The following is a 144,179-nucleotide window of genomic DNA, read 5'->3' as shown; positions in this document are numbered from 1 at the left end:
GTGCATGTGATTTCATGTCAATGATGATTCTAAGAGATTGTTGAGTTTTATGTTCTATGTCTGACTAAGCTTTGAGCTATTTCCTTCGTTTATGTGATAAACTCATTTTCTTTTATGTCTTTTTGATCTTTACAGACTTTAAGCTTTTTCTTTACCCCTATATAGGAAGTCCTTGTCCTTTTTACTGTTAAGCTTTTTTCATCAGATGCAAAAGTCTTTTCTGAGTGAGGACACTATCTCTCTTAAGTTTTGGGGGGGGACAGTCGTTGTGTCAGTCATTGTTTCAGAGAGATAAAGTGTTATTTATATTTGAAAAATCATGTTATTTTCTTTTGAAAAAGAGTCAGTTGGAAAGAAAGAAAGTGTTGAAAAGCACTTAGCTTAAAAAAAAAAAGACAAAAGTTGCAAAAGCGTAAAAAGAGTCTTGTTGAGAGAAAATAAGAATGGGGAAAATACTTGTGTTAGAAAGAAAAGAGTAGTAAAAACAATGAGAGTTAAAGAAAATGTATTTATGATTTCCGAGTCCTAGTGTAGACACCCATTTAGTTTTAGGTTGGTTGTTGACTTTGAAAATAGCAGTAAGGATGGTGATAAGTGACTTCGTGTTTCTCATTGTCGTCGTCTTATGACCTAGCTGTTAGTTTCAAAGTCTTTCTACGAGTAGCTGTGGTTGAAACCGATGTTAGTGTGTGGAAACCTCAGGGGCTAGTAGCCGGTCTTTCAGATGTAAAAGTCTCAATGTAAAAAGGGAGTGTGCAGATTCCTTAGGGGTATTTGAAAACGTTTTCTGTTTTTTAAAGGAAAAAGGATTTTGAAAGAGAAAGTTTTTATCATTTCAAACTTGGTTTATAGTGACTAAGCTTACAAAGGCAATAGAATGGTAGGCTTTGACATCTTTTCCCTGAGACAATTTATGATTGAACATCTCAGTTGCTTTTGCTTTACCTTGTCCATGTGGTAGAAAGCTGATTAAAGTTGCTAAGTTTTGCTTGAGGACAAGCAAAAAGTTAAGTTTGGGGGTGTGATTACGCTTGTTTACATGCGTAAAAAGAAGGTTTTAGATGCTGTTTTTACTATGTTTTAACTTTGTTTCGGACTTTTTCTCGGTCGTTTGAGTTCCATTTCATGCAAAATTCATATATGATGGTTTTGGTTGGCTTATATTGTATTTATGACATTTTAGGACCATTTGGGAGTGCAAATTAATCAAAAGAAGCAAAAAGACGGAAACATCATCATGGAAGGCGCTAAGCGCCTGTGTGGCTACAGAAAAACTGGTTTTCTTCCAACTTTGCCCTTAATGAAATGCGTCTTCCAATGCGTTTTGGTGGTTCCAACCGATGCATACGTGTAGAAGAAGTGTTCCACTATCAGTTTGAGCACGATTTAGTCAGCCAAAGGAGTTGGAAATGGGTGATCCACCAGAGTTTTAGGACCTACCTAACCAATTCTGCACAGCTATAAATTCCAGCAGCTTCTCCACCAAAATCATCAAGCCTTGCTTCCTTCTCTTGATCATTCTTAGTGTTTCTTTGTTGCTTTCTAAGTACTTTTGAGTTGCTTTCATTAGTTGCTTTTAGTTTTTAAATCCCGAGCACTTTACATTCCTTTATTGAGCTTTGTTTTGTTTCCGTTTGTACTTAATTATTTCATACCTATTCAAATATATAAAAATCCAGCACTTTGCTTATCTTTCCTTTGCCTTTACTTTGTTTTTAGTTAAGAGAGTTGTGTTTTTGGAGGAAAGAGCACGTGACACTCCCCCTTGCTTGAAAGAGAAGGGCGAAGCTCTCAATCCCGATAAAAAACTCTCCGTTAGTTAACTTTTGTTTTTCACACATGCATTCCACATTCAACCATTTTACTTGCTGTATTTTCTTCAATATGTCTTTCTAAATTCCCGTCTCTAGCCCGGTTATGGATAGTTAGCCTTTTATTTCTAAAAAGGGTTGCTAAGAAGTAGTGTTTTTGCTTTCCATTCATTGCTCAACATGTTTTCCCAAAAAGTTAGGATTTAGAGAAGGCCACTATAAGTCTTAACAAGTCAATACTGAAAAGGTTGCTTATTTGCATTGTTGAGTGGTTAAACCGAGGAGAGGAGCGCCGTGGACATAAGGGTTCCGGTTAAGTAGCCTAGTCATAGGACCTTAACCTGAGGTTGCGACTATTTCCATCCTAAAACTAAGATATCTCTCATAATAGACATATTAGGGAATGTCTTAGGACTTTGAACTTGCTTAGACATAAGTCAAGTGAAAAGCGTAGTCGTTGGTTCCTAAAGTAAAATGCATATCGTCCTTAGCGTATCCTTGACTCTTTATTGGCTAACTTGATGTAATTCGGGCTAGGTTTTACCATTATAAGACCAAATCTCAAATCCAAAACCATTATTTATGACCACTTCCCATTTTACAAGAATCACTCATTTCAACGTTCACTATTCATTAAAACTTTAGAGTTTGGAAATTATTTAGAAGTCCTTGAGGATCGATACTTGGATACTCCATCCATTTTATATTACTCTGACAGGTGTGCGCTTGCATCTATTGAATTGTTACCACGCTTAGTGCGTGCGTTCAGCATAACCCCAGTCACTAATGGACCTTCAAATCAGAAGCTTCAACGATACGAGATTAATCAGTCAAACTCATTAACCGAGTTAATCAACATTCATTAACTGTGGGTCAGTCCACTAAAGACCTGCAGCTGCACTCTTCTCACTGCAATATATTTTCATGTCCACTGATATACGACCATTAATCGCAATTCAATCCTTCATGAGTGCTCGTAACTCAACTTGGTCAAATTACTGTTTTACCCCTCAATTACCCCTAAACTTGTAGCTTGTAATTAATTAAAAACAAATTTATATTTAATAAAGTTGTGGTTTTGTGTTCAATAAATTTGTTATTGAATTTAATATAGCATTGCTTTGTCCAAATTCAATTCCTGCACCATTAACCACTATCCTTCTTGGTCGGCCCACCACGCCTATAAAAGGGAAGGATCACATCACTACCAAGTAAGTGAAAAACCTGTCACTAAACTCTTAGTGTCTACCCATATTCTTTTCTTACTCCAATTACTGACTTGATCGTTGGAGTTTATTAGGCGGGACACCACACCAACGTTGAGTTTTCTTATTCACGGGAAAACTATAGACCCTTTAGGTTATTCACGGGACATTATCCACTCGTATATCAGGGGTATATCAAATATATACTTTGTATATCAGGAGTATATCAATTACATACCTAGTATATCAAATATATAACCAATATATATACTGTCTCGGTTACATGATAATAACCTTGGATGTTTAGTTTATTGGATTTTGGACATTGCAATGCCATGAATTCAACAACAAATTTATTGAATAAAACTTTATTGAATATACATTTGTTCTTACATAAATACAAACTACGACTTTAGGGCAGCACACCTAACAAACTCCCACTTGAACTAAACTTGAGTGGGATGTACATTATCATAAAGCAAAGGGAAAATACAATAAACTAGGGCATACACTATACCCATTATATTTCTCCCACTTGCCCTAGACTAATCGTACAAAGCTCATAGACCTAGACTTTCTAGATGGCCCTCAAACACTTTAGCCGTGAGCGCCTTCGTAAAAGGATCATCAATATTGTGCTCCGAAGCGATCTTTGTGACGATCACATCTCCTTATTGCGCTATCTCCCGTATAAGGTGGTACTTCCTTTCGATGTGTTTTTGCCTTTCTTGTGGCTTCGAGGTTCTTTAGAATTTGCACAGCACCACTGTTATCACAATAAAGTGTGATGGGCAAGTTTATGTTTAGAACGACTTCCAAATCTGTCAAGAACTTTCTAAGCCAAATCGCCTCTTTTGCTGCTTCACAAGCTACAACATACTCAGCCTCCATGGTGGAGTCAACAATGCATCTTTGTTTGATGCTTCGCCAAACTACCGCTCCTCCGTTAAAAGTGAATACTGACCCCGACGAAGATTTTATTTAATCCTTGTCTGTTTGGACCTCATAGTCAGTATATCATGTAAGGATCAAATCTTTAGAGCCATACACAAGCTTGTAGTCCCTTGTTCTCCTTAGATACTTGAGGATTCCCTTAACAGTAGTCCAATGATCATATCCTGGGTTGGATTGGTACCTACTGACCATCCCTACTGCATAGCAAATGTCAGGCCTAGTGCACAACATAGCGTACATCAGGCTGCCCACTGCTGAAGCATAGGGTATACGTCTCATATCATCAACTTCTTGAGGTGTCTTAGGACATTGTTCCTTAAACAGATGAATTTCATGCCTGAAGGGCAATAAGCCATTCTTGGAATTTTGCATCGAATATCGAACAAGCATCTTGTCGATATAAGTTGCTTGAGACAGGACTAACGTTTTGTTCTTGCGATCCCTTAGAATTTGGTTGCTAAGAACATACTGAGATTCTCCCAAATCTTTCATTTGGAACTCAGTAGCTAGCCACTTCTTTACGTCAGTGAGGTATCCTACATCATTCCCAATGAGTAGGATATCATCCACATACAACACTAAGAGTGCTACAGTGTCGTTGACGATCTTCTAGTTGGGTGTGTCCAAATAGGGTCTATAGTATATGCATAAGGTTGGGTACCTTATCCTGTCCTATAGACTGCCCCTACAGACCAACACGAGTCCCTCCAGCATGCTTTGTCCTCACTCACATGCTTCCTAGTAAAGCAACTAGGAGGTCACCCAACCTAAGATTGCTCCAAGCCAAGCACGCTTAACTTTGGAGTTCTTATGATTGAGCCACCGAAAAGGAAGGTGCACCTCGTTGGTATAGGTAGTGACTATCAATTTTTTTTTTATTTAACCCTTTATTGACCATTCTTCAATAATCTCAAGATCTCTCTCATTCGGATGTGGTATCGGTTCATTCATGTACCCCTCATCTCGGGCGTCACATGCCCACCAACTTCCGCCTTCGTTCGTCCCCGAACCACATCTTACGGGGAGAGGTTCCACTCTGATACCATCCGATAGATAGAATATCGATCAACAACAATCGTGGGCCACCTCACGAGGCAATTTTATTATTCAACTAGGCAAAACTCAACGATTGGAAGAAAACTAAAATAGGTGATTACGCTTGTTTACATGCGTAAAAAGAAGGTTTTAGATGCTGTTTTTACAATGTTTCAGCTTTGTTTCGGATTTTTCTCGATCGTTTGAGTTCCAATTCATGCAAAATTCATATATTATGGTTTATGGTTGGCTTATATTGTATTTATGACATTTTAGGACCATTTGGGAGTGCAAAATAATCAAAAGAAGCAAAAAGACGGAAAAACTTACATGGGAGGCGCCAGGCGCCTGGGAAGCCTGCAGAAAAACTGGTTTTCTTCCAACTTTGCCCTTAATGAAACGCGTCTTCCAATGCGTTTTGGTGGTTCCAACCGATGCATACGTGTAGAAGAAGTGTTCCACTATCAGTTTGAGCACGATTTGGTCAGTCAAAAGAGTTGGAAATGGGTGATTCACCATCGTTTTAGGACCTACCTAACCAATTCTGCACAGCTATAAATTCCAGCAACTTCTCCACCAAATTCATCAAGCCTTGCTTCCTTCTCTTGATTATTTTTAGTGTTTCTTTGTTACTTTCTAAGTACTTTTGAGTTGCTTTCATTAGTTACTTTTGGTTTTTAAATCCCGAGCACTTTACATTCTTTTATTGAGCTTTGTTTTGTTTCCATTTGTACTTAGTTATTTTCTACTTATTCAAATATATAAAAATCTAGCACTTTGCTTATCTTCTCTTTGCCTTTACTTTATTTTTAGTTAAGAGAGTTGTGTTTTTGGAGGAAAGAGCACGTGACACTCCCCCTTGCTTGAAAGAGAAGGGCGAAGCTCTCAATCCCGATAAAAAACTCTCCGTTAGTTAACTTTTGTTTTTCACACATGCATTCCACATTCAACCATTTTACTTGCTGTATTTTCTTCAATATGTCTTTCTAAATTCCCGTCTCTAGCCCGGTTATGGATAGTTAGCCTTTTATTTCTAATAAGGGTTGCTAAGAAGTAGTGTTTTTGCTTTCCATTCATTGCTCAACATGTTTTCCTAAAAAGTTAGGATTTAGAGAAGGCCACTGTAAGTCTTAACAAGTCAATACTGAAAAGGTTGCTTATTTGCGTTGTTGAGTGGTTAAACCGAGGAGAGGAGCGCCTTAGACATAAGGGTTTCGCTTAAGTAGCCTAGACATAGGACCTTAACCCGAGGTTGCGACTATTTCCATCCTAAAACTAAGATATCTCTCATAATAGACATATTAGGGAATGTCTTAGGACTTTGAACTTGCTTAGACATAAGTCAAGTGAGAAGCGTAGTCGTTGGTTTCTAAAGTAAAATGCATATTATCCTTAGCATGTCCTTGATTCTTTGTTGGCTAACTTGAAGTAATTCGGGTTAGGTTTTATTATTATAAGTCCAAATCCCAAATCCAAATCATTATTTGTGACCACTTCCCATTTTACAAGAATCACTCATTCCAACATTCACTATTCTTTAAAACTTTAGAGTTTGGAAATTGTTTAGAAGTCCTTGAGGATCGATACTTGGATACTCTGTCCATTTTATATTACTCTGACAGGTGTGCGCTTGCATCTATATAATTGTTACCACGCTTAGCGCGTGCGTTCAGCATAAACATCCCAGTCAAGTTTTTGGCGCCGTTGCCAGGGACTTTAGTTTTAAAATTATTTTCAAATTCTTTTAGTTTTTATTTTTGTGAATTGTTGTTGGGTGTAATTTCCATCCACCGTTTTTGTTCTATATTTTTGGTCGTTTATCTCACAAGGGTAAGTTAAAGTGCATGAGCACAAGATCTTTTCTTCTACCCCTTGACCCTGAGATTGAGCGGACCCTTCGAAAAACTCGAAAGGAGCAAAGACTTCGAAAACAACTAGAAAAGCAAAAAGAGAGAGAAGGTGAAATCAGTCCTGAAAGTGAGGTAGAGAGTACGAGCACATCAATGGCAGATATTCCACCTCGTGATCCGGTTGATCCACTTGCTGTTAACGGTAATATGAGGGATCATGCAAGAAATGATGAATTCAACCATATCCAGATGGCGGACAACAGAGACGTGGCAATGCGAGAATATGCCGCCACGGCTTTTCAGAACTTTGATTCAGGGATAGTCAACCCTATTCCAGCCCACGCAAACTTTGAGCTTAAACCAATGATGTTCCAAATGTTGCAGACAATTGGACATTTTGGAGGGCAGGAACATGAGGATCCACATGATCATCTGAAATCATTCATTCAAATTGCAAATGCATTTCGATTACCTGGTATAACAGACGATGCTCTGAGACTAACACTTTTTCCATTTTCTTTGAAGGACCAAGCTAGAGCATGGCTCAATGCATTTCCACCGGGATCCATCACCACATGGGGGTCGTTAGTGGAGAAGTTCTTAACAAAATTCTTCCCACCTACTCGCCACGCTGATATCAGAGAAGAGATCATCTCCTTTAGACAGTATGATCGTGAACCTGTTCACGAGGCGTGGGAGAGATTTAAAGAACTAATCAGGAAATGTCCGAACCATGGCTTACCGGCATGCATCCAGATAGAACATTTCTTTAGAGGTTTAGATCATCCTACTAAGATGATGCTAAACAATGCTGCCAACGGAGCCTTTACAAAGAAGACATTCAACGAGATAGTTGACATCCTAAATGACTTAGCTTCACATAACGAACTATGGTGTTCGCAAAGATCTAGGGCAGCACCAAAGAAGCAAGATCCAGCTGGAGTTTTGGCTCTGGACATTGCGACCTCGATGCAAAAAGAGATGGTTACAATGAACCAGAGGCTGAAAGAGATGGCATTGGGAATAAAAAATCCATTTGCCACGCCGATACAACCTGTGCAGTCGGATTATTGCACTCCTGCCCCTGTTTGCCAAGTCAACGATCTCATTTGTTCATTTTGCAGTGAAAACCATATCTATGATAATTGTCCACATAACCCTGCTTCCGTTTTTTATGTAGGACATGGGAACAATAGGAACTTTAACCCATATTCGAACACCTACAACCCAGGTTGGAGGCACCACCCTAATTTCTCATGGGGAGGACAAGGAGGTTCGAGCGGTTTTAATCAAGGGCAGAGCCAACAGAACAAGCAGCCCTATGTTCCACCTACACAGCAATACATCCCACCACCGCAACAGCAGTACAATCAGAGAACACAGACTCCACCAGTTCAAAATAACAACTCAAATCTTGAGAATATGATGAAGGAGTACATGGCCCGAACCGACGCAGTGATACAATCCCAAGCGGCATCAATGAGGAATTTTGAGACCCAATTGGGACAACTTGCCAATGAATTGAAGAATAGACCACAAGGTTCTTTTCCAGGCCATACTGAATTACCAAAACGAGAAGGGAAAGAACAGTGCAAAGCTGTCACCCTCAGGAGTGGACTGGCATATGATGGACCAACAATGCCAACAACAGATGTACAGATTCCGTCCACTGAACCAATTGTAAAGATACCAGAAAATCCAACAACACCAGAAAAAGAGAATATTAGAAAAGGTAATGAGGACACCCCGAGTGTTCCTCCACAGGTACAGCCTTCTTTTACTCCTACTCCCCCGTTTCCACAGAGATTAGTAAAGAAAAATAATGATTCCCAGTTTAGAAAATTTTTAGATATTTTAAAACAACTGCATATAAATATACCATTAGTAGATGCTCTAGAACAGATGCCAAATTATGCTAAGTTTTTGAAAGATATAGATTCTAGGAAGAAAAAAATAGGAGAGCATGAACTGGTAGCCATGACAAAATGTAGTAGTGAAGCTGTAGGCAGCCCGCTACCCATGAAATGTAATGATTCTGGAAGTTTTACCATTCCATGTTCCATAGGAGGAAAAAACTTAGGTAGGGCATTATGTGATCTAGGCGCTAGCATTAATCTTATGCCATTATCAGTTTTCAAATCTTTAGGCATAGGAGAAGCTAGACCTACTACGGTTACCCTCCAACTAGCAGATAGATCTATCATAAGACCTGAGGGAAAGATAGAAGATGTTTTAGTCCAGGTGGACAAATTCATTTTCCCTGCGGACTTTATCATTCTAGATTGCGAGGCAGACTTAGACGTTCCCATTATTTTGGGAAGACCATTTCTAGCCACTGGGGATACAGTTTTTAATGTGAGGAAGGGAGAAATTACAATGAGGGTAAATAATGAAGAAGTTAAATTTAACGTTCTAGACGCCATGAAATTACCAGGAGACTTTGAAGAGTGCTCTGCTATAAATAGCTTGAATCCTATTATGTTTGATGAGTTTTATGACTTATTAGTTACAGAGATTGAAGAAGAGCTTGATAAGATAGCAGAAGGACCAGAAGATATGGCTAATCCTATTGAAAAAATACAAAAAGAAGAATGCAAGTCGTTACTTCCGTCCATAGTGGAACCACCCACGTTGGAGCAGAAGCCATTGCCGTCGCATTTGAAATATGCGTATCTAGGGGATAACGACACTTTACCAGTTATTATAGCTTCCAATTTATCACCTACTAATGAATATTCTTTATTGCAGATTTTGGAGAAGCACAAAAAGGCCATTGGATGGACGATAGCAGATATCCGAGGGATAAGCCCGGCCTTTTGCATGCACAAAATTCTATTGGAAGAAGATGCTAAGAACTCTATTGAGAGTCAAAGGCGGTTGAACCCGAAGATGAAAGTGGTTGTAAGGAAAGAAATTCTTAAATGGCTTGACGCCGGTGTTATATACCCAATATCCGACAGCAGCTGGGTAAGCCCAGTACAGTGTGTACCAAAGAAAGGGGGTATAACCGTGGTGGCCAACGAGGAGAATGAGCTCATCTCAACCCGAACTGTGAGCGGGTGGAGAGTTTGCATTGATTATCGCAAACTCAACAAGGTAACAAAGAAAGACCATTTTCCTCTCCCGTTTATTGACCAGATGCTCGACCGTCTGGCAGGTAAGGATTTCTATTGTTTTTTAGATGGATATTCGGGTTATAATCAAATTACTATTGCTCCAGAAGACCAGGAGAAGACAACATTTACGTGTCCGTATGGTACGTTCGCTTTTAGGCGAATGCCCTTTGGACTATGCAATGCACCCGCGACTTTTCAGAGGTGTATGATGGCCATCTTCTCTGACATGGTAGAAAATATTCTAGAAGTTTTTATGGATGACTTTTCTGTTTTTGGAAATTCTTTTGACGCATGTTTAGTTAATCTGGAGAGAGTATTGGAGAGATGTGAACAAACAAACCTAGTCCTAAATTGGGAGAAGTGTCATTTCATGGTACAAGAGGGTATTGTTTTGGGTCACAAAATTTCCAAGCAAGGAATAGAGGTAGACCACGCTAAGATAGACATCATTTCAAAGCTACCTCCTCCTACAAATGTCAAAGGGATTAGAAGTTCTTTAGGGCATGGGGGATTTTACCGCCGCTTTATAAAAGACTTTGCTAAAATTTCTAAACCCTTGTGTCAATTGTTAGAACATGATAGACCATTTGTTTTTTATGATGACTGTTTAAAATCATTTGAAATGTTGAAAGTTGCTCTAAGTTCAGCCCCTATAATTATCGAACCTAATTGGGATTTACCTTTTGAGCTCATGTGTGATGCTAGTGATTATGCAATAGGAGCTATGTTAGGACAAGGTAAAAACAAGATCTTGCATCCTGTGTATTATGCTAGTAAGACTCTGACCGGTGCACAACTCAATTACACTACTACTGAAAAGGAACTGTTAGCAGTTGTGTTCGCCTTTGATAAGTTTAGGTCTTACTTGATAGGCACAAAAGTCATTGTTTTTACTGACCATTCTGCTTTAAAATATTTATTTGCTAAAAAAGATGCTAAACCACGTTTGATACGGTGGATTTTGTTACTTCAAGAGTTTGATATTGAAGTTAGGGACAGGAAGGGTACTGAAAACCAAGTTGCTGATCACCTGTCTAGATTGGAATCCCCGCTCTGTGATGATGGAACTGTTATACGTGAACAGTTTATTGACGAGCAACTCTTGCGAGTTGATTCAGTTCCGTGGTATGCCGGTATAGCAAATTATTTGGTAAGTCGAATAGTTCCTTATGAGTTCAACAAGCAACAGGTAAAGAAATTTTTAAATGAAGTTCGATGTTATCGTTGGGATGAGCCTTTTTTATATAAGCTAGGACCTGACAATATCTTACGCAGGTGTGTCGCAGAAGAAGAGCACGAGGCGATATTAGACGCTTGTCATATGTCTCCATATGGAGGACATTTTGCAGGACACAAAACCGCAGCCAAAGTTTTGCAAAGTGGGTTCTTTTGGCCCACTCTGTTCAAAGATGCACATAAGTTTGCCCAGGTTTGTGACAAATGCCAACGGACAGGTAATATATCTAAACGCCACGAAATGCCTCAAACCCCGATCCTGGAGATTGAAATATTTGATGTGTGGGGTATAGATTTTATGGGTCCATTTCCATCTTCTAATGGTAAGCTTTATATGTTGTTAGCAGTAGATTATGTTTCGAAATGGATAGAAGCCATTGCAACTGCTACCAATGATTCCAAAGTTGTCATTCGTTTTCTACAAAAGCACATTTTTACGCGTTATGGAACCCCGCGTTGTCTGATAAGCGATGGGGGGGCTCATTTTGTGAATAGGTCTATGCAAAAGTTGCTGACTAAATACAATGTGCGTCATAGGGTTGCAACAGCATATCATCCTCAGTCGAATGGGTTAGCCGAAATATCTAATAGGGAGATAAAAAACATTTTAGAAAAAACTGTAAATCTTAACCGTAGGGATTGGTCTTTTAAGCTTGATGATTCACTTTGGGCATATAGGACAGCATTTAAGACTCCCCTCGGCATGTCCCCCTATAGGCTAGTTTTTGGAAAAGCATGTCATTTGCCTCTTGAGCTAGAATATAAAGCATTTTGGGCTACTAAGAAATTAAATTTTGATTTGTTGGCTGCAGGTGAAGCGAGGAAGTTACAATTGTTGGAATTAGAAGAACACAGGCATTTTTCTTATGAGAATGCTAAGTTGTTTAAGGAAAAAACTAAACAGTGGCATGATAGGCGTCTTCGGCCGAACAATCTTCAAGAAGGTGATCTGGTTCTGTTATTCAACTCTAGGTTGAAACTTTTCCCTGGAAAACTTAAGTCTAGATGGTCTGGTCCCTTTCAAATTTTTAAAGTCTACCCATATGGGGCAGTGGATCTAGTTGACTCTAAGGGAAATGTTTTTAAAGTAAATGGGCAGAGACTTAAGCCGTATTTTGGAGAACCAGTGGATAGAGGAAAAACTTCTATTCAACTTTCAGGTCAATAAATTTTTGCGAAAAATGTTTTTTCCTTCTTATCCGTTTTTGAAAGAACAAAAGTAAAGGAAGGAAGTCTTTGTATCTTGTATTTTCTCTTTGTTTCATTATAAAGTTTTTCTTATTAAGAGAATGTTTTTGAAGACGTTGAAAAAAAAGAAAAAAAAAAGAAAAAAAAGAAAGAAAAAAAAACGTTGAAAAAAAAAAAAAAAAAGAATTACGCAGGCGCCTGGCGCCTGCCCTTTGCGAAAATAAATCACGCAGGCGCCTGGCGCCTGCCCTGTTTTCCAGCAGTTCGAATTTCGTTTTCCTTCACGGTTTGGGTTTTAATTTTCGATAGCATGGGCTTTATTTTGGGTCAAACATTAATCCTCTATGATTTAGCTTTAAGAACTTCTCTTCAAACTCAAATTTTGTTTCCCTAATCCTATTTTGTATTCAAATTTGTTTTCTTTTCCTTTTAGGTTTAGGAAACTTAGTTGAACTTAAATGTCAATCCCTTTCCATTTAGGATTTAGTTTGGGGAAAGCTTTAAATAGACTCATTGCCTAAGCTTACAACTCCACCAAAGCCCACACAACTCTCTTCTTCCCCTTGTTTTTTCGGCAAAACCCACTCCCTTCATCACCCTTGTTTTCGATTTTCAGCTATCAAAAAGAAGAAGGAATTTCCAGCATTTGCTTACATCTATGGCTTCTTCTTCTCAACATACTTCACTTCCTACCTCTTCTACTCAAGCTCCAAATGCCACAAGCATTCCTTTTCCACCATTGGAGAACTTCCAACACCACATGGGTTCAGATTCTAGGCTAGCTGCTGTTAGGGGAGGAAACCCGCTTCAAACATTTGAATGTCCTCCATCCCAAGCTCCTACACAACATCCTATAATGAGCCCACATGGTTATGTTAATTTTCACCAACTACCCACCTTTAATATACCTCAAAACAGTGAGTTTAGGGCTGAAAATCCTCAACAACTTCCTCCAATGATCAATCCGGGTATGTACCAACCGTTTATGTTTAACCCGGTTCCTTCTTATCATTTTCCCTTGTCTCAAATGCAAATTCCAGCTAGTGTTCATCCTTATGGAATGCCAAACCCATCTACTCTATTTCCTAGCCTTCCACCTTATTATGGAATGGGTCATTGGGTACCTCCACATAATTATGGGATGATTTCACCTAGAGTTTCCCCACCACCTCAACTTCCATTCCTAGAAAGAGGACCTCAAGCACCCCAATTGAACCCTAACATATCTAGTACCTTCAACATGGGACAACTAAAACCCTTAGAGCCTCCTAGGATGCCAACCCCAACCAATATGCCAATGGATGCAGGAGATGAGCATGGAGGAGAGCAAGAGAAGAGCCATAGCCATAGGCTAGAGCCCGGGGTTTCGATAGGGCAAAAGAGGAAGGGCAAGGAGGTGATGATAGACCCAGAAATTGAGGAAGATGGGAGTAGTAGGCATCTGACGCCTAAGGATTCATCTATGGAGAACAGGGACGAGGAGCAGTTTTATTCATCTCCATTGATTATTACACCGGAAGATGGTAATGATGATTTTCTACTGGTTTCACGAGGACATTGTTCAAATATGCCGGACACAGACGATACCGAGAACGAAGTGGTGAGAACAGATACTCAGGAACCTTCCCCATTGGATACACCTACAGAAGGAGCATTTTGTAGTCACCAAGAGTTGCCTACTGGGGCAACTGGATCTACTCCGTTGGCAACGGATGAGTATGTCACACCGATGGCCACTCTACCAGGGGTAAGGGATGCTCACACTATTCCTTCTAATACAGTTAACCCGCTTGGGTGTGATACAGGTAGATCCAAGGTTGGGGAGAATAGTACTCAAGAACCTACCAGCGGAGAAGATCCTGAGGACACGCAGACGATAAGGGAAATGTTTCAATACAAGAGGCGGGAGAAAAAGAGTTCAAAACGACGTGCAGTTCAGGCTAAGAAGCCAACAGTGCCCGTGAATGAACCTAAAACGAGAGCTGCGAAAGCTAAAGCAGCTGAAGCTAAGAAGAAGGTAGTGGCACCTGGGCCAGTTCATACAATTGAACTAGACTTGTCTGAGGGAGAGGAGGTCGAGACGAAATGGAACGCGGCAAATTTAGCCACTCGAACTTCATTAATGAAATCCCGTAAGATTATGACAGAATTGGGATTCGATCTGACTCTAGGAGATGTGCCTGATGATTGGAGGGAGACCGCTAGAGACAAAGAGTGGAGACCACTCATTCAGCCCATACAATGTGAGGCTTTGGAGTTAGTCAGAGAGTTCTATGCTGCTGTCCATCCCCAGTCACATATAGCCATAGTGCGCGGGAAGGAAATACGGTTTGATGCCACTCAGATCAACTACACCTTTAACATTAAGAATATCAGAGATGCTGTGGGCAATAAGATGTTAGTGACTCCGACTCTAGCACAGCTTGATGAGGCTTTAGAATGTGTTGGGAAGCCCTCTGCCACTTGGGATTTGACTACTCATGGCAAGGTACGACTAAAACCCGAGGATGTTTCCCTAACTGCTGCATGATGGTTATACATAGTCAAAAACAGAATTCTGCCAACGGAGCATGATGAGCATGTCACTCACGATAGGGCACTGCTGGTTTATGCCATGCTAAAGGGCATAGATGTGAATTATGGAGAATTGATCAATACTAGTATCCATGAGTGTGCCCACCGAACACGTGGTAAGCTTTATCACCCACGTTTGGTCATTTCTTTATGCTTGCGACAAGGTGTACAGCTCCCTGAGGATCAAATTAAGAGAGATGCCCCAATTGTGGAAGAGAAGAATATTCGGCGTATTATCGCCCATGCGTTACAAAGAAGGGAAGGTACTGGGATGTCTCCTACATCGGAGATCCGTCGTCTTCGAGAGGAGAACCAACAGCTGCGAGATCAGGTTCGAGAAGTCGTGCAACATATCTACAACTTAAGGGCTTCATTGGATTTTGCGGTTTTACCTTCATGGCCTCCAGCGCTAGCTGCTATCCTTGGTCATCCATCTCCCAGTACTGACACTGATCCTAGTCCACAACCTCCGACTTCATGAAGGGGAGGTTCCTTCTTTGCTATTTTTTGTGTTTTCTTCTTTTGGTTAATGATGTAGTTTGCATATTCTAGCATTACTACGCATGTTTTTTTTTTGTATTGATTATGTTTCGAGCTCAGTTGAAGCATGAATAAATTAGTATCGTTTATCTTCTGATCACTTAAAGTATGCCTTCACTTAACCTTAGTTTAGCTTTTCACATCCTATTTTGAAGCATCTGTGCTGTGCATGTGATTTCATGTCGATGATGATTATAAGAGATTGTTGAGTTTTCTGTTCTATGCCTGACTAAGCTTTGAGCTATTTCCTTTGTTTATGTGATAAACTCATTTTCTTTTATGTCTTTTTGATCTTTACAAACTTTAAGCTTTTTCTTTGCCCCTATATAGGAAGTCCTTGTCCTTTTTATTGTTAAGCCTTTTTCATCCGATGCAAAAGTCTTTTCCCAGTGAGGACACTGTCTCTCTTAAGTTTGGGGGGGACAATCGTTGTGTGAGTCGTTGTTTCAGAAAGATAAAGTGTTATTTATATTTGAAAAATCATGCTATTTTCTTTTGAAAAAGAGTCAGTTGGAAAAACAAATGCTATTAAAAAAAAAAGAAAGTGTTGAAAAGGAAAAAAAAAAAAAAAAAAAAAAAAAATTTGCAAAAGAGTAAAAAGAGTCTTGTTGAGAGAAAATAAGAGTGGGGAAAAGACTTGTGTTAGAAAGAAAAGAGTGGTAAAAACAATGAGAGTTAAAGAAAATGTAGTTATGATTTCCGAGTCCTACTGTAGACACCCATTTAGTTTTAGGTTGGGTGTTGACTTTGAAAATAGCAGTAAGGATGGTGATAAGTGACTTCGTGTTTCTCATTGTCGTCGTTTTATGACCTAGCTGTTAGTTTCAAAGTCTTTCTACGAGTAGCTGTGGTTGAAACCGATGTTAGTGTGTGAAAACCTCAGGGGCTAGTAGCCGGTCTTTCAGATGTAAAAGTCTTAGTGTAAGGAGGGAGTGTGCAGATTCCTTAGGGGTATTTGAAAACGTTTTCTGTTTTTGAAAGAGAAAAAAGATTTTGAAAGAAAAAGTTTTTATCATTTCAAACTTGGTTTTTAGTGACTAAGTTTACAAAGGCAATAGAATGGTAGGCTCTGACATCTTTTCCTTGAGACAATTTATGATTGAACATCTCGGTTGCTTTTGCTTTTCCTTGTCCATGTGTTAGAAAGCTGATTAAAGTTGCTAAGTTTTACTTGAGGACAAGCAAAAAGTTAAGTTTGGGGGTGTGATTACGCTTGTTTACATGCGTAAAAAGAAGGTTTTAGATGCTGTTTTTACAATGTTTCAGCTTTGTTTCGGATTTTTCTCGATCGTTTGAGTTCCAATTCATGCAAAATTCATATATTATGGTTTGTGGTTGGCTTATATTGTATTTATGACATTTTAGGACCATTTGGGAGTGCAAATTAATCAAAAGAAGCAAAAAGACGGAAAAACTTACATAGGAGGCGCCAGGCGCTTGGGAAGCCTGCAGAAAAACTGGTTTTCTTCCAACTTTGCCCTTAATGAAACGCGTCTTCCAATGCGTTTTGGTGGTTCCAACCGATGCATACACTATACCCATTATATTTCTCCCACTTGCCCTAGACTAATCGTACAAAGCTCATAGACCTAGACTTTCTAGATGACCCTCAAACACTTTAGCCGTGAGCGCCTTCGTAAAAGGATCATCAATATTGTGCTCCGAAGCGATCTTTGTGACGATCACATCTCCTTATTGCGCTATCTCCCGTATAAGGTGGTACTTCCTTTCGATGTGTTTTTGCCTTTCTTGTGGCTTCGAGGTTCTTTAGAATTTGCACAGCACCACTGTTATCACAATAAAGTGTGATGGGCAAGTTTATGTTTAGAACGACTTCCAAATCTGTCAAGAACTTTCTAAGCCAAACCGCCTCTTTTGCTGCTTCACAAGCTACAACATACTCAGCCTCCATGGTGGAGTCAACAATGCATCTTTGTTTGATGCTTCGCCAAACTACCGCTCCTCCGTTAAAAGTGAATACTGACCCCGACGAAGATTTTATTTAATCCTTGTCTGTTTGGACCTCATAGTCAGTATATCATGTAAGGATCAAATCTTTAGAGCCATACACAAGCTTGTAGTCCCTTGTTCTCCTTAGATACTTGAGGATTCCCTTAACAGTAGTCCAATGATCATATCCTGGGTTGGATTGGTACCTACTGACCATCCCTACTGCATAGCAAATGTCAGGCCTAGTGCACAACATAGCGTACATCAGGCTGCCCACTGCTGAAGCATAGGGTATACGTCTCATATCATCAACTTCTTGAGGTGTCTTAGGACATTGTTCCTTAAACAGATGAATTTCATGCCTGAAGGGCAATAAGCCATTCTTGGAATTTTGCATCGAATATCGAACAAGCATCTTGTCGATATAAGTTGCTTGAGACAGGACTAACGTTTTGTTCTTGCGATCCCTTAGAATTTGGTTGCTAAGAACATACTGAGATTCTCCCAAATCTTTCATTTGGAACTCAGTAGCTAGCCACTTCTTTACGTCAGTGAGGTATCCTACATCATTCCCAATGAGTAGGATATCATCCACATACAACACTAAGAATGCTACAGTGTCGTTGACGATCTTCTAGTTGGGTGTGTCCAAATAGGGTCTATAGTATATGGATAAGGCTGGGTACCTTATCCTGTCCTATAGACTGCCCCTACAGACCAACACGAGTCCCTCCAGCATGCTTTGTCCTCACTCACATGCTTCCTAGTAAAGCAACTAGGAGGTCACCCAACCTAAGATTGCTCCAAGCCAAGCACGCTTAACTTTGGAGTTCTTATGATTGAGCCACCGAAAAGGAAGGTGCACCTTGTTGGTATAGGTAGTGACTATCAATTTTTTTTTTATTTAACCCTTTATTGACCATTCTTCAATAATCTCAAGATCTCTCTCATTCGGATGTGGTATCGGTTCATTCATGTACCCCTCATCTCGGGCGTCACATGCCCACCAACTTCCGCCTTCGTTCGTCCCCGAACCACATCTTACGGGGAGAGATTCCACTCTGATACCATCTGATAGATAGAATATCGATCAACAACAATCGTGGGCCACCTCACGAGGCAATTTTATTATTCAACTAGGCAAAACTCAACGAATGAAAGAAAACTAAAATAGGTGATTACGCTTGTTTACATGCGTAAAAAGAAGGTTTTAGATGCTGTTTTTACAATGTTTCAGCTTTGTTTCGGATTTTTCTCGATCGTTTGAGTTCCAATTCATGCAAAATTCATATATTATGGTTTGTGGTTGGCTTATATTGTATTTATGACATTTTAGGACCATTTGGGAGTGCAAATTAATCAAAAGAAGCAAAAAGACGGAAAAACTTACATGGGAGGCACCAGGCACCTGGGAAGCCTGCAGAAAAACTGGTTTTCTTCCAACTTTGCCCTTAATGAAACGCGTCTTCCAATGCGTTTTGGTGGTTCCAACCGATGCATACGTGTAGAAGAAGTGTTCCACTATCAGTTTGAGCACGATTTGGTCAGTCAAAAGAGTTGGAAATGGGTGATTCACCATCGTTTTAGGACCTACCTAACCAATTCTGCACAGCTATAAATTCCAGCAACTTCTCCACCAAATTCATCAAGCCTTGCTTCCTTCTCTTGATTATTTTTAGTGTTTCTTTGTTGCTTTCTAAGTACTTTTGAGTTGCTTTCATTAGTTACTTTTGGTTTTTAAATCCCGAGCACTTTACATTCTTTTATTGAGCTTTGTTTTGTTTCCATTTGTACTTAGTTATTTTCTACTTATTCAAATATATAAAAATCTAGCACTTTGCTTATCTTCTCTTTGCCTTTACTTTATTTTTAGTTAAGAGAGTTGTGTTTTTGGAGGAAAGAGCACGTGACACTCCCCCTTGCTTGAAAGAGAAGGGCGAAGCTCTCAATCCCGATAAAAAACTCTCCGTTAGTTAACTTTTGTTTTTCACACATGCATTCCACATTCAACCATTTTACTTGCTGTATTTTCTTCAATATGTCTTTCTAAATTCCCGTCTCTAGCCCGGTTATGGATAGTTAGCCTTTTATTTCTAATAAGGGTTGCTAAGAAGAAGTGTTTTTGCTTTCCATTCATTGCTCAACATGTTTTCCTAAAAAGTTAGGATTTAGAGAAGGCCACTGTAAGTCTTAACAAGTCAATACTGAAAAGGTTGCTTATTTGCGTTGTTGAGTGGTTAAACCGAGGAGAGGAGCGCCTTAGACATAAGGGTTTCGCTTAAGTAGCCTAGACATAGGACCTTAACCCGAGGTTGCGACTATTTCCATCCTAAAACTAAGATATCTCTCATAATAGACATATTAGGGAATGTCTTAGGACTTTGAACTTACTTAGACATAAGTCAAGTGAGAAGCGTAGTCGTTGGTTTCTAAAGTAAAATGCATATTATCCTTAGCATGTCCTTGATTCTTTGTTGGCTAACTTGAAGTAATTCGGGTTAGGTTTTATTATTATAAGTCCAAATCCCAAATCCAAATCATTATTTGTGACCACTTCCCATTTTACAAGAATCACTCATTCCAACATTCACTATTCTTTAAAACTTTAGAGTTTGGAAATTGTTTAGAAGTCCTTGAGGATCGATACTTGGATACTCCGTCCATTTTATATTACTCTGACAGGTGTGCGCTTGCATCTATATAATTGTTACCACGCTTAGCGCGTGCGTTCAGCATAAACATCCCAGTCAATAGGCACCTATCCCGAAATGAAATTAACAACCAGTGGGAACCTCCCAATAAATCAAATACAAACAAATGGCTTATTGACCATAACATAAGGTCTTAACTAATAACTTAAACTAAGCAAGAGTGACTTAGCAGCCTATGGTCCTCGCTCGTCATGTCTCCTCCGTCCAATCAACATGGTCGCCCACGAGTCCTTCACCTGAAACAATCATTGTAGAGGGGGGTGAGTATATTAAATATACTCCGTAAGTAGCCCTCACCACACACACACATCATACTCAACTATAACAAGAAACATTCGTAGTCATGCTTTTCAATACATCATGCATTCAAACATAAACACATTCCATAAAATTTAGTGACAACTACAGCCAGGAAGCACAATGTAGTCATGCTTTTCAATACATCATGCATTCAAACATAAACACATTCCATGAAATTTAGTGACAACTACAGCCAGGAAGCACGTTAACAACCAACCTCTATTCTCCCTAACATCACAAGTACCCCTACGCTTATCACAGTTATCCTAACCTCCCACAATTATCTCCTTCGAGTAGAGTCGGCTCATGACCATTTATACCCAGAGCCCCGACACTACTGCATCGGCCCTCGACCATTTATACCTGAGGCCCTGATGACTTCACCATCTATTGGCCCTTGACCATTTATACCCAAGTCCCCAATAGTCTTCCTCCCAAAGGACTCCTCGTATCGACCCTCGACCATTTATACCCGAGGCCTCGATACTCCATTAGTGACGTATCAGCCCCCGACCATTTATACTCGAGGCCCTGACACTCACTCCTTCACTCCATTAGTGGCGTATCAGCCCTCGACCATTTATACCCGAGGCCCTGACACCCACTCTTTCATTCCCTTCAAGAATCCAACTTTCACCAGAGTCTTACCATAAACTTTCTTATACCACTAACCCTGCATCTTTCAACACACAAGTACAATTCAGCATGCTTCCACAACATAGACAACTTTTAAAAACGAGATAATAACCCAATCACGCTCAATATCCTACATCATTATTTAACAAGTATTTTTAAGGATAATAGCTCACAAAAACACGCCGAACAAAATATGCATATCCAGGCAACCAACATTACCACAGCAATACTCAATCGTTTAGCAAAGCAGAAAAATCCCACCATTTTCATCGACAAACATTCAACACAACTCCAAGCACATCGACTAACGCAACGAGAATTACTTAGCACAATGACGTAACAAAATTTGCATAAAATGCTGCAAAACCATCGCGTTAGAGACCATTTAGCATACATCAACGCACGCACACGCCCCTTGTCTACTTACACACAATCGCGCCCTTAAGTTTTGCGTCGACCTCACACCTAAGCACACTAAAACAGAAAATACAGCACGTTACGTACGCTATTTCGCCTTCGAAATCAACTCTAAAAGGGTTCGAATGACGCATTATCACCACAGCCGACTTCGTATAGATGTGGGTCACCTAGATCTAGCTCTCTAAGGTGTGGGTAGCCGAAATCGAGCTTCGAACGGATGTGGGTCACCGTCAAACGTCCTAAACACCGTTGTAACGTACAAATCCCGCCGCTGGAGTTGTCGTTCGTCGGATTGTAGCAGCAGGTCGCCATCGTTTCGCCGCTTACCACCCGCTCGCCGTGCGCCGCCGCAGATCTGGCCCGTCGCCGTGTGCCGCCGCGAGGAGGTGCGGCGCTGGTTCGTTGCATACCGCCGAGATGTGCCGCCGCTGCTACAGACCACCGGGATGTCGGGGAGGTCGCGCCGCCGGTTCGAAAACGTGATACCCACGCCGGAAAAAGCCGCAAAGCAGCGGGAAGATGGCTGCTGCTCCGCCGCGACGCCGCCGTGCCCGCTGCTGACGAACTCGCCGCCGTGAGGTAAGGTCGCCGGTGAGGGAAAGTGAACTGGGGGGCGGCTGCTATCCACGTGAAGGAGAATGAAGGAGAAGATGGAGTCTAGGTTTTTTTCCCTTTTGTTTTTTTCTTTCTTTTTGTTTTAAAACCAACCCAACCCAAAAGCCCAATATATCCAAGCCCAAGAGGAGAAAGGAGTCCATTCCATCTTAAAACAAGGCCCACTACACGAAGTCCGGCGAATATAAATTTAATTGGAGTTTAGAGCCCGATGAATATGTATAAATTTAATTTAACAATTAATTTAGAAATTAAATGAAAAATCTCCTGATTCGAGACCAACTAACCTGAGGGACTCGGGGCGTTACATGACCCAACTTGAGTTACGAGCACTCGTGAAGGATTGACTCGTCATTAATGGTCGTATATCCATGGACACGAAACATTCTACAGTGAGAAGAGTGCAACTGCGGGTCTTTAGTGGAATGACTCGTACTTAACGAATCTTGATTAACTCGGTCAATGAGTTTGACCAATTAATCTTGCATCGTTGGAGCTTCTGATCTGTAGGTCCATTAGGTCCCCTTGCTAGCTCATAACGGGTAAAACGAGGATCAAGGTTTTGGTAGAATTTGAATTGTTCAAATTACTTAAGGGATTATATGTATATTGATACATTATAATATATAGTTAAATTATAAATTAAAACTATATATTATGAGAGAAATTATTTGAATGAGATTCAAATAAAATTAATATGAATAAGATTCATATTAAAACTATAGGTTAAAAATAATGTGCATAAGATGTACATTAGAACTATAGGTTATACGAGAGAAATGTTATAGAATATGATTCTATTTTTTTGTGATAAATAATTAAGTGTTAATTATTTATTTGATTTATATATATATATATATATGTATATATATTAATTATTAATTGGATTAATAATTAACTAATATTTATTAATTAATAGGATTAATTATTTATTTATTTATATATTAATTATTATATATATATTATTATATATATATTAATTATTATATATTTTATATATATATATATTTTATATATATATATATTTTATATATATATATATTTTATATATATATATATACTAATATTAATATTATTATTATTATTAACTCCCCTGCAAAATTGTAGGGGAGTGGGAGGTTTTGTGACGTGGGGAGTTACCCCACGTCATCCCTCTTCTTGTTCTTCAAGTGTGTTGGCGAAGAGATGAAGAGGTTACAGAACAGACCCAAGAAGAAACCCATCAATTCTCTCTCAAAATTCTCTCAATCTCTCCCTCTCTTCTATCAAGGTGCTACCACAAGCACGATCCCGAGACCCAAGAGGATAGCGAGGAAGATCTGGTGGTAGTGTTCGAGGGGAACTCACTGAAGAAACGTTCTTCAAATGTTTGATTTTTCCCCTGTATTTCCTTCTTTCAATTTCGGTTTTCTATCCCGAAAATCAGCAACGAAGGTCCGCTTCCGCTCCGGGATTCTCATCCCTTCAATTGGTATCAGAGCCAGGTTGTTGTTCTGATTTTTTGGGATCAAAATCGCTGTGTTTGGTGGGTGATTTCATATTTTCGAAATATGGGTTTGCGGGTTGGAAAATTTCTAGTTTTTGGCACTTAGATAGCGTTTTTATTCGTGATTCGATCATGTAAGGGCCCTGTGTTTTGGGCATTATGTTTCTGCTTTGTTTCTATAAGTTCGGGTCACTCGAAAGTCGTTTGTGGCGTCAGATTGGGCAAAAAGTTGCAGAAAACAGCAAAGAAGACGAAGCAGACTGCGCAGAGAGCGCCATGGCGCTGCGGGGACAGCACACAGCGCCATGGCACCATGCCAGGGCACCGCAGCGCTACCCTTAGGCGCCGAGGCGCTGTCCTGGGTGTTTTTCAACTCGGTTTCGAGGCTCCGGTTTGCGGTTCGAGGGCGGATGCAGTAGGTTTTCTTATTTTGTATTATTTTGTTTTCTTAGGGTGCCAAAAACCGTTCCAACTTTGCTATTTAATTATTTTATACATTATGAATGTATATTTTAATTAAAATCATATAGCATATTGTATGGCATATAGTTTTAAAATCCCACCATAGGTTACATGCATAATATGTATGTTTGATATATAGTATGTATGTATGGTCATGCATCATATAGTTATAAATGTTATAATGTATGTATCCATGTTTTATTTTCATAATTAATATAAGTGTTATATTAATTAGATGAAAATAAAGTTGCATTGAGCATGACATTATTTTGGATAATATAATTGTTATATTAATGTATGCTTTCAATGCATGTTTATAGTTTTAATTTCTTAAATTTTATAAGAGCTATAAAATGTGGTAGATAGAAATTAAAATCTATAATAAAGAGTTGCATGCAAACATAAAGTCTAAGTTAATTAATTTTAAAGGGGTTTAAAATTAATTAGACCTTAGGTTATCTCTTCTAATGTGATTAGGGGTAGTCTTTTATTTTGTTTTAAGTAGGTTTAAAATAAAATAATAAAAGACTAAATATAAAATGTTGTCTATACGGGAACCCTATCTAAGGAAGGTTTTGTCTAGGTTGAGGTATTTAAGCTGACCGTAAGGGAACACCTCTACCTGGGAACCGACCTAGGGGTTGAATTAGTCAATATTTTATATACAAGCAATAATGTTGTTGGTTTATTAAAGTGTTTAACAAACTAAAACATTATTGTACAACTTCCGACATAATAGTTATATTGGGCCGACTAAAATTCACTTAGTTAATTTCACTTAGCCAGGATTTATCTAAGTAATTTACCCTAGTCTTAGAATACTAAGTGGGAGCAAAAGATAATATGTAATATACAGCGTATATATTTGATATACAAAGTATATATAACATACTTTACTCTCCCTCTCATGTTCTCCTTTAAATTCACGCTGTGAGTTCCATGCTCGGCCTCGTGTCGCCCTAGGCGCAGCCTCCCTACGGAAGGTGTTTGCATGGTTCAATATCGAGGTGAATGGAGATAGTGTTCATAGTAAGTGGGAGAAGGACGTGTGACAACACATCCTGCGGTCTCCACCATTGGTTTGCACACCCAACACTTGGTGCTCTGTTCTTTTAGACAATGGCTTTTCGGCGAAACACAAGAGCTCACAACTATGAGGAACCGAATCCTAGGGGTGAGGGAGCAGCGGATCCGAATGTTCCCCCGGCAGTTCCTGGAGGGGTAGCACCCCCGGGCCCTCAGGTAGCTCCTCAGGGAGTTCCCCAGGTGAATCCCCAGGTGGCGTTGCTAGCTGAGGCATTGCAAGTATTGCTGGATAATGCGAATGGAGCCGGTGGAGCTCGGGTGCAGCAGCCTCGCCGGGCACAAATTCCGCAAGAGGAGGTTCAGTTTATCAGGGATTTCAAACGCTTTGGGCCACCCGTTTTCAACGGAGTGAGTGAGAGGCCTACTGCGGTCGAGGAATGGGTCAGGGAGTTGGAAGCCCTTTATGTGTATTTGGGATGCTCCGACGATTTCAAGGTCCGGGGAGCAGTGTTTATGCTTCGGGGAGAAGCAGTAAATTGGTGGGAGTCGGTGGCGGCAGCGGAGGATCACGCCAACGTACCCGTCACATGGGCAAGGTTTAAGGACCTACTCTATGGGTACTATTTCCCCGTGACTGTCAGGAATGAAAAACGGGCAGAGTTTCTCTGTCTCACTCAAGGAAGCCTAACTGTGGCCCAATACGAGAGGAAGTTCACGGAGCTGTCCCGTTTTGGAATCCAATATATTCCTACTGAGCAATTAAAGATTGACAAGGTCATTGATGGTTTGCGTAGGGAGATCAAGGGGCTACTTGTTCTCAAGGAACCAACTTCATATGCAGCGGCAGTCAGGTGTGCGTTGGTTATGGACAAATGTCTCGAGGAGCCTCAGTCTCAGTAGGTGATAGGCTCCAGCTCGGGGGTCAAGAGAAAATTTGCATCGTTCTCCTCCAGTCAACCCTCAAGAGGACACCAGCATCATGTGCAAAGGCAGATTGCTTCTCCAGTGTGCCCCTCTTGTAAGAAGAGCCATGCTGGGCCATGTTGGGCGGGAAAAAGAATATGTTACAGGTGCCAGAAGGAAGGACATTTCGCAAGGGAGTGTCCGATGACTGGCTCGAATACCCAAGCTTTAGGCCAGAGGATCCCTGCGACAGCGGCAGCTCAAGGTGGGACCCATAGGGCGCGCGTCTTTGCTCTCACCAGGGGGGATGTTGAGCATGCCGAGGCGATGGTCACAGGTACCTTTTCTTTGAGAGTCTTGAGCTGTGTGTATATGCTTGTGCTTTATTGCATGCGTGTTACTTTTACAGGGACTGTTTTAGTGCTTAGTATGCCTGCTTACGCATTATTTGACTCTGGATCTAGTCATTCTTTCATTGCTTCTACCTTTGTTCGACATGCGGACCTAGAGCTAGAATCGTTAGGCTTTTTGTTGTCGGTATCTACACCGTCAGGATCTGTGTTGGTCACTAGTCAAGTGGTGAAAGGAGGCCAGCTCTCTTTCGATGGTCAGACCTTGGAAGTGAAGTTAATCCAACTGGATATACAGGATTTCGATGTGATACTAGGCATGGATTGGTTGGCGGCTAACTGGGCTAGTATTTATTGCTCGAAGAAGGAAGTTAGCTTCCGCTTGCCCTCCGGACAAAACTTTACCTTTAAAGGAGTCAAGGCCGGGGTCCCGAGGGTGGTGTCGGCATTGAAGGCCAGCCATCTTCTCCAGCGTGGTGTCTGGGCCTATTTGGCTAGCGTTGTGGATGCAAGGAAGGTTGTGCCGAGCATTGAGGCAGTTCGTGTGGTTAATGAGTTCACTGACGTGTTCCCTGAGGACCTCCCCGGCTTGCCTCCGTCTCGTGAAGTGGACTTTTGTATAGAGTTGCTGCCAGGGACGGCTACCATCTCGAAAGCACCTTATCGAATGGCTTCGGCAGAGCTGAAAGAGCTGAAGCTACAGTTGGAAGAACTACTCGATAAGGGTTTCATCCGCCCAAGCGTGTCCCCTTGGGGTGCGCCCGTGCTCCTTGTTAAAAAGAAAGACGGTTCTATGCGACTTTGTATAGATTACAGGGAACTAAACAAAGTTACGGTTAAGAATAAGTATCCCCTACCTCGCATTGATGACCTTTTTGATCAGCTTCAGGGAGCGAAGGTGTTCTCGAAGATAGACTTGCGTTCGGGGTACCACCAGTTAAGGCTAAAGGAGGCTGACATTCCAAAGACAGCGTTCAGAACAAGGTATGGGCACAAGAATATTTATATATTATTAGATAATGTGTACGTAGTTTCTAAAATTAAAAGGAACTTGATTTTAATTTCTTGTTTGTTAGAATAGATGTATTCAATTTCATTTTATTTAAATGAAGCGTTCATTTCAAGAAATGGTGTTAATGTTTGTTCAGCTTTACTTGAAAACAACTTGTATGTGCTAAGACCAACCATAACTAAAGCAGTTTTAAATACCGAGTTGTTTAAAAATGCTAGAACTCAAACTAAAAGGCAAAAAGTTTCTCAAAAGGAAGATACCTATCTTTGGCACTTAAGATTAGGTCACATTAATCTCAATAGGATTGGGAGGTTGGTTAAGAATGACATTCTAAGTGAGTTAGAAGACGATTCTTTACCAGCATGTGAGTCTTGTCTTAAAGGCAAGATGAATAAAGACCTTTTACTGGAAAAGGTTATAGAGCCAAAGAGTCCTTAGAACTTAAACATTCAGACTTTTGTGGTCCGATGAATGTTAGAGCTTGAGGAGGGTATGAATACTTCATCTCGTTTATCAATGATTATTCAAGGTATGGTTATTTATACCTAATGCAACATAAGTCTGAAGCCCTTGAAAAGTTCAAGGAATACAAGACTGAAGTTGAAAATCAATTAGGTAAAACCATTAAAACACTTCGATCAGATCTGGGTGGAGAGTATATAGACTTGAGATTCCAGGACTATATGATAGAACATAGAATCACGTCCCAACTCTCAGCCTCTGGTACACCTCAACAAAACGGTGTATCAGAAAGGAGAAACAGAACCCTGTTGGACATGGTTCGATCAATGATGAGCTATGCTCAGTTGCCTAACTCGTTTTGGGGTTATGTAGTGGAAACTGCAGTTTATATTTTGAACGTAGTTCCATCAAAGAGTGTTTCTGAAACACCCTTTGAGCTATGGAAGGGTCGTAAACCTAGTTTACGTCACTTTCGCATTTGGGGATGCCCGGCATACGTGCTCATAACTAACCCGAAGAAACTGGAACCTCGTTCAAAAGTATGCCTATTCGTAGGTTACCCTAAAGAGACGAGAGGTGGTCTCTTCTTCGATCATAAAGAAAACATAGTGTTTGTATCGACAAATGCTACTTTCTTAGAAGAAGGCCATGTTTAATATCATAAACCACGGAGTAAGGTAGTAATTAACGAGATTTCCGAAGAGGCTACAAACACGTCAACAAGAGTTGTTGATCAAACTGGCACTACAACAAGAGTTGTTGATGAAGCCAGCACATCGCGTCAGTCACATCCACCTCAAGTGTTGAGGGTGCCTCGACGTAGTGGGAGGATTGTGTCACAACCTGACCGCTACGTGGGTTTAACTGAAACTCAAGTTGCCATACCTGATGACGGCGTCGAGGATCCATTAACCTATAAGAAGGCAATGGAAGATACTGGCAAGGACAAATGGGTCAAAGCAATGAACCTGGAAATGGAGTCGATGTACTTCAATTCCGTTTGGGAACTTGTAGATCAACCTGACGGGGTAAAACCCATAGGGTGCAAATGGATCTACAAGCGAAAACGCGACGCCGAAGGAAAGATACAGACCTATAAGGCGAGAATTGTGGCAAAAGGCTACACACAAAGGGAAGGGGTGGACTATGAAGAAACCTTCTCCCCTGTAGCTATGCTTAAGTCTATTAGAATACTTTTGTCCATTGCCACATATTATGACTATGAGATATGGCAAATGGACGTCAAGACTGCTTTTCTGAATGGCAATCTTGAAGAAAGTATTTATATGTCTCAACCCAAAGGGTTCATACAACAAGGTCAAGAGCAAAAGGTTTGCAAGCTTAAACGGTCCATATATGGACTAAAACAAGCATCTCGATCTTGGAACATAAGGTTCGATACTGCGATCAAATCTTATGGTTTTGACCAAAACGTTGATGAGCCTTATGTATACAAGAAGATCGTCAACAACACCTTAGCCTTTGATTACGCTTGTTTACATGCGTAAAAAGAAGGTTTTAGATGCTGTTTTTACAATGTTTCAGCTTTGTTTCGGATTTTTCTCGATCGTTTGAGTTCCAATTCATGCAAAATTCATATATTATGGTTTGTGGATGGCTTATATTGTATTTATGACATATTAGGACCATTTGGGATTGCAAATTAATCAAAAGAAGCAAAAAGACGGAAAAACCTTCATGGGAGGCGCCAGGCGCCTGGGAAGCCTGCAGAAAAACTGGTTTTCTTCCAACTTTGCCCTTAATGAAACGCGTCTTCCAATGCGTTTTGGTGGTTCCAACCGATGCATACGTGTAGAAGAAGTGTTCCACTATCAGTTTGAGCACGATTTGGTCAGTCAAAAGAGTTGGAAATGGGTGATTCACCATCGTTTTAGGATCTACCTAACCAATTCTGCACAGCTATAAATTCCAGCAACTTCTCCACCAAATTCATCAAGCCTTGCTTCCTTCTCTTGATCATTTTTAGTGTTTCTTTGTTGCTTTCTAAGTACTTTTGAGTTGCTTTCATTAGTTACTTTTGGTTTTTAAATCCCGAGCACTTTACATTCTTTTATTGAGCTTTGTTTTGTTTCCATTTGTACTTAGTCATTTTCTACTTATTCAAATATATAAAAATCCAGCACTTTGCTTATCTTCCCTTTGCCTTTACTTTATTTTTAGTTAAGAGAGTTGTGCTTTTGGAGGAAAGAGCACGTGACACTCTCCCTTGCTTGAAAGAGAAGGGCGAAGCTCTCAATCCCGATAAAAACTCTCCGTTAGTTAACTTTTGTTTTTCACACATGCATTCCACATTCAACCATTTTACTTGTTGTATTTTCTTCAATATGTCTTTCTAAATTCCCGTCTCTAGCCCGGTTATGGATAGTTAGCCTTTTATGTCTAAAAAGGGTTGCTAAGAAGTAGTGTTTTTACTTTCCATTCATTGCTCAACATGTTTTCCCAAAAAGTTAGGATTTAGAGAAGGCCACTGTAAGTCTTAACAAGTCAATACTGAAAAGGTTGCTTATTTGCATTGTTGAGTGGTTAAACCGAGGAGAGGAGCGCCTTAGACATAAGGGTTCCGCTTAAGTAGCCTAGACATAGGACCTTAACCCGAGGTTGCGACTATTTCCATCCTAAAACTAAGATATATCTCATAATAGACATATTAGGGAATGTCTTAGGACTTTGAACTTGCTTAGACATAAGTAAAGTGAGAAGCGTAGTCGTTAGTTTCTAAAGTAAAATGCATATTATCCTTAGCATGTCCTTGATTCTTTGTTGGCTAACTTGAAGTAAATCGGGCTAGGTTTTATCATTCTAAGTCCAAATCCCAAATCCAAACCATTATTTGTGACCACTTCCCATTTTACAAGAATCACTCATTCCAACATTCACTATTCTTTAAAACTTTAGAGTTTGGAAATTGTTTAGAAGTTCTTGAGGATCGATACTTGGATACTCCATCCATTTTATATTACTCTGACAGGTGTGCGCTTGCATCTATATAATTGTTACCACGCTTAGCGCGTGCGTTCAGCATAAACACCCAGTCAAGTTTTTGGCGCCGTTGCCGGGGACTTTAGTTTTAAAATTATTTTCAAATTCTTTTAGTTTTTATTTTTGTGAATTGTTGTTGGGTGTAATTTCCATCCACCGTTTTTGTTCTATATTTTTTGGTCGTTTATCTCACAAGGGTAAGTTAAAGTGCATGAGCACAAGATCTTTTCTTCTACCCCTTGACCCTGAGATTGAGCGGACCCTTCGAAAAACTCGAAAGGAGCAAAGACTTCGAAAACAACTAGAAAAGCAAAAAGAGAGAGAAGGTGAAATCAGTCCTGAAAGTGAGGTAGAGAGTACGAGCACATCAATGGCAGATATTCCACCTCGTGATCCGGTTGATCCACCTGCTGTTAACGGTAATATGAGGGATCATGCGAGAAATGATGAATTCAACCATATCCAGATGGCGGACAACAGAGACGTGGCAATGCGAGAATATGCCGCCACGGCTTTTCAGAACTTTGATTCAGGGATAGTCAACCCTATTCCAGCCCACGCAAACTTTGAGCTTAAACCAATGATGTTCCAAATGTTGCAGACAATTGGACATTTTGGAGGGCAGGAACATGAGGATCCACATGATCATCTGAAATCATTCATTCAAATTGCAAATGCATTTCGATTACCTGGTATAACAGACGATGCTCTGAGACTAACACTTTTTCCATTTTCTTTGAAGGACCAAGCTAGAGCATGGCTCAATGCATTTCCACCGGGATCCATCACCACATGGGGGTCGTTAGTGGAGAAGTTCTTAACAAAATTCTTCCCACCTACTCGCCACGCTGATATCAGAGAGGAGATCATCTCCTTTAGACAGTATGATCGTGAACCTGTTCACGAGGCGTGGGAGAGATTTAAAGAACTAATCAGGAAATGTCCGAACCATGGCTTGCCGGCATGCATCCAGATAGAACATTTCTTTAGAGGCTTAGATCATCCTACTAAGATGATGCTAAACAATGCTGCCAACGGAGCCTTTACAAAGAAGACATTCAACGAGATAGTTGACATCCTAAATGACTTAGCTTCACATAACGAACTATGGTGTTCGCAAAGATCTAGGGCAGCACCAAAGAAGCAAGATCCAGCTGGAGTTTTGGCTCTGGACATTGCGACCTCGTGCAAAAAGAGATGGTTACAATGAACCAGATGCTGAAAGAGATGGCATTAGGAATAAAAAATCCATTAGCCACGCCGATACAACCTGTGCAGTCGGATTATTGCACTTCTGCCCCTGTTTGCCAAGTCAACGATCTCATTTGTTCATTTTGCAGTGAAAACCATATCTATGATAATTGTCCACATAACCCTGCTTCTGTTTTTTATGTAGGACATGGGAACAATAGGAACTTTAACCCATATTCGAACACCTACAACCCAGGTTGGAGGCACCACCCTAATTTCTCATGGGGAGGACAAGGAGGTTCGAGCGGTTTTAATCAAGGGCAGAGCAACCAGAACAAGCAGCCCTATGTTCCACCTACACAGCAATACATCCCACCACCGCAACAGCAGTACAATCAGAGAACACAGACTCCACCAGTTCACAATAACAACTCAAATCTTGAGAATATGATGAAGGAGTACATGGCCCGAACCGACGCAGTGATACAATCCCAAGCGGCATCAATGAGGAATTTTGAGACCCAATTGGGACAACTTGCCAATGAATTGAAGAATAGACCACAAGGTTCTTTTCCAGGCCATACTGAATTACCAAAACGAGAAGGGAAAGAACAGTGCAAAGCTGTCACCCTCAGGAGTGGACTGGCATATGATGGACCAACAATGCCAACAGCAGATGTACAGATTCCGTCCACTGAACCAATTGTAAAGATACCAGAAAATCCAACAACACCAGAAAAAGAGAATATTAGAAAAGGTAATGAGGACACCCCGAGTGTTCCTCCACAGGTACAGCCTTCTTTTACCCCTACTCCCCCGTTTCCACAAAGATTAGTTAAGAAAAATAATGATTCCCAGTTTAGAAAATTTTTAGATATTTTAAAACAACTGCATATAAATATACCATTAGTAGATGCTCTAGAACAGATGCCAAATTATGCTAAGTTTTTGAAAGATATAGTTTCTAGGAAGAAAAAAATAGGAGAGCATGAACTGGTAGCCATGACAAAATGTAGTAGTGAAGCTGTAGGCAGCCCGCTACCCATGAAATGTAATGATCCTGGCAGTTTTACCATTCCATGTTCCATAGGAGAAAAAAACTTAGGTAGGGCATTATGTGATCTAGGCGCTAGCATTAATCTTATGCCATTATCAGTTTTCAAATCTTTAGGCATAGGAGAAGCTAGACCTACTACGGTTACCCTCCAACTAGCAGATAGATCTATCATAAGACCTGAGGGAAAGATAGAAGATGTTTTAGTCCAGGTGGACAAATTCATTTTCCCTGCGGACTTTATCATTCTAGATTGCGAGGCAGACTTAGACGTTCCCATTATTTTGGGAAGACCATTTCTAGCCACTGGGGATACAGTTTTTAATGTGAGGAAGGGAGAAATTACAATGAGGGTAAATAATGAAGAAGTTAAATTTAACGTTCTAGACGCCATGAAATTACCAGGAGACTTTGAAGAGTGCTCTGCTATAAATAGCTTGAATCCTGTTATGTTTGATTAGTTTTATGACTTATTAGTTACAGAGATTGAAGAAGAGCTTGATAAGATAGCAGAAGGACCAGAAGATGTGGCTAATCCTATTGAAAAAATACAAAAAGAAGAATGCAAGTCGTTACTTCCGTCCATAGTGTAACCACCCACGTTGGAGCAGAAGCCATTGCCGTCGCATTTGAAATATGCGTATCTAGGGGATAACGACACTTTACCAGTTATTATAGCTTCCAATTTATCACCTACTAAGGAATATTCTTTATTGCAGATTTTGGAGAAGCACAAAAAGGCCATTGGATGGACGATAGCAGATATCCGAGGGATAAGCCCGGCCTTTTGCATGCACAAAATTCTATTGGAAGAAGATGCTAAGAACTCTATTGAGAGTCAAAGGCGGTTAAACCCGAAGATGAAAGACGTTGTAAGGAAAGAAATTCTTAAATGGCTTGACGCCGGTGTTATATACCCAATATCCGACAGCAGCTGGGTAAGCCCAGTACAGTGTGTACCAAAGAAAGGGGGTATAACCGTGGTGGCCAACGAGGAGAATGAGCTCATCTCAACCCGAACTGTGAGCGGGTGGAGAGTTTGCATTGATTATCGCAAACTCAACAAGGTTACAAAGAAAGACCATTTTCCTCTCCCGTTTATTGACCAGATGCTCGACCGTCTGGCAGGTAAGGATTTCTATTGCTTTTTAGATGGATATTCGGGTTATAATCAAATTACTATTGCTCCAGAAGACCAAGAGAAGACAACATTTACGTGTCCGTATGGTACGTTCGCTTTTAGGCGAATGCCCTTTGGACTATGCAATGCACCCGCGACTTTTCAGAGGTGTATGATGGCCATCTTCTCTGACATGGTAGAAAATATTCTAGAAGTTTTTATGGATGACTTTTCTGTTTTTGGAAATTCTTTCGACGCTTGTTTAGTTAATCTGGAGAGAGTATTGGAGAGATGTGAACAAACAAACCTAGTCCTAAATTGGGAGAAGTGCCATTTCATGGTACAAGAGGGTATTGTTTTGGGTCACAAAATTTCCAAGCAAGGAATAGAGGTAGACCACGCTAAGATAGACATCATTTCAAAGCTACCTCCTCCTACAAATGTCAAAGGGATTAGAAGTCCTTTAGGGCATGGGGGATTTTACCGCCGCTTTATAAAAGACTTTGCTAAAATTTCTAAACCCTTGTGTCAATTGTTAGAACATGATAGACCATTTGTTTTTTATGATGACTGTTTAAAATCATTTGAAATGTTGAAAGTTGCTCTAAGTTCAGCCCCTATAATTATCGAACCTAATTGGGATTTACCTTTTGAGCTCATGTGTGATGCTAGTGATTATGCAATAGAAGCTATGTTAGGACAACGTAAAAACAAGATCTTGCATCTTGTGTATTATGCTAGTAAGACTCTGATCGGTGCACAACTCAATTACACTACTACTGAAAAGGAACTGTTAGCAGTTGTGTTCGCCTTTGATAAGTTTAGGTCTTACTTGATAGGCACAAAAGTCATTGTTTTTACTGACCATTCTGCTTTAAAATATTTATTTGCTAAAAAAGATGCTAAACCACGTTTGATACGGTGGATTTTGTTACTTCAAGAGTTTGATATTGAAGTTAGGGACAGGAAGGGTACTGAAAACCAAGTTGCTGATCACCTGTCTAGATTGGAATCCCCGCTCTGTGATGATGGAACTGTTATACGTGAACAGTTTATTGACGAGCAACTCTTGCGAGTTGATTCAGTTCCGTGGTATGCCGATATAGCAAATTATTTGGTAAGTCGAATAGTTCCTTATGAGTTCAACAAGCAACAGGTAAAGAAATTTTTAAATGAAGTTCGATGTTATCGTTGGGATGAGCCTTTTTTATATAAGCTAGGACCTGACAATATCTTACGCAGGTGTGTCGCAGAAGAAGAGCACGAGGCGATATTAGACGCTTGTCATATGTCTCCATATGGAGGACATTTTGCAGGACACAAAACCGCAGCCAAAGTTTTGCAAAGTGGGTTCTTTTGGCCCACTCTGTTCAAAGATGCACATAAGTTTGCCCAGGTTTGTGACAAATGCCAACGGACAGGTAATATATCTAAACGCCACGAAATGCCTCAAACCCCGATCCTGGAGATTGAAATATTTGATGTGTGGGGTATAGATTTTATGGGTCCATTTCCATCTTCTAATGGTAAGCTTTATATATTGTTAGCAGTAGATTATGTTTCGAAATGGATAGAAGCCATTGCAACTGCTACCAATGATTCCAAAGTTGTCATTCGTTTTCTGCAAAAGCACATTTTTACGCGTTATGGAACCCCGCGTTGTCTGATAAGCGATGGGGGGGCTCATTTTGTGAATAGGTCTATGCAAAAGTTGCTGACTAAATACAATGTGCGTCATAGGGTTGCAACAGCATATCATCCTCAGTCGAATGGGTTAGCCGAAATATCTAATAGGGAGATAAAAAACATTTTAGAAAAAACTGTAAATCTTAACCGTAGGGATTGGTCTTTTAAGCTTGATGATTCACTTTGGGCATATAGGACAGCATTTAAGACTCCCCTCGGCATGTCCCCCTATAGGCTAGTTTTTGGAAAAGCATGTCATTTGCCTCTTGAGCTAGAATATAAAGCATTTTGGGCTACTAAGAAATTAAATTTTGATTTGTTGGCTGCAGGTGAAGCGAGGAAGTTACAATTGTTGGAATTAGAAGAACACAGGCACTTTTCTTATGAGAATGCTAAGTTGTTTAAGGAAAAAAAACTAAACAGTGGCATGATAGGCGTCTTCGGCCGAACAATCTTCAAGAAGGTGATCTGGTTCTGTTATTCAACTCTAGGTTGAAACTTTTCCCTGGAAAACTTAAGTCTAGATGGTCTGGTCCCTTTCAAATTTTTAAAGTCTACCCATATGGGGCAGTGGATCTAGTTGACTCTAAGGGAAATGTTTTTAAAGTAAATGGGCAGAGACTTAAGCCGTATTTTGGAGAACCAGTGGATAGAGGAAAAACCTCTATTCAACTTTCAGGTCAATAAATTTTTGCGAAAAATGTTTTTTCCTTCTTATCCGTTTTTGAAAGAACAAAAGTAAAGGAAGGAAGTCTTTGTATCTTGTATTTTCTTTTTGTTTAATTATAAAGTTTTTCTTATTAAGAGAATGTTTGTGAAAACGTTGAAAAAAAAAAGAAAAAAAGAAAACGTTGAAAAAAAAAAAAGAATTATGCAGGCGCCTGGCGCCTGCCCTATTTTTCCAGCATTTCGAAAACTCTCAGGTTCGAGAAGTCGTGCAACATATCTACAACTTAAGGGCTTCATTGGATTTTGCGGTTTTACCTTCATGGCCTCCAACGCTAGCTGCTATCCTTGGTCATCCATCTCCCAGCATTGACACTAATCCTAGTCCACAACCTCCGACTTCATGAAGGGGAGATTTCTTCTTTGCTATTTTTTGTGTTTTCTTCTTTTTGTTAATGACGTAGTTTGCATATTCTAGCATTACTACGCATGTTTTTTTTTGTATTTGATTATGTTTCGAGCTCAGTTGAAGCATGAATAAATTAGTATCGTTTATCTTCTGATCACTTAAAGTATGCCTTCACTTAACCTTAGTTTAGCTTTTCACATGCCTATTTTGAAGCATCTGTGCTGTGCATGTGATTTCATGTCGATGATGATTATAAGAGATTGTTGAGTTTTCTGTTCTATTCCTGACTAAGCTTTGAGCTATTTCCTTTGTTTATGTGATAAACTCATTTTCTTTTATGTCTTTTTGATCTTTACAGACTTTAAGCTTTTTCTTTGCCCCTATATAGGAAGTCCTTGTCCTTTTTACTGTTAAGCTTTTTTTTCATCTGATGCAAAAGTCTTTTCCTAGTGTAGACACTGTCTCTCTTAAGTTTGGGGGAGACAGTCGTTGTGTCAGTCGTTGTTTCAAAAAGATAAGGTGTTATTTATATTTGAAAAATCATGCTATTTTCTTTTGAAAAAGAGTCAGTTGGAAAAACAAATGCTATTAAAAAAAGAAAGTGTTGAAAAAAAAAAACACAACAAACAATAAAAAAAAATTGCAAAAGAATAAAAAGAGTCTTGTTGAGAGAAAATAAGAGTGGGGAAAAGACTTGTGTTAGAAAGAAAAGAGCGGTAAAAACAATGAGAGTTAAAGAAAATGTATTTATGATTCCCGAGTCCTACTGTAGACACCCATTTAGTTTTAGGTTGGGTGTTGACTTTGAAAATAGCAGTAAAGATGGTGATAAGTGACTTCGTGTTTCTCATTGTCGTCGTTTTATGACCTAGCTGTTAGTTCAAAGTCTTTCTACGAGTAGCTGTGGTTGAAACCGATGTTAGTGTGTGGAAACCTCAGGGGCTAGTAGCCGGTCTGTCAGATGTAAAAGTCTTAGTGTAAGGAGGGAGTGTGCAGATTCCTTAGGGGTATTTGAAAACGTTTTCTACTTTTGAAAGAGAAAAAAGATTTTTGAAAGAAAAAGTTTTTATCATTTCAAACTTGGTTTATAGTGACTAAGTTTACAAAGGCAATAGAATGGTAGGCTCTGACATCTTTTCCTTGAGACAATTTATGATTGAACATCTCGGTTGCTTTTGCTTTTCCTTGTCCATGTGTTAGAAAGCTGATTAAAGTTGCTAAGTTTTGCTTGAGGACAAGCAAAAAGTTAAGTTTGGGGGTGTGATTACGCTTGTTTACATGCGTAAAAAGAAGGTTTTAGATGCTGTTTTTACAATTGTTCAGCTTTGTTTCGGATTTTTCTCGATCGTTTGAGTTCCAATTCATGCAAAATTCATATATTATGGTTTGTGGATGGCTTATATTGTATTTATGACATTTTAGGACCATTTGGGAGTGCAAATTAATCAAAAGAAGCAAAAAGACGGAAAAACCTTCATGGGAGGCGCCAGGCGCCTGGGAAGCCTGCAGAAAAACTGGTTTTCTTCCAACTTTGCCCTTAATGAAACGCGTCTTCCAATGCGTTTTGGTGGTTCCAACTGATGCATACGTGTAGAAGAAGTGTTCCACTATCAGTTTGAGCACGATTTGGTCAGTCAAAAGAGTTGGAAATGGGTGATTCACCATCGTTTTAGGACCTACCTAACCAATTCTGCACAGCTATAAATTCCAGCAACTTCTCCACCAAATTCATCAAGCCTTGCTTCCTTCTCTTGATCATTTTTAGTGTTTCTTTGTTGCTTTCTAAGTACTTTTGAGTTGCTTTCATTAGTTACTTTTGGTTTTTAAATCCCGAGCACTTTACATTCTTTTATTGAGCTTTGTTTTTTTTCCATTTGTACTTAGTCATTTTCTACTTATTCAAATATATAAAAATCCAGCACTTTGCTTATCTTCCCTTTGCCTTTACTTTATTTTTAGTTAAGAGAGTTGTGTTTTTGGAGGAAAGAGCACGTGACACTCTCCCTTGCTTGAAAGAGAAGGGCGAAGCTCTCAATCCCGATAAAAACTCTCCGTTAGTTAACTTTTGTTTTTCACACATGCATTCCACATTCAACCATTTTACTTGCTGTATTTTCTTCAATATGTCTTTCTAAATTCCCGTCTCTAGCCCGGTTATGGATAGTTAGCCTTTTATGTCTAAAAAGGGTTGCTAAGAAGTAGTGTTTTTACTTTCCATTCATTGCTCAACATGTTTTCCCAAAAAGTTAGGATTTAGAGAAGGCCACTGTAAGTCTTAACAAGTCAATACTGAAAAGGTTGCTTATTTGCATTGTTGAGTGGTTAAACCGAGGAGAGGAGCGCCTTAGACATAAGAGTTCCGCTTAAGTAGCCTAGACATAGGACCTTAACCCGAGGTTGCGACTATTTCCATCCTAAAACTAAGATATATCTCATAATAGACATATTAGGGAATGTCTTAGGACTTTGAACTTGCTTAGACATAAGTAAAGTGAGAAGCGTAGTCGTTAGTTTCTAAAGTAAAATGCATATTATCCTTAGCATGTCCTTGATTCTTTGTTGGCTAACTTGAAGTAAATCGGGCTAGGTTTTATCATTCTAAGTCCAAATCCCAAATCCAAACCATTATTTGTGACCACTTCCCATTTTACAAGAATCACTCATTCCAACATTCACTATTCTTTAAAACTTTAGAGTTTGGAAATTGTTTAGAAGTCCTTGAGGATCGATACTTGGATACTCCATCCATTTTATATTACTCTGACAGGTGTGCGCTTGCATCTATATAATTGTTACCACGCTTAGCGCGTGCGTTCAGCATAAACACCCAGTCAGCCTTCTTAGGGTTGTATATGGATGATATTCTACTCATTGGGAATAATGTAGGATACCTTACTGACATAAAGAAGTGGCTAGCGACTGAGTTCCAAATGAAGGATTTGGGAGAAGCTTAGTATGTTCTTGGCATCCAAATTCTAAGGGATCGCAAGAACAGAACGTTAGCCCTGTCTCAAGCAACTTATATCGACAAGATGCTTGCTCGATATTCGATGCAGAATTCCAAGAAAGGTTTATTACCCTTGAAGCATAGAATTCATTTGTCTAAGGAACAGTGTCCTAAGACACCTCAAGAAGTTGAGAATATGAGACGTATACCCTATGCTTCAACAGTGGGCAGCCTGATGTACGCTATGCTGTGCACTAGGCCTGACATTTGCTATGCGGTAGGGATAGTCAGTAGGTGATTACGCTTGTTTACATGCGTAAAAAGAAGCTTTTAGATGCTGTTTTTACTATGTTTTAACTTTGTTTCGGACTTTTTCTCGGTCGTTTGAGTTCCAATTCATGTAAAATTCATATATGATGGTTTGTGGTTGGCTTATATTGTATTTATGACATTTTATGACCATTTGGGAGTGCAAATTAATCAAAAGACGCAAAAAGTCGGAAACACCATCATTAGAGGCGTCAGGCGCCTGGGAGGCTACAGAAAAACTGGTTTTCTTCCAACTTTGCCCTTAATGAAACGCGTCTTCCAATGCGTTTTGGTGGTTCCAACCGATGCATACGTGTAGAAGAAGTGTTCCACTATCAGTTTGAGCACGATTTAGTCAGCCAAAGAAGTTGGAAATGGGTGATCCACCAGCGTTTTAGGACCTACCTAACCAATTCTGCACAACTATAAATTCCAGCAGCTTCTCCACCAAATTCATCAAGCCTTGCTTCCTTCTCTTGATCATTCTTAGTGTTTCTTTGTTGCTTTCTAAGTACTTTTGAGTTGCTTTCATTAGTTGCTTTTAGTTTTTAAATCCCAAGCACTTTACATTCCTTTATTGAGCTTTGTTTTGTTTCCGTTGTTACTTAGTTATTTTCTACCTATTCAAATTTATAAAAATCCAGCACTTAGCTTATCTTTACTTTGCCTTTACTTTATTTTTAGTTAAGAGAATTGTGTTTTTGGAGGAAAGAGCACGTGACACTCCCCTAAGAGAATGGCGAAGCTCTCAATCCCGAGCAAAACTCTCCGTTAGTTAACTTTTGTTTTTCACACATGCATTTCAATTTCAACCATTTTACTTGCTGTATTTTCTTCAATATGTCTTTCTAAATTCCCGTCTCTAGCCCGGTTATGGATAGTTAGCCTTTTATTTCTAAAAAGGGTTGCTAAGAATTAGTGTTTTTGCTTTCCACTCATTGCTCAACATGTTTTCCCAAAAAGTTAGGATTTAGAGAAGGCCACTGTAAGTCTTAACAAGTCAATACTGAAAAGGTTGCTTATTTGCATTGTTGAGTGGTTAAACCGAGGAGAGGAGCGCCTTAGACATAAGGGTTCCGGTTAAGTAGCTTAGACATAAGACCTTAACCCGAGGATGCGACTATTTCCATCCTAAAACTAAGATATCTCATAATAGACATATTAGGGAATGTCTTAGGACTTTGAACTTGCTTAGACATAAGTCAAGTGAAAAGCGTAGTCGTTGGTTCCTACAGTAAAATGCATATCGTCCTTAGCGTATCATTGATTCTTTGTTGGCTAACTTGAAGTAATTCGGGCTAGGTTTTACTATTATAAGACCAAATCCCAAATCCAAAACCATTATTTGTGACCACTTCCCATTTTACAAGAATCACTCATTTCAACGTTCACTATTCATTAAAACTTTAGAGTTTGGAAATTATTTAGAAGTCCTTGAGGATCGATACCTGGATACTCCATCCATTTTATATTACTCTGACAGGTGTGCGTTTGCATCTATAGAATTGTTACCACGCTTAGGGCGTGCGTTCAGCATAACCTCAGTCAGTAGGTACCAATCCAACCCAGGATATGATCACTGGACTGCTGTTAAGGGAATCCTCAAGTATCTAAGGCGAACGAGGGATTACAAGCTCGTGTATGGCGCTAAGAATTTGATCCTTACAGGATACACTGACTCTGACTTCCAAACAGACAATGATTCAAGGAAATTCAAGTCGGGGTCAGTATTCACTCTTAACGGAGGAGCGGTAGTTTGGCGAAGCATCAAACAAGGATGTATCGCAGACTCCACCATGGAGGCTGAATATGTTGCAGCTTGTGAAACAGCAAAAGAGGCGGTTTGGCATAGAAAGTTCTTGACAGATTTGGAAGTCGTTCCAAACATGAACTTGCCCATCACACTTTATTGTGATAACAGTGGTGCGGTGGCAAATTCGAAAGAACCTCGAAGCCATAAGAGAGGCAAACACATTGAAAGGAAGTACCACCTTATGCGAGGAGATGTGATTGTCACAAAAATCGCTACAGAGCACAATATTGCTGATCCTTTTACGAAGTCACTCACGGCTAAAGTGTTTGAGGGCCATCTAGAAAGTCTAAGTTTACGAGCATTCTACAGTTAGTCTAGGGCAAGTGGGAGAAATGTAATGGGTATAGTGTATGCCCTAGTTTATTGTATTTTCCCTTTCCTTTATGATAATGTACACCCCACTCGAGTTTAGTTCAAGTGGGAGTTTGTTGGGTGTGTTGCCCTAAACTCGTAGTTTGTATTATGTAAAAACAAATTTATATTCAATAAAGTTTTATTCAATAAATTTGTTGTTGAAACATAGCATTGAATTGTCCAAATCCAATAAACTAAACATCCAAGGTTATTTGAATGTAATCGGCACAGTATATATACTGGATATATATTTGATATACAGAGTATATATTTGATATACCCCTGATATATGAATGGATAATATCCCGTGAATAACCTAAAGGGTCTATAGTATATGGATAAGGCTGGGTACCTTATCCTGGCAACACTATGGATACGGCCCACTCTGTAAAGGTTACAGACGACTCGATCTAGATCGTTCGTGTGGAAACATGCGAGTGGGGGTATCCTGTACAATAAGTTTGTATAAGACCAGACCGCGAAATAGACAATCTTTAGATGTAACACCGTTAACTAATAGATTGCTATTTCCCAGGATGACCAGGCAACTCATTCTCAATCTTGAGTGAGTTATGGACTCCTGCCCGTGAGGGCTCGTCCTTTGACCTGTATGGGTGAGAGTGGCCCTAGTCGTCAACTCAACATTCCTACCATTTTGGGGACGAGACCGAGTGGGGAGCTGGGAACATAACTTTACAAGATGGAATTCCCTCCTCCCCGACTTTAGGGGAGTAGATGAGTGTTCCCTTAAATGCTGACTCCGGAACTTGAACAAGGGGCCCCACTCTCTCATTTGCCGAGAGGGACTTCCGATTATTGGTTGGACCATAACCGGGTTGTTCATTAGAGGAGCAGTGGTGTATAAGGAGTAAGATGTAACTCAGGGGTAAAACGGTAATTTGACACAACTTGAGTTACGAGCACTCCTGAAGGATTGACTTTTCATTAATGGTCGTATATCCGTGGACACGAAAACGTTCTGCAGTGAGAAGAGTGCAACTGCGAGTCTTTAGTGGAATGACCCGTAGTTAACGAATCTTGATTAACTTGGTTAATGAGTTTGACCGATTAATCTCGCATCGTTGAAGCTTCTGATCTGTAGGTCCATTAGGTCCCCTTGCTAGCTCATAACGGGTAAAAGGAGAATCAAATTTTTGGAAGAATTTGAATTTTTCAAATTTCTTAAGGGATTATATGTATATTGATACATTATAATATATAGTTAATAATAAATTAAAACTATATATTATGAGAGAAATTATTTGAATGAGATTCAAATAAAATTAATATGAATAAGATTCCTTTTAAAACTATAGATTAAAAATAATGTGCATAAGATGTACATTAGAACTATAGGTTATACGAGAGAAATGCTATAGAATATGATTTTATTCATGTGATAAATAATTAAGTGTTAATTATTTATTTGATATATATATATATATTAATTATTAATTGGATTAATAATTAACTAATATTTATTAATTAATATGATTAATTAATTAATTATATATATATTAATTATTATATATATTAATTATTATATATATATATTATTCTATATATTTTAATTATTATATATTATATATTTATATATATTAATATTATTATTAATATTAACTCCCCTGCAAAATTGCAGGGGAGTGGGAGGTTTTGTGACATGGGGAGTTACCCCAGGTCATCCCTCTTCTTCTTCTTCAAGTGTGTTGGAGAAGAGATGAAGAGGTTACAGAACAGAACTAAGAAGAAACCCATCAATTCTCTCTCAAAATTCTCTCAATCTCTCCCTCTCTTCTATCAAGGTGCTATCACAAGCACGATCCCGAGACCCAAGAGGATAGCGAGGAAGATCCGAAGGTGGCGTTCGAGGGGAACTCACTGAAGAAATGTTCTTCAAAGGTTTGATTTTTCCCCTGTATTTCCTTCTTTCAATTTTGGTTTTGTATCACGAAAATCAGTAACGAAGGTCCGCTTCCACTCCGGGATTCTCATCCCTTCATGTCGGGCATCCCCAAATGTGGAAGTGACGTAAACTAGGTTTACGACCCTTCCATAGCTCAAAGGGTGTTTCAGAAACACTCTTTGATGGAACAACGTTCAAAATGTAAACCGCAGTCTCCACTGCGTAACCCCAAAATGAGTCAGGCAACTGAGCATAGCTATCATTGATCAAACCATGTCCAACAGGATTCTGTTTCTCCTTTCTGATACACCGTTTTGTTGAGGTGTACCAGGGGCTGAGAGTTGGGACATGATTCCATTTTCTATCATATAGTCCTGGAATCTCAAGTCCATATACTCTTCACCCCATCAGATCGAAGTGTTTTAATGGTTTTACCTAATTGATTTTCAACTCCAGTCTTGTACTCCTTGAACTTTTCAAGGGTTTCAGACTTATGTTGCATTAGGTATAAATAACCATACCTCAAATAATCATCTTTAAAAGTGATGAAGTATTCATACCCTCCTCGAGCTTTAACATTCATCGGACCATAAAGGTCTGAATGTATAAGTTCTAAGGGCTCTTTGGCTTTATAACCTTTTCCAGTAAAAGGTCTTTTAGTCATCTTGCCTTCAAGACAAGACTCACATGGTGGTAAAGAATCGTCTTCTAACTCACTTAGAATGTCATTCTTAACCAACCTCCAAATCCTATTGAGATTAATGTGACCTAATCCTAAGTGCCAAAGATAGGTATTTTCTTTGTGAGAAACTTTTTGCATTTTAATTTGAGTTTTAGCATTTTTAAACAACTCGGTATTTAAAACTGCTTTATTTATGGTTGGTCTTAGCACATACAAGTTGTTTTCAAGCAAAACAGAACAAATATTGACACCATTTCTTGAAATGAACGCTTCATTTAAATTAAAAGAAATGGAATATAAATGTTCTAACAAACAAGAAACTGAAATTAAGTTTCTTTTAATTATAGGAACTACGTATGTAACACCCCGTGTTCTCTGACTCGTTTATTTTAAGAGATAAATAGTGTCTTTGGATTTTTCCTTAAGTTGATAACTTTAATTCTTGGATCTTCTAACTTTGAGATTCTAATTTTTTACGAAATTAGAATTAAGTCTAATTTCATTGGATTAAGATAATTTAAGTTCTCGACCGTGTAGGAGATTTTTTTAGTTAAATCTTAAATTCAGGGGTTTTAGGATTTTCCTTCATAAATTATACTTTTCTTTGAATTATTATTCTTGGGTCTTAGAGTTGAAGTTAATTATTTTATCTCGAATTATTGTGAGTTTTATTTTAACAACTAATGTGAGATTTCGGGTTTCTTGTTTTGGACCGTTAGAACTATTTGAAAATAGAATTCTAGTTTCCTCTAGCCCATGGGCTTTCCATTGGAATTGGGAGTTGGGCTTTTCTTTTTTAAAACTAATTAAGAGGTTTCTTTAAAAAAATTGGGAATGTGGGTTTTTTTTTTGTTTAAATATAAAATAAATAAAACAAACAAAAGAAAAGGAGATTAAAACAAACCCTAGGTCTTCTTCTTCTTCTTCTTCATCCCCACCCCAGCCGACAGCCCCCCCCCCCCCAAACTTCTTCTTCTTCTTCTTGGAGCATTCCAGCCGGCGGCTCCTTCTTCTCCGGCAAAGCGGCCCAGCAGCAGCAAAGAGCTCCACGCCGGCGTCCTCCCGCAGCAGCTCGCGGCGGCGCACGAACGACGGTGTCTGATTTCCCACTACGGCCGCGCTCCTCAGATCCGCGACGACCCACGCGATTTCGGCCCCATCTGAACAGGTCTGTTGGAGTTCGACGGTCGGTGACAAGCTCGGGTCGGATCCGGCAGCGCAACAGCATCTCCACGGCGGCGCGACGGTTTCTGCACCACCGTGCGGCGCTACTCGCGGCGATGTGCGACGAGCGGCATTCCTTCACGGCGGCGTACGACGCACAGGTCAGCTCCACGGTGGTCCCGACGACCTGCTGCTACAACCTCAACCCCGGCGACGTGCGCAACTCCCGACGGCTGCCTTCGACGAACAGCAGCTCCGGCGACTCGTTCTTTTTGCAATCCGACGCGAACAGTAGCAAATTCGCGAAGACGTCTTCATTCCGATACATTTTGGCTTTGACCCACACCCAAACGAAGCTTGATTTGAGTTACCCATCCCCTCCGACACTGTTTTGACGTCGACCCACTCCTTACCCAAGAGGTTTTATGGTGAGATAGTAGGTAACGGATCATCTAAACTCACTTTCGATGCAAACTAAGTGTTTCTAACATGATTTCTAATCAAGTTTGGTTTGCTTTTGGATTTAGGAACCCTTCGGTGAACTTGGTAGCGCATTAGAACTTTGTTGTAAGTAGTTTCTTACTGGAGGGATTGGTTGTTGTGTGCTGATATGATATGGTTGTTTGCTCGTGTGCCCATGTGTGATACTTGCATGTCACTTGTCGTTGTTATCATTTAGTAAACGTCATTGTTGATAAAACTGTTGATATATCTTGGGAAAAGTATGTGGTTGTGTGAATAAATTGTAGCCAGGTAATCCTGGATGACTATGATTGAATTGCTATTATGTTCTAATTGGTTTTCATGATGAAATTTGTATACCGGTACTATAATCTGTTGTTTCGAAACCGTATTGAATATTTATGAGAAATCGGTTGTGTTTGATGTATGCTGGGTATTTATCAATTATATTTTGGTTAAGTGGTTGATTGTGCTTTTTCTGTGAACGATGCCTGCTGGAGCTGTTGGATCATGTTGGACTATTTTAGATGAATTGACTTTTACATATGATCATTTTGGTGTATCGCATATTGGACTGTTATGAGATTGTGGATGCATGAGGCATGGCGTAGTAGCAAGTAGGACTCTTATGAGAATTTTGGGACATACGAAAGTAAGTAGCACGGGGGCGGGTGTGTGCGTTGATGTGTGTTAATAAAAATTGTTCTTGCTGATTTTACATTATAAACATGTTTCTCTTATTATTTTAATTGTTGGATAGGTTTGTGAGGTCGATGCTGTTATTGTAACATGCGGTTATTTTATATATTGGATATGTATATGACTGGTATTCATGTTTGTTGTCTGCAACTTTAGGAACTTACTGATATTGTATGGTTGGAAGTGATTAGGATTTATTATGTTGTGAAAAGCATGTTATGTGAAGAATGTCATAGGGTTGTTTGTTGAAGCTTTGTGTGCGCTATGCTGTGAGCAGGTTGGTTGTTGTCAAACTTTGTGTTTTTGAGATCTGTGATGCATTGAAATCATACTAGTGGTTGTGTCGTGATGAGCGTTGTGGTGGTTGGTGTTATTAGGGAAGTAGTACTGAAATCCTGGTTAGAGGCTAGAAATGATATGTGGAGTTATGAAAGTTACGAAGTGAATGGGTGAGTGTCAGGGCCTCGGGTATAAATGGTCGAGGGCTGATACGTCACTAATTGGGTATCGAGGCCTCGGGTATAAATGGTCGGGGGTCGATACGCCAATATTGGATAAAGATGAGCGTCGAGGCCTCGGGTATAAATGGTCGGGGGTCGATACGAGGAGTCTTTCGAAAGGAGAACTATTGGAGCCTTGGGTATAAATGGTCAAGGGCCAATAGATTGTAAGACATTGAGGCCTTGGGTATAAATGGTCGAGGGTCGATGCAGAGTTCAAGGCCTCGGGTATAAATGGTCGAGGGCCAATGCTGCAGGGTCGGGGCTCTGGGTATAAATGGTCAGGGGCCGACTCTGCTCGAAGGAGTTAACTGTGGAAGGCTAGAGTAGTTGTGATAAGCGTAGAGGTACTTGAGATGTTAGGGAGACTAGAGGTTGGTAGTTAATGTGTTACTGGTTGTGGTTGTCACCGAAGTTTATAGAATGTGTCTATGTTTGAATGCATAATGTGATGAAAGGCATGACTGTGAATGTTTCATGATTTCGTTGAGCATGATGTGTGTGTGTTGATTCTTTAATAAGCATGACACGTTGTTCCTTGATAAGTATGCTGTTTGTGCGTGACCCTTCAAATAAGGGCTGCTTACTGAGTACTGTGGTTGTACTCATCCCTCTTTTTCCCTCCAGTTCGCAGGTATCGAGCTAGCTCCTGGGATGGTGATGGCGAGAAAGAGGCTTGATCGGAAAGACCATTAGCTATGTTGTGTGCAATTAATTTCTTTTAGTTAGGATAGTTGTGGCCATTTAATGTTGTAGTTGAGTTGGTAGTGGTTGGTTTTGTTTAGTTTTATTGTCTAAAGGATGTCGTAAGGTTGCCGATTCATTGTTCTTTTAGAGCATTAATTTTGTTAGCCTCTTGAACTACGGGATTGTAATCCACTTAGGATATTTATGAATACATTTGTTTAAGTTGATCGTACTTGAATTAGCTTTTGCTTCATTGCCTTTCGAGATGTTAATATTCATTTAGTGGATGGTTTATAGTTAGTAAGGTTTCCTTGAAGGGTTTAGTTAATGTGAAGTCGGTATTAAATGGTTTATCTGTATAGGATGTGAGTTTCTCTTAAAACATTAGTGTTGTTGTTCTAATTGTTCAAGCTCTCGTGAGTGTTGGAAATCAGAGTAGCGCAGCAGAAGCGTGGTAGTTTTATTGCTTAGTGTTGTTGTGAAGAAAATTCTCTTGTTTATGTGAAAATTTTAGGTAGGCTTAGTAACGGTCCCTGTCTGGAAATGGTGAAATTCATGGGCGTTACAACGTACACATTATCTAATAATATATACATATTCTTGTTCGTAAACAACTTGAGCTCCCCTACCGCCACAGCTGAGACGACCTATCCCGTTCCGACCTTGAGAGTCATCTCTCCGACGTCAAGCTGCCTCCAAGAACTAATTCCCTAAAATGAAGAACAAACTTGATTAGTGGCTTCTGAATCCAGTATCTAGGCGGAGTCAGCGTTCTTCACTAAACATGTCTCCAAAACAAGTAAATCATATTTACCTTCATTGGCTTTCTTCTTTTCGGCCAAGTATTTTGGGCAATTGCGCTTCCAATGCCCTTCTATATTGCAGTAGAAACACTTTCCTTTCTCTACAACATTGGCCTTGCCTTTCTTGGCAGCGGCAGCAGTGGAGTCAGATTTAGACCCCTTACCAGCAGCTTTCTTCTTCTTGAAAGTCTTACTTCCAGAAAAAGAGGGCGCGACTTGGTTCCAGAGCATGAACCTCGGTTGAACCTCCTTGAGGTGGCAACACTTGCCTCCCCTTATTGTTCCTTACTTTTCATAAAAGACTATTAGGTATGCATCTCGTGTAAGAGCGTGGTAAGAGTGTACTCCAGCTTATTCATAACCGCATTGCTAAGGAATGGCAGGAAACTCTTCGGAAGAGATTACATAATGAAGCTGACCTGACTCTGCTCATCTATGACAGCCCCGTTCGACTCTACCACATTGAAGTGGACCATCAGGTTGTGAACGTGTTCTCGCACAGAGGAGCCCTCCTTCATGCGGGAGTTGTAAATGAACTTAAGGGCTCCGTGTCGAGCCTGTGAGGTCGGTTGTCCAAACATGCTCTGCAGCGAGTCCATGATCTCCTTAGTGGTGACCGTGTCCTCGTGCTTCTTAGCAAGCACATCAGATATGCTAGCCAAGATGAAGACCTTGGCCTTGTCATTGGCCTTGATCCATTTGTCATAGACGTTGCGCACCGCCACAGTGGCGTTAGGCGCAGGAGCTTGAGGACAATCCTCTTGAAAGACGAACCTAAGATCATCTATCACGAGAATAGTGTTTAGATTCGATTTCCATTGTTTGTAATTCTCGCTGTTTAGTTTTTGCGCGGCTATGAGTGCAATAATAGAAGTAGACATGCTGAAAGTAAAAACAAACCTATATTAGTTTCATGCATTAGCCTTTAAACCCAATCAAATTTTAGCAAAAGTAATTAAGCACCCTAACAAAATTGTTTTGCAACGACGCTTCAGTGATTTAGAGTAACAGCCACTCTAGGGCAGACAGGTACTCCTTCACTGAATTGAGACGTTCTCAAATAAATTTTACACCAGAATAACTCTTATTCCTATAAACTTTAGTCATCGTTTATTTGGTCTGGAAATTGTTAACTAATTTAACAACTCCCCCTAAGTGTAACCCACCATTTTCAGACCTCGGAGGTTTGCCCCAATAATCCGGCCGTAGGGAAGGAAAATATTGGAGCAAAACCTAAGAGACCCTTATCCATTTCTGAAGTTTGCCTTGGTTTTGATTCCATACAATGAACCCTCCGTAGGGATGGTCGCTCCAAGACGACACGCAGGTCATGTATGAAACCTCACGGTGCAAACCAATGGCGGAGACCGCCTGATGTGTTGTCACATGTCCTTCTCCCACTTACTATGAATATTATCTTCATTCACCTCGATATTGAACCATGCAAATATCTTCTGTAGGACGGCCATGCCCAGGGCGACACGAGGTCGAGCATGGAACTCTAGTGTGAATATAAAGGAGAACGTGAGAGATTGAGAAAAGTATGTTATATATACTTTGTATATCAAATATATACGCAGTATATTACATATTCTCTTTTGCTCACACTTAGTATTCTAAGACTAGGGTATATTACTTAGATAAATTCCAGCTAAATGAAATTAACTAAGTGAATTTTTAGTCGACCCAATATGACTATTATATTGGTAGTTGTACATTAATGTTTTAGTTTATTAAACGATTTAATAAACTAATGACATTATTGCATGCATGTAAAATATTGACTAATTCAACCCCCAGGTCGGTTCCCAGGTAGAGGTGTTCCCTTACGGTCAGCTTAAATACCTCAACCTAGACAGAACCTTCCTTAGACAGGGTTCCCTTATAGGCAATATTTTATATTTAGTCTTTTATCATTTCATTTTAAACCTAGTTAAAACAAAATAAAAGACTACCCCTAATCATATTAGTGTTGGGTGTGTTGCCCTAAACTCGTAGTTTGTATTTTGTAAAAATAAATGTATATTCAATAAAGTTTTATTCAATAAATTTGTTGTTGAATTCATAGCATTGCATTGTGCAAAATCCAATGAACTAAACATCGAAGGTTATTTTAGTGTAACCGGGACAGTATATGTACTGGGTATATATTTGATATACCCTTGATATACGAGGTATATATTTGATATACCCAGATATACAAGTGAATAATATCCCGTGAATAACCTAAAGGGTCTATAGTATATGGATAAGGCTGGATACCTTATCCTGACAACACTATGGATACGGCCCACTCTGTAAAGGTTACAGACGACTCGATCCATGTCGTTCATGTGGAGACATGCGAGTGGGGGTATCCTATACAATGAGTTTGTATAAGACCGGACCACGAAACAGCCAATCTTTAGATGTAACATCGTTAACTAATAAATTGCTGTTTCTTAGGATGACCAGAGAACTCATTCTCAATCCTGAGTGAGTTATGGACTCCTGCCCGTGAGGGCTCGTCCTTTGATCTATATGGGTGAGAATGGCCCGAGTTACCGACTCAATGTTCCTACCATTTTGGGGACGAGACCGAGTGGGGAGCTGTGAACATAACTTCACAAGATGGAATTCACTCCTTTCCGACTTTAGGGGAGTAGATGAGTGTTCTTTTAAATGCTGACTCTGGGACTTGAACAAGGGGCCCCACCCTCTCATTGGCTCAAGAGGGACTTTCGGTTATTGGTCGGACCATAACCGGGTTGTTCAATAGAGGAGCAGTGGTATTTAAGGAGTAAGATGTAACTTAGGGGTAAAACGGTAATTTGACCCAACTTGAGTTACGAGCACTCGTGAAGGATTGACTCGTCATTTATGGTCGTATATACATGGACACGAAAACATTCTGCAGTGAGAAGAGTGCAACTGCGGGTCTTTAGTGGAGTGACTCGTAGTTAACGAATGTTGATTAACTCGGTCAATGAGTTTGACCGATTAATCTCGTATCGTTGGAGCTTCGGATCTGTAGGTCCATTAGGTCCCCTTGCGAGCTCATAACGGGTAAAACGAGGATCAAGTTTTTGGAAGAATTTGAACTGTTCAAATTTCTTAAGGGATTATATGTATATTGATACATTATAATATATAGTTAATTGTAAATTAAAACTATATATTATGAGAGAAATTCTTTGAATGAGATTCAAATCTCATTCAAATAAAATTAATATGAATATGATTCATATTAAAACTATAGGTTAAAAACTAATGCACATAAGATGTACATTAAATCTATAGGTTATACAAGAGAGAATATGGTTTAATTAAATATGATATATTTAATTAAATATTAAATAATTAATTGTTAATTATTTAATATTACATTTAATTAATTAGTTATTAATATTAATTATTTATTAATTTGATTAATAATTATTTAATATTACATTTAATTAATTAATTATTAATTTGATTAATAATTATTTAATATATTAATTATATTAATATTAATTACTTAATATAATTAATTATTAACTCCTCTGCATCATTGCACGGGAGTGGGGAGTTAAGTTACGCTCCCCACGTTACTGTTTTTACTGGGAAATTTTGCAGAAACGTTCTGCGAAAACAGAACAACAGAAGAGAGTGCGTGGAAATCCCATCTCTCTCAAGCTCTCTCAATACTCCATGTCATTCTGTAACGCCCCAGAATTTCCCACGCACTTCTAGTCACGTCAACTACTCAACTAATTAAACTTAACCCCAAATACGTCATGTCAACTCCCTATGCAACAAAGATATAAAATCAAGTTCCATTTTTCATCAATTCAACAATACATCAATTAGATAGAGTATCGATCAACAACAATCGTGGGCCACCTCACGTGGCAATTTTATTATTCAACTAGGCAAAACTCAACGAATGGAAGAAAACTAAAATAGGCACCTATCCCGAAATGAAATAACAACCAGTGGGAACCTCCCAATAAATCAAATACAAACAAATGGTTTATTGACCATAACATAAGGTCTTAACTAAAAACTTAAACTAAGCAAGAGTGACTAAACAGCCTATGGTCCTCGCTCGTCATGTCTCCTCTGTCCCATCACCATGGTCGCCCACGAGTCCTTCACCTGAAACAATCATTGTAGGGGGGGTGAGTATATTAAATATACTCCGTAAGTAGCCCTCACCACACACACACATCATACTCGACTATAACAAGAAACATTCGTAGTCATGCTTTTCAATACATCATGCATTCAAACATAAACATATTCCATAAAATTTAGTGACAACCACAGCCAGGAAGCACAATGTAGTCATGCTTTTCAATACATCATGCATTCAAACATAAACACATTCCATGAAATTTAGTGACAACTACAGCCAGGAAGCACGTTAACAACCAACCTCTAGTCTCCCTAACATCACAAGTACCCCTACGCTTATCACAGTTATCCTAACCTTTCACAGTTATCTCCTTCGAGTAGAGTCGGCCCCTGACCATTTATACCTAGAGCCCCGACACTACTGCATCGGCCCTCGACCATTTATACCCGAGCCCCGATGACTTCACCATCTATTGGCCCTTGACCATTTATACCCAAGGCCCCAATAGTCTTCCTCCCAAAGAACTCCTCGTATCGACCCTCGACCATTTATACCCGAGGCCTCGATACTCCATTAGTGACGTATCAGCCCCCGACCATTTATACCCGAGGCCCTGACACTCACTCGTTCACTCCATTAGTGGTGTATCAACCCTCAACCATTTATACCCGAGGCCCTGACACCCACTCTTTCATTCCCTTCAAGAATCCAACTTTCACCAGAGTCTTACCATAAACTTTCTTATACCACTAACCCTGCATCTTTCAACTCACAAGTACAATTCAGCATGCTTCCACAACATAGACAACTTTTAAAAACAAGATAATAATCCAATCACGCTCAATATCCTACATCATTATTTAACAAGTATTTCTAAGGATAATAGCTCACAAAAACACGCCGAACAAAACATGCATATCCAGGCAACCAACATTACTCCAGCAATACTCAATCGTTTAGCAAAGCAGAAAAATCCCACCATTTTCATCGACAAACATTCAACACAACTCCAAGCACATCGACTAACGTAACGAGAATTATTTAGCACAATGACGTAACAAAATTTGCATAAAACGCTGCAAAACCATCACGTTAGAGACCATTTAGCATACATCAACGCACGCACATGCCCCTTGTCTACTTACACACAATCGCGCCCTTAAGTTTTGCGTCGACCTCACACCTAAGCACACCAAAACAGAAAATACAGCACGTTACGTACGCTATTTAGCCTTCGAAATCAACTCTAAAAGGGTTCGAATGACGCATTACTACCACAACCGACTTCGTATAGATGTGGGTCACCTAGATCTAGCTCGCCAAGGTGTGGGTAGCCTAAATCGAGCTTCGAACGGATGTGGGTCACCATCAAACGTCCTAAACACCGCTGTAACGTACAAATCCCGCCGCTGGAGTTGTTGTTCGTCGGATTGTAGCAGCAGGTCGCCGCCGTTTCGCCGCTTACCACCCGCTCGCCGTGCGCCGCCGCAGATCTGGCCCGTCGCCGTGTGCCGCCGCGAGGAGGTGCGGCGCTGGTTCGTTGCATACCGCCGAGATGTGCCGCCGCTGCTACAGACCACCGGGATGTCGGGGAGGTCGCGCCGCCGGTTCGAAAACGTGATACCCACGCCGGAAAAAGCCGCAAAGCAGCGGGAAGATGGCTGCTGCTCCGCCGCGACGCCGCCGTGCCCGCTGCTGATGAACTCGCCGCCGTGAGGTAAGGTCGCCGGTGAGGGAAAGTGAACTGGGGGGCGGCTGCTATCCACGTGAAGGAGAAGGAAGGAGAAGATGGAGTCTAGGTTTTTTTCCCTTTTGTTTTTTTCTTTCTTTTTGTTTTAAAACCAACCCAACCCAAAAGCCCAATATATCCAAGCCCAAGAGGAGAAAGAAGTCCATTCCATCTTAAAACAAGGCCCACTACACGAAGTCCGGCGAATATAAATTTAATTGGAGTTTAGAGCCTGATGAATATGTATAAATTTAATTTAACAATTAATTTAGAAATTAAATGAAAAATCTCCTGATTCGAGACCAACTAACCTGAGGGACTCGGGGCGTTACGCATTCCAAACGAGGTGCTCCCACAAGCACGGTCTTGAGACCCAAGAGGATAGCGAGGAAGACACGGTGGTGGTGTTCGGGTGGAAACCGTTGAAGAAACGTTCTTCAAAGGTATAAGTTTTCCCCTGTGTTTTTCTTCTTGCACATTGTGATTTTGTTTCCCAAATTTCACGAACAACGGTCCGCTTCCGCTCCGGGATTCACATCCCTTCAATTAGAAGATATAACCTAATGTCTAATTAATTTTATACCCCTTTAAAATTAATTAACTTAGACCATATGTTTGCATGCAATTCTTTATTATAGATTTTAATTTCTATATACCAAGTTTTATAACTCTTATAAAATTTAAGAAATTAAAACTATAATCATGCATTGTAAGCATACATTAATATAACAATTATATTAATTAAAGTAATGTCATGTTAAATGCAACTTTATTTTTATCTAATTAATACAACACTTATATTAATCATGAAAATAAAACATGCATTCATACATTATAACATTTATAACTATATGATGCATGATCATACATACATACTATGCATGTAACCTATGGTGGGATTTTAAAACTATATGGCATACAATATGCAATATGCTTTTAATTAAAATACACATTCACAATGCATAAAATAATTAAATAGCAAAGTTGGACCGGTTTTGGCACCCTAAGAAAGCAAAATGATACAAAAATACACAAATAAGAAAATGACTGCAACCGCAAACTGGAGCCATGGAAACATGTCGAAAAACATCTGGGACAGCGCCTCAGCACCTAAGGGCAGCTCCACGACGCTGCTGCAGCAAAAAGCCACAGTAGCAGCGCCACAGCGCTACAATGCAGGGTCGTGGCGCTGCTGCATAACGCCATGGCACTGTCTGCGCGGTCTGCTTCATCTTCTTCGCTGTTTTCTGCTACTTTTCGCCCAATCCGACGCCACGAACAACTTTCGAGTGACCCAAACTTGCAGACTCGATACAGAAACTCAATGCCCAAAACACCAAGCCTTTACATGATCAAATCAAGACTTAAATTGCAATCTACTTGCCAAAAACTGGAAATTTTCCAACGCGCAAACCCATATTTCGAAAATATGAAAACACCCACCAAGAACACCGATTTTGCTCCCAAAAATCAGAACATCAACGCAGCTCTGATACCAATCTTCAGGTCGTCCATCAGACATGACCTTCAGGTCGGCCCTTAGGTGAGCTCTTCAGGTCGGCCACTGTAGATCAGCCACCAAGGGAAGATCGTAGGTCGGCCACTTAAGGTCGGCCACCAAAGGGAAGGCCTCCAAAGTTGGACCTTTTTCTGTCTTCCACGTGGTAATACGATTTTCACCCCAAACATTGGCCCCCTCTCTGGCTGGTCCAAGTTCAACCTGATAGAGAAGTTTTTCCTGGGTTTGAAAATCTACCTAAGTGGTGACTTCAGTCTTTCGAGATTGAAGTAGATCACAGGTCGGACGTCGAACAATATATAATAGGTCGGACGTCGAACACAATGTTATGGTCATAACTTGAGCCACTTTAAGAAACTCAACTTAGACTTGTTATGTTGATTAAGTTTGGTGTTTGAAGAAGCTTGACCTGAGCTGGGCGCTTAAGAGTTGGAGTAAGAGCTGAGAAGCTCGACCTAAGCTAGGCGCTTAAGGGTTAGAGGTAAGAGTTGAGAAGCTCGGTCTAAGCTGGGCACTTAGGAGTTGGAGTAAGAGATGAGAAGCTCAGCCTAAGCTGGGCGCTTAGGAGTTAGTCATGCATACTTTGTATTGGGTGAATTCAATCTCATCTTTGTCATTTCGAACTTGTTGTAATTTTTCGTACATCGCACCTCGAACATGTTAGTTTAGAGGTTTGGATTTTTTCTTTTATCAAATTACATCGCACCTCGAACTCGTAAGTTTATGGGTTTTAATTTTCTTTTATTAGATTACATCGCACCTCGAAGTCGTAAATTTAGAGGTTTGAATTTTCTTTCATGGAATTACATCGCACCTTGAACTTGTAAGTTTAGAGGTTTGAATTTTCTTTTATGAAATTACATTGCACATCGAACTCGTAAGTTTAGAGGTTTGAATTTTCTTTTATAGAATTACATCGCACCTCGAACTCGTAAGTTTCGAGGTTTCATTTTGGTTTTGAATTGTACCTTGGCACTTATGTCATGTGGGAGTACTTGGCCCCCATTGGAATGTAGGTCGGATGCACCCAAGTTGGGTCTGTCATATTGGATCAAATATGATTAAACGATGGAAGTTCTTCCTTTGGATGAGGAGGAGATGCGATGGAGGAACTTCCTCTAGGCGGGGATGAGTTATCTGATGACAGCTTTTCCTTTAGCGGGGGACGAGCTGAGATGAAGCTCTTCCTCTAGGTGGGGATGAGCTGAGATGAAGCTCTTCCTCTAGGTGAGGTTGAGCTAAGATGAAGCTCTTCCTCTAGGCGAGGATGAGTTGAGATGTAGCTCTTCCTCTAGCCGCAGATGAGTTGAAATGGAGCTCCTCCTCTTAGCGAGGTTGAGTTATTTGATAGCAGCTCTTCCTCTAGCCGGGGATGAGTTGAGATGAAGCTCTTCCTCTAAGTGGGGATGAGTTGAGATGAAGCTCTTCCTCTAGGCGGGGTGAGTTATCTGATGGCAACTCTTCCTCTAGCTGGGGACGAGCTGAGATAAAGCTCTTCCTCTAGGCGGGGATGAGCTGAGATGAAGATCTTCCTCTAAGCGAGGTTGAGCAAAGATGAAGCTCTTCCTCTAGGCGAGGATGAGCTTAGATGTAGCTATTCCTCTAGTTGGAGATGAGTTGAGATGGAACTCCTCCTCTTGACGAGGTTGAGTTATTTGATGGCAGCTCTTCCTCTAGCCGAGAATGAGTTGAGATGAAACTCTTTCTCTAAGTGGGGATAAGCTGAGATGAAGCTCTTCTTCTAAGTGGGGATGAGCTGAGATGGAGCTCTTCCTTTAGGCGAGGTTGAGTAAAGATGAAACTCTTCCTCTAAGCGGTGATGAACTGAGATGAAGCTCTTCCTCTTGGCGAGGTTGAGTTATTTGATGGCAGCTCTTCCTCTAGCTGGGCATGAGTTGAGATGAATCTCTTTCTCTAAGTGGGGATGAGTTGAGATTGAGCTCTTATTCTAGGCGAGGTTGAGCTAAGATGCTCTTCATCTTGGTGAGGTTGAGTTAAGATAAATCTCTTCCTTTAGGCAGGGATGAGCTGAGATGGAGCTCTTCCTCTTGGCGAGGTTGAGTTATCTAATGGCAGCTCTTCCTCTAGTCGGGGATGAGCTGAGATGAAGCTTTTCCTCTAGGCGGGGATGAGCTGAGATGGAGCACTTCTTTTAGGCGAGATTTAGTTAAGATGCTCTTCCTCTAGCAGGGATGAGCTGAGATGAAGCTCTTCCTCTTGACGAGGTTGAGTTATCTGATGATAGCTCTTCCTCTAGCTGGGGATTAGCTGAGATCAAGCTCTTCTTCTAGGCGGGGATAAGCCAAGATGAAGCTTTTCCTTTAGGGGAGGTTGAGTTAAGATGCTCTTCCTCTAGGGGATGAGCTGAGATTGAGCTCTTCCTCTTGGCGAGGTTGAGTTATCTGGTGGCAGCTCTTCCTCTAGCTAGGGATGAGTTGAGATGAAGCTCTTCCTCTAGACGAGGTTGAGATAAGATGAAACTCTTCCTCTAGGCGAGGTTAAGCTATCATCGTTTACACGTCGACCGCTTAGCTCGGTCCTTGAAAACATCTCGGAGATCTCCGTTGGTACGCGAATATTGGATTGTTTCGTGCGTGCCATAGTTTTGTTTGGTAGGAATAACTTAAAATGTCATTTCCCACAGACGACGCCAAATGTTTATGCAAAAAATGTGACGGGGTATGATCTGGTCAAGGTCGGTCACGCAGAAGAGCTCAACCTACTCCAGGTATGACCGTCGAGAGAGCTTGACCTGCTCCAGGTATGACCATGGGAAGAGTTGGGGTATCCGGGATGACCATCTCAAAGGGTCGAGGTCGGCTGACTGGGATGAGCTAAAGTGTCAGGAATGAGCTGAAAGGCCACTTGGCGAGGAAAGACCTACACAAAGGAACAAACACTTCGACGATCAAGTCAGTTTTGAGTTCGACCTTAGTATGAAGGTCGAGCTAGAATACAATACCTGACTGAAGAGTGAAGTGCCCTATTTATAGGCTGAGGTACTCGACAAGGAATCCGACCGGCAGTTGAGCATGTCGGGACCAAGGTTGACCTGTCGGGGGTATCTATTCCAGTTCATACTCTTGTCATCCTGGAATTTGGCTAAGTATGGAAGGTCATTCCTCCCTTGTATGATCTTCAGGGAAGACTTTCGGGTAGGCCTTCAGGAAAGGCCTCAGGTCGGCCATCGGACAAGGCTTTTAGGTGGCCCTCAAGGAGCTCTTCAGGTCGTCCATCAGGCAATACCTTTAGGTTAGACCTCATGGGAGCTCTTCAAGTCGGCCACTGTAGATCGGCCACCAAAGGGAAGATCTTCAGGTCGGCCACTACAGGTCGGCCACTTCAGGTTGGCCACCAAAGGGAAGACCTCCAAAGTTGGACCTTTTTCTGTCCTCCACGTGGCAGTACGATTTTCACCCCAAACAAACTTGAAGTAGGTATTCTTCTTGATTTTCGATCTTCATTTTACTTTCTTCCTCTTCCATTATTCGTAGTAGTTTCCATCTACTCTATCTCTTCCATCATTCTACTTCAATCAGAACTCATACACATGACTTAGGAGACTATCCTTATACGACAAACTAGGCACCTAAAAAACCCGACCCAAATTTAAGTTGCCCTTCTAAATGGTTTGTTGGGGGTTAACCACGCATGACCGACCTAGATGAACCGAGACCAGAAGAGCCGACCTGACAGGTCGGCCTTAACAACCTTGACAAGGAAGGAACCCGTCAAGCCTCATCCCTTAAAACGGGGAACAGACCGGTCACTGCCAAGGACCGATGGTCGCTCATCGGGCCCTGTCTGAGCAGTGAAATACACTGATGGGACGTACATCTACCCCATCTACCGCTATAAATACACCACTCATCCATGGGCCCATGTACGAGAAATTTGTCTGATGCTTACCTATTGAGCTGGCTTAAATACTAACTTGGGCATCGAAGTGGCTTACCTCTTTGCAGGTACCTCGAGAAATCCTCCAAGTACTGTCGGCCGACCTCCGAGCTCGTCTTCCGTACCTCGGCGGAATATTGCATCGACACGGTTAGAGAGTGATTTCAAGAAATAGAGAGAATGATAACTCTTTCATCAATTTTATAAGAAGCTATAATAGTGGTATATATATACTATTGTGAGTACAAGTGAACTATTATGGCAATTCAATTAACCATAAATCACTAACATAAGAGAGTAGTAAGTTCTCTTTCACGAGCAGCCTTTACAAGTGATAGAGAATCTTCGATGTGTGGCCTTTATTAAACCCAACAAAAAGAGACTAAAATGTCACTGTTTTTTAGCCAATTATTTGCTAAGGCAAGTGTTAAGGTATCCATGTGGTAATAGGTTGATAACTGGACCGAATGTCTCGGTATAATCAATATCTGCAACCTGATAGAAGCCTTTTTGCTACAAGATGGGCTTTGTAGCTTGTAATGGAGCCATCAAAGTTCCTCTTGATGTTAAGGACCCATTAGCAACCACCTATATCTTTTTATCACATGGCACGGGAACAAGGACCAAGGGACCAAGGGACCAAGTATTGTTTTTAAGCAGAGTATTATATTATTTTTTTCATTGCAGCAACCCGATGATCACAAGACAAGACAACCTTGATAGAAGGGGGTTGAACTTCTGGATAGTCAGCCAAGAAGACATTTGGTTTGAAGTTTCCTTTTTTTGCACGTGTGACCATAGGATGAATATTAGATGAAGGGGCTGAATGCAAATTTATAGAGTTGGCTGCATCTTGACATGCAGAAGAAACATAAGAAGATCCAAAGGGCAAAACTACTGCATCCTCATTTGAGTGAGATACTACTGGCAATGTGACCATCGAATTAGCTGTATCACTAGCATTCGAATTAGTTGTGTCACTAGTAGAAGCAGGATAATTGCCACACTTTTTCTGAGCAGGGGTAGGCATGGGATCAGTGGATAGGTTACGTGAATTGTCAAGAGCAGATGAATTTGTAGGTAGAAATGAATTTTCCAGGTATAGATGTTGTGGAAGTAGGATAATTGCCACACTTATTCTGAGTAGGGGTAGGCATGAGATCAGTGGATAGGTTCACGCATGGGATCAGTGGATAAGTTACGTGAATTGTCAAGGGCAGATGAATTTGTAGGTAAAAATGAATTTTCAGTTATAGATATTGTAGAAGTAGGAGTGAAACCTGTTTAATAAAAAAAAAGTTGGACTATTAAAAGAATAAAATGAGATTTTGAAAAACAAAAATATGTTTTTAAAAGTTTTTTTTTTTGAAATTTACATCGAATTCAAAACATTTTATGAAAAACAAAAAACATAAAATTCAATTGGTTATTAAACATCAATGTTTTTCAAACACAAAAAATCAAAATCCAAAAACACAAAACTATATGTTATTGGGATCCTAAATTTTCGATTTTGAAAAAGAGATTTTTAGTTAAATCTTAAATCTTTTGGTCTCAAACTTAATTAATCTCTTAATTATTTTAGGATTTTATTTGGATTTTGATAAAATATTAGGAAAATCCATTAGCATTATTTTTGGTTTAATCACTTTTGTTTTATTTTGGAAAATAAAGAGAAAATAAAGAAAAAGAAAAGAAAACCTAAAGTTTCCCTCCTTTCTTTGATGCCAGCCGCCACCCCCCGTGTCTTCTTCTCCGGCGAACGGCCCAGCGTTCTCCACGAACTCCGGCGATCTGCAACGACCCAGATCTGCCAGCACCGGTTTCCTGCAGCGTTCTTCGCGGCGGCGCACGACGAACGGATCAGATCCACGGCAGCCTCGACGACCTGCTGCTACGACCTCATCCTCCGGCGACGTGCGCAACCCCCGGCGGCCGTCTCCGACGAACAGCAACTCCGGCGGCCACGAACGGCGACGATCCCTCAGCATCGAGCAAAAGCAGCCACGAACCCGACGACCCACGGCGTTGTCCAGCAGCGGCGGGATCTAGTCTCCACGGCGGCGTCTTCCCGGGCGGGCCTTCTCCACGGCGGCGACGCGTTCCAAGCAGAACCGGACAGCAGCGGCAGCAGCCCAGGTCCGGCGAACTCCGGCGTCGTTTTGCGTAACTCACGGCGTGATTCCTCCGGCGACCCCGCGCCCAGATCTGTGACGCCCAGCAAGTTTCTTGACGTTTTCCTTCATCAGTTTTGTGTTACCCAGCCCTTCCGGCATCAAACCAGGAAGCTCGAACCTCTTTGAGCTTGATTCTACGGTGTCGGACTCCTTCGACATTGATCCAGTTTAGTAAGGTTCTGGAGGTAACAGAGCATTCAATCGCTCTTTTCGTTTCAATTAAATTAAATTGGATTCTAACAGGGAACATAATCTCTTTTGTTTTGGGTACCTATTAAATTGAGCGTGTCATGAGTGTGTCATAAGTGTATCATGCGTTACTAAAAGCATGTTGAATGTTGTCCTGGTTGGCTATGCTGAGTTTCTTGTTCTGTTATGGTTGGGATGTGATGGTGGAAATTATGATTATTTGTTCCGGTGCTATGATTGGTTATGTTTAAAGCATGTTGGCTTTGTTGTTTGGGTTTGGAACATGGTGAATTGTGTGAGGCATAGATGTTTGGTGCATATAGCATGTTGAACTGTGGTGAGTTGAATGGTGCATGGGACCATTGTTTAGAAAACATATTGTAGGATCTAGTGTGATTTCTAAAATGATATGGTCAAGTGAAAGGGTGAGTATCAGGGCCTCGGGTGCAAATGGTCGAGGGTGGATACGCCAGAATTGGATTATATGAGTGTCGAGGCCTCGAGTACAAAAGGTCGTAGGTCGATGCGATGAGTCTAGCTGAGAGACAATTATTGGGCCTTGGATGCAAAGAGTCCAGGGTCAATAGGTTGCGAAGTCATTGAGGCCTTGGGTACAAGTGGTCAAGGGTCGATGCAATAGTTCGAGGCCTTGGGTACAAACGGTGAAGGATCGAACGCCAAGTTTCTGTTGAGGAGTGTCAGGGTCCTGGGTAGGGTCGATACAATTCGAGTAAGTACTTGGAGAGTTGAAGGTGGTTGAAAAAGTTGGCCAGAGAGAGCTAGGGATTGGAGCGATTCGTAGTCGGGAGGACTTGAGTTAGAGTTCGTGAAATGCATGTTGATGTACTTGTGATTTAGATCTTGTTATATATGTTGTTTATAAACATGTTGTGTTGACGAGCATAATGTATTGATGTTGTGTTAAAAATGCTGTTTGTGCGTGATCCTTTAGATAATGCTGCTTACTGAATACGGTGGTTGTACTCAGCCCCCCTTTTTCCTAGTTCTTGTAGATAATGTTATGGAGATTTTAAGGCGTGGTGATGGCGTGGAGGAGACTCGAGCATGAAGGGCATAAATAGCTTCCGTTTGTTTTATTTGATTATTTGATTAGGATAGGTCATTAGGGGTTCTTTTAGTTTACTTTATATTACTTTTATTTGTACTTTGGCTTATGTAACAGTTCAGGTGGTTAGTAGGATGTCTTAGTCGATTCATTTTTTAGTTTGGATTTTTATTAAAGGTTGGGTTGTTGGTTTCGTTTGAGAAAGTTTAATGGAGATGTTTATTGTTTCGTTGACTTTTTAAGTTAGGATAATTGGAGCTTGGTTTAATGGCTTAGGCTTGGTTTGTTTCTGTTTATGCCATTGATTACGGATTGAGTACTTTTATCAGAGTGGCGTAGCGGTAGCGTGGTGGAAGTCTTCCCATTTTTGAGTTGTGTAAATGGTTGAGTTTAGTAACGGTCACTTTTTGGGATATTGAAAATACTGTGGCATTACATTTTCATTTTCACTTTGTATGAACTTTTATTTTACGGTATGAAAAATGTTGTGTTGCAAAAAAAAAGGTTCTGAGAATTTTTGTCTTTAATGTGGCTCAGGCTCATAATAGGAGTGAATTGATCTCTAGAACAGAAATTGAGAATGGGAAAGCTGAGGGACAACACTATCTCAGGACTTTTACCTACTAATCACGCTTTTGCAGTTCACTATCCCGGTTATCCTTTGTCCAAGCGTCGGGCAATTGAAACTCTAGGAGGAACACAATCAATTCTTAAGGTACTACTATTAGTTGGTATCAAATCATTAGACACCATTTTGAAATACCTATTGTTCTTGTATCTTTTTTATTTTGAAGAGAAATAGAAAACCGTTTGAATTCAAAAAACAAAAGATATACTAAGGGCTAGGGGTGGAGGTCACCCCAAAAACTACATTAAGAGAATGTAATTACAAAAGGATTTCTCGTGGTTTGAACACCACCGAGAAGTATCTACACTATTCCAAAAGAAAATCCTCTATAGAACAAGAGTCTTCAAAAACTCTTTTATTTCTTTCTTTCCATAAAAGTTAAAGGAGAGCTCTAATAACACCATTCCATTGCACCTTTTCTTTGTTTTAACCTCTCATTCACCAAATATTCCGGCCTTGCTTGATAACTATTTTATTTTTGGTTTTTTGTTTTTGAAAATTAAGCTTATATTCCTTTGTCTTATTATCAACTTTTTAAAACGTTTTAAAAATCTAAGCCAAATTTTGAAAACCAAAAGAAATAGTTTCCAATAACATTTATTTTACTTTTTTATTTTTATAAATTTTGGTAAGAATTCAGATGTTTTTGGTTGTCTAGGGCCCTGTCTGCCACATGTTTGAAATAAAAAAAGACATGCTGTTACATGTGTCAACACATGTTCGGTGCGTGTCCAGACATATCTGTGTTCAACATGGACACTTTGTCATGCATCGTAGTGAAAGATCTAATAACTATACTATTCGGAAACAAAGAATTTTGTCTTTTGTTAATGGGATTGCCTGTAGTATTTTCCAAACATTGAATTTTATATATGATTTTTTAAACATCATTTCATGAACTTAACTTGTTTACAACTATATATGCATTATATCCTCGATTTCTTTTGTTCAATTTATTTCAATATATCTTCATAGTTTGAAAGTTCTACTTTTCTCCTTTAAACCTTACATGGTTGTCTAGGTTCATGGTCTCCAGTCAAATAAGTTAGAGCTTCGCTTTAGACCTGAAGACCCATATTCACATCCAACATATGGGGAGCTTCGTCCATGCTGTTGTTTTTTGTTGAAAATATGTATGTAGAAGTACATTCTTTTCAAAATTTGAAGCATATGAACTTAATAACTCAAGAATTGATATGATGACAGGTCATTCAAAAGGTGATGCTATCGAAGGAATCATGAAAGATGAAAGAGAAGTACCTATAGAAGATGAAGTAAACCTCAAGTTTGAGATGGTTGCTCACGTGCCTGAAGCATATCACTTCGAGGGTTTGATGCATACTTGTTTTCTTGTGCTTAAGTTATATGATTTACCCTTTCTGAGGCATCTGTATATCTGTTGGTTACATTTTCTAAATTTCATCTGAACATTTTATAAGGCATGGCTGACTACCAACATGTTGTTGCTACTCATGCGGATGCTACAAAGAGGAAGAAGGGGAGTTGGACAGAAATGCGTGAGCCATGTTTAGGTGTTAATTTTTGTGTCTAGTGTCTATATTATTATTATACATATGAGAGTGATGCATGTCTGCAATGGATTTTGTATTAAATTTATTAAATGGCTAAATTGTACCAGTGATTTATACAGGGAAGGTTAATGTCATCGATGTAGACAAGGAGGATATTATGATTTTAGTTCCTCCATTATTTGCGGTCAAGGATGTGCCTGAAAGTTTAGTGTGAGAATTTTTTTCATCTCATTTGGTTTTTTGGATACGTATTCGTTTGATTGTACAGTTCCAATATATCTTATTATATACCAGCCTAGAGTTTGAAGTTGTCTTCTATTTGCTTCCCTTGTCGAAGGACTAATTTTTAGTGCACTTAGTTTCTTTTTGGACCATTGAAATTTCGCAAGACCTTGCTAGTGGGGAGAGTTTTCCAAGGGGCTGAAGGCCTTTATAGGCTGTTTTAGGAACTTTTTCCTCGTGAAGTTTTTTCAAGGGGCTGAGAGGAGGCCTTCGAAGGAAAGAAGTTCAAAAAAGGGGCTACAAAAATAATGGTCTGTGCAAGGAGCATACAAATAAATAAAAAAGAGAAGATTACAAGAAATTGCGTGAGGGTAATAAGAAGATCTTTTGACCAGAAAGTTGCTTAATGGTAATAAAAAAACATTTTGACGAGAATGCCCAATGTGAGACATTGAAATGACTCTCTTCCAACCTCTTTCTAGGACCTCTAAACATCTCTAACATTACTTGGTCATGTTTCTTTATATTTGTACTATCTTGTCAAAAAAGAAAAATTCTTTGAATTGGGGTAACATTATTTTGAAATTTGAGCTTACTGATAGTGGTGTGACTTAAAAAGGAGGATTTAAAAAAATGTAGTAGACCTATGTTTCTTACCATTTTGATTGTAACATAATGTTTCAGCATTTGACTTATTTTAAAAATAAAAAAACTCGTTCAGATATGAAATAAAATAAAACTAAAATATCACGTCTCATACTTGCAAAAGTTATTGCTGTATGAACTGAAAAATTATTGCTGTTCTGTTTTATGTTTTAGGTTAAAACCACCTGCCACAATTATTCCAAGAAAGAAAGCAGAAACTCTACATATTCCTTACGAGGTAAAAGTTTTCCTGCCGCTAGTTGTTGTAGTCGAACAATGGAGCTATTTATTATTAGTGTTATCATTATATTTTATTTGCTATAAGTTTTCTCATGTATGTGTCTTCCATGTATTTGTATATTGCACCAAATGCAATTAAATAATAATTTGTATATTGGCCATTTGCAAATGTTGTATTGACTATAAAGGTGATTTTGACACTTATCAAACTTGTGTAATTTTGGATGCTAATCTATGTCTTGCGCAGGATTCTTCTTTTTGCTGTACTTTGCATTGTATTTTTGAAATGATATTTTAACTAATATGCTTGTTTCCGTGCTCTGCAGGTGGATATAGAACCTGTTCTTGCAATTGATTTTAACATTAAAGATATCCTTGTTTACTTATGCTGCGAGATTTTATTTATAAAGTTATGTTAATTGTTTCTTAATCCTACGAAAAACTAACAATATGTTATGGTTGCAGTAGTTTCTAGTTTCTCTTTAACTATTTTTCATATATTTAATTGTGAAGTTCGATTTCTTAGGAAGTTTTGCTTTTGAAAACCGAAACTGAACCGATTATTTCAGTTATGCTTTTCTGCTTAACCGAACCGAACCGCCAAACCGCCAAACCCAAAATTCGGTTCGGTTTCGGTTCGATTTTTTGGTTTTGTCGGTTTCTTCGGTTTCGTTGTGCACCCCTATTAGAAAGATCATTTTAGAATTTATTGATGGGATCACACCAAGATTAAATGAAATAAAAACCATTGTGTAGGTATTATTATTCCTAGAATAATTCTTAAAAACTGGCCTTAAACTTTATTGAATCTTTAGTCATTCTTAGTTTTCTTTCATGAACCGATATGTTATCCCCCATGATTTTTATTTTTTTATGGCCGTCTATAGGTTTGATGATGGTTTTCTTTATGCTTCTAAATGCCTAGAGGTTTTCGAAGAATTGGGAATTGGTATACTGAGCCTTGAGCGCAATTTTTTTTTGTTCTGCTTTCTTCTTTTATTGGACTTAACATTCTTACATATTCCAAAGACTGTAAACTGGGAGAAATACATTCCCCAAGGCTCAGAACAATGGGACGTTCAGGTTGCTGTGTCTAAGTTGTTTGAGGAACGACCTATATGGCCAAAGGAGTCTCTAATTGAACGATTGCCTAATATGGGCTTAGATTTTAGACCTGGAACGTTTAGAAGGTTTTGACCTCAAAACTACTATTTGCCCATGATATTTTCTTTTTACCATCCATGGATAGTCATAGTACTCATGTGTCTGTGTATGTTGGTTTGAATTTGTTATTGTGCAGACTTCTTTCTAGAATTGCATATTACTTTTCTAGTGGACCTTTCCAACGATTTTGGATAAAAAAAGGCTATGATCCTCGAAAAGACCGTGATTCTCGCATGTGAGTGCTCTATCTAAATCTTACATTGTTAACTAATTTGTATTTCATATCATTGTCAAAATGGGAACGTTGTGATGGAGATTTCTGTAAAACTTGTTAATTGACCAAGAGGGATTTAAAGATAGCTCTCAAGATAGCTCTGTGTTCTTTGAGACATGAATAGTGTAAATTTATTGTTTTAAAAGAAAACACAACTTTTCATGAGCTCTTTGAGACATGAATAATGTATATTTATTGTTTTAAAATAAAACACAACTTTTCATTGATAAAGTGGAAAGTTACTGAATGGTGTAGTTTAAGAGGAAAAAACTACATCCCATACATTACAAAGAAACAATTCATAACCTATATTGATAAGAGAATAGCATTTATTATTAATGCGTCTGGCCTTCCTCCTCGGGGTTCCTTCTTTTTTTTCTTCCGTTTCAGTCGACCTCTGTCTAACAGAGAGACGGTGGAGGTTGTTCATCTTTTTTATGTTGCTAGAGAATCGGGTTGGGATTCAAGTGGTAGGGATCTTTGTTTTTGGTCTCCTGATCTTGTAGGGGGTTTCTCTTGTGAGTCCTTTCTCTAGAATACCTACTCTTGAGAGCCCCACCTTTTGGTGTTATTACTGATTTTTGGAGTTAATTTCATAAACTTATAATCCACAGCTCTGAATAAACAAAGAGAAATATCAGAAGATTTGGAAGGTGGAGCATCAATAGCAAGTAACAAATCTTTCTTTTTTGTTAACACATTCCCAAAAACCTCCTTATTCCATCTCAGCAGAGTCCCTTTCAGACCTTTTAATTTTTTCACGAAGGCGTAACAAGGCCATCCGTTCCCTCATTTGTTGACCACCAGCTTTCAACCATGGGAAGAAGGGTGTTAGGGCCCCAATTACAAAGACATATTCTAGGAGGGGTAAGTTGGGAAATAACCTAAGGGGTAATATGGGTAATGCCTAGGGAGAGGCCTAACGGCCAAGAGAGATAAAGTATCTGCCAATTTTGTGGGAAGGGAGGTAGGTACGATAGAAAAGGGGGAGGATGCACAGGGAGGGAAGCGAGTCTGTTTTTGGCATTGTACCTTACGTAGTAAGGAAGTTAGGAGAGTCACCCACCCTCTCGAATCGGTGGGGTAACTTGTAATCGCCTTCGGGCTTGTTTCTTTAATCGAACAGTTATCGGAGGAGTTCGATTAAAGACCTCCTACTTCGGGTAATTCTACGGGGCCCCCTACAAGCTTTCTCGGACAGCCAACAAACTACATTAAAATCACCTCCTAGGCACCAAAAATTATGACAAAGACCCCCCAAATCCGCAAGTTCTTGGCAGAAACCATCCCTACCACTGCTGGACGCTGGCCCATAAACCCCAGTGAACCACCCTTGCTTTCCTTCTGTTGAAGAAAAGCTAATTGTGACAGAGTATAAACCAATGATCGATTCGATCACCGACACCTGCTGTTCATTCCATAAAACAATAATACCTCGAGAAGAACCTACGGCCTCGAGCGTAATCCAACCAATGTGTCTTGAACTCCATATGAACTTAATAAGGCCTCTGTCAACAGAGCTACGTTTCGACTCTTGAATACAGACTATATCCAGGCTAAAGTCTAAACGACTGCAAAAGCTCTTTAATGTGAGCTCTTTTAGAGGGAGCTCCTAGACCTCTTATATTTGAAGACATGATCTTCATGGAGAACCCTGAAGGCCCTTAGTTCCACTATCTCTTTGACCTTTGGCCTCATTTTCCCAGGACGCCATAAATGAGGAGTTGAGGGAAGAACGAGTCTCCTTGAAGATGGATCTCACTGATACTATTATGAAAGAATAGCGCCTTTGGGCACAGGAGGGGAAACTTAGATTGCTTAAGGAGGGTGATGAAAACTCAAATTTTTTCCACAGATGGACATCGGGTCGAAGGAGTAGAAATTTTATCTCAACCATTGAAAATGGGGAGGGTATTATTCTCACTGAGCAGAACGATACCGAGAAAGAAATAGTCTCCTACTTTGACAAGCTTTATAATACTAGAGAGGAACATTGTCTCACTTTTGAAAATCTTGGGTGGTCCCCTTTGACAAAGACTTTGAAAGTTCAGATAGAGGCTTCTTTCACTGTTGAAGAGATTCATAAAGCAGTCACTGACCTTGGGTGTTTGAAATCACCGGGACAGGACAGAACGACGAATGAATTCTTTAAAAAGGCTTGGAACATTTTTAGAACCGACTTGTTGAAAGTGTTCCAAGACTTTTTCTATGTCTCATTCCAAAGAAAGCGTGCCCAACGAGTGTAAAAGAGTTCTGTCCGATTAGCCTTGTCTCTTCCCTTTATAAGATCATTGCTAAGGTGTTGTCGTCGAGACTTGAGACTTAAAAAGGTTCTCCATTCCATTATCAGTGATACTCAAGCAACATTCGTGGAAGGTCGTCAAATCTTAGATGCCATTCTTACAGCCTCGAATGCGGTAGGTTGCTGGAAGAAAGACAAGAAGAAAGGTTTTCATTGGTCTTTCCTAGATGTGGTTTTGGAAAGAAAAGGCTTTGGGCCTAGATGGAGATTGTGGATCAAAGGCCTGCCTGTCCTCTACGAATTTCTCAGTTCTCTTTAATGGCAAACCTAGAGGTAAGATTTTTGCTAAGCGTGGTCTCAGGCAAGGCGATCCCTTGTCCCCTTTTCTCTTTACCTTAATCGGAGATGCCTTAAGTCGTCTAATGCATTTCTGTTGGGGGAAAAACATAAAAGGCTTTTCCTTTGGGGGGATAAAGTTGAGCTCACTCACCTACAGTATGCTGTATGCAGATGATGTTCTCATCTTTTGCACAGCTCAGAACAATTTGTTAGGCAAATGGTGGGGAGTTCTCAATATCTTTTTGATTGCTTTAGGCTTGTCACTAAATGTGGGGAAGACTTCGTTGGTTGGGATAAATTGTGATGAAAATGAGGTTGAGCATTGGAGCAGTACGTTGGGTTGCAGATTGGAGAGCCTACCGTGTACCTATTTAGGTTTCCCTCTAGGTGGAAATCAAAGGACAAAGATCTTATGGCAGCCAGTAATTGATCAGATGAAAGCTAGACTTGACAAGTGGAGAAATTTGCTTCTTTCCAAGGGTGGGAGACTTACTCTAGCACAATCTCTGTTGAATAGCATACCAGTGTACTTCTCCTTATTAAAAGCTCCTAAGTCAGTTGTGTCGGCTATGGAGAAGGTGCTCAAGGACTTTATTTGTGTAGAAACTAAGGTTTGAGAGAACCAGATAATTTTATTCTCATTACTGAAGTCTATATATATAGACAAATATACATATATGGACAAATATACAAGGTTGACCTAATCCTATACGGAGAAGGTAAATGACTAATATACTACAATATATAAAATATACTAATATATATTCTCTAACACTCCCCCTCAAGTTGGTGCATATATGTTAACCATGCCCAACTTGTTAGAGATATAATCTATCCGTGCTCCATTCAATGCTTTAGTGAAAATATCTCCTAACTGCTCTCCAGTCTTCACATATCCTGTAGCCACCAATCCTTGCTGTATTTTCTCACGTACATAATGACAATCAACTTCAATGTGTTTGGTTCGTTCATGAAATACTGGATTAGATGCAATATGGAGAGCTGCTTGATTATCACACTAAAGTTTCATTGGAGTGGTGATGCCAAATCCCAATTCAGTTAGAAGCTGATATATCCATATTAATTCACACACTGACTGTGTCATGGTTCTATATTCTGATTCAGCACTCGAACGCGACACCACATTTTGTTTCTTACTTTTCCAAGAAACTAAATTACCTCCGACAAATACACAATATCTTGAGGTTGATCTTCTATCTTCTTTAGAACTTGCTCAATCAGCATCTGAAAAACATTCAATATTAAGATGACCATGATCTTTATATAACAAACCACGTCCAGGAGCACCTTTCAAATAACATAGAATATGTTCCAATGTGGCTCAATGGTCAGTCGTAGGAGAACTCATAAACTAACTCATAATACTGGCTGGATAGACTATGTCAGGCCTACTAACTGTAACGTAATTCAGCTTCCCTACTAACCTCCTATACTTCTTAGGATCTTTCTACAACTCCCCTTCCTTTGTAAGTTGTAAATTAGGTATCATTGGAGTACTACGTAGCTTAGCAGCTAACTTTCCTGTTTCAGTTAACAAGTCAAGTACATATTTTCTTTGTGACAAAAGGATCTCCTTCTTGTTCCTTATTACCTCAATTCCTAAGAAGTATTTTAACATTCCCAAATCTTTTGTATGAAATTGACTATGAAGAAAAGACTTGAATGATAGGATGCCTGATGTATCATTACCAGTAATCACAATACCATCAACATATACAACTAGTAAGATAACACCAGACTCAGATCGTTTATAAAAGACAGAATGATCTAACTTACTCTTCTTCATTCCAAATTTCTCAATCACCTGGCTGAATTTTCCAAACCATGCTCGTAGACTTTGTTTCAACCCATATAAGGATTTTCGAAGGCGACGTACCTTTTCATTCTCCCCCTGAGCAACAAAGCCTGGTGGTTGCTCTATATACACTTCTTCTTGAAGATCACCATGGAGGAATGCATTTTTAATATCAAGCTGATGCAAGGGCCAATGGTGAATAGATGCCAAGGAAATGAATAACCTGACAGAAGCCAATTTAGCAACTGGAGAAAAAGTATCAGAATAATCAATTCCACAAGTCTGCGCATATCCTTTCGCAACAAGACGAGCTTTCAAACGGGCAATTGATCCATCAGGATGAACTTTAACCGTAAATGCCCATTTACAATCAATAGGTTTCTTTCCTGCAGTAAGAGACACTAAATCCCAAGTACCATTGTCATCTAAGGCAGTCATCTCCTCCAACATAGCAGCTCGCAAACCAGGATGAGACAAAGCTGCATGAATAGTTTTAGGAAATAGATACAGACTCAAGGGATGCAATAAACGAATAAGTAGGTGAGGACAAATGGTTATATGAAACAAAAGAAGAAACAGGGTAAGTACACTTACACTTACCTTTCCGAAGAACAATAGGAAGATCATCACTCGTTCCTGGATCCACCCTGGATCCACAGACGAAGAAGCTGCTGGTATAGGGCATGAGACCGAAGGAGGTTGCTGTCGAGAATAAACTTTATTAATAGGTGGGAGAGAAGGATCAGGCACAGAGGTAGGGAGCATGTCAGTAGAAGAAGAGACAATTAAATAGACAAGAAAGTCATCATCTTCCTGTGAATGCTCCCCCTGATTGGTACTCAAGGATGATGAAAAAGGAGTATCTTCAAAGAACGTAACGTCAGGAGAGACAAGATATCTATTGAGATCAGGACAATAACATCGATACCCCTTTTGAACACGAGAATAACCAAGGAAAATGCATTTCAAGAACTTAGGGTCCAATTTGGTGAGTTGGGGGCGAACATCCCGAACGAAACAAGTGCAACCAAATATTTTAGGTTTAATAGGAGATAAAGGTTGCGTAGGACATAGAATACGATAAGGTATTTCACCCTTAAGAACTGATGAAGGCATGCGATTAATCAAGAAGCACGCCGTCGAAACAGCATCGGCCCAAAAATATTTTGGAACATGTATTTGAAACATTAAGGCCCTTGCTGTTTCGAGAAGATGTCTATTTTTCCTTTCTGCAACTCCATTTTGAGATGGAGTATCAACACACGACGATTGATGAAGAATACCATGTTCACTTAAATAGGAGCCAAGAGCACCAGAAAAATATTCTTTAGCATTATCATTCCGTAGAACTTTAAGAGAGCTTCCAAATTGAGTCTGAATTTCAGCATGGAAGTTACGAAAATGAGAAAGTAACTCAGAACGATGTTTAATCAAATATAACCAAGTTACACGAGAGAAATCATCGACAAAAGTAACAAAATACCGAAATCCACTTTTCGACTCAATAAGACAAGGACCCCAAACATCAGAATGGACTAATTCAAAAAGAGCACTAGCTCGTGTATTGACTATAGGCTATGAACTGAGACGATGAAACTTAGCAAATTGACATGACTCACAGTCGAAAGAATGCAAACTATGAAATTGTGGACGAAGACTCTTTTGCACGGAGAGAGATGGATGACCCACCAGATAACTTTATTCTCATTACTGAAGTCTATATATATAGACAAATATACAAGGTTGACCTAATCATATACGGAGAAGGTAAAAGACTAATATACTACAATATATAAAATATACTAATATATATACTCTAACAATTTGGAAAGGGGAGTTGATAAAAAGGGGGGTCGACTTGTAAATTGGGAAACAGCTTCCCTTCCTCAAAAACAGGGTGGTCTGGGGATTGGTTCGTTAAAACAGAGGAATCAATCTCTTCTGTTTAAATGACTATGGAGATTCGCACACGAGGAGGAAGCTTTGTGGAGACGGGTCATTGGAGCGATCTATGGGGTAGAGAACCACGGCTGGTTTTCTATTTCCTTCAAATGAAGCTTCAAAGGGTGGCCCTTGGATAGACATTGCTAGAATCAGAGGCAGCTTTGAGAAGTGGACCACTTTTAAAGGAGACCGGGTGAGATTTTGGGAAGGTGGTTGGCAGATTCTTTGCCTCTTTCATCCTCCTTCCCTGATCTGTACAAGATTTCAACCCTGCTCTGTGGCAGATTGTTGGGTGTCTTCTTCCCATACTTGGGATCTGGGGCTGAGAAGGAATTTTTTTGACAGAGAACTTACTCGCTGAGCAAGCCTTTTAGAAAAGAATGATTTTTGGCAGCCAGGAAATGGGAAAGATAAACTTTGGTGGAATGGGGATAGCAGTGGGATCTTTTTGGCAAAAACAACTTTCTCCCTTTTGTCTAATCCTCCATCAAAGCTGAAAGCTCCCGTCGTCTCCTATATATGGAATTTCAAGGTGCCGAGGAAAGTTAGATTCTTCTTGTGGACAGTTTTCTATAGGGGTCTCAATACAGTTGAGAGGCTCCAAAAGAAGATCTCCTTTTTGGGCTCTGTCTCCTTCGGTATGTGGGCTTTGTAAGGGTGCTTCGGAGACTATAGACCATCTCTTCTTTCATTGTGCATTTGCTACTGAGGCATGGGATTTTGTTCGGACGGAGTTGGAGTTACAGTTTTGCTATCCTAGGAGAATAGATGATCTGTTTCTTGGAAATTTTGTGGGAGGCTTGCTCAAAGGTAAAGCTTATGTTCTATGGAATTGTGCGGTCAGAGCGACTCTTTGGTTGATTTGGAAGGAAAGGAATACGAGGCTTTTTGAAAACAAACACACTACTGTGGAGAGTTTTAGTAACAGTGTACAGCATGTTGCTTCGTGATGGACTATATACCACAAAATATTCTTTTGTAATTATAGCCTATAGATGTTAGCTAGAGATTGGAAGGCTGCCATTATCTAGTTTTATGGGGGAGGGTTTTCTCAACCCCCGCCCTTAGGTTGTCTCCTTTTTTATAGATCAATGAATACTTTGTTTCTTATCAAAAAAAAAAAAAAAATGGAAGGTGGAGGGACAAAATTCTGATTGGAATCAGTAGGGTTTTGTGAAGAAATTAGAAGGTTTGAATAACGAACATAGAATCTCTTCAGTTTCTTCAAACCCTTCAGCAATTTTGATTTCATGATTTGCATTTACTTTAGAAAAGAAATGTTTTGAGTCATGCTACTAATGCTAACTTCTGAGTCGTTATCCGAATATCCTCTTCAATAAAATATGAGCATTTGTAATTGATTCCATTGGTTGAATTAATAACACCAGAGATACTGATCTCCTTATCAATGGCTTTATGTTCTTCCAAATCATTAGGAAGTAAATGAGACTTTAGCACTAAATGTCCATCTGCAAAGTTGTTGACAATGGACTTTCTTTCCATATTAGGAAAAACTTGAGCATTTTTCCTCCGCTAAATTAGATTGCTGGATATTCTTGTCAAGATTCTTGAGAAAAGATGAAACAGATGGATTTTTTTTTTCTAGTATAAAAAATAAAACATGGTAAATGGGGTACTGGTAAAAAAAAAAAGAATACAAGGAATATAAAAACTGAAGGCAACAAATAAATAAATAATAGGAGTGGCCTATGGACAGGCCTGTAGTTTGTGCGGTGAGGACTTGCAGCAGTTTCCTATATTTCAATTTCTTTCCTTCTTTTTCTTGGGTCGTTGTATGTATATACATTCCATGAATAGGGAAGCAAACCTGACTCTTTGGTTGAGTTTTTACTGCTTTATGGTTCTTTCTAGGGACATAGTAAAGAAACATCATCTCAATAAGACAGTAAGAATTTGCTCAACTGACCTATGGAGAAGAGCTAGCTCCACGCTGGTTCACACATATAAACACCAAATAAGAATCATAAATATCATTCAAGTCATGACTTGTCTGTTATATACTATACATTGACTTTTTCATTATTACAGATATCAACGAATTGTTTTTCGAGTACCCCTATCACTACGAAGTTATTGCGATCCCAATGCTTCCAACACGTAAGTTGTTTTTACCATAAGTTCTGTACAACATAAGGTGGTAAGAACCAGAATTTCATTTTAGCTCATTGCTCTTAAGCTGAATAGTATTTAAGTGGTCTTTTATTTTTTGTTACTCATCATCTGTTTGTTTCAATTGTTCCCCGCACAGGTTGAGTTACAGACGTGCAGAGATTAGTGCATTTCAAGTTTTTCCTTCCAAGTTTCTAACTTCATTGCAACTTTTTGAACTTGAAGATGACTATATTCAAGAAGAGATAAGAAAGCCGTCCGAGGAAACATCTTGTTCTGTGAGTTTATCAAGTCCTTAATTTTTTATATTATATAAATTAGCCTTCAAATACCACTTCTCTCCTGCTGGATAGTGTTTATTTCAAGGAATTTGAGAAAGAATTCTTATCTAAATGGAAAAAAATTTAGTTAATTAGAAGATTACCTTCAACTTATCAATTTTTAGCATATAATATTTTAACCATCATGGGATGGCCCAAGTGGTCAATGAGGGCCAATGTAAATAGCAAAAGACTTAGAGGGAATGAGTTCAAACTATGGTGGCCACTTACCTAGGATTTAATATCCTACGAGTTTCTTTCTCAATTTTGTCTAAATTGATTTAATTGTTGAAATTTATTGTGCTCTTTTTAGGGGAAATTGACGTTCTCTTTTCTCTCCTCTTTCTCTCCCCACGATTCTCAACTTTCGTTAGTTTTTGAAGATTCAAGATCTGTTGAACTTTCTGATCTTATTACTTCTGTAATCATTTACCTAAGGTTTCAAGTTTAGTGCATATGGTGATTTTCAACCTTTGTTAGTTTCCGAAGTCTCCAGACCCTTAGGATCTTCAGTTTGCTTTAGTTAGTTTTTAATCTTCAAGCTCTTTTGTTTCAAAGCCTTCAAATTCATGGATCTTAGCAACTCCTGTGTTGAAAATAAGTATTCTTTCATCCAGGAATCAAAGAATGACATTTTCACATTTGAAGAAAAGATAGGTTGTAGCCACCTACATTGGGAATTATATCCCATGTGTTTTCCATCATCAAATGTTGTAGGGTCAGACGATTGCTCTGTGAGATTAGTCGAGGTGTGCGGTAGTTGATCCGAATACTCACAGATATCAAGAGGAAAAAATTATTAGGAAATTTCATATTTCTCTTGGTAGGAAACAACTTTTATGGTTGGAAGATGCAATCGAATTCCATTTGTATAGTTAACTTTTTTTTTTTTTTTTTTAAGTTATAGTTAATTTATTTAAAAGTATTACTACATTAATATATACACAAAAATGAATCTAATTTTTTCTAAAAAAAATATCGTATAACCCAACGTGCCTGTGTCCTATATTTTTAGAAATTGACATATTGCTGTGTTCGTTTTGTGTCGTGTACATGTCCGTGCCTCTTAGGCAATTGTAGATTTGATGCATTACTACCAAAGGACCTCTCAGACAAGCAAAAAGAGATTATGGCATTTGCAGACTTTTGAAAAAACACAATCAGTTTTGTTGGTGCCTTGAATGTATCGGAGTATCTAATTCAGATTTGAGAAAAAGAACTGTAGTCCGAGAACAAAAGAGGTGGTTAGTTATTTTTGGAAAGTGTTAAAAGATTCTATTTTAAAGCAAAATGAAATTGATTCTCCTAGAGTGGAAGTAGAAGATTCTATTTTGAAGAACACTCGAAGGAATTTATTTTCAAGGAACACAACTCAAGTCAATGGAAAAGGGACATTCAACCATCATATGGGGTCAAAAAGTAAAAAGAAGTTGTTGAATTGGATTCTGGAATTTTTTGGTAGTTATTTCTAGTCTTAATGCTCATGATAATTCGAAAGAAATATCCATTGTTGAAGAACTATTTTGAAGTTGATTGTTTCCTTAATCCCTTTATGGCTGACAAAGCCTTACTATGGAGAATGGAAGAGTGCTAAAACGGCTTGGAATTAGTAGGAAATGGATGAACATAGGTCTTTTCCATTTGAAAATGGAAAACTGGTTGGCACTAAAGCATAGCAAACCTAAGTTCATGGTGGGATATGGAGGATGGATTAATATCCCAAACTTACCACTAACTAAGATATTGGACTTCTAGTTGTTTCGAAGCTCTTGGAAGTTATTAGGGAGGCTTAGTCAATTGTTCTTCCAAAACATTGAATATGTTGGATTGAAGTTCAAAAGAACTTTGTGTATCCTTCTAGCTGAGATTGAAATCAAAGATCCTTGCCTGGGTAGTTTCTTCATTCAAGTAAATTAATGTCTCGATTCAGTATCCTCTAAAGTGCAGCCAGCATCAATCAAGGCAAGAAACAACCATTTGCCTTGATCTTTAATCGTATCAAAATGGTTATAGAAGATGAGATTTAGCTGCTTCATCTTTTGTATTTTTAGATGACGAAATATTTCAAGCAGATGGTGAAAAAATTCCATTAAATGTATCTGATTGAAAACCTGTGATGGTTTCTTGCAACATTTTCTACAACCTTTCAGATGAGACATGTGAAATGATCTTGTATAGACAAGTCGTGAGGCTTATGGGTATGAAATCAATCAGTGTTTTTGCATCTACCTTCTTGAGGTAGACAAGTCGTGAGGCTTATGGGGTTGGAGGTTTAGTTTGGAAACTTCTGCGCTATGGCGCCGGGTTGTGGCCAGCATTTATGAAACAGATTGTTTTGATTGGAACACTCTGGAAAAGAAGAATTTGGGGTGTTGTAGCCCTTGGAACAACATTCAAAAACAGTGGAAAAAGGTACAGAAATTCTCTTCATTATCAGTAAAAAATGGCAAACGTACTTTGTTTTGGCATCACTTGTGGTTGGGCGAGTCTTGTTTAAAGGACAAGTTTCCACTTATGTTTCGGGTTTCCTCGAACCCCTACCTTTCGGTTCATGAAGCTTGGGATTCAACCACCTCCTCTTGGAGGATTGAAGTTAGAAGGTCGCTAAAAGATGGAGAATTTGCTGAATATATTGAATTATTGGACAATCTGAATTTGGTTTTGTTAAATGATGATGAAGACAAACTTTCTTGGAATCTGAATAAAAATGGGACTTTTTCTGTCAGCTCCTTATGTAACTCTAAGGCTCCCTTTGCTGCATTACCACGAGATTTTTGCTCAAAGCTTTGGAATTCTGGTAGCCCCAAGAAGGTTAATGTCCTTACATGGATTCTTATGTTTGGCAAGGTCAATACAGCTGAAATTATGCAGAAAAAGATACCATATATGTTTCTCCAGCCATCTGCTTGTGTTTTTTGTGTAAACTCAAGCGAAAATCAGCTGCACACTTTCTTTTTCTGCCCATTTGCAGCAACCTGTTGGTCTGCCTTTTTTGGTATCTTCAATCTACCTTGGGTTATGGACAAGTCAGTCTCGAACTTGGTTTTTCAGTTGCTGTTTGGTCTACACATGAATCCTAGAGCTACATTACACTTTGGGTCAACGGTCTTAAAGCCCTTATTTATGAATTAAGGTTCGAGCGCAATCAAAGGACCTTCGAAGGGTTAAAAAGGCATCCGTTGGAATGTTTTCACATTGCCAAATTCAAAGCTTCTCAATGGTGTGCTCTTTCCAATCTTTTTGTCAATTACTCACCTAGCATGATTGATTCTAATTGGGATGCTTTTAGCTCTCCTTTGTAATTTTATTCATTTTGTTTCAACTTTATGTTTTATCCTTCTCACTCCTTTGGACTTTGTATCCTTGAACATTTTATGTTCCTTTTCATTTATCAATGAAAAGTTCGTTTCCTGTTCAAAAAAAAAAAAATAACACTCTTAAAAAAGTTATGGAACACCATTAAATCGGCCTTAAGAATCTTCCAAGACTTTTTGAAGACTTCGACAGCGAAACCATCTGGTCCAGGGATTTTGTTCAATCCCAAATTTTGTATGGCTGGCCAAAGCCACATTTCTTCTTCTATGAAGGGAGCCTCTAGAGATGAATTTTGAGTGCGGGAGATGGTGTTCCATGTAATTGATGGAGGAAGGGACCTATCTCTATCTAGATTTATGAAGAGATCTTTGTAGAAATGGATAAATTTAGTTTCAATATCATCTTCGTTTAGAAGGCCAGAGGCTTGGCTTGTTAGGATTTATGTGATCATATTTTTCATTCTAAGGTTGAATACAGAAGATGTTCTACAAAGAAAGCTCTCTGTCTTCTGTCTACAGCCTCAATATGCATGTTCTGTCAAGCAAGTGGGGAGAATCTGATCCATATCTTCTTCCAATGTCCTTATGCATTGCATTGCTGGTTCTTGTTATTCAAAGAGTTCAATTTATCATGGGTTTTCAGCAACATAGCAGTGGATAATGTTCTTCAATTATTCCTTGGCCCAATCCTGCCTCCACAAAGTAGCTTGCTGTGGATAAACGCAGTCAAGGCCTTGCTCTATGAGCTTCCATATGAAAGAAATCTCAGAATTTTCAAAGACCGTCACAAACCTCCATTGGATCGTTGGCTAAATTTAAGGCTTCACAGTGGTGTTCCATGTCACCTATGTTTGAAAATTTCTCTCCCTCACTTATCTGGAGCTTTTTCACCTTATCTTGTTATTTTTCTGTTTATTTGTTATTTCTCTTATCTTTTTCACTCTTTCGAGAGTTTGTATCTTTGAACATTTTCATTCCTTTTCATTAATTCATTGAGAAGTTTGTTTCTTGTTAAAAAAAAAAAGATCATATTTTTCCTTCTCTTTGTGGTCATATATCTATGGAAGAAACCTGTGTTTTCGTCCTTGTCTAACTGCCATTTCGTCTTGGATTTGTATCTCTAGAAAATTTCCTCCTTTGCTTCTAAGGCAAGAAGGCCTGTTTTTATTGATGATCTCTGACGAATTTGTTCCTGTGATAAAGAGTGAAATAAATTGACAGGTGGGGATTTAGTACAAGTAGAGGCATTGCAATTGGAAAGTGGATTATAGAAATACTATCGAGAAAAAATTTGAATTCAATGAAATGAAGGGCAATCGCCAAAAAGTGGGAATGCCAGGAGTGTTTATTGGAGTAAATTTGGGCCCGTGTTGAGACCAACTAATATATGTAAAAATTTTTTTGATATACGTGAGTGTCCGGGCCAGCTTACGCGCACCTCGACTAATCTCACGGGGCAACCGAGACCAACTAATTTTAAAATTTTGAGCATTGTACAACGGACGTTTGTGTTGGGATTATGGAGCCAAATCGACGTCAGAATGAGTCGGGAGGAGTTGGGTCGAGGCAAAATCAATGGAGAAAAATGAAAGAGGAATGAAAATGCTGCAGGGTCCAGCTGTCTTGAGGGGACGGCGTCTTGATGCTGCAAAGAGCGCCTCTACGCTATCGCTTTAGGCCAAAACATGGAGAGGCGCGTGGAAAGGTGTTTCACGCTACATGTCATAGCATTGAGACGCTGTCATCTAAGGCAATCATCTCCTCCAACATAGAAGCTCGCCAACCAGAACGAGACAAAGTTTCACGAACAGTTTCAGGAACGCTAGACTCGTGGGATGCAATAAATGAACAAGTAGGTGAGGAGAAATGGTTATATGAAACAAAAGAAGAAATAGGGTAAGTACATTGATGTTTACCTTTTCGAAGAGCTATAGAAAGATTATCAGTTGTTCCTGGATCCACTAACGAAGAAGCTGCTGGTATAGGGCATGTGATCGACGGACGTTGCCGTTGAGAATAAACCGGAGTAATAGGTGGGAGAGAGGATTAGACATAGATGGAGATGTATGGCTAGAGGACACTTTAGTAGAAGAAGACTGAAGCGACAATTGAATAAACAAGAAAGTCATATCTTCCTTTGAATGCTCCCCTGACTATTACTCAAGGATGAAGAAAAATAAGTATTTTAAAAGAACGTAACGTCACGAGATACAAGATATCTATTGAGATTAGGACAATATCATCGATACCCTTTTTAACACGAGAATAACTAAGGAAAATGCATTTCAATCAGTGTTTTCAAGGCGACCCAAGGTGCTCGCGTTAGGCGAGAGGCGAGGCGAGGAGGCACTTGGTCGCCTTAGCAATAATCTAGACGAGTAGGTTCAATAAGGCGTTCGCCTTCCTCGCTTTTTTGTCGTCATACCTTTCTTTCATGGCAACAAAAGCGACCGCCTGCATGAAGACATGCTTTTTACTCTATATTTTTTGTCTCTTCCTTCGATCCTCAATTTTGCTTTAGTCTTCAATTATGGTCCAAAAATTCTGTTCTCTCTCAATTTTCTACTCTCCATTGCAAGCCTTTGATGAGTTGGAGAAACAGAAGAATCAAGGAAGAAGGAGAAGAATCGGAGAAGAAGAAAAGTCAGAAAGAAAATCGAAAATCAGCTTCAATCATCCTCATAGCTTCAATATTTCTCTCTTTTTCTTTTTTTACTTTTCCAAGCCGTTCAAAGAAGTTTTAGTGCTAGACTCACATGCAATCAGTGTTTTAAAAAGCGCGCCTGGGCCTCAAAATGGGCTCAAAGCTCATAATCTTTTAAATTTCCAATCTAATAAAGGAAAAGATCTTAATCTTTCCATAATCTTTTCAATTTTCTCTCCCTCCATTTACGTGAATCCCTTTAATATTCTGTGATTTCTCTCTCTTCCTTCACGTGGAAGGAAATATTTTTTCTATAACAAAACCTCCACACAAATGCTTTCCATCTCTGTCATTTCTCAACCTCTTCTCTCTCTTTTTCTCTTGATAATGTTTGAACTTTGAATATTATTTGGCTTTTATATATTATATACGTGTATATATATATTTTTATTTATCTTTATATATAGTGCGCCTCACGAAAAAAAGCCCGCGCTTTTTTTTGCGCCTCGAGCTTAAGCTCCAGAGGTCTATTGCGCTTTAGTGCGCCCTGAGCTTTTTAAAACACTGCATGCAATAAAATTGCCATCTTGGTGGTAAAACTTCCAAATGTCACTAAGCACTCACTATTTTCATTGAAGTTTTTTTCTTTTTCTTTTTGAGAAATTGAAGTTAAAAGTATGATTTGTTTTTTGTTTAATATAAGTATAAATGTTTTAACATCTTTCTATTTAACCATATTTAACCACTGTGCTTACTAATTTTTTTTAGAACTTATATTTTATTTATTTTTTAATTATTTAATATAATTTTATTTGCACATTAAATAGTTTTACAAATATTTGCATTGTGAGTATTCTATTTTTTGCACAAACTTACTATAAATAATATTTATTTATTATTTGATTTAGTGCGCCTCACTTCACTCAGGCGACATTTTTTTATCGTCTCTCGCCTTAAAGCGATAAAGAAGCTTGTCACCTTGAAGTGCGCCTTGCGCTTGGAAAACACTGATTTCAATGACTTGTGGTCCAATTTTGTGAGGTGGGGTGAACATCCCGAACGAAGCAAGTGCAACCAAATATTTTAGTTTAATAAGAAATAAAGGCTTCATGGGACATAAAGTACAACAAGGTATCTCACCTTTAAGAATTGATGAAGGCATGCGATTAATCAAGAAGCAAGTCGTTGAAACATCGGCCCAAAAATATTTTTCAACGTGCATCTGAAACATTAAGCTCCTTGTTATTTCGAGAAGATGTCTAACTTTCCTTTTTACAGCTCCATTTTGAGACGGAGTATCAACACAAGAGGATTGATGAAGAATACCATGTTCGCCTATATAGGAGCCAAGAACACTAGAAAAATATTATTTTTTTGAACAAGAAACGAACTTCTCATTAAAATAATGAAAAGGAACATACATGTTCAACGATACAAACTCTCGAACTTCTCATTAAAATAATGAAAAGGAACCTAAATGTTCCACGATACAAACTCTCGAAAGAGTGAGAGAAAAAAAAGAAGTAAATAGGAGTGTTCAAACAAACCAACAACCTGAAAAACCCGAAGAATCCAACCCAAACCGTAAGCATTGGGTTGGGTTGAGTAAAGGCTCGGTTTGGGTTGGGTTGATATTTTCCCAAACCGAGTAGGTCGGGTCGGTTCACGGGTTGGAGTATAAAAAACCCGAGTCAACCCGACCCGACCCGAACTAACATTAAACTAAAAACTATATATATGTGTGTGTGTTTTCTTTAGGGTTTCACTGTAGCAACTCACCGCCTCCCTCACCCTCATTTCCTTCTCTCCCCCATCCATTCGTCTCGCTCACCCTCATCTCCCTCACCCTCATCTCCCTCTCTCCCCGTTCTGCCGTTGGTCTCCTTCCCTCCCCCATCTCTATTCCTTTCTTTCTCCCCTATCTCCAATCTCTATTTTTCTCCCTCCCCTTCGTCTCTTCTTCAACCCACCGCCGTCTCTTCCTCTCCTTCCCCTTCGTCTCCCTCGTCTCACACGATCCCTCCCTTTCATCTTTCTCTCTCTTTGTTCGATCTTTATTTTTGTTTTTTCTCTCTGTAATCGCTTTCCTCTACAACCCCACGCCTCTGTCTCTCCCTCTGCCACCCATTTTCTCCAACCTTGCTTTCCCCTCGTCTCCCTCTTCCTGCCTTTCATCTCCGTCTCTCCAAAAACTTCAAACCCGACCCAACCCGAAAATATAAGGGTTGGGTTGGGTTGGGTTGTAAATGTCATTCGGTTCTGTCGGATAGCAAAACCAGCTAACCCGAATTTTCGGGTTGGTCCAAAATATCTCTCTAACCCGACCCAACCCAACTTGTGGGCACCTCTAGAAGTAAACAAAAATTCAAACATCACAACAAAAAGCCCCCCAATTAGAGCAAATGAGGGAGGAAGAATAATTTCGAAAAGGAGTAGACAACGAACACCGCTAATAGGCTTCAAATTTAGCTATATTAAACCGGTTGAACGAGGATTTATGCTGCCCCTTAAAGATTCTGAGATTCCTTTTAAACCATAACTCATAGAGCAAAGACTTAATAACATTAAGCCACAGAAGGTGACCTTATGGAGGCAAATTTCAAGGAGCAATTGAGTGACGTTATCCACGGTGCCATCATTAAATGCCCAAGATATTGAATTCTTTGAACAGAAAAGACTAGCACTTCGAAGCACAGGGGCAGTGGAAGAAAAGATAAACAACACTCCCCACTTTCTTGGCAGAGCATGCAGATTATAGGTGATAAACAAGAGGCTGAAAGCTTCCCATGTATGATGATCCAAGTAAAGAATCTAACCTTCTTTGGACATTTTGTTTCCCATATTTCTTGATAAAGATCAGCTGGCATTAAGGTTGGTGGGCAAGACTTACAGAAAGAAGCCATTGAAAACGAACCCGAAGGTTCCAAAGACCATAATCTGCTGTCCATCGAGCTACTGGGTATGAAAGAATTCAATGTGGACAAAAAATCAAACAATTCTGCAGCTTCATCATCTTTTTTTTCTTTGATATTCGTGAGTGTCTAGGCCAGCTTATGTGCACCTGGACTAATCTCACGGGGCAACCACCTGACCTTACAATATTTGGTGTCGGGAAACACATAGGAATTACTAATTCCTAAGGTAGGTGGTCATCGTGGGGTTTGAACCCATTCTCTCTTAATTAACCCTAACCAGCCTCCTTTTTTGAAATTTGAATGACAAAACAGAGGAATCCCAAAAATCAGCTATTGTTCCATCTGACGGAGTAGACAATTGAAATAATTTAGGGAAGCTGATTTTGAGGTGACTGTCACCAATCCCCAAGTATGTTGCCAAAAACTAATACGAAGGCCAAAACCAAGATTGAACTTGGAATAATGCTCCACCCTCTCCCATTGCCAAGAGATATTAATCCAAGGGCATCGTGTTAGGATCCCAAATACAAGAACCTAACTAGATAACTGTATTGAAGTTGTAGTCTCAAACAGAAACTACAATATTCATAGCCTTTTGAGAGGGCTATCTCTCTCCCAAGAACTCTCTCAAGTTCCCCACACAATACTATTCTCGAAGATATCTTCTTTTTCCCCTAATACCTTTATTTATAACAAACTTACCCCTATCTAATTACCATAACGCCCCTAACCCATATACTAATATCATTCTTTAACTAACCCTAATAAGACTCTCACATTAGGATCCCAAATACAAGAACCTAACTCGATAACTGTATTGCAATCTCAAACAGAAACTACAATATCCATAGTCTTTCGAGAGGGCTATCTCTCTCCCAAGAACTCTCTCAAGTTCCCCACACAATATTATTCTCCAAGATCTTCCTTTTCCCCTACTACCTTTATTTATAACCAACTTATCCCTATCTAATTACCATAACGCCCCTAACGCATATACTAATACCATTCTTTAACTAACCCTAACAGGACTCTCATATTACCCCACCCTTCAAAGACACCTTGTCCTCAAGGCGTGAATACAAAAAAACAAAATCACCCTTTTTTTTTAACACCAACAAATTTAGAAACCCAGCTAAACATCAACTAAGAAAATTGTAGCTGCCATAATGGGGTGTGCAACAGATGCTGATGATTGGTGGTGTGCGACCGAGGACAGCTGACGGTGGCGTGCGACATATGATGGCGCGGCAGCAGTGGTGCGCATTAGACGGCAAGTGAAGGTGTACGGCAGTGTACGGCGGCGGCTAGATGACGATGGGATAAAATCGAAGGTGGTGGGTGATGATAGGGACGATGGAAGCACGTGTTTGCGGCAACGCCGATGGTTGAAAGTGATCAATGGTGGAGACATTGGAGGTGGGAGCAGCAGTAGACAGCGGTGGAAGAAAGGTGGCGGACGATGGTGGTGACTGGTGCCATATTCTGCTACCCAGGGGGAGGGTTACTGTGGCGGCTTGGGTTTCTGTCTCCTTATGGATAGGGTTATGCCAATTTGGGTCGGCCGCTGGGTTTGGAATCTAAATAGATGTTGATCCGAGCCACAACTTATCTTGCCCAAATTCCTTTGAAATAAAATGGGCCTCATTAAATTTATTTAAATGTGGCCCATCCAAGAGCTGTGATTTCCAAAGCCCATGTCCCTTGACCATTCTTAATGCAAAGATATTAGGGCACAAAACCTTTTCACTCCCTCTTTTCTTCTTCCACCATCTGAAATGCAGCCGATGGCGGCACCACTCTTGCAACTCCGATCATTCCCTCCGATCATTTCTAAATTCGCCGGCGAAGTCTTCCTGCAGTTCTATTTCTCTTGTTTCTTTCATTTTTGTGGTGATTTTCCACTTAACCCGAGCTTTGCAGGTACTAAAGCCCATTCCCCTTCGACTTTTCGTCTCTTGCCACAGAACCAGCAATAGCCAGCTTCCCTTCGGGCATCCAACCTCCGTCCCCATTCTCTCGCACCCAATCTTTGAATTTCGTCGTAATCGTATCCGTGCCTTCCTTCTTGGTTCTCTCTTCTTTTTCCATCGCCTCTTCATCGGAAAACCCTCGTGCAAATCTCATTCAGCCATCTTCGGACTCGTGCTTTTCCTTCTTGGACATTCGATTTCTTCTTCGTCCTTCCTTCTGCAGTTTTGTTGTAGTTGCATTCTTTCCATCTTCCTTGGCTTCTTCATATTCTGTTGAGGGAAGTTTTTCTCCTCTGTTTTCTATGAGTCCCTGCACGCTGACCTTTTCACACCTCGATTGATTTTCCATCGAGTTCCAGTCCATGTTCTTGAGTACGATCATCGCCTTCCAGCAACTCTTTGCCCCTGCTTCTGAGTATTCTTCGTTGCTGCTTCTTCCCTTCTTGATATCTCTTTTTTCCTCTATAACAAGCTTTGTTCTACATTCTGCAGATTCCTTTTGCATTCTTTCGTTCATTCGATCAATGTCCTCCCAGCGTTCCCTCATTTCTATCAACACTCTCTAGAACTTCATTTCTAACAGCAACCTCTGTAACCTCGTCACTGTCTCGAATGAAAGATCCATGGCCAGGATGAACTTGCTTGGGTACCAATTTGTTAGGATCCCAAATACAAGAACCTAAGATAACTGTATTGTAATCTCAAACAGAAACTACAATATCCATAGCCTTTCGAGAGGTATCTCTCTCAAGTTCCCCACACAGTACCATTTTCCAAGATATCTTCCTTTTCCCCTACTACCTTTATTTATAACCAACTTACCCCTATCTAATTATGATAATGCCTCTAACTTACCAGGGAAGTATAAGACACAACAATTTAGATTACGAGGAAGTTTACTGATAGAGATCAAATTAAAAGAGAATTGTGGTAAATTTAAAATAGAGGCCAAGGAAAGAGATTTGTTAAGATGAACTGTGTCAAATCCAAGAACAGGAGAAGTGGTGCCATCTGCTATGGTAATATCAGGCAAAGATGTAGATGGGGAAAAGGTCGCAAATAAATTGTGGTTACCTGACATATGATTTGTAGCACCAGAGTCAATGACCCATTTTGATGAGGACGAAAGAAGATATTTACTTGTGTTACCTGACTCTGATGGCAGTAATTGGATTAGTAGATGATGCCATCAATGACTCTTGATACTATTGGAACTTAGCAAACTCTTCCGTAGGAATCGTAATGATTTTTCTGGCATCATCAGTAGCAGATGCAACACGTGCAAACTGTGTCCTCTGACCTTTATTCGACAGCTTTCTACATTCTCGCTTTATATGACCGAGCTTATGACAATAATTGCAGACAATGATATCTTCTAAATTCAATTTTGGAGTACTAGAATTCCATCGTTGTGTGTTTGAACTCGTAGAATTCTTGGGATGACAGGACGAGTAGTTCTCAGTGTGAAGTACTCGAGCCTGTGCCTCCTCTATAGATGCGATTTCCGAACTAGCGAGTAATTGGTCTTTGGCCATATCAAATCTAGGTGGAAGCCCAACAAGAAAACTCATAGGTTCTAACTGTTCGCATTTGGCAAGCTGAACTTGTAATAGATTGTTCACCAAATTCAGGTTGGTGGAAGCTCTTACATATTAATGCGTCCTTTTATAGAATAAAGGAATTTCAAGTACTTCAGTAATTCTTTGACAGACCTACAATGATTAACCATGCAAATAATCTCACCCTCGATCGAATTCTTGATTTGTAGAATTAGTCTAGCATCATCGCAACCATGCTTTTTTGTTCTCATCCTTAGGTGGATCTTCCGTCTTAGTCTCAACCATATCAATGGTGTGTAGAAAATTACAAATGTTGATTTTCCATGTGAAGTACTTGGACATATTCAACCTATGTTCTGTGATCTTTGATATCATTGGGATCATCTTAGACATTACCGTGACAAATGAATCAAACCGATTGAACCAAACAAAATGAATCGAATTGGCTGAAACAAACAAATTGGACCGAACCGAACCGGCTCGACTGAACCAAATGAAATGATTGAACCGACCAATCCTGAACTTGATGAACTAGACCAAACCGACCTAAGCAATTATTTATGAATTGAAAACCCTTGCAAAGAGAGGAGGTGGCGAACTCACGACAAAATAGAAATCCTTGGCTACTAATGGCTAAGTGTGCGAGCTGCGGCGATTCGCGGTGGCTGACGGCGAAGGGCGGCGACGGAAGACAAAATATGGTGAGCGAACTACGAACTACAAACAGAAACCAACCACGGAGGTGACAGAAGACATGCGAATCACGAAGAATAAGCCACCTAACTGAATCACGAACTCAAATCTCGGCACGATGGACGACGATTGCAGGTTTGAGACTAGTGTTCCAAGCTCTTGAAACCCTAATGGGCACAAAACCCAAGGTTCACAAAAAATTGTAGGGAAAAATATATGGCTTTGATGCCGTGTAGAGACTAAGGTCGGAGAGAATTAGATAGTTTTATTATCATTGTTGAAGAATATATATAGACAAATATACAAGGTTGACCTAATAATATAAAAAAACGATAAAGAACAAATTAATACAGATGATTACAATAATATAAAATATATGGTTGCAACGCTGGAACTTTTCCCATTAACTACTTGGGCCTCCATCTTGGCAGAAATCCTCGAAAGATGTCATTTTGGTCCCCCATTATTGGTAAATTTACTGCCAAGTTAGAGAAATGGAAGAATAATATGCTTTCCAAGGGGGAAGATGCACTCTAACTTTCTCGGTGTTCTATAGTGTCGGTTTATACCTCCTAAATTTTCAAAGCTCCTTTAATAGTAGTGTCTCATATGGAGAAAGTAGTGCACAATTTTATGTGGAGTGGAGGGCCTTGCAACTCTTTAAAACACCTTGTTAATTGGAAGATTACCTCTCTTCCTGTGAAATATGGGGGGCTAGGAGTGGAGATTTTCACAAAATAAATTTAGCTCTTTTACAGAAGTGGCTTTGGGGATTTATCCAAAAGAAATACTATTTGTGGAAAAGGTCCTTTCGAGCATTTATGGGCAAGGCTCTCAAGGATGGGGCTACTCTTCCTCCCAAAATAAATTTGACTTGTAGACCGTGGGTGGATATTGCTAGTAATAGCGCCTCCTCCACCAGTGTAATTGATACATTTGTATTTATGGAAGGAAAAATACTGCTGGCAGCTTCATGCAACCTTGAAACTATCTCTTGAACAGGTAGACTTCCATTTGGCAGCTTCATGCAATGAGCAATTAGTGAAGTTTCATGCAACTAGAAATAAGTTCCAAGACTATTCTCCTTCCTCTGTCTGTTCTCATTTTTTCTTATCAAATTTCCTTTTTTATATTTCTTCTCTACTGTCTTCTTCTCCTCTTTCCAACTCTTCTTCTTCTCCTCTTCCAACTCTTCTTTCAATTTTTTCTTTAAAACTCTGTCTTCTCCTATACTCTATCTTCTTCTTCTGCAATTCTTCTTATTCGTGAGTAAAGGCTAGCGGTGGTTGCAACGGTGAACGCAAGAGATGCCTTCAACTTTGTCTTCATGCTTCAGCTCCTTTGTGACAGGCGGGAGAATTAGGGCTTTTTCCCTTTTTAGTTTTTTACTTCTTAATCTCTTTCTTTTCTATTTTTTTGGTTTATAACCAGCGTGTCCAAGACATGTCCGAATTAAAAAAATAAAAATAAAGAGGACACGTAAAATAGCATGTCGGACACGTGTCCAGAGCGTGTCGCGTGTCCGACACGGACACTCTACCTAAAATGGAGTGTCCGTACTTATTAGAAAGAGGTATACTTGACAGAGAATGGGAGAGTTGGATGAGTCCAGGGGTGTCTCGAGAGTTTGATGAGGCCTTAATAGGACTATTTTTTTCGGTTGAATTTGTTTGATTAGATGCTTCATTTTAAAAAATATCATTATTTACTGTTTTTGTTTATCTTTTTATTTGTCTATACCTACATTAATTCTATTATTTTATGATTTTTATTACTTCCCTTAAAAAATTTATTCATAACATATTTTTGAGATTCAATCCGTTTTTGTGGCATACTTTTTAGATTCAATAAGTTTTTATATTTTATGTTTTCTTAAGCTTTTCTTATCCATATTCATATTTTCTTATATACATATTAATATTCTATAGTGATATAAGCAAACCTAAACAAATTTCAAATATTAACGTATCAAACAATATGAAATACATTTTTAAAATAGTAAAAGAAATGGCACGAAAAAACTTAAAATAATAAATTGTGAAGCTTTGGTTTATATTCTAACGATTTGGAGAGACGAAATTAAGTTCAAATTAGTATAACCTACTGTTGGTTTATTATTTGTAAATATTGGCTGTAAATTAGTTGTCAATATTAATTATTATTTTTATCTTTATTTCCATTTATGTTTTAGCCTATCTTCTGTATAAGAAGGCCATGTATTTCTTATGATTAATATATTGGAATACAAATAATTTGATTCCATCAAAATTAAGTTGGTATAAGAGCTTAGGAAGTAAACCCTAACTCTTAAAACCCTAGCCATCATCAAAAATACCAAACCCTAATTTTAAAACCCTAGCCGTCATCTACCTCCGGCGAACTCCCCACGGCAACGCAACTGTTGCCGTCGATCCGTCGTCTTCACCGTCGATCTACACTGGTGTCATCCGCACAGATCAAATAAATTCAAATATCCTAAAGACATTTAGAAACCCTAGCCTCTGAGCAGCTGCCGCCGCCCCCTTTTCATTGCCAGAACCCTAGCCGTCGTCGTCAAAAGGCGCACCTTACTTCCGGACGACTCCTTCGGGCTCGGGTTGTTCGCTTGCTGGGTTTATTTCGTCGTGGATTCTGTATCACTGATTGCAGATTCGGAGCTCGGAGGACATTGAGATTCGTTGCACCTCCGCCCGTCGCCCGTCGCCGTCTGTGCCTATTCCGTTGCCGTCTGACGTTGATTCGAGCAGTGTGCCTTCTTTCCATCGTCGTTCGCTGCTGGTCGTGGGTAGTTGCGCCACCGAAAGGGAACGACAGACCCACCTCTATAGGTCACCAGCGTTCGTAAGGAGGAAGACCATCAGAAATTTTTCTGGTGACCATCTGCTTTTTTTAGTTCGTGGGTTGTGGCTGTCTTACAAACCCTAGGCCGGTTTGGTCGGTTCGCTCGATTCGGCTCGGCTCAGTTCTGTTCGGTTTGCATTTAGGATCTGTTTGGTCCGGTTCGGACCGGTTCACTCAGATCGGTCTGGTCCATCCGGTTTGGTTCATCGGTTCTGTCTATTTCTTGCCATTTTTTTTGGCTTTCTGGTTCAGTCTTTCTACTCTACTATCAGTTTTGCGGTCTGATTGTTATAGTTAATCTGTTTTTTGCCACCATGGTTGAAGAAATCGTTGAAGTAACTCAAAGTTCTAACCAAAGTCTAGCGGAATATGAGAGTGATCGGGAGCAAGTTCACACTAATAGTGTTGACTCAAATCCATCTATTAAAGAGCATCTATCACAACAGCTAGAGACCAATTCGTCATTTGGTAATCTTTGTATTTCCTTGGCACAAACAGGTAATTACCCTAGAGCATTTTCTTGTTTTGACTCATCTCCGTGGATCATTGATTCCGGAGCTTCTGACCACATGACTAGTTCTTCCAAAATATTTGAATCATACTCACCTACATATTGCAATGAAAAAATTAAGGTTGCCGATGGCAGTTTCTCTTCTATTGCATGAAAGGGAACCATTAAATTAACCGAAAATATCACTCTTCAATCGGTTCTTCATGTTCCTAAATTAGCCTGCAATCTTCTATCAGTTAGTAAACTCTCTAAAGATTCTAACTGTCTTGTTACTTTCTATGCATCTCACTGTGTTTTTCAGGATCGGTCCTCGGGGAAGACGTTTGGATGTGCTAGGATGCTGGATGGCCTCTACTACTTTGATGAACCTTCTGGTAGTAATAAAATAACTCAGTGCTTTAGTAGTAACAGTTTTCTCTCTGTTAAAGAAAAAATTATGCTATGGCATTTTAGGCTAGGACATCCTAGTTTCTTCTATCTCAAATATCTATTCCCAGATTTTTTAAAGGAGTTAATTGTTCTCAATTTCATTGTGAAAACTGCATCTTTGCAAAACATCATCGATCCACATATTTGCCAAAACCTTACATGTCCTCCAAACCATTTTACTTAATTCATAGCGATGTTTGGGGTCCTTCTAAAGTTCTAACTCATAGTGGTAGACGGTGGTTTGTAACTTTTATTGATGCTCATACTCGCTTGTCTTGGGTTTATTTATTGACAAACAAATCTGATGTGAAAGATATTTTCAAATGTTTTTACAATATGATTGAAACCCAATTTCAAACCAAAATTAGTATCTTGCATTCTGACAATGGAACTGAATATTTCAATGAACATTTGAGTGAGTTTTTGAAAAATAAAGGTATTGCTCATCACTCCACTTGTCGAGATACTCCTCAACAAAATGGTATTGCTGAACGAAAAAATAGGCATTTACTGGAGGTTGCTCGGGCCATAATGTTTTCTATGAATGTCCCTAAGTACTTATGGGGGGAAGCTGTTCTTACGGCTACCTACCTAATAAATCGAATGCCTACGAAAGTTTTGAAGTTTAAAACTCCTCTTGATGCTTTGAAAGAATATTTTCCAACAACTCCTTTGAACTCTGATTTACCTCTCAAAGTTTTTGGGTGTACCACTTATGTGCATATTCCTAGTCTTTTTCGGTCGAAATTAGATCATAGAGCTATTAAATGCATTTTCTTGGGCTATGATTCTACGAAAAAAGGGTATAAATGTTTTGATCCTCAAACAAAAAAACTACATGTGAGTATGGATGTATCATTTTTGGAAAATCAACCGTTTTTTACCCAAAATTATCTTCGGGGGGAGAAACTAAATTTAGAGGATGATAAGTTTTGGGATATACCTGTTCCTCCTCCTAATGTTTTAAGCCCCAACTTTACTAGTCCTAGTCCGATCTTTACGAGTCCTTCAATGCCAAGTGTAGAAAATTCTGATTCAGGGGGAGAATTACTACGAAATGATCACATTGGTCCAAATCCTGAGTTTAAGTTTTATACTAGAAGAAGACTCAATCAAATGAATGAGGACCAGATAGCTGACTCATCACAGACCCAATCTGAAACTCTGAGGGATAATTCGGAAACTCCAGGTAATCAATCTCCGAGCTCCATTCTTGTCACTCTAAATATTGAAAATATCACACCTGTTGTTTATGATCTTGATGTTCCTATAGCCTTAAGAAAAGGAACTCGAACTTGCACCAAATATCCCATTGCAAACTATATCTCCTATGAAAATTATCAAGTAGTCATAAAGCCTTTACGTCTAGGATAACTAACTGGTTTATTCCAAGAAACATACCAGAAGCCCTAAATGATCCAAATTGGAAACTAGCTGTTATGGAGGAGATGAATGCTCTAAGAGATAAGAAAACTGTGGGGTGTAAATGGGTTTTTACAATCAAGTGTAATGCTGATGGTAGTGTTGAAAGGTATAAAGCTAGACTAGTTGCTAAGGGATTTACTCAAACCTATGGGATTGATTATCAGGAAACTTTTGCTCCTGTTGCTAAAATCAACTCCATTAGGATACTTTTATCTCTAGCTGCAAATTTAGATTGGCCTCTTCATCAACTCGATGTAAAAAATGCTTTTCTGAATGGAGATCTTGAAGAAGAAGTATTTATGAGTTTACCACCAGGTTTTGAAGCTAATCTTGGAAAGGATAAAGTATGTCGGTTAAAGAAATCTCTGTATGGAGTCAAACAATCTCCGAGAGCATGGTTTGAACGATTTGGTAAAGTAGTCATGAGCTATGGATTTCTTCAGAGTCAAGCTGATCATACCATCTTTTACAAACGTTCTGAAAGCAATAAAACTGCAATTTTGATTGTCTATGTAGATGACATTGTGCTTACAGGTGATGATGAAGTAGAACTGGCTACTTTAAAGAAAAGACTCGCAAGCGAATTTCAAATCAAGGACCTAGGAACGTTAAAGTACTTCCTAGGAATGGAGTTTGCAAGATCTAAGAAAGGTATCTTTGTTAACCAAAGAAAATATATTCTTTATTTACTTAGAGAAACAGGTTTGCTTGGATGCAAGGTAGCTGAGACCCCTATTGAACCTAATTTGAAACTGGAAGCTGCAAGAGAAGAAGAAGTAAAGGATAAGGAACGATATCAAAGTCTTGTGTGAAGACTCATCTACTTGTCTCACACACGTCCAGATATTACCTTTGCAGTAAGCATGGTAAGTCAATTTATGCACTCACCAGGATCAGTTCACCTTGCAGTAAGCATGGTAAGTCAATTTATGCACTCACCAGGATCAGTTCACCTTGAAGCTGTCTAAAGAATTTTAAGATATCTAAAAGGAACTCCAGGAAAAGGTATATTGTTCAAAAAACACAACCATTTGCAGGTTGAAGTTTATACCGATGCTGATTGGGCAGGAAGTATGACAGATAGAAGATCTACTTCTGGTTATTGTTCATTTGTTGGAGGTAACTTAGTAACAACTTGGCGAGGTAAGAAACAAAATGTAGTGGCTAGAAGCAGTGCTGAAGCAGAATTTATGGCCCTGGCCCATGGTATTTGAGAAGGGATGTGGATAAAAAGGTTACTCGAAGAATTGAGAGTATTTCAGAAAGCACGCATAAAAGTTTATTGCGACAACAAGGCTGCCATCTCGATAGCCCACAATCCAGTTCAACATGATAGGACTAAGCATATTGAAATTGACAAACATTTCATAAAAGAAAAAGTTGATACCGGCGTGATATGTATCCCTTACCTCCCAACAATGGAGCAGACTGCCGATGTGTTGACAAAAGGACTACCGAAAGTACAATTTGACAAGATGGTTTACAAGCTGGCAATGGAAGATATCTTTCAACCAGCTTGAGGGGGAATGTTGGTTTATTATTTGTAAATATTAGCTGTAAATTAGTTGTCAATATTAATTATTATTTTTATCTTTATTTCCATTTATGTTTGAGCCTATCTTCTATATAAGAAGGCCATGTATTTCTTATGATTAATATATTGGAATACAAATAATTTGATTCCATCAAAACTAAGTCCTACCCAATATATTTATGGCAGATTTTTTTTTAATAGAATTTGAAAAATTTTAATTGTGAAAAAAATAAATAAAAGGAGAGAATACATAGGGTCTAAAACTTGAGAGAGTTTTGAGGAGTTTGGTTTGGTTAGTTTTTTGTTTTTCTGTTTTTTTTTAATGAAGTTAGAAAGGTTTTAAACATGAAGAAAAAGATAAAAGTAACAAATTTTGAAAGGTATCAGATTAAAATCGAGAGTTCTTTTGTCTATGGTCTTAAATTTTAAGAACCTCCTTTTTCGAGAATTAGTTGATTCTTGTGCAGATTGGCTTGCTAGTCAAACAGTGGTTCTTCTCTTAGGTTTACATATTGGTGAAAAACCTCCTAATAGTCTCTTTTTCCCTATTGATTGCATATGTAATGGGGTCTCCATGCCCCGTCTCGTCATTTTTTCTCAGTTTGATGGGCTTTAGTCCCATTTCATTCCCAAAAAATTAAAAATTAGAATATAGTGAAATTTATGGGATTGATTGATTATGAGTTTTCTATAAAGATTTATATTTAAATGAAGAGTTTTTTTTTCAAGAGAATTATATTTATTATTAGTTTGTATTTTCAGTATTATAAGAACAAAATGTATGGAAACATATATTTTATATTATAAAGTACATTTATAAGTACAAACTTAAAATATCTATAAACAAAATTAAAATAAATAGGTAACAATATTATATTATATATACTAATATATGAAAAATATTATGGCTTCTATAATTGGGAGGGTTAGGTGATCGCCTCACTCGCCTTTACCCTTAAGCCGGCCCTGGATGAGTCTAGTGAGTAAGCTACACAATTTTTGTCCCAACAGTGGTGAAGATGGAGTAGACTGGACTCTAGAAAAAATAAGTCCTTCACGACGAAAACTGCTTTCCTAAAATTTGCGGAAGCCCCTCAGAAATTATGGGTTCCCTTGATCAACTCCATATTTGCTCACCACCCGAAAAGCTCCAAAGGAAATTAATCAACTGGGCTCTTTTTCCCAATGTCCAGCCTCTGATTGAGAAACGAGAAAATCCTTGACCACTTGTTTATCCATTGCCCTTTTGCCTACAATAGTTGCTTTTATTCAAGGTTTTTGGCTTAACATTTTGTCTTCCAAAGAGAACCATTGGAAGTTCTTATTTTTTTAATAGTATACCGTTGAATGCCTCTTTATGATGTTTGAAGCACAAACTTTTTTTTTTTATTATTTTTATTATTTTTTGGTAATTATAGCCTAGCCATGATTCTTCGAGATTGGAAGTCTACTCTACACCAGTTTTCCGGCGGGGGGGGGGGGGGGGGAACTATTTGTCCCCCTTCCCTTAGGCGATCTTTCTTGTTACTTTTAACAAATTTTTGTCTCTTATTAGAAAAATAAGACAAGAAATCTTCAGAATAAACATGGGAAATGGTTATAAGTATTTCTTCAAATAACTCTGTCCATGTCATGTTCTAGTATAACATTCTTGATCGATTTACATCAAAAGAAATGAAGAAAATATTAAATCTTCCATTAGACTTGCATTGCGTTTTTATAAAAATTATAAATATGTTGCTTTGGGATCTGAACCTTTTTTTTTGGCATATGCAGTACGAAACAGGATGGTTTTCCCAGCGTATACTTAATTGTTTACGACAACGAGTCATGATGAGGTTTCTATCAGTGTTCCCAACTTCAGGTGCTGAAGCTTTACTTAGAGCAGCCTCTGAAAGTTTTGAAAGACTTAAGAGGGAGTATAGAAAAGATTGCTCAAAGATTGACCAGGGAAATGACCACCAAGCCAATGCAGGTTTTAAATTAAAACTGTACTCTACACTTTGGTCTTATTTGTGTGTTTACCTTTTTTCCCATTTCATTGGGAATAAGAACATAGCATGATTGAAAGTAAAATTCCCAAAACAATCGATGGGGATAGTAGAAATATGGCCACCAAATAGGAAGAAAGAAATAACATTCTAATTAGACTTATTAAGAAACAAATGAGTGTTGATGTGGAATAAACCCTAAGCTCGAGAAAAAGAAAGTTCATATTAAGAACAAGGTAGGATTTGTGTCTCTTCTAGTCTTCTTCTTCTTCTTCTTCTTTTTCTTTATTTAACTCCATGTATATTTTTGTGCATTTAATTGAATTTTTACAAATGCCTGGATGAAATTTGATCTATTTGTGAATTCTAACTTATTTTATATATTATGAACAAGGTAGGATTTAGTCTCTTATAGTCTTCTTATTCTTTCTTCTTTTTTTGTTCCCTTTTAACTCCATGTATATTTTTCTGCATTTAATTGAACAAAGATACACACTTTTAATTGGTATATGAAAAGGAATAAAATTGTTCAATGATAAAAATTCCGAGAGGAGTGAAAAGGAGAAATAAAAGAAGACAAATAACAAGACAACATATTTGAAAACAAAGCAAAGTTAACTAGGAGTTATAAATGCCTCTCAATTCATACAAATCATACTAGGTGAGTAATTATAGAATAAATCGGAAAGAGAACACCATTTCGAGACTTTGAACTTGGCAATGTTGAAACAATTCGAATGCCATAACTCAACGGCTATAAGGCTTAAACGGCTATAAAACAGACAAATCTTATAAGCTACATCAAATTCCCCCTACTAAAAAAAAAAACTCGTCCTTGAGTGTTACTTGGCTAGAACAAAATCGTCTTCTGCTTTGTACTCATATATGTCAGCTACATTAAAGACTGGATTAATCTTAAGGTCTGCCGATAAGTTGATCCGGTAGGCATTGTCGCCATATTGCTGGAGTACTTCAAAGGGACCAATTTTTTTGTTATGTAGCTTGTGATAAGTTCCCTTAGGAAAGCGAGACTTTTTGAGGTAGACCATAACAAGATCTCCGGGGTTAAATTGCTTGGTCGTCTATGAGCATCTTCTGTCGTTTTGTAGGAGTTTGTAGCTTGTAGTAAATTTTGTATCACTTCCTTGTGTAGCTCCACAATCCTTTACGCCATATGCTCTGCTTCCTGGTTAAAATCCACAGTATATGGAAGATTAGTAAGATCTACTGTTAGTCTAGGAAGCCTTGTATACACAATGTCAATGGGGGACTTCTCTCTGGATCGGTTCTTCATATGATTATATGCAAACTCGGGTTGTGCAAGCATAAGATCCCATTGTTTTGGCCTGTTTCCTCCTAGACATCGCATGAGGTTTCCCAATGTTCTATTAGTGACCACTGTTTTGCCGTCTGTTTGCGGGTAGTGACCTCTGTTTGGCCGTCTGTTTGCGGGTGGGTAGTTGTGCTAAATTTCAAACCTGTATCAAACTTTTTCCACAAAGTTTTCCAGAAATGACTTAAAAATTTTACATTCCGATCTGACACTATGGTCCCAGGAACGCCATGTAATCTTACAATTTCTCTAAAAAACAAGTTAGCTATGTAGATGGCATCCGAAGTCTTCTTACAAGGTAAGAAATGAGACATTTTACTAAAACGGTCGACAACAACTAAAACGGAATCGTAGCCTCTTTGGGTTTTTGGTAAACCAAGTATAAAGTCCATCGATAGGTCTTCCCAAATAGATTTAGGAATTGGTAAGGGAGAGTATAGACCTGTGTTTTGTGACTGTCCCTTAGCTGTTTGGCATATGAGACAACAGCTTACAAAGTTGTATACGTCCCTGCGTAGTTGGGGCCAAAAGAAACGATTTGTAACAAGATCAAGGGACTTATCACGTCCCAAGTGTCCTGCCCGCCACTTTGTAGGTCTTTAATCAATGTTTCCCGAAGAGATGTACGAGGAATACACAAACGATCCCATTTGAAAAGAAATCCATCAACAATGTGGAAATCCTTGCAATTGACATGCTGGTTTCATTGTGTCCAGATGCTATGAAAGTCGCTGTCATGCTCGTAGGATGTTGGTAGATGATCAAATGTTATTATTTGTCCAGCAAGAAGAGTTAGAAGGCTAGCTTTTCTACTTAAAGCATCAGTGCCTGCTTGATGTTTGATTACAAAATCGAACTTTTTAATAAAGGATATCCAACGGAGCATGCATACGATTAATAGTTTTTGAGTTTGTATATATTTAAGAGAAAAATCATCAGTATATAGGATAAATTCTTTTCCAATTCGATAATGTTCCCATTGTTTTAAGGCCTTGATTAAAGCATATAGTTCTTGTTCGTATGTACACCATTTTTGTCTCGGAGGAGTAAGTTTTTCACTAAAATACTCTTGTCCTTTTTGAGACAAAGACAGCTCCTATTCCGATTCCAGATGCATCCACAGCTACTTCAAATGGTTGTGGGAAATCAAGTCGGCCTAGAACTGGGGTGGAGCTAAGTTTATTCTTTAGGTCCCTGAAGCTAGTGTCTTGTTCGGTATTCCAAAAAAATTGTTTTTCTTTAAACATTATGTCAAAGGAGTAGCTATAGTGCTGAAATGTCGGATAAATTTTCGATAAAATGAAGCTAAGCCTAAAAAACACTGAACATCACGGACGGATGTGGGGGTAGGCCATTGTTGAATTGCAGGTCGAACTGATATACCATATTTATTGATAAAAAATTCAAGGAATGCTGATGCAAACTTGCACTAGAGTTTCTTGGAGAAATATGAATGTTGATTTTATTAAGGAGGCAAGCTTCTAGTTATAGAGGTTGCTGGACAACAACTCATAAAGTAATTACAAGTTACCGTGAGGTAACTACCAAACTGTTTTAAACTAGAATACAGCAAACTAGTTCTTAACAGAAAACTAACAGCTAGCTATTACATCAATTTCCCCTACCGTAAAATAGAACTCGTCCTCCAGTTAAGAGGAATATTAAAGGCATCCGGAGGGTGATAATTGTACAAATCAGCAACGTTGAAGATAGGGCTTATGTTATATGCTGTTGGAAGTTGTAGCTTGTAAGCGTTGGTTCCATAGCGTTCAAGTATTGGAAAGAGGCCTAACTTCTTTTTCGTTAGCTTAGAGTAGTAGGAAATCTGCGCTTCCTCAAATGAATCATGACCAAATCTCCCACTTGAAATTCTTTCGAACGACGTCCTTTGTTAGCTGTAGCTTTGTATTTCTCATTTGACTTGGCTATGTGATCACGAACTTCTTGATGGAGCTCTTGAATTCTGTTGGCCATTTTCTCTGCTTCAAGACTGAGATTAACAGAGGAAGGTAGATTAGTTAGATCTAAAGTTAATCGAGGGAGTTTAGTGTAAACTACCTCAAATGGGGACTTCCCTGTAGTTCTATTCTTCATGTGGTTGTAGGCGAACTCTGCTTGAGCCAAAGATATGTCCATTGCTTAGGATGGTCACCACTGATACATCTAATAAGGTTGCCCAACGATCGGTTTGTAACCTCTGTCTGATCATCCGTTTGAGGATGGCTAGTGGTGCTAAATTTTAATGATGTATCAAATTTTTTCCATAGGGTATGCCAAAAGTGACTTAAAAACTTAACATCGCGATCAGAAACTATTGACTTGGGAATTCCATGAAGATGGATAATTTCTCTAAAAAATAGAGTAGCAATAGCCACCGCATCAGATGTCTTTTCACATGCTAGAAAGTGTGGCATTTTTCTAAATCTGTCTACAACCACCATCACGGATCAAACCCCCGTTGCGTTCTAGGCAGACCAAGGACAAAGTCCATTGATAGATCCTCCCAAATGTTCTTCGGGATAGGTAAAGGTCTATAGAGTCCTGTGTTTTGTGTGGTACCTTTATAAGTGTGACACGTAAAACATTTGAAAATATAGTTTGTGACATCTTTGCAGATTTGTGGCCAGAAGACCGAGCGGTAACAATATCAAGAGTTTTGTCTCTGCCTTAGTGACCCGCAAGGCCACCCACGCGGGTGTCATGTAAAATGGCCTCCCGAAGGGATGTATGAGGAATACACACTGTGTTCCCTTTAAAAAGGTACCCTTCTACTATATGGAAATCATCTACTGCAATATGATTACGGCATTTATACTAAATATCATGGAAATCTATGTCTCCTTCATACATGTCAGGGAGATATTCAAAGGCCACAATTTCACCTTTACGAAGTGTCAAAAGGTTGCCTTTTCGGCTTAAAGCATCATCGGCTTTATTAGTGCTACTCGCCCGATGTTTGATGACAAACTCAAACCACTGTAGAAAAGATAGCCATCGCGCATTCATGTGACTTATAGTTTTCTGAGTGTGTAAAAACTTTAAAGAGAAATCATAAGTAAATAAGATAAACTCCTTGCTTAAAAGATAGTGTTCCCATTGTTTTAAAGAGCGGACTAAAACATAGAGTTCTTGTTCATAGGTGCTCCACTTTTGTCTAGATAGGCTAAGTTTCTCACTAAAGTATTCAATGGGATGATTATTTTGTGAAAGGACGGCTCGTATTCCTATTCCAGAAGCGTCTACAGCTACTTCAAAGGGAAGGTCAAAATTTGGTAGTGCTAAAACTGGGCTTTGGCTTAATTTATTTCGTATAAGGTGGAAACTTTCAATTTGTGGCTGTCCCCATGAGAACTGTCCTTTCTTTAAGCAATTGGTTAGAGGGGAGACAATTGAACTAAAGTTTCGAATAAATTTTCTATAGAAAGATGCAATCCCTAGAAAACATTGGACATCCTTTACTGTTTTAGGTTTAGCCCATTCTATTATTGCTCTAATTTTTACAGGGTCCATGCTGATTTTGTTATAGCCAATAATGAATCCTAAGAAAGAAATTTCTGTGGTTACAAATAAACATTTCTTCATATTTATGACTAGTTTATTGGATGCCAAAGTACAGAAGAGCAACTTAAGGTGTTGAATATGGTTAGTCATGCTTTGGCTATAAATGAGGATATCATCAAAATAAACAACAACAAATTTATTGATGAACGGAAGCAAAACCTGGTGCCTAAGCCGCATGAAGATGCTTGGTGCGTTGGAGAGTCCAAATGGCATAACTAGCCACTCAAATAAGCCCTCATTTGTCTTAAATGTCGTCTTCCATTCATCGCCCGGTCAAATTCTTATTTGGTGGTAACCACTCTTTAAATCGACTTTAGAAAAGATTGTAGCTCCTCCCAATTGATCCAATAGGTCAGTTGGGGAATCTATACTTTATGGTTATTTTATTTATTGCTCTACTGTCCACACACAAGCACCATGTGCCATCCTTTTTTGGTGCAAGGAGGGCGAGCACAGCGCAAGGACTTAGGCTCGGTTGTATATGCCCCTTATCGAGTAATTCCTGAATTTTATCGTGTAAGATCTTATATTCGGATGGGCTCATACTATAATGGGGTAAATTAGGTAAAGTAGCTCCCGGGAGAAGGTCAATGTTGTGTTGCATATTCCGAAGGAGTGGTAGCCCATTCGGCATGTCCACAATAGTGCTGAATTCGTTTAATAGTGGCTGTATTTCTGGGTGAATAGTATTGCTGCCTTCATCAGAGCCAAACTCCTTGATAATCAAACCTAGGATAGGCTCTTTGTGATTAGCAATAAAGTTTTTGGCCGAAGAGATGGTAAATAAGCTACTTTTCCCTTTGTCACTATCTTTCAGTGGGAGGGTTTTAGTTGGGTTCAATGGAAGTAGCACCACCTTTTTATCCATCCAAAAGAATTCGTATGTATTGTCCCATCCCTTATGTAAGGCTTGAGTATCGTATTGCCATGCACGTCCTAGTAAAACATGGCAAACATCCATGTCTAACACATCACACACTATTTGGTCTTTATAGGTCGCTCCAATAGAAAGGGCCACAGTGCATGTATGTGTAACTTGGGTTTCACCGCCCTTCTTGATCCAAGACACCTTATAAGGTGCAGGGTGAGGAGATAAGGGTAAGTGCAAACCCGTGACCAACTTACTTGCGATAATATTTTCTGTACTTCCACTATCGACTATGATGTTGCAAATCTTACCATTTGATCGTGCATCTCGTCTTGAAAGGAGCATGACGCTGGTGGGGTAATTCTGATTTTGGGGTTAGAAGAATTCTCTCAAGAACACAAGAAATGAGCTCCCCGATGTCTGGTTTGTTCAGTATACTCAATTTCGTCTTCAAGATCATCGGCACTGTCTTCTTGACCATCTTCTTCTTCTACCAATGTAATCGCTTTCCTTTGAGGACATTCATTAGATAAGTGGCCGGTTTGTCCACAACGGAAACACTTACCTAATATTGGCTGGCTGTATCAGTATGTGTTGCTATTCTTCTTCCCTGCCACATTATTAGTTGATTTAGTTTTATCAAGATTAAGTGCAGATTGTTTACCTTTGGTTGCGCTTGATGTATGGAGAGGAGAAGCGCTTGATGTATTGAGAGGAGAAGCGCTTGATGTATGGAGAGGAGAAGAAAGATTGTCTCCGGAAGCAGCCATCTTTTTAGACGTTCCCCCTTGTTCCCACGTTCTTCTTCTTGAATATTGCTTCTTGAAACGATTTCCAATCTGTTCTTCGATAGTGGTTGCCATGGACATAGCTTCATTTAAGTAGCCTATTGGTTGCAAGACTATTTGTTCTTTAATGTCAACGTGCAAGCCACCAATGTATCTTGCAACTAAGTAATGTTGACTTTCCACCAAATTGGTTCTTGCTCCCAATCGATGAAATTCTTCCGTATAATCTGCTATAGACCTTGAACCTTGTTTACAGTTTTGATATGGTTGTACAAGATTTGTTCTAAATTAACCGGAAGAAAACGTTCCCTCATAAGTTTCTTCATTCTTTCCCAACTCCAAATAGGTTGTTTGCCATATCTTTGCCTATTGATTTCTAATTGATCCCACCAAGCAGAGGCTCCCCCTTTCAGTTTAAAAGCCACTAATCTAACTTTTTTGTGCTCTGGGGTTCCCATATAACTGAAAAAATTTTCTACATTTTTTATCCAATCCAAAAATCCCTCTATATCCATTTTGCCATGAAAACTAGGAAGGTGATTTTTATCTTATACTCACTGTTTTCTTGTTGTCTGGTTGGGTTAGGATACCTACCAAACCTTTCACCTTCGAACTCCCACGGTTGTTCCTCTTCATCACTTGAGGAGTCAAACATTAGATCATGTCGCCGCTGGAATAATGGATTCCGATTGACTTCTTGGCGCATTTGATGTGGTTCTTGAAAGTTTCTTGGCCCTAGATGAACTTCTTGCGGCCTTCTTGGTGGGGCTGCTTGCCTTTCTTGCAGATAGGTGTTTCTTCAGTCCTCAACTCCAACTTCTTGATTCATTCTTGTTTGGAGATGGGGGAGAAGTTCTCATCGGAGTTTATTGCACACTCAACGCCTCGAGTTTTTCATGGATGATTTCCAGAATGTGTTTAATCTCACCTACATCCTTTTGGATAGTTTTCACTTCTCCTGAAGTCATAAAAGAGCATTTGGCCAAGTTTATATAGAATTTATTCTGTTCAAGGGTTTGAAAAAGAGCATGGAGGTACTGCAAATGATCATGCTTTGTGTTACAGTATATATATTAGCATATTATATTCTGTATATTATATTCTCTTGTATTAATATGTATTAATTTGTCCTTTACCTTCTTCTTATAGGATTAGGTCAACCTTGTATATTTGTCTACATATATATAGACTTTAATAATGATAATAAGGGACATTGGATTCTCTCAAACCCTAGTGTTTACATGGTATCAGAACCACTAGGTTTCTTCTAAAATTTTTGAACTTAGGGTTTTGTGCCCACGAGGGTTTTGTACCCATTAGGGTTTTGTGAATTGGTATCCAACTCAACTCACCATCACCCACTACTGTTGCCACCATCGCTCACGCTGCTGTTTGTGGGTTTCCGTTGCCAACGTTGCTATTCGTGCGTTTCCGTCGCCGACGCTGCTGTTCGTGGTTTCTGTCTCGCCGACATTCGCGCTTCCGTCGCCGCCAACTGCCGCCCATCATCGTCGCCATACGCCTCCGTCACCGCCCGTTGGAGTACTTTAGGGGGGAAAAACCTTCATTAATTTCTAGAAGCAGTTTTTTACCAATTATTCTGCCACTAACTTCATCAAATTATACATTTAGATCAGCAAGGAATGTGTAAATCCAATCATCTTCTATTGTTTTCAGATGATATTTATAGTCATCCGAAGATTTCTACTCATGAGTATCAAAAAGGTCTAGGTCTTGTCAAATCCTTTTTAAAGAATTAAACTATTTTGAAACCGTATCGGTTCCTTGTCGCGTTTCTCTTAGTTTTAGTGTCAGTTCGAATGCCTGTGATTGATTTTCTAAGTCAGAATACATCTCATTTACGTTTTTTAATAAGTCACTTGCTACATAATAACACATAGTTAGCACTGACCGCCTCGTCCATAGTGTTAACTCACCATTTCATTACCATGGAATTTTACGTATCCCATGTATTAAATAAAGGATCTTATACGGCCGGTTTTATTATTATTATTATTATTTTATTATTATATTTCTAGTAAGATAGCCAATTTACCTTGCCCACGAGTATACATCCGAACACTTTGAGACCAACGAAAAAAATTATCTCCATTAAGCGGGATACTAGTAATTTGGATAGTTCGAGACCAATGAAAAAAATTATCTCCATTAAGTGGGATACTAGTAATTTGAACTGGGTTTCAGAAATGTTAGAGTGAGTCTGTTTTCTTTGAAGATTCATCAGTCATAACTACTGATTTGAACCACAAAAAAGAAGAAAAAATAATAGAAGCATAACCTACAGCAGGAAAGTTGAATCGTCCCAAAAAACTAGATTGAACCGAATTAGAAACTTGAAGTGGATTGAACTAGAAATTTGAATCGAAACGAACCAGAACTTTAAATCGAATCGAACTGGAATTTTGAACCAGTGACCTAGCAGCAATTTTGAACAATTTCTGCAAAGCGATTCAATCAATAGCGGCGGTCCTCATATACAAAGATGGCAATGAAAAATGGTTATTGTAGTGGATGACATTTTCAATTTTTCAACCTCAAAATTTTCATTATTGGGCTTTTTCTGCTGTTAAAATAACAGCGAACTAGGTTTTTCTTATTGATTTTGTTAACACTTCTCTGCTATTTCCTTTATTTAAACTTTTGGTCTCTGTTAGTGTACGTGGTTTTAAATTACAATAGATGTTTAATGCCCTTATACATGTTTAAAGATTTCATTAAAAGGTTCATTCTGTAGTACACAAGATGGTTGTTAAGTTATACGAAGCTTATTGACGATGATTAAATTTTGTAGCCTTGATTAATGAAGATAAACTGGAAGCTAATTACGCTGAAGATGATGAAGAAGATGACATAGCAATTGAGAGTGGTGATGAGGGATTAGATGCATATGAAGAATTCGATATGGTAATCCCAGGTCCATCTCATCTCATTTCATATATTAATTTTTATGTTTCTGCTTTTATTTCTAATTTTTCCTTATTCTGTAGGTTGGTGACAATGACGAGATTTCTCTGCAGTCACATTCATGTAACTAATTACCCACCTTTTGTACAAATCCTGATTTTTTCTTTTAAGTTTTGTTGTTTGATGAGGGGGTATATTTTTGCTATGTTTTTAAGAAAATGATTTTTCTGGTTTCTTGTATATGAGTTTGATCACTTTGTGAAGATGGTTGACGAAGAGAAGATAATTTTGAGGGATTCCTTTGCCAATGGAGTGTAGTAGTTGGTAAATGTGGGATAGTGGTGATAGATGGAATATCATATCTAAACCCTTGGAAAGTAGAGGTTTAGGGTTAGTAACTTAAGAAGGAAGACTGAAACTTTATTGACCAAATTGGTCATTGAGGTTTTTGAGTGAACTGAATGAACTAAAATGGTGGTTAGCATCTGTCAAAGGGAAATTTGGGAGGTTCAAAAAGTGAAATTTGAGCAGAAAGTTCGAGATGCATTTGGTCGAACATTACAACGTTCGAAGCTACTTTTAAGGAGTTATCTTCAATGGTTGCAATGGTATGGAAACAAAACTTCTTGGAATGATATTTGTTTGGCAACCAATCTTTGGCCTTGACTTTTTTGAACTTTTGGGTTGGAGAACATTGTTTTGCGAAGCTTGGAAGGAAGATTTTCCCAAGATCACGTTATTGTAAGAAGAAACCTTTTGGGTGAACTTGGTGGGCTTTTACAGTTGATTGTGGGAGGGATTTCGATTAGTAGGGCAGATAAGATTTTGGTCACTTAAGAAGTTGGATTTCTTGCTAAATCCCTTATGATTTATTTTTTAATACAACGCGTAGGAGTGAGGATTCGAACTCACAACTTTTTAGTCAGATATAGGTGCCTCAACTAGTTGAACTAAGCTTAAGTTGACTTATGAATGATTGGTTGCTTCTTTATTATGAAAGAAATCTCATTTCTAGAAAACTAAGTATTGTGGAAAGGTGAATTTCTTGGCAAGGTTAGACTTGCATAGAAGGTTTAAATTTGGCTGAAAAGAGAAGCTCATATTTGACAGTTAGCGTCATCAGTTTCCTTGTGTGTGTTTGAAAAGCAGGGGAAAGTCTCCAGATAATTAGTAATTTTGTTTAGTTGTAAATTCATATTATTACTTTTACAAAAGGTGTGCCCCTGCCATGTTGCTAGCTTATAGTTGATAAGTTGCATCCGATCCACACTTGTTTTGAAAGAATCGATCAATCCTTAAAATATGATGGTTGTTCTTATTATTGTATGAATTTCTCTATTTTATTTCACTTTTTGAATGGCATACTGACATGATGGACTTCCAGATGTAAACATGGATGATGTTTCAAGAACGCATCTGCAAGAGCTCTTCGGTACCTTTCCATCCTTCGAAGAAGATGCAGATGGTAGCGAGGAAGAATATCAAATATATGAGCAAGACAGTGATGATACCAATGACTCTGACCATGATGATTGCTAGCCTTTTTTGGGGGGATATATGATGTTAATTAGTGCCCTATATTTTTGTTTTGTTAAATGGTTGATTATGATAATCATTTTTATTAATTTATCAATTAGTGACATAGTATTTATTTAAAAACTAAGATGGCTCGATTGCTCGGTTTAAGGCTAGACTTCTGGCCCAAGGATTTCATCAAACTGTCGATATTAATTTCACTGAGACATTCAGCCTGTAGAGACTAATGTTGGAGAGAATCCAATGTAATGTATTCTCATTATTAAAGTTTATATATATAGACAAATATACAAGGTTGACTTAATCCTATAAGGATAAGGTAAATGACAAATTAATATTAATACAATAATATAAAATATACTAATATATACTCTAACACTCCCCCCTCAAGTTGGTGCATCTATGTTAATCATGTCCAACTTGTTAGACATAATCTATTCGTGCTCCGTTTAATGCTTTAATAAAGATATCTCCTAGCTGCTCTCTAGTCTTCACATACCCTGTAGCCACCAATCCTTGCTGTATTTTCTCACGTACATAATAACAATCAACTTCAATGTGTTTGGTTCGTTCATGAAATACTGGATTAGATGCAATATGAAGAGCTGCTTCATTATCACACCAAAGTTTCATTTGAGTGGTGATGTCAAATCCCAATTCAATCAGAAGTTGATGTATCCATACTAATTCACACACCGACTGTGTCATAGCTCTGTATTCTGATTTAGCACTCGAATGCGACATCACGTTTTGTTTCTTACTTTTCCAAGAAACTAAATTACCTCCGATAAATACACAATATCCTGAGGTTGATCTTCTATCTTCCTTAGAACCTGCCCAATCAACATCTGAAAAACATTCAATATTAAGATTACCATGATCTTTATATAACAAACCACGTCCAGAGCACCTTTCAAATAACATAGAATATGTTCCAATGCGATCCAATGGTCAGTCGTAGGAGAACTCATAAACTGACTCATAATACTGATTGGATAAGCTATCCCTGGCCTCGTAACCGTAAGATAAATTCAGCTTTCCTACTAATCTCCTATACTTCTCAGGATCTTTCAACAACTCTTCTTTTGTAAGTTGTAAATTAGGTATCATTGGGGTACTACGTGGCTTAGCAGCTAACTTTCCTGTTTCAGTTAACAGGTCAAGTACATATTTCCTCTGTGATAAGAGAATCCCCTTCTTGCTCCTTATTACCTCAATTTCTAAGAAATATTTCAGCACTCCCAAATCCTTCGTAAGAAATTGACTATGAAGGAAAGTTTTGAGTGATACGATGCCTGATGAATTATTACCAATAATCACAATATCATCAACATATACAACCAGTAAAATAACACCAGATTCAGTTTGTTTATAGAAGACAGAATGGTCAGACTTACTATTCTTCATTCAAAGTTCTCAACCACCTGACTGAATTTTCCAAACCATGCTCTTGGACTTTGTTTCAACCCATATAAGGATTTACGAAGACGACATACCTTTCCATTCTCCCCCTGAGCAACAAAACCTGGTGTTTGCTCCATATACACTTCCTCTTGAAGATCACCATGGAGGAAGGCATTTTTAATATCAAGTTGATGTAACGGCCAATGGTGAATAGATGCCAAGGAAATGAATAACCTAACAGAAGTCGATTTAGCAACAGGAGAAAAAGTATCACTATAATCAATTCCGTAAGTCTGCGCATATCCTTTAGCAACAAGGCGAGCTTTCAAATGGGCAATGGATCCATCAGGATGAACTTTAACGGCAAACACCCATTTACAACCGATAGGTTTTTTTCCTGTAGGAAGAGACACTAAATCCCAAGTACCGTTGTCATCTAAGGTAGTCATTTCCTCCAACATAGCAGCCCGCTAACCAGGATGAGACAAAGCTTCATGAACAATTTTAGGAACAGATACATACTCCAGGGATGCGAGAAACGAACAAGTAGGTGAGGACAAATGGTTATATGAGACACAAGAAGAAACAGGATAATTACATTTACGCTTACCTTTTCTAAGAGCCATTGGAAGGTCATCACTTGTTCCTGGATCCTCGTGCAAAGAAGCTGCTGGTATAGGGCATGAGTCCGTAGGAGGTTGCCGACGAGAATAAACTTGAGTAATGGTGGGAAGAGAAGGATCAGGCACATAGGAAGATGTATTGCTAGGAAGCTCTTTAGTGGAAGGAGAGACAATGAAATATACAAGAAAGTCATCATCTTCTTGTAAACTCTCCCCCTGACTGGTACTCAAAGATGATGAAAAAAGAGTATTTTCAAAGAATGTAACGTCAGGAGAGACAAGATATCTATTGAGATCAGGACAATAACATCGATACCCTTTTTGAACACGAGAATAACCAAGGAAAATGCATTTCAAGGACTTGGGGTCCAATTTGGTGAGCTGAGGGCGAACATCACGAACAAAACAGGTGCAACCAAATATTTTAGGTTTAATAGGAAATAAAGGTTGCATAGGACATAGAGTACGATAAGGTATCTCACCCTTAAGAACTAATGAAGGCATGCGATTAATCAGGAAGCAAGCCGTCGAAATAGCATCGGCCCAAAAATATTTTGGAACATGCATTTGAAACATTAAGGCCCTTGCTGTTTCGAGAAGATGTCTATTTTTTCTTTCTGCAACTCTATTTTGAGACGGAGTATCGACACAAGAGAATTGGTGAAGAATACCATATTCACTCAAATAAGAGCCAAGAGCTCCAGAAAAATATTCTTTAGCGTTATCACTTCGTAGAACTTTAAGAGAGCCACCAAATTGAGTTCGAATTTCAGCATGAAAGTTATGAAAATGAGAAAGTAACTCAGAACGATGTTTCATTAAATATAACCAAGTTACACGGAAAAAATCATCGACAAAGGTAACAAAGTACCGAAACCCACTTTTGGACTCAATAGGACACAGACCCAAACATCATAATGAACTAATTCAAAAAATGTAGTAGCTCGTTTATCGACTCTATGATACAAACTAAGACGATAAAACTTAGCAAATTCTTCCGCAGGAATTGTAACTAACTTGCCAGCATTATCAGGAGTAGATTCAACATGGGCAGACGAATAATATCTCCTAAATTTGATTTTGGAGCACTAGAACGTTGAGCGTTTGAAGTCGTGGAATTCTCTTGGTAGGTATTACCTCTATTTACATTTGTACTACGTCCAACTAAAGCACTATTAAACTGAGATGACAAGACGGGTTGTGACTTCACAACTCGAAGTACTCGAGTGTATGCCTCCTCTAAAGCTGGAATTTCCGAACCAGAGAGTAATTGGTCTTTGGCCACATCAAATCTAGGTGGAAGACCAAGAAGAAAACTGATAACCTCTAGTTGTTCGCGTTTGGGAAGCCGAACTTTTGCATCATTACTATCTGGGAGTAATGCATTAAACTCTGCATAAATTCGTTTGTGTTCCATAAAGTAATTTGTAAGAGATTGGTCACCAAACTCAGGTTGGTAGAAGCGCTTGGAGATTTCAAATATTTGACTAACATTTCCTTTTCCAGAATAAAGGAATTCTAAATATTTAAGCAACTCTTTAACATACTCACATTCATTGACCAAGCCAATAATGTCACCCTCGATCGAATTCTTGATCTGCAAAACCAATCGAGCATCATCCCGCAACCAAGCTTTCTTGCTCTCATCCTCAGGCGGATCCTCAGTTATGTGATCGTCCATATCAATACTTCGCAAAAAATGACGAACATTGATTTTCCATGAAGAATAGTTTGATCCATTCAACTTGTGTTCTGTGATTTTTGATATCATTGGGATCACCTCAGAAGTTACGATTGATTTCTTCTCAGCCATAACAAACAAGCGAACTTATATGAACAAAACGACAGAACTAGACCAAACCACCAGAACTAAACAAAACAGATGAATCAAACGGTTGGAACCAAACCGAATTAGGTGTTTTCTGAAACCATAAACCCCAAGTGCTACCCCACGACAACCAAAGGGGCGAAGGCAATTGGCGGTCACGGAAGCGCACGACGACGAAGGTGCGAAGGATGGCAAGACGAAACCCACGAATAGCAATTGGAAAACAGCTGGCAAATCAGTAAACGGTGGCGGCGGTGGTCGGCGGTGGCGGCGGTGATTTGTGTTGGATAGCAATGAACAAACTCTAATGGGCACAAAACCCTAATGGCGCAAAACCCTAATGGGCATCAAAACCCTAATGGGCAAGAAACCTAGAGCTCTGATACCATGTAGAGACTAAGTTTGGAGAGAATCCAATGTAATGTATTCTAATTATTAAAGTTTATATATATAGAAAAATATACAAGGTTGACTTAATCCTATAAGGAGAAGGTAAATTACAAATTAATATTAATACCTCTAACGCAGCCTGTTACCATTGGCATCTTCTTCCTTCTGGCTTTAGCAAATAATTGGGTGGTGACACAAGTTGGCATTAACCATGATTTTTACATGGTGTCTTAATTGAAGATGTTTTATTATGAAACCCCCTAGTTTTATTCCTATAGGTTCATCTCATATTATTTGCAAAAGTTATACAAAGTTCTTTATGGCCTAAGCCTCACGTACAAGTTACATTCTTTTTTCATACCTTATCATTTGTTAGTTGTAAAGTTGACTCTTCTGGCTTATATCGATATGATATTGCTAGGTTTTATTTTACCTACTAGTTTATGTTAGTTTATGTTGATGTCATCACAGGGAGTTCATCTTTTGACATTGATCATCGTGTTGCTTTACTATCTGACAACTTAGTTATTTCTTAGGGATTGAAGTGGCCTTCCCAAAGGCGGGTGGTTTGTTTTTATCGTAGTCAAATTATATTTCAGACCACCTGCATAAAACCAAGATGAATGAAGGCAATGCCTTTAGCACACCAATTATCAGTGGGTCTATAATTTATGTTTTTTGGAGTGATTCGTTTCCAGCTGTTCATCTATATAGGAGAATAATTTGTGCTCTTCAATATGTTACTGACACACGTTCTGAAATTGCTTATGTAGTAAACAAGGTGTCCCAATTTATGCATGTTCCCATGATGAATCACTAGTATGCAAGAATTCTGTTGTATTTACTGGTAGACATATTCTTTCGTAAGCCCTCTGATTTTTCTCTTCGAGACTTTGTTGACTCAAATTGAGCGTATGACCTTGATGATCATCGCTCTATGTCGAAGTATTGTATACAATTTGGTGGTAATTTAATCTCTTGGACTTTTAAGAAACAAATAGCTGTTTCGAGCTCCAGTACCAAGGTCAAGTACAAAAGCGTTGCCCATGTTTTTTATCTTGTTTGGATTCAACATCTTCATTCTTATCTACGCATCTCTCTGCCTTTTATGGTATGATAACTTTAGCGCAGTCTACTTAAGTGCAAATTCAATTCTTCATTCTCGTGCCAACCATGTTAAAATTGACATGCATTTTGTATAGGATCTTGTTCTTCAACATAACTTATAAATTTGTCATCTTCCAGCTGCTGCAGAACTTGCTGATGTGCTTACTAAACCTCCGCTTCTCAGTTTTTACCTCTCAAGTTCAAACTAAATGTTTTTTCTCCTTTGTACATTGGTTTTCAGCGGTGCTAAAGTTGCACATTAAAGGTGTAACGATTACTGATTCTATTATTTGGTTTAGTTGGTACTAATCAGTTGGTAATTTTGTGATTAGCGGAGCTGACGTAACTAAGTTAGCTATATTCACAGTGGTCCATAAATTAAATACCACTGCTTTTGATCATAATTTATTGAGGCAATAATATGCGTTATGATCATATTCTGTGTTATCTAAAAATCCATCCACTCTTAAACTCCTTGTTCTTTGGTAACTGTATTTTTTTTTGTGTGAAAACATGTTTTTTTGTGTTAGTTTCATGTTTATTTGGAGATTCCACCCAATTTGAGAGTTTTAATTTTGTTGGTATTTTTTTAAAGTAATTATGATTGGAACAATGATATTTTATTTCAAATCGACTAAAATAAACAATATTTAATTTTAAACTAGTGATATGAAAAATGTTTATTAACTTCCACCTAATTATTATTCAAAGTAACAAAAGTAGTATTCATTTTAAATTTAATCATATTAAAATAACATAAATATATGATATTTAAATTTTAATTTAGTCATTTTAAAATAACATAGAGATTATATTTCGTTTTCAAGCTAATCAAATTAAAATAACAAATGTTAAAAAAGAAATAATAATGAAATAACATAAAGCAAAGAAACAATTTTAATTTTCAATTTAGTCAATATTTAAATAATTATAAAACTATATATATATACAACAATTAAAATAAATAACAAGAGTAAATAATTAAAAGAAAAAATTTTAATAAATATAATATACAACACTTTATTTAATACAATTAAATATTTCGTAAACCCATGCTTCCTAAACTTGCATGTTAGAAACAGACTTCCTATAAAAACACTTAAAAATGCATTTGCACCAAATTGAAGTGCATAGTTCCAACTTCTTGCACATCTTCCTTTTTTTTCTCTTGTCGAGTTCAAGAACGCTTGGACACGAAGTAGCAAAGCTCGTTGAAGTTTCCTAGCTCTCGATCTTGTAATCGGTCCATGAGGCATAACAAAGGTAGCTTCTTGGTTCATATCATCCTCCCCATCTTCAGAAGGATTCGTCCTCGAATCTATAGGATCTCCTTGCAATGCAACCTTGTACTCAACCCTGCTAAGTGTGCCTTTGAAGTCTCCTTGGGAAAATTCCTTGGCTTCATGGTAAACAACCGGGGAATCGAGGCCAACCCCAAAAAGATTAAAGCCGTGATCGAGATGGAGGCACCTAAAATGCTGAAACAGCTTCAGTGCCTCAATGACAGGATTGCGACCCTGAACCGGTTTGTTTCATGGTCAACGGACAAGTGTCTCCCTTTCTTCAAGGTCTTACGAAAGAAAGGGCCGTTTGAATGGACGGCGGAGTGCGAGCAAGCGTTTCAGCAATTGAAGAACTACCTCTGTTCGGCACCCTTGCTTGCCAAGCCTATGCCGGGGGACAAGCTCCAATTGTACCTAGCAGCGTCTGACAGTGCCGTCAGCTCGGCCCTAATCAGGCAAGAGGAAGCGCGGCAAAACCCGGTCTACTACACAAGCAAGGCTATGACCGAAGCCGAGACTAGATACCCTCAGATGGAGAAGTTGGCTCTCACTTTGGTCACCTCGGCCCGACGACTTAGACCATACTTCCAAGCCCATACGGTGGTGGTGCTCACTAACTTGCCTCTTAAGAGTATCTTCCACAAGCCGGAAGCTTCCGGACGCCTAATGAAGTGGGCAATAGAGCTAAGTGAGTACGACATCCAGTTCGAACCCAGAACTGCGTTGAAAGGGCAAGCAGCGGCAGATTTCATAGCCGAGCTCACACCACTTTCCGAGCTGAGTGGGTCCGACCTGCCTCGGACAGTCTATGTCGACGGATCCTCCAATGAGAAGGGGTGCGGAGCCGGCGTCCTCTTGCTCGGACCAGGGGGTGAATGATTTGAGTACGCCTTGAGGTTCAGCTTCCGCACTTCTAACAACGAGGCTGAGTATGAAGCATTTATTGCCGGCCCGCGAGTCGCTCAAGCATTGGGGGCCTCTTGTGTTAAGGTCTTCAGTGACTCCCAGCTGGTTGTGAGCCAGATCAAGGACGAATACCAAGCCAAAGACACCTGAATGGAGAAGTATTTGGGCAAGGTCGGATCATACCTCGCCCAGTTTCGAACTTACGAAGTAAGCCGGATTCCACGGGCAGAAAATTCTAATGCTGACGCCTTGGCCAAGTTAGCATCGGCGTACGAGACCGACCTGGCCAGGTCGGTCCCCGTCGAGATCCTAGATAAACCCTCGATCTTAGAGCTAGATCTGATGGAGATCGGCGCTCCAGAACCCTCATGGATGGACCCGATCGAGGACTTCATTAGGGGCAACTCACCACAAGACCCCAAGGAGCGCAGAAAGTTGGCAAGACATGGACGAACCGAGCTGCCCGTCTTGCCAACTTTCTGCGCTCCTTGGGGTCTTGTGGGGCAGGTCACGTCCTTCGTATGGACGAATATCATATGTCGCTTTGGTATACCACAGGCCATAGTGACAGACAATGGGAAGCAGTTTGACAACGCCAAGTTCAAAGACTTTTGCAGCAAACTCGGCATAAGTCATCTCAGCTCGTCCCCCGCACATCCGCAAGCAAATGGGCAGGTGGAGGCGGTCAACAAGATCATCAAGCGAGGCATCAAACTTAGACTAGACTCCAAGAAAGGCAGGTGGGCCGAGGAGCTACCAGAAGTTCTATGGTCGTACCGGACCACCCAACGGGGGTCGACGGGTGAGACCCCGTTCTCCCTGGCCTTCGGCTCCGAAGCTGTAGTCCCGGTTGAGATCGGCATGCCATCTGACAGAGTAGAGCATTACGAGCCTTCGACAAATGAGGAAGAGCTGCTCCTCAACCTCGACTTGTTGGAAGAAAGAAGAACAATGGCCCAGCTACGCCTGGCGGAATATCAGGGCAGGATGGCCAGACATTACAATGCCCGCGTTCGACCTCGGGCCTTTCAGGTCGGACATCTGGTCTTAAGGAGGGTCCAAACGCATGTGGGTGCCCTTGATCCGGCCTGGGAAGGCCCATTTTAGATCAAGGGCATAGTCCGACCTGGGACGTATGTATTGGCCGATCTGAAAGGAGATGTCCTCGCGCACCCGTGGAACGCGGAACACCTGAAGCGTTATTATCCTTGAAATGCCAAAAGCGTTTTCAATGAATTTGTAACGACTGTTCCAAAAGCATTATGATCGGAATAAATGTGATGATTTAATTTCATGTTTCCGAGTTCGACCAGAAATTAAATGGGGGCCACGGACTCCCACGCGATCGCATTCCAGCAGTTGGTTCAAATTCAACCCTTCGAAGCCTAAGGATACGAGGAACGATATGAGGAATAGCTACGGATTTTAGCCTTTTACCTTTTTAAGTTAAGGGTGAAATGTTAAAAATCCAGAGTTGGTGCAATGTGTTGAACATTAAGAGATTCAAACTCAAACTTTCAAATTATTTTAATTAAAGGCGTGACCTCAAAAGTAAAGAGGTGCGAGGTGACATTAGCTGCAGTTCAAAGGGAAAGCAAAGAAAAGAGGTCACTAACAACAAAGTAGAAGCGAATGGGAGTCTCTTTATTGAATGAAGAGCAGAGCCAAGGCTTATAGACCTTGCAGCTCTGCCCTGACACTTACAAACAAAAAGAAAAGGGAGGGAGAACAGCGAAAAGGCTCGTGAAGGATGGTCGCCTAAGAGCCTGCTGGGGGAGCGCCCTCCTGAGTGGAGTAGACCTGGTCCTCTTCGGGATCAGAGTAGTCAGAGTCCAGATCCCTGACATACTGATCCACCAACGCTTGGGGGCCAGGGGTGCCGCTAGGCCCAGACGCCCACTTCTCGGCATACCTCCTTTTCAGACCACTGAAATCGATCTGAAGGTCGGGCATGTCGGAAGCAATGCCCTTCATGAGGAACTTGAAGCCCGCGTCAGAAAAGTCTTTGGCAAATCCATCGAAGTCAGGATGTTGCCTAAACGATTCCTCCAGCAGGACTCCATTGCTGAGGCGCTCCTTCGCTGTCTCCAGCTCGGTAGTCGCATGCTCCAACTCCTTATCCTTCGCTTCGAGCGCCTGGAGCATGTCGTCCTTCTCCTTCAGGAGCTGGAACTTCTCCCTCTCCAAGCCCCTGGTGATGGCGTGGGCAGCTCGGAGTTGAGCCTTGCACCTGTCCTCCTCCTTCTTCAGTAGCTCGGCCTGAGACTCCACCTCGGCCTTCAAAGTCTCCACCTCGGAGTGAGCCTTCAGCAGCTCATCCTTTATGGTGGAGGAAGCAGCCTCCAAGGCAGCGGAGAACTCCTCTTTCTCCCTCGCTGCCAAAGCTTCCCTCCCATCCAGCTCGGCCTTTATAACCAGAGCCGATTGAATGGAAGCAACAAACGCCTGAGAAATGGTACAAGGAAAAAGTTAGATCGAACTACCTGTTGGGCGAAATAAAGCAAAAAATGGGGCACTAATCTTACCTCGGCGGCGTAGTCAATGGTCCTCTGCAGAACGGACCCAGGGGCGCTCACAAATTTGGACGCCCTCCTTAGGCAGCGGTCCAAACTCGCAGCTGAGATGCAGGTCACCTGCTCCCTCACCCCGAGACTTGACGGCTCAATTCTGAACCGCGCCGTCACATCGGACGTCCCGCCCATCCTGACCGCAGGATCGTCCACCCGATCAGCCCAACCTGCAGGCAAGACCCTGCAAGCTCCGACCTCCGAGGGAGAGATCGCCTTCTTTTTCTTCCTTCTTCGCTTTAAAGGGGCTTCCTCCCTCGCCTCCTCTCTCAAAGGCGGGGCGTCCGCCGCCTCGGTCTGGGCGTCCGCCGCCTCGGTCTGGGCGTCCACCGCCTCGGTCTGACCCCTGGGGCGCTTCTCCCTCGAGGGACCCCCATAAGACTCCAGCTCGATCACCGGGGCTGGATCTTCCGAGGCAGGCCCTACCACGGCAGGGGTGGGAGGTTTCGAACTCTGGGCAGCCTCATGAGCATGGGCTCGGCCCTTAGACTTGCGCTTCACGCCGCTTGCAAATCCGCAAACCATGGCTACAAGATAAAAACAAGGGTCAACACAAGGTTAGAGGAAAAAGGGGGAAGGCAAGTTCGGCATACCAAGTTCAGAGTTCGGCCTTGAGGATTCGATGGGACGAACTGCAGGGTTGTAATCTAGCAGCCCGGACTCAAGCAGCAGTTCGTCAGTCACCAGGGTTCCGACCTTCCTACCCCTCGGAAAGCGCTCCTTGTAGTATTTCAGAGTATCGAAGGAGGCCTACGTAAGCTCGGGGACTGGTCGGATTGAAACTGCACGAAGACAAAATCCGAGTTAGACCTGAATGACAGGAGAAAATTACGAAAAGTAAGAACTACTCCGTACCTAGGTTCCCAAACCTAGTGGGGACGTCAAAAAAGGAACGACCTGACTCGTCCTTTGCGAGCCATTCTCCCGAATCGTAGAACCACTTCCTCACCCATCCCTTGATGGAGGTCGGCCCCTTAACTATACCGCCTGTGCCTTTCCTTGCGCACATATAGAACCGACCAGGCTTCTTAGCTATCCTTTTCCCCTCGAAGCACGCGAGGAGCTGGTCTACGTCCAACAGCTCGGCCTCCTCACTATCCCGAGCTCGAAGCCAAAAGAGGATGGCCAAAGCGAAAATGACACCCCACCCATTGGGGGCCACTTGAGCCGGAGCCAGCCCAGTCCGGAAGAGAAATTCTTGGACAAGGGTGAAGGGGAAGTCTGAGGCCGTACTCAAACATTTTGAAGTAGAGAGTGACCCATCCCTCTGGAGGATGGTCAGCTCTCTCCCCCTCCTCCGGAAGCCTGAGGAGGATGTTCTCAGGGATAGCGAACCCCCTACGAAGGGATCCGAGATAGTGCTCAGGTATCCTAGAAGGGTATTCCAAACCCTGACCTGAAGTGGAGGCGTCGCTATCCTCCCCGTCATCGGAGATTCTAAAGTTTTCTATCTCCTCGAGCTCGGACTCTAACCTACGAGCTAAATCGGATCCTAGGTTGCTGCTAATAGAGGACGACATGGCAATTATGTTCGAAAGAGAGAGGGAAGAGACCGACCTACCAAGGGTTCGAGCTGCCTTCAGATCGAACTTCAAGAATTCAAGGAACGTAAGGTATGATCTGAAGGATTGGGGGCATTTATAGCCCGTCGGAAGAATGTCCCCACCGTACACGTGTAATCAACGAGCGGCTGGGATCCTCTCTGAGATCCGAAGCGTCGGAATATCTGAATATTCCGACGATAAATCTTCCGCGACGGTTGTATTTTCCCACGAATAGGAAGTCGCCACGTGTCCAAAGCAAGTCGAATGAACTTCTCTGCCAGGTCGAGATCGGACCAGGCAGAGAGGGGGCCAATGTTTGGGGAAGGGAATACTCTGGACACGTGGAAGACCCCTATTGGTGCTCCAAGATGACTCATGAATCATGCCCAGCTCGGAAGGCCGAGATGGCCGCCACCAACGCCGACAAATGCCAAGTGTGAGGGCCGAGGTGAGCCTGGCCCAGGTCCGACCCACCGGGGAGCTCGGTATGGGCCGAGATGCGCAACTGTCTGCGGCGTGATTATCGGGCGTAACCGTCGGTCCCGAGATTACCGGATGTAACCGACGGTCCCGAGATTACCGAATGTAACAGTCGCTAGATTAGCGGGACCACCACCCATAAGTAGGGGACCTCACTCCCCGATCAGGTACGATGATTTCTGGCCTCGAACTAGACTTGGAATCCGACCTATACTGACTTGATCGTCGGAGTGCTCACCTTTTTGTGCAGGTCCGCCCAAGTGGTCAAGTCGGTCCGGAGGCCGGGTTCGAGCTACAACCAGGAACACACGGTTGTGCACATCTTTGCATAAACAATAGTCATGTCTTAATTGGTTTGACCACCGCCGCCATTGCTCGGAGGTGGCGGCGGAGAAGCACGTTTGCTCAACTCATTTCTTGCTCTTACAAAATAAACCAATCAAATCAACCTCACCTGACTATTTAAACAATATAATATAAAATAACGTATAATTATTTCATTTTTAGTTTTAAGTTTTCAAAAATTTAATATCAATTTCATCTTCTATATATATATATATATATATCAATTTCATCATGTAAAACTTTTTCGTATTTACATTTTAAAAATATTTTCAAAATAAACCTAAAATTGAAAAAAAAAAATATTATTTAAGTGGTTGAGCTTTCACTTTTAATTCATTTTGATTTCTGTATGTTCAAAATATTCATTTTAATTCAATTATTTTCATCTTTGTTTCAATTAAATCCATGTTCAAAAAGGTTAATTTTTTCCTTTTTTAAAAAAAAAATGACAATTTTAGTCCTTTTATTTTGTTTCATTCAAGTTACTTTAATCTCATTGTCACCATTTTAGCATGATACAATACTATATATATATATAACAACGACTTTATATTAAAGAGCTTCTATGTGAAAAGTTTGTGTTAAAATTTTGTTAATATGGACCAAAATGGTCCTTTTTTAGAAGTATATGTAAAAAACGAACATTTCGAAAGTACATGGATTAAAATGAACCAATGTTGAAAATGTTGGGAATGACAAAAGAAAAATGGTTTTCACAAACATTAAAATTTTAAGGATTTTTTTTAAATAATGTTTTTTAAAAAACAAATGACACAAATAATGAAGGTTTGAAAGTATTTTCAAAATTAGAGTAGTGAAATCGCAGCCATTGGATGCGATTTCAGGTAAATCGATTTAATGACTGCGATTTTAGGGAAAATAGCAGTTTGCATGCCAAAATCGCAGCCAATGACTGCGATTTTATGAAAGTCACAGTCATTGGGCGCGACTTCGGTGTGATATGGCTTTAAGGATGCCACGTGTTGCGATGAAATGGATGGAAATTGCATGCATTTGCTGCAAGTTATATATGCTATATATATAATATTTCGTCAATTGATTTAATGATAAGAACTGTTCAGCAGGGGTCATAACGTTCATTTTTAACCCACCCATCACAGGTTGGATTCCCTACTCCAGCATTTTCACCTTTTTTTTTTTCTTTCAATTTCTCTTTTAACGTTTTTATTTATTTATTTCATTTCTCTTTTTACTTTTTTTTTTACTTTCCATTTTAGAAGTCGCGTACATTAATGCTGACTCATTCTTCGAGGTCCACCTCATCTATGTCATGTTGGCACCTAAATCGCATTCATTGTATGTGATTTTTGACTTTGACTATCACCTAACCTATTTTTGTCAATAGTTTGAATATATAACTTAATTTTGTAATTTTTTATTTATACTACATTTATTTTGTTATTACTTCTAAATCTACATTATTTTTGTAATTTGTTTTTTAAATTACATTATTCTTAAACTTTCTCCAATTTTTAATTACTTTTTAAATTAATTTCTAATTGCATTTTATTATTGATAACGCTTTAATTAATTTTAACGTTACATATTAATTTCATGAATTAATTTCTTAAAACCGTTTTTCTTCTTTTCTTTTATATACCTTGGGTCACTTCAAAAAGAGGTAGTGATTTGATTTTGGGTTTTCCTACGACTTTTCTATAAAAATTTCTGAGCGTGTTCTTTGATTCCATTCGGTTCTGGCGAGTGCACGCCTGAGTTCAAAGTTATGTTAACATTGGGAGCAACCGACAAGTATACGATACAGTACTGTGGTCGTGCTGAAATTGCTTTCAAGGCAGTGACTTTGTCCATGACACAATAATGATGATTATTATTATTATTGCAACTAAATTTCTCCTTTTTCATCAAAATTACTCCCTCTATTCCAACAAAGAGTACCATCATTTTAAAAGTATAAGAACTAAATTAAACCAAAACTCAATCACATGAATCAAAATAGTATTTTAATCAATAAATTTTTTTTCAAAGTTTTAATTAAAAAAATTAGCAAAGAATTCTAATATGTTTATTTTTTAATAATGAAGAAAAAATATTTTCAAAATAGAAAATTAAAAAAGAAATAATTATCTAACAAGATTACTAATGAATATTGTTGCAACGTCATCGCGACGCGGAGTGGCCGACGTCATCCCCTGAAGGGTCTCTTTCGAGATAAGAGTTTGGAGTCGCCACCAATCATCTACGAGGTGTGATTGGTTACCTAAAAATAAATATACTTTTTTTATTTTAAATGTCTCATATTATATTAATTCACATTTTATTATAAGTTATGAATTAATAGATATGAGTGGCACGAAAACCATTAGAAAAATTTTGACACCTCCAAAATATTGGAAGGTTCCAATTTAAAATAATTATTTAATAAAAACAACGATAAATTGAAGCATTTAAAGACTCGAACTTGGGTCATGTACATTAAAAACCAAATATCTTACCACTATGCCAAAATCTTAAGATGTAAACATTATATTCTTTTACACAAATAAACGTTTTAATTTATTTTTTTAAACTAAAAAAAGCTACGAATTTTGTTAAATAAAAACAAAAAAAATATCTTTTTTTTTATTTATTTCGAAATTAACAAAATTATTTAAAAGAAAAAAAATTTATTTAAAAACAAAGTCAAATTTACTTTAACAAAACTTATTTGCTAAAAAACTGATTTTTGTTAAGATTTTTTCAAAACCATAACCACCGAACCATTAAAAGAATTTTAAATGAGATTTTATTCTAAAATACTCTGTTTTTATCTCTTCCTTTAAAATCCTGCAGTAGAAGATTCTTTTTTAATTAAAAAATAAAACAAAGGTAACACAAAAAATATAAACCTTGTAAAAAAAATCATTTTAAATAAAAACTACATTTTAAATAAAAAGAATCCAAATTTAAAAGAATCCAAATCTTTTTAAACAAGATTTATTTTATAAAACTCCTATTTTTTTCAACGTATTTTAACCAAAATTTTAAAGTAAAATATTTTATTAAAATAAAATAAAATATATATTTATTTCATTTAAAAAACTCTTCTTTATTAGAAAAAGAAAACCTTTTATTTTAAAACCAATTTTAAAATATCAAAATCCTTATTTTATTTTCAAAACTTATTTAAATTAATTTAGAAGATTTTTTTTCCTTACTCAAAACATTTTCTTTTTTAAAAAAAAGTAAAAAAAAAACTTTTTCTTAAAAAAAACAAAAAAAAATCTTTTGATAGAAACAAAAAAATCTTTTCCAAATTAAAAGCATGATTTCCAAAGTCTTTCCCTTTCCAACGTATTTGATACTTACTTAAAATGCACTATCGGGGAGGAGATCGTCGGAGTGTCAGCGGGCTTGGAAGAAGCTGTGAAGAAGAAGGTTGTTGTTGCTGTCGTTCGCGTCGTTCCCTTGGTCGTCGGAAGTCGTGGGTATGCGAGAGAAAAGTGGTGATGGCGGGATAAGAGAGATGGAGAGAAGAAGATATGGTGATGAGGTGATGGGTTTCTAACTCTCTGCACCGTGTCCTGGTTCTTGTGTGCTTCCTCCCCTTAAATACTAAAAAAAAACAACGGTGATATATGTTAAAATAAGAAAGCCAGAGAAAAGGGAGGAAGGAAGGGGAGGAGGAGATGCCACGTTAGGTGAGGAAAAAATCAAAGAGGGAAAAAACCGTTAAAAATCAAAGGTTTTGTTAAAATAAAATATATATTTCATTAAAACAAAATATTTTTAAAACAAATCATTTTTATTTATCTATTTTTTATTTTAATAATAATACAAAATCTAAACAAACCATTTTTATTTTCTTATTAATAAAATTAAACATTTAAATAAATCAAACATTTTAATTTTAGTTAATTTAAACTTTATATTAAAACTAATAATAAAGTAAACCTATGTTATTCTTTAATTAAAATAAAACACAATAAAGTAAAATACAATAATATAAATTAAAATTAAAAATAAAAATAAGTCGGACCAAATACGGTGTGTACAGCTTGCCCCCCTTTGTGTATCATTGCCGAACTAAAAGGGTAGACAAAGGCAAAAGATAGTATTTAGGAAGGCGAAGATTTTATTCAGACAAGACAAGATATTGATGGACGTAGCTGGACACTAGGCGGGATCCCGACATGCAAAGAACCTCGTAATTGATACAGGCCTTAACCTCGATCTTGGATCGGGTTTGATTTAATTGACATGATAAGTGCGATGGACCTGGCTTGACACAGACTTCGACCTCGACTTGGATCGGGTTCGATTTAACCGAATGATAAAATGCAATGGACTTGGCTTTAACAAAAGGCTTCGACCTCGACTTGGATCGGGTTCGATTTAACCGAAAGATAAAATGCAACGGACCTGGCTTTAACAATAGGCTTCGACCTCGACTTGGATCGTGTTCGATTTAACCGGATGATAATGCAATGGACCTGGCTATAACATAGGCTTCGACCTTGACTTGGATCAGATTCGATTTAACCGAATGATAAAATGCAACGGACCTGGCTTTAACAACAGGCTTCGACCTCGACTTGGATCAGGTTCAATTTAACCAAATGATAAAATGCAACGGACTTGGCTTTAACAACAGGCTTCGACCTCGACTTGGATCGGGTTCGATTTAACCGAAAGATAATGCAATGGACCTGGCTATAACAACAGGCTTCGACCTCGACTTGGATCGGGTTCGATTTAACCAAATGATAAAATGCGACGGACCTGACTTTAACAACAGGCTTCGACCTCGACTTGGATTGGGTTCGATTTAACCAAAAGATAAAATGCAACGGACCTGGCTTTAACAACAGGCTTCGACTTCGACTTGGATCGGGTTCGATTTAACCGGATGATAATGCAATGGACATGGCTATAACACAGGCTTCGACCTCGACTTGGATCGGGTTCGATTTAACCGAAAGATATAATGTAACGGACCTGGCTTTAACAATAGGCTTCGACCTCGACTTGGATCGGGTTCGATTTTACCGAATGATAAAATGCAAAGTGTTGGGTGTGTTGCCCTAAACTCGTAGTTTGTATTTTGTAAAAACAAATGTCTATTTAATAAAGCTTTATTCAATAAATTTGTTGTTGAATCATAGCTTTGCATTGTCCAAAATCCAATAAACTAAACATCCAAGGTTATTTATGATGTAATCGGGACAGTATATATACTGGGTATATAGTTGATATACGGGGTATGTAACGCCCCGCGTCCCTCAAGTTAGTGAGTCTCAAATTAGGAGATTTTTCATTTAATTTTAAATTAAACTTTAATTAAATTTATGTATATCATGTTTCGCGTGATTGGTTTTAACTCAGGTTGGGATGGGTTCTTTTTTTTCCTTTCTTTTGGGCTTGTTTATGTTGGGCTCTTAGTTTGGTTGGTTGGGTTTTAAAACAAAGAAAAAAAGAAAAAGAAAAAGAAAATAAAAGAAAGTCCTAAATTCTATACCCTAACTCCTTCCCGTTTTCCCCACCTTTCATCCTCCTTCTCTGCTATCTGCCGCAAGGGGTCGACGACGCACAATCGTCCACTGCGACCTTCCGCCGCCGTTCCTCGCCGTGGTATGCTGCCAGTTTCCACCGCCCGATCTTCACCTCTCTCTCTCTTTTAGTCGATCTGCGGTGTTGTTGCCAAGCCGCCACCCACCATTGTCCATTCTCCGGCGACGGCACCTCACGGCGGCGTGTTTCAGTAGCAGCCACTCGAGTAACAAAACCAGCGGCGGGATTCGTGCGTTACAGCAGCGTTTTGAGGACGTTTGGCGGTGACCCACATCCGTTCGAAGCCCGATTTAGGCTACCCACACCTTTGCGAGCTAGATCTAAGTTACCCACACCTACACGAAGTCGATTTTGCGGTAATGAGCCATTTTAACCCTCTTAGAATTGATTTCGGAGACTGAATCGTATATATAACTTGCTGTTTTTTTTTCTGTTTTAGTACCTAGGTGTGAAATCGAAGGAAAACTTAGGAGCGCGGTTGTGAGTAAGTAGACAAGGGGCGTGTGCGTGCGTTAATGTGTGTTAGTTGGTTTCCATTGTGCTGTTTTGTGATGTTTAATATTGATTTTGATACGCTATTGTGCTAGGTAACTCTCGTTTGTGTTAATCTGTATGCTTGGTGTAGCATTGAATATTCGTCGGTGACAATGGTGGAATTTTGCCTTGTTAAACTGCTGAGAATTGTTGTGGATTGATGTGTGTTTCCAAAGGATGCTCGTCAAAATAGAATTATTGCGATTATGCTTTCTTTTGATGTGGGCGTGCTAGTATAGTTTCTATAAATGTTTCTTTATGATGTGAGCGTTCTGGTTGAGCATATATAAATGTTTCTTTATGATGCGAGCGTGCTCGCCCGATTCATATTATTTTCTTATGAGATGTGGGTGTAATAGAAGCATATTTTCGGACCCTGTTCGTAGGCTAGGGGTTGTTGTGGAGTTGGTTATGATAAGGAACGTTGGATTCTTGGGGAAAGTGAATGGGTGAGTGTCAGGGCCTCGGGTATAAACGGTCGGGGGCTGATACGTCACTAAGTGGGTATCGAGGCCTCGGGTAAAAACGGTCGAGGGTCGACACACCAATGTTGGATAAAGATGAGTGTCGAGGCCTCGGGTATAAATGGTCGGGGGTCGATGCGAGGAGTCTTTTGGAAGGAAAACTATTGGGGCCTTGGGTAAAAATGGTCAAGGGCCGATAGATGGTAAAGTCATCGGGGCCTGGGGTAAAAATGGTCGAGGGTCGATGCAGAAGTGTCGTGGCTCTGGGTAAAAATGGTCGGGGGCCGACTCTACTCGAAAGAGTTAGTTTTGGAAAGTTAGGATAGCTGAGATAAGCGTAGAGGTGCTTGAGGTGTTAGGGAGCCTCGAGGTTGGTAGTTAAATTGTTCATGGTTGTGGTTATCGCCGGATCTTACAGAGCGTGTCTATGTCTGATTGCATAATGTGATGAAGAGCATGACTATGAATGTTTCATGATTTTTGTTTGAGCATGATGTTTGTGTGTTGTTGTGAGGGCTACTTACGGATTATATTTTATATACTCACCCCCCCCTACAATTATTGTTTCAGGCGGAGGATTCGTTGGCGACCATGGTGATGAAGCGGAGGAGACATGACGAGCGAGGACCATAGGCTGCGTAGTTACATTTGCTTTGTTTAGGTTTAGATGGTTTATACTTTATTGCTTGGACAACAAACTACTTGTTCCTATCCGATTAATTGGGATGTTCCCACTTGTTGTCTACTTTGATTCAGAATAGGTGTTTATTTTAGTTTCTTCCATTCATTGAGTTTGCTTAGTTGGAATAATGAAATTGCTTTATGGAGTTGTCCACGGATGACGATTGATTGATATTCTATAGGATTGATTCTTTGGTGAATTGATGGGAGTTAGTTATCTCGTGTTTTAGGGATAAGGTTTGTTAACGTTACCTAGAAGCGTGTAGAACGTTCTGGGGCGTTACAGGGTATATATTTGATATACCCCTGATATATGAATGGATAATGTCCCGTGAATAACCTAAAGGGTCTATAGTATATGGATAAGGTTGAGTACCTTATCCTGGCCACACTATGGATATGGCCCACTCTGTAAAGGTTACAGACGACTCGATCCAGGTCGTTCGTGTGGAGACATGCGAGTGGGGGTATCCTATACAATGAGTTTGTATAAGACCGGACCACGAAATAGGCAATCTTTAGATGTAACTCCGTTAACTAATAGGTTGCTATTTCTTAGAATGCCCAGGCAACTCATTCTCAATCTTGAGTGAGTTATTAGCTCCTGCCCGTGAGGGCTCGTCCTTTGATATGTATGGGTGAGAGTGCCCGAGTCGCCGACTCAACATCCCTACCATTTTAGGGACGAGACCGAGTGGGGAGCTGGGAACATAACTTCACAAGATGGAATTCGCTCCTCCCCGACTTTAGGGGAGTAGATGAGTGTTCCCTTAAATACTGACTCCGGGACTTGAACAAGGGGCCCCACCCTCTCATTGGCCGAGAGTGACTTCCGGTTATTGGTTAGACCATAACCGGGTTGTTCATTAGAGGAGCAGTGGTGTTTAAGGAGTAAGATGTAACTCAGGGGTAAAACGGTAATTTGACCCAACTTGAGTTACGAACACTCATGAAGAATTGACTCGTCATTAATGGTCGTATATCCATGGACACGAAAACATTCTGCAGTGAGAAGAGTGCAACTGCAGGTCTTTAGTGGAATAACCCGTAGTTAACGAATCTAGATTAACTCGGTCAATGAGTTTGACCGATTAATCTTGCATCGTTGGAGTTTCGGATCTGTAGGTCCATTAGGTCCCCTTGCTAGCTCATAACGGGTAAAACGAGGATCAAATTTTTGGAAGAATTTGAATTGTTCAAATTACTTAAGGGATTATATGTATATTGATACATTAGTTAATTGTAAATTAAAACTATATATTATGAGAGATATTATTTGAATGAGATTCAAATAAAATTAATATGAATAAGATTCATATTAAAACTATAGGTTAAAAAATAATGTGCAGAAGATGTACATTAAAACTATAGGTTATACGAGAGAAATGTTTTAGAATATGATTCTAATTTTATAATAAATAATTAAGTGTTAAATATTTATGTATATATATATTTATTAATTATTAATTGGATTAATAATTAATTATATTAATTAATTTGATTAATTAATTATATATATATATATATTAATTATTATATACATTTTTTAATTATTATTATATATTATATATATATATTAATATTAATATTAATATTAACTCCCCTGCAAAATTGCAGGGGAGTGGGAGGTTTTGTGACGTGGGGAGTTACCCCACGTCACCCTTCTTCTTCTTCTTCTCCAAGTGTTGGAGAATGAGAAAGAAGGTTTTACAGAACAAGAAAAAAAGACTCCCAGGATTTCTCTCAAATTCTCTCAATCTCTCCCTCTTTTCGATCAAGCTGCTACCACAAGCACGATCTCGAGACCCAAGAGGATAGCGAGGAAGATCCGGTGGTGGTGTTCGAGGGGAATTCACTGAAGAAACGTTCTTCAAAGGTTTGTTTTTCCCCGATATTTTTCTTCTGTAAAATTCGATTTTGTATCCCGAAAATCAGCAACGAAAATCCGTTTCCGCTCCGGGATTCATGTCCCTTCACAAAGGACCTGGCTTTAACACATGCTTCGACCTCGGGTTGGATCGGGTTCAATTTAACCGAATGATAATGCAAGGGACCTGGCTTTAACAACAGGCTTCAACCTCGACTTGGATCGGGTTCGATTTAACCGAATGATAAAATGCAACGGACCTGGCTTTAACAACAGGCTTCGACCTCGACTTCGATCGGGTTCGATTTAACCGAATGATAAAATGCAATGGACCTGGCTTTCACAACAGGCTTCGACCTCGACTTGGATCGGGTTCAATTTAATCGAATGATAAAATGCAACGGACCTGGCTTTAACAACAGGCTTCGACCTCGACTTGGATCGGGTTCGATTTAACCGAATGATAAAATGCAACGAACCTGGCTTTAACAACAGGCTTCGACCTCGACTTGGATCGGATTCGATTTAACTGAATGATAAAATGCAATGGACCTGGCTTTAACAACAGGCTTCGACCTCGAGTTGGATCGGGTTCGATTTAACCGAATGATAAAATACGACAGACCTGGCTTTAACATAGGCTTTGACCTCGACTTGGATCGGGTTTGATTTAACCGAAGATAAATGTTTGATCACAAAAATTACCAAGCTTACAAGCTCGGCTTAGACGAAATTATGACCTTGAGGATGAGCTGAATTTTTCTAAGCAGGATACTGGTAAGAGAAAACACTCTGACGCCAACTCCGGAAGAATCCAAGTTGTATTAGAGAGAAAATATAGTGTTTGCGTACCTTTGATAGAGGCAAACAGTTTCTATATATAGGCAGGGTCTCTGACAGGATTCCTGATAAGGCCTCAACGGCCATTTAAGGTAAGCTTGAATCACGACATGCTATCGTGGAGTTTGTCAAAATATGAGGCTAAGCGAGACACATCTAGGTCAGTTCAAACAAAGAATGGGAACGGGACCAAAGGAAATCTTGGTCGGATCAGTTATAACGGCACCGGCTCGAAAGATAGTCGAAATACCTAGGTGATAAAACTTGGCTTCACAAACTTAATGACACGTGTGAGGTAGAAAACTAGCTCCAACATATTAAAATGCAATTTCTCAAAAAAAAAAAAACTGCAGTTATTTGATTTACTAGAGGTTTATTATCTAAGTGCAGGACTTGGAATATCCTCCTAAAAGCTAAGTGCATGAGAGATGCACTTTGACACATGACAATAAGACTAACAAAAACTACGTGTTCATGCTAATGGGAACTTCCAATGGCATCGTAGCGGGAGTCTGACATCCGAGCGAGAGGTTAGACCAATTCTATTTATCTTGGCAACCGGCATTACACTGCTTAGGTACCTGTGCAGGTGAGACGTCGATCGGTCATTTAATTGCGTCCGCTTGTAAACGAAAGAGCTCCATGCCAGAAATAGTTAATGAAAATCGGGTACCTTGTTGCTGACAATTGAGTGTGACCTATCAACTAGCTCTAACTCTAAAGGCCGAGAAAAAGCTAAAGAGATTTGTAGGAGGCTCTACGGGAAGCCGCTGCGTGACCTCTGACGCAACTATTTTATGATGGATTGGTGCATCTACAAATGTGTATTGCCCCAATATCATGAATGACAAATGATGCTCCATTTATTACTTCCATTTATTCTTATCACTTAACAATGTGTGATAGTATATGATCTGTTTTTTATTTAGTTTAACCAATGAATTTGAGCCTCAATACATGATGCAATAATGTATATGCATTCTAAAAGCTAAATGGTTGCAACATGTATGCATGATGCTCATTTTATTTTTGCTCAAATAATAGAATGTGGCTATGAATGCACAATGCATCATATTTAAATTTTCACAATTTAACCATGATGTGAAAATGGTTTATTTTTTTGAAGAATATATATGCAAGTGATGTGAATGCGTGATTTGTGAAAATATGGTTGAGAGAACAAGAAGTTTTTCCATATTTTGCAAAGATATTACTTTTTTGTATGTTCTCATCCTTCTTATTAGCAATGATTTAGCAAAGAATCAAATGAGAAAAGGTAATGTCAACATTGGAAGAAACACATCAACTGTTCTTTTTTTTTTTTTGAATGCATTCACTCGATCAAGGTAATTTCTCAAACTATATCAGGCTTGGTGGGCTTTTATAAGAGATTATGACCAAGTGAATAGAAGAGTTTAGTTCTTTGGATAAGTGACCTTGGTTATGTTAAGACTTGAACTTGCGACATGAGTGTTGACACTAAAACATCACACCAATGTGCCACCACTTTGAGATATAAGCTATGCTCTTTTTTAAAATACATATTTTGTAATTTTGAATTTTGTTTAAAAAAAAGAAAAAAAAACTTACATTAAAAAACAAACATCATACCACTATGACAACATCTTAAGATGTAAACATTATATTCTTTTACACAAACAAAAGTTTTAATTTATTTTTTTAAACTAAAAAAAAAACTACGAATTTTGTTAAATTAAAACAAAAAAAATATCTTTTTTTATTTATTTCGAAATTAACAAAATTATTTAAAAGAAAAAAAAATTTTATTTAAAAACAAAATCAAATTTACTTTAACAAAACTTATTTGCTAAAAAACTGATTTTTGTTAAGATTTTTTCAAAACCATAACCACCAAACCATTAAAAGAATTTTAAATGAGATTTTATTCTAAAATACCCTGTTTTTATCTCCTCCTTTAAAATCCTGCAGCAGAAGATTCTTTTTTAATTAAAAAATTAAACAAAGGTAACACAAAAAATATAAACCTTGTAAAAAAATCATTTTAAATAAAAAGAATCCAAATTTAAACTTTGAATCGAAATTTAAAAGAATCTAAATTTTCAAAAACTTATTTAAATTAATTTAGAAGATTCTTTTTCCTTACTCAAAACATTTTCTTTTTAAAAAAAAAGTAAAAAAAAACTTTTTCTTAAAAAAAAAACATTTTTTCCTTAAAAAAACAAAAAAAAAATCTTTGGATAGAAACAAAAGAATCTTTTTCAAATTAAAAGCATGATTTCCAAAGCCTTTCCCTTTCCAACGTATTTGATACTTAATTAAAATGGAGATCGTCGGAGTGCCAGCGGGCTTGGAAGAAGCTGTGAAGAAGAAGGTTGTTGCGGGTGTCGTTCGCGTCGTTCCCTTGCGTCGTCGGAGGTCGTGGGTATGCGAGAGAAAAGTGGTGATGGTGGGATAAGAGAGATGGAGAGAAGAAGATATGGTGATGAGGTGATGAGTTTCTAACTCTCTGCACCGTGTCCTGGTTCTTGTGTGCTTCCTCCCCTTAAATACTAAAAAAAACAACGGTGATATATGCTAAAATAAGAAAGCCAGAGAAAAGGGAGGAAGGGAGGGGAGGAGGAGATGCCACGTTAGGTGAGGAAAAAATCAAAGAGGGAAAAAATCGTTAAAAATCAAACGTTTTGTTAAAATAAAATCTTTATTTCATTAAAACAAAATCTTTTTAACACAAATCATTTTTATTTATCTATTTTTTATTTTAATAATAAAACAAAATCTAAACAAACCATTTTTACTTTCTTATTAATAAAATTCAACATTTAAATAAATCTAACATTTTGATTTTAGTTAATTTAAACTTTATATTAAAACTAATAATAAAGTAAACCTATGTTATTCTTTAATTAAAATAAAACACAATAAAGTAAAATACAATAATATAAATTAAAATTAAAATTAAAATTAAAAATAAGCCGGACCAAATACGGTGTCTATAAATATAGAGTTTGACTCTTCCATCATTGGTTAGATTGAGACAGGCTTACGATAAGGCATGTTAGAGTCGGACAGCTTTCACACAACTCAATCCCGTATTTTGTTCGAGAGTAAAGGATTCATCAATCGGTGGGTCCACTGCATTGGGAGGCGGATGTGACCCGCTGGTGCAGGAATCTTCCGATAACGATATTATCGGACCTTAAACATAGAAACCTAGAGACCCAAAATGGCCATCAGAACATGGAAAAGCAAACCGAAGATGGTTAAAAATAATTGATGGTGGTTAGTTTCACCGTACACTTTCTTCCTCTTCTTATTTGAATCCCCCATTTTCTTTTCTATTTTTCCTTTTTGTTTTTTGTTTTTTGTTTTTGTTTTTTTGCCTTCAATCTAAAAGCTTAAAATCTCTCTTCTTCTTCTTGCGGACAAGGGTCTACGCAGAGATATACGTTCAATTCAGAGAAAATGGACAAAATAAGCCTTCTATAAGGGCCTTTTAAGTTTTTTAATCATCATTTTCAAAACACAAGTTTTATAGGCATTTGTTGACATCACCTTCACACCAAATGACTCTCACTACCCCTCCACTAATATTTTAGACTTCCCTCCTGATTTTCTCTCTCTATCTTCATCTCCCTCTTTTTCTAGATTTTTTTTTCTTATCGTTTTTCATTATTCTATTTTCCTCTTCAACAAAGTTTTTTTTCTCATTCTCTCTAAAATTTTCTTGGAGTTTCTCTTTTCCTTCTTTTTTTCTAATTACTATTATTCCCTTTCTTCTTTACTTACCACAAAAAGCAATTTACTTTAAAAAAAAAACCCCTAAATCTTTGAGTTTTTTTTTAAAAACCAGCAGCCTCCATGGTTCCCGTGACTTCGCTGACGACGGCTGCATCAAAGCCGACGAAGGAAGTCATTCGCTCAAGAAAGAAGCTCAGTGGAAGAGGAATGGGGGAGGAGATACAGAGAGAGAGCGAGGGTGAGCGAGATCGAGGGTTAGCGAGAGAGAGAGAGATCGAGGGTGAGCGAGAGAGAGAGAGATCGAGGGTGAGCGAGATTGAGGGTGAGCGAGAGAGAGATCGAGGGAATCTAAAAATAATATTTTTAATGAGATTGTTTTTTTTATAGTATCTAAAAATTAATTTTGAATTAATGTTTATCAAATCAAATTAATTTTGAGAAAAACGGAATCTCAATATTAATTCAAATTGTTTCCCAAAATCTCTGATCAATCTCCTTAAATCTCTCAATAGTTTTAATTATAATTGAATTTCAAATCCCCCAATTTTGCTTTTCAAATCCCCCAATTTTGCTTTCCCATCTTTCATTCCTAATTTAAATTTTAATCAAATGTATCAATTTAAAATCTTATTAAAAAAGAGATTTTGGGAAACAAATTTGAATTAAATTTCAAATTCGAATACTTTCTTTTTTAATTATATTTTAAATCAATATTTTCATTTGATTAAATTTTATATTAGGAATGAAAGAGATGAAAGCAAAATGAGGGGTTTTAATTCGATCCTAATTAAAACTACGTTGAGAGATTTAATCAGATTGAGAATAGATTTCGGGAAACAAAATTGAATTAATATTGAGATAGTATTTTTAGATTCCCTCAATTCTCGCTCAACCTCGCTCCCCCATTGCTCTTCCACTGATCTTCTTTCTTCGGCGAACGACCTCTTCGTCGGCTTTGATGCATCCATCGTCAGTCACGGGAATCATGGAGGAAAAAAATTACTGAAAAAATGGAGAAAGAGGGAAGATGGAAAAGAGAAACTCCAAGAAAATTTTAGGGGGAATGAGAAAAAAAATTACGATAAGAAAACAGGGGGAGGAAAAAAGTCTGGAAAAAGATGGAGATTGAGGTATAGAGAGGAAATAAGGAGGGAAGTCTAAAATATTAGTGGAGGAGAGAGAAGAAAGATGAAGTCTGGAACAGAAAATAAGAAGGGCATGAGAGGTCATTTGTCAAAGTTGATAATGTCAGTAGTGACTAGAAAACTTGTGTTTTGAGAAGGACGATTAAAAAACTTAAGAAACTTTTACAGAAGACTTATTTTGTCCATTTTCCCCTCAATTCAACGCCACTCCTTTCATATTAATCGAATATTAATTAATTATTTAATGTGCTTTGAGGATTCAGCGAAATGACGGTCCTACCCCTTTCATTTGCCTACCACTCCACTTGTTTTTATATTTTGAAGACTGAAGCCCCTCTCTGACTCAGCCTTCCCGACATGCCTTTTTGAATTCCTCACACATTCATACTCGTCTGACCATTTAAAGAAAAACAAATACTTTTTCATATTTTGTTATATATATATATATATATATATTTCTTTTTAATTAAAGAGGAAACATATAATTGTGTTGTGTAATGATTTCTCGTTCTTAGTTATCTATAATTTCAAGTTAATTTTTTTTTTCTAATAGCATTCAAAATTATGGCGTTAGTTTCTTTTAAATATTTATTATGCACTACTTTAAGTTTAAAAAATAGAAAAATAATGCTCTCATTGTCTTTGAAAAATTGGAAATAGGAAATAATGAAACAATAACCAAATTATTTTTGTTTTCTAAATTTGTATATAAATTTGGTAACCAAAATATAAAATATAGGACAATTACGAAATACCTATAATTCTTAAAAAGTAAAAGTATGAAGTAGAAAACAAGAATGTGAAATGGAAATGTCCTATTGCTTTAAATATTTTTCATTTTGTTTTTAACTTTAAAATATTCTAATTGTTGATGCCAATTTTCAAGTAAGTGCCTAGTGCGTGTCACGTACGTCATCTGTAAACACTCTATTTGGTCAAGCTCAATTCAATTTTATTTTATTTTTATACTATTTGTTTAGTTAGTTTATTTAAAGCTAAAAAAAAAAACTTCACTAGTTTTAAGGTAATATTTTATTTGAATTAAAGGATATAGATTTTGATTAAATACGAAAAAAAAAAGTTGACTTTATTATTGTTTTTAATTTAAATTTAATTAAATAGGAAAAATTTTAATGTTATTAATAAAAATTAAGAAAAAAAAATATTTTAAATAACAATATTTTGTTTTTAAATAAGAAGAAATAATTGGTTTTGAAAAATTCTCTCCCGCTCGTCAATAGCTCTAGCATATAGGTGGCATCATTTCCTACTTCTCCACCCCATTTTTTCTCTTACCCTCGAGGTTGCTTATGTGAGTATTTAAGAGGGAAAGGTTACGAGTTAGAGTGGGCAGAGCATACACACAGAGAGAGGGGAGGAACATAGAGCAGAAACAAAGAGCTGTAGAGAAGTGAGGGTAAACAGCCCAATCTTTCTTCCCTCTTCTTCGCTACCCAAAATCCTTGTCACTTTTTTTTTATTCTCTCTTTAAAATCCCACCATCTTCTTCTTCTCTCTTCCTCCTTCTCACTCTCAAGCAAACTCACCCACACACACTCTGCACCTCCACCGACAGTCCACTACGGCAGTAGCAAGATCCGGTAGCGCACATCCTCCGGCGACTACAAACTCCGGCGGCCAACTCCAACGTCGACACAATAGACGGCGACGCGGACAATAGATCTGACGACCTCCACAACAGCAGCATGAACAGGTCCAAGGAATAGTGGCAGATCTGCTAACGGTGAAAGACACTGACGAACACCCGCACCTCTGCGAGCGGCGGTAGCACAGCACCGCTCTACCACCACGCGAACGACAGCAGCAAATTCTGGCGACCTCCAGCCATCCCGATGTGTTAGGCGTGGCCGAACAGTCATCTCGACACCATATATCCGGTGACACAGTAGGTCCGACGCGAACTTAGATTCCAACAATCTCCGACAGCAGGACCCAGCGGTACAACATAACTTCTACGCAAAAACATTATACCCACTGTATAGTTCTTTTTCTTAAAAAAATGGTGTGCTTCTCAAAAAATAAAATATAGAAAAGAGACCGTAAATAAGTTTTGGAAATTTAAATAAACATTTTGCAATAAAATTTGTTTAAAGAAAAATAAAGGGAGTTGTTTTGTTTATGTTTATAAATAAAGTAGACGAAAAAGTTGATTTTTAAAATAAAGATTTTGTTTCAAAGTAAAGTTTGTTAAATAACTGCTAAAAACGAGAGGGTAAAAGCTTTTTTAGATAGATTTCGTTTTAGAAATTAAAATTAATTTCTTTAAATTGCAAAGTTTAAAAGTTGAGTTTTAAATAAGGGAAATTTCGTTTTAATAATTTGGCAAGGTCTTAAAATAAATATTTTAGAATAATTATTTTGAAAACTCGAATGACAGATATTGGAATCTTGCAATATTCTCGAGGTGTTAAAATTTTTCTAGTGGTATTCGTACCACTCACACTTATTAATTCACATTTTATAACAAAGTATGAATTAATAAAATGTGAGGCATTTAAATAAAATAAAAAATATTTTTCTTTTGGACAAAATAAAATAACAAGTTAATTTCTGATAGAATTTCAGAACCGTTTTTTAAATGGGTGTTGTAGGGTGCTAACACCTTCCCTGCACTAAATCGACTCCCGAACCAAAAATCTGTTTTTCGCATACTGTTTTTATTTTTTAAGGCCACCAATCACACCTCGTGGATGATTGGTGGTGATTACAAACCCTTATCTCGAAAGAGACTCTTACGGGATGACATTGGTCGCTCCACGTCGTGATAACGTTGCGACAGCTTGACAATTCCCTGGAGACACTGAGAAAGTTAAACCATTATTTTTGTCATTTATTATAATGTTAATATGTTTTGGTCCATTTTGTTGTTTTGGTCCATTTTGTTGTTTTGTTGTTTTGTTATTTTTATTTTATTTTATTTTTTATTGTTGTAAATATTTCATTGTATCATGATATTATTTGGCATCATTATGCATTTCACACAAATTCACAAAGCCTCCTACTTTAGCTTTACTTTTAACATTAGATCAGAGACTGAGTAGTGTGACATTCGTGGAATTTTGATTTCTGTGCAGGCACGTGAAATTCTCCACTCCAATTAATCATACTTAGGAGTGTTCATGGATTTGGTTGGGTCGGTTTAGAGATGTTTTATGGACCAACCCGAAAGTTCGGGTTGATTGGTTCACTAACTTGACTAAACCGAATGCATCACTCAGCCCAACCCAATATACTCGGGGGGTGGGTGCAGGGCGGACGATTTCAAAGCGGACTCCCATTCATTAGATAGAGAAGATCGCCAAGATTTCGTGATCCGCTGCCGAACTTATTCCTTCCAATTCAACGGGCATTCTCAACATTATGCCTTGAAGAGGACTCGAACCTCCACGCTCAACCCCAACCCTTATTAGTTCGGTTCGGTTCTGGTTGGGTCATCGGGTTACAGTGTTTGAACAAAAGAGTGAAATCAGAAGAACAAATTTGAATCCGACAACACGAGCAGTGAAATACATCTAAATAGAGACACCCAAGATGATGCAAATCTCGGTACAGACAAAGATGATGAAGGGATCGAATCCCGCAGTAAAAGCGCGCGAATGCTTGTACTTCCATATTGTTTTGGAAATACAGCAAAGAAAAGACAAAAGCATTATAAAACAGAAGTAGTGGAGCATACCTCTGAAGACAGTTCTTCAATGTAGAAACCAATGCCACCAAAAAACCTTCATCGCTATCCTCTAGATGTTAAGAACTCGATTTGTGAGAACCTCCTTAAAATTGAGAGGGAGATTAAGAGATTGAGAGAGCGATTTTTTCGTAAGAGTTTTAGAAACTCGTTCAAGCAACCAGAGGAAAAAGGGGAGAACCTCCATTTTATAAAGAAGGAAGGGTGAGGGGGAAGTCACAACTTCCCCACTCACCGCCTCCCCAATGGTGGGAAGTGAAAGAGGTTTTCTCCCTACTTCCCCACCTCCCAACATAAATAGTGGGAAGTGGGAGAAGTTTTTTCCCCTATTTACCTTTGATTTTCTTTTAATTAACAATTAAATTAAATAGTTAATTTAATAAAATTAATAATTAATTAAATCAAATTTAATTAATTACAAAAAATAATTATTAATTTAATTTAATTTAACCAAATAATACAATCCATTAATTCAATTATTTAATTAAATAAAACAACCATATTAGAATCAAATTCTAATATACATCTCTCTCAAAATTATTTTTATTTCATAATGTAATAACATACATGATATTAATTGTATTTCATACAATTAACTTTAATTCCGTTTAACAAATTTGAACAATTCAAATTCTTTTCAAGACTAAATGTTCTTAACTATCCTTTACGAGTTAGCAAGGGGACCTAATGGACCTAGAGATCAAAAGCTCCAACGATACGAGATTAATTGGTTAAACTCATTAACCATATTAATCAACATTCGTTAACGGTCTATTACTCCACTAAAGACCCACAGTTGCACTCTTCTCACTGTAGAATATTTTACGTCCACATATTTTGATTATTACCGACAAGTCAATCATTCACGAGTATTCGTAACCACAGCTGGGTAACATTACAATTTTACCCCTGTGTTACATGTTGAACTTTAAGTACCATTGATCCTCTAATGAACAACTCAGTTATGGTCCAACCAATAACAGAAAGTCTCTCTCGAGCCAGTGAGAGGGTGAGATCCTTTGTTCAAGTCTCGGAGGCAGCATTTAAGAGAACACTCATCTACTTACCCTAAAGTCGGACAATAGTGAATTCCATCTTGTGTAGTTATGTTTCCAGCTCCTCACTCTGTCTCGTCCCTAAAATGGTAGAAATATTGAGTTGGCGACTGTTGGGAATTTCTCTACCTTTAAAAAGATTAGAGACTCGTGCAAGTGCACACGGTAACAAGTAATACTCAGAATTAATCCAAGGTCGAATCCTCAGGGACTTGTTGCTTTTGAAAATCAAGTAATGTCGTGAAATGGTTCAAATATGCAATTGTGATTTAGGAAGAAAATAGTGATGAAATGTTGTTTGTTTGGGGTTTTAAATATCAAGCAATTTAATAAAACTCAACCTCGTTGTTTCTTACCTTAGTTTTGATGCAAAACATGGAAACACACTTTGTTGAGTTCTACTCTTTCAGTACCGCTTTTGGTTACTGCAGAGGCTACGGTAACCTACAATCATACGTCTATGTGTGATCACAATCCTAGATAATATCTACCAACTCATTTTCATTATGGGTCAGAGGGCCTATGCCTAGGACCATATTTTATGCGCTTATTCCTAAGTCACATCCCATATTGGTTTCCCTATTATTTTACCTAACTCACCCTTCTCAGGGTTGGACTTTAGTGTATAAATCAAGTTCCAACTGGACAAATGGAAAAAAGACGTAAAGAGAAGTTTTTAGAAACCAACCCAAAAAAGTGCCAGACAAAATTCTGGGCAAATCCCGAGCGGGTTGAAAATCAAATCATTTTGACTAAGACATTCCACAAAGAGGTTGATAAGTAATTTAGAACATTTTTAGAGGAAAGAAAATGCACGTAAACATAAAGAAAGTATTTTTCATTGAATTAAAACGAATAAACGAGCCGTACAATGAGTTCTAGCTTGACCCTCGAGTATGAGGGGAGTGTAAACTCGCTAAAGAAGTTAAGAAGAACAGAATAAACGAAGAACAAATGATAGAACTTGAATTAAAAGCAATAAAGTACGAAAATACAAGGAAATAATAACTAAACCTTGAAACTAAACTAAGAACGAGTTCTACAACGAAGAGAGAATGTAAATGAAGTTGAAAACGAGCTTGGAAGGGATGAATTTCTGCTGGAGGAGTGGCTTCCTTATATAACACCTTGAGTTGGTTGAACTCCCCACCATTTTAGGTGGAAGTGGGTTGAGATTCACCTAACAAACTCACTTGGACTTGGACTCACGGTTTTGAGTTGGTTTGAACATGTGGGAAATGATCTCCTTGCCCTTTATTAATCAAAACGTGCGTTTTGCCCATTTGCTCCTCAAAATTGCGCCTCAAAATTGTGGCAGGTGCAATTCTGCAAAAACAGAAAACTGTTATTTTCTTCCAACTTTGACCGCATTTTCTCATATTTTTCCTAAAGAACCATAGTTTGACTTTTATGCAGAAAAGTTCTATGTATGTTATACTTTAAGAATATGTAGTACTTGTTGGCAAATAATGATGGGGAAGGGATAAAAAACATGGTCAAACAGACATACAGACACATGTTTCTGCAGTAAAAAGTCAACCCTCACACCCACAAACTTAGCTATTTGCTTGTCCTCAAGCAAAAAAACAACACTAACCAATCTAGAACAATCAACATGTTAGAAAGATGAATGAGCAACAATCCTAAGATTCTAAGTAAGCGAATCATATACGTCTCAGGAAAGGCTCCACAAGCTAAACGTCCTAACTTTAATCTCAAGCCAATATACAATAAACCATCCTTTGTTTTGAAAATAAAAATGATTATAAATCCTCTTCTTTTCTAAAACACAAAACTGTTTACAAAACCAAGGAATATGCGCACTTTCATTTTGATTCAAAAAGTTTTACATCAAGAAGAC

At 38.9% G+C, this 144,179-nt stretch overlaps 3 protein-coding genes, 1 long non-coding RNA gene and 2 other non-coding genes across 12 annotated transcripts; 2 read left to right on the top strand and 4 right to left on the bottom strand.

Annotated features, from left to right (window-relative positions):
* Window positions 1-7,488: 7,488 nt before the first annotated feature.
* On the bottom strand, window positions 7,489-7,595 carry LOC148208229 (small nucleolar RNA R71). Its single transcript, XR_015789121.1, has one exon. It is a non-coding gene; the product is annotated as a small nucleolar RNA R71 (small nucleolar RNA).
* A 24,097-nt stretch (window positions 7,596-31,692) lies between these two features.
* On the bottom strand, window positions 31,693-31,799 carry LOC148208228 (small nucleolar RNA R71). Its single transcript, XR_015789129.1, has one exon. It is a non-coding gene; the product is annotated as a small nucleolar RNA R71 (small nucleolar RNA).
* A 21,272-nt stretch (window positions 31,800-53,071) lies between these two features.
* LOC148208227 (uncharacterized) lies at window positions 53,072-61,968 on the bottom strand. Its single transcript, XR_015788765.1, has 2 exons — window positions 55,428-61,968; window positions 53,072-53,407 (listed from the first exon to the last, which is right to left on the bottom strand). It is a non-coding gene; the product is annotated as an uncharacterized LOC148208227 (long non-coding RNA).
* Window positions 61,969-62,186: 218 nt separating this feature from the next.
* On the top strand, window positions 62,187-110,601 carry LOC111023964 (uncharacterized). Of its 7 annotated transcripts, none has more exons than XM_088119592.1 (16): window positions 62,236-62,885; window positions 64,502-64,679; window positions 65,614-65,725; window positions 65,799-65,921; window positions 66,032-66,124; window positions 66,232-66,334; window positions 67,166-67,229; window positions 67,558-67,604; window positions 68,254-68,421; window positions 68,532-68,630; window positions 77,060-77,128; window positions 77,280-77,418; window positions 99,072-99,270; window positions 108,649-108,761; window positions 108,845-108,884; window positions 110,146-110,601. In XM_088119592.1, the coding sequence occupies exons 2-16, from the start codon at window positions 64,545-64,547 to the stop codon at window positions 110,298-110,300; spliced, it is 1,659 nt and encodes a 552-aa protein (XP_087975718.1). In that variant the 5' UTR covers window positions 62,236-62,885; window positions 64,502-64,544; the 3' UTR covers window positions 110,301-110,601. The 7 variants fall into 7 exon arrangements, 6 of the variants coding, with proteins under 6 accessions (XP_087975722.1, XP_087975721.1, XP_087975718.1 ...); XM_088119591.1 differs by having other exon boundaries at window positions 62,237-62,894; XM_088119593.1 differs by having other exon boundaries at window positions 62,240-62,894; window positions 66,244-66,334.
* On the top strand, window positions 94,673-95,710 carry LOC148208226 (uncharacterized). The gene has a single exon (XM_088119598.1). The coding sequence runs from the start codon at window positions 95,183-95,185 to the stop codon at window positions 95,708-95,710; it is 528 nt and encodes a 175-aa protein (XP_087975724.1). The 5' UTR covers window positions 94,673-95,182.
* Window positions 110,602-113,336: 2,735 nt separating the features above from the next.
* On the bottom strand, window positions 113,337-114,435 carry LOC148208225 (uncharacterized). The gene has a single exon (XM_088120157.1). The coding sequence runs from the start codon at window positions 114,135-114,137 to the stop codon at window positions 113,337-113,339; it is 801 nt and encodes a 266-aa protein (XP_087976283.1). The 5' UTR covers window positions 114,138-114,435.
* Window positions 114,436-144,179: the final 29,744 nt, after the last annotated feature.

Source organism: Momordica charantia (genome assembly GCF_013281855.1).
Source record: "Momordica charantia cultivar OHB3-1 chromosome 11 unlocalized genomic scaffold, Mcharantia_2.0 BLBB01000011.1, whole genome shotgun sequence".
NCBI lineage: Eukaryota > Viridiplantae > Streptophyta > Magnoliopsida > Cucurbitales > Cucurbitaceae > Momordica > Momordica charantia.
Note: the sequence above shows the minus strand (reverse complement) of the source record. Positions and strands in the feature narration are given on the sequence as shown.

Coding starts and splice junctions, on each gene's coding strand:
- LOC148208226 (XM_088119598.1), top strand. CDS start 95,183: ATGGATGTATCATTTTTGGAAAATCAACCGTTTTTTACCCAAAATTAT.
- LOC148208225 (XM_088120157.1), bottom strand. CDS start 114,137: ATGGCTGAGAAGAAATCAATCGTAACTTCTGAGGTGATCCCAATGATA.
- LOC111023964 (XM_088119592.1), top strand. CDS start 64,545: ATGGGAAAGCTGAGGGACAACACTATCTCAGGACTTTTACCTACTAAT. Junction 66,125..66,231: donor AATGCGTGAGCCATGTTTAG/GTGTTAATTTTT, acceptor AAATTGTACCAG/TGATTTATACAGGGAAGGTT. Junction 67,605..68,253: donor GATTTTAACATTAAAGATAT/CCTTGTTTACTT, acceptor ATTCTTACATAT/TCCAAAGACTGTAAACTGGG.